Source organism: Gymnoscopelus braueri, assembly GCF_963280865.1.
Source record: "Gymnoscopelus braueri genome assembly, chromosome: 9".
In the NCBI taxonomy this organism is placed as follows: domain Eukaryota; kingdom Metazoa; phylum Chordata; class Actinopteri; order Myctophiformes; family Myctophidae; genus Gymnoscopelus; species Gymnoscopelus braueri.
This window is the reverse complement of record NC_137610.1, coordinates 5,586,789-5,703,971: the sequence shown is the minus strand read 5'-3', so window position 1 is coordinate 5,703,971 and position 117,183 is coordinate 5,586,789. Positions and strand designations below refer to the sequence as shown.

The window sequence follows — 117,183 nt, the reverse complement described above, 5'->3', positions numbered from 1 at the left end:
TCTTTTGTCAACGAGGTTTCACCTGAAAGATGGTGAATTACTTTTGGAAATTTGATTTAGTCTTTTTATTCAGTTTTTTTTTTAGCATGATGATGTTTTGTAATTTGACATTTTGTCTGTGTGCGTTGACTAGGGCTGGGCAATTAACCTTAAATATACCTAAACCGACATTTAAAACTAATAACCGACTTAATCTTGCTCTTGTAGGTTAATGGAATAATCGAGAATGTTTTTGTTTCTCTTATATATTTTTTTATTTCATACCAACAAATTTACAGAAATAAAACAGATTTTTCTTTTTATAATCGACAAACTCGTTGGTCTTAACCCTGTGTTATGCTTTATTGTACAATGGAGGCGTACAATAATCAATAATCATGATATAGATTTGAGGTCGTAGGTCATCGCCCAGACCTAGTTTTACATTTGTGTCTGTGTTTGTTGAAGGTCAGAGGTCATTTTACTGAACTCAAACTCAGCGTTTGTACATTTTAGAATGTAGATTTTTATTGTTATTATTTAAATTATGCTTTTTCTGATATATTATTATCCACTTTGGAAAACTGCAGTACAGTATTTTGTTTTTTGGCAAAGTAAGTGTTGAAATATTGCTGCTGGACTGTTTGATACTCTCGAGATGATTACTGATAGATTAATAAATTGTTCCTGAAAAATGCACTTTCTCTTGCACTGTTTTTATTATTATTATTTTATTATTATTATTATTATTATTTTATCATTATTATTATTTTATTTATATTTTTATTTTTATTTTTATCCCCGCCAGGCCGGTTCGGCCAAAGACGAGGGACCACGTTTTCACTCCTGTGACTCTGTCTGTCTGTCTGTCTGTTTGTCTCTCTGTCTGTCTGTCTGTCTGTCTGTCTGTCTGTCTGTGAGCAGCTGGACCGATCGGCATGGAACACCCCGAGTAGTTAGTTTAAATAAATGATTAAAATGAAAAAGTAATTGACCCTCACACATTAGAATGACAATATCAGTCACCAGAAGCAGAGACGTGTTTGTCCTGGGTTGGCTCCATAGTGTCAGTTTGTCCTGGGGTTAACTCCATAGTGTCAGTTTGTCCTGGGTTAGCTCCATAGTGTCAGTTTGTCCTGGGTTAACTCCATAGTGTCAGTTTGTCCTGGGTTAGCTCCATAGTGTCAGTTTGTCCTGGGGTTAACTATATAGTGTCAGTTTGTCCTGGGTTAGCTCCATAGTGTCAGTTTGTCCTGGGTTAGCTCCATAGTGTCAGTTTGTCCTGGGTTAGCTCCATAGTGTCAGTTTGTCCTGGGGTTAACTCCATAGTGTCAGTTTGTCCTGGGTTAGCTCCATAGTGTCAGTTTGTCCTGGGTTAACTCCATAGTGTCAGTTTGTCCTGGGTTAGCTCCATAGTGTCAGTTTGTCCTGGGTTAGCTCCATAGTGTCAGTTTGTCCTGGGTTAACTCCATAGTGTCAGTTTGTCCTGGGTTAGCTCCATAGTGTCAGTTTGTCCTGGGTTAGCTCCATAGTGTCAGTTTGCTTGCCTCTAGTTCCAGGTGTCTGACACAGTGTCCTGCCTTCTCTCTTTGACCTTGTCAGTGACCCGTAGTAGTTCCCTATAGAGAACCATGCTCTTGATGTGGTTCGTCCATCATGTGACACCGCCATCGATTGATTGATTGATTGAATATATATAACAGTTTACCAAAAAAAGCACAGAGGTAGAGTTCCATACAAAAGGATGCTAAAAGGATAAACAAAGCACTATGGCTTGTTTCCATTGGGGTCCTGTATTGCCACACAAAAGCCTGAGCAGACGTTAAAATGACAAGATTCCTTTGAAAATAGCCGATCTACAAGCTCACAACGCGTCGCGAATGCAACTGTAAGCTGCACAACTGATCTCCAATTATTGGACTAGAATAATTTGAATAGCCATTGAACAATATACAGTATAGTTTCAATTTAGCCTCGATGTAGACGTTTAAATCAAAACCATGTCAATGTCTACATTTAGACCAGTTTTAAACCATGACATTTATTTTATTTTTCTAGTCATGTTAAAGGGATACTTCACTTTCGGGCCGGGGACACATTTAAAAAATATATTAAAAATAAATGAAAAAAGTTATGGAAAATTCATGGCCCCCTCACACATTAGTAGGACACTGCGTGTCGTGAGGGGGCCATGAATTTTCCATAACTTTTTTCATTTATTTTTAATATTTTTTTTAAATGTGTCCCCGGCCCGAAAGTGAAGTATCCCTTTAAGCTCACATTGCGATGCGTTGTGAGCTTGTAGATCTGCTATTTTCAAATATAGCCAGTGTATTAAACTGGCTCCTTCTAAACTGTTGCCTACATTATTATTTATTATACAGTAGGCTAGTTGTCGCTTCTTTTGGGCTTGTTTTCATAGACGTAGTTGCTTATTTCTCTCGCAAAACCTGGCAACACCGGAGACGACTGACACTGATGTGAGATCTCCTCTCCTACAACATTGGTTCTCAAAGTGGGGTCCGAGGACCCCCAGGGGTACTTGAGGGGGTTCCAGGGGGTCCCCAGCTAAATGATGGACAGGGACCAAATGGACCCTTATGGGTCTGTAACTCTGAGAGTGTACAAATGGAACCAAATGGACCCTAACAGGTCCATTTGGTTCCATATGTACACTCTCAGAGTTAAATTAACATTGATTTTACAATATTTAGTAAGTGTCTATTTGGGGGTCCTTGGAACGAAAAAGTTTGAGAACCACTGTCCTACAAGACCCGCCCTTAGACACGCACTGCATGCAGAGCACTGACTGCATGCCTCTGATTTGGCTGCTCTGCCAAGACCCGCCCTTAGACACGCCCTGCCTGCCTCTGACACACACACACACACACACACACACACACGCACACACGCAGACACGCACGCTCTCTCGCACACACACACACACACACACACACACACACACACACACACACACACACACACACACACACACACACACACACACACACAGCAGTAGAAGAAGAAGAGTTGTACTTCCTGTTCCTGTAACATAACATCGTGCGCACTTACCGTCCAGTGGATCTGGTGGAACGTGAATACAAACACCATGAGGATAGAGAAATGTTATTTCTGTTCAGGACCCGTTTATCCTGGACATGGAATGATGTTTGTGAGGAACGACTGTAAGGTAAATATAACTCATTTATTTACATTAATACTCATTATTATGTGGTTATTATTATAGTGTTTAGTAGGAGACACGTCTGTGTGGCAGCTAGCCTAGCATGCTAATGCTAACGTGTAGGAATCACTGTCAGTTCGCTAGCCTAGCATGCTAATGCTAACACGCAGCTCACGTGGTTCTAAAACAGTCTGTTGGTTTTATTTATTTAATGAAACGTAATGAAGCTTTAATGTGTATTTATGTATTAATGATGTATTAATAATATGGATATGAAGCTTTGTGTTTATTATGATGAGTATCATTATTATCGTTATTATAGAAGGTTAATGTCGTTTAAAGGGACGTGTGTGTGTGTGTGTGTGTGTGTGTGCGCGCACTGTAAGAGGTGTGTTTAAGTTCATAATCTTTGTAAATATTGTAATAATAACATATCAGTACTTGTTACATAATATAATATTCCATTTGCAGCTTTTATCTATGAAGCTAAACTCTTTCAGAATGTCTTTGAATATAAAATATGAACCACATGTTTACATACGTGGTTCTCAAAGTGTGGTCCGGGGTCCCACAGCAGGGCTCCGTGAGGGGGTCCCCAAGCAGAATGAGATGAACAAGCAAGCTACTACTCTTTGATGCTATTTTATTTTTAATATCTGGCAAGCTAGAGTTCTTTCGTTTATTATTAGTTATCTCTTTGGCTATTTGGTTATTAAAATATATATATTCTGCTATTCAAAAATAGCAGATCTACAAGCTCATATGCCGCGCTAGGAGCTTGTGGATCTGCTATTTTTTGGAAGAAGAATCGTGAGAATGTGTGTAGATCTTTTAATATATATTTATATATATATATATCTTAATTTTTTACTAAAATCTTTGCTTTTTGGGGGGTCCCTGGGACAAAATATTTTGAGATATGGGGAGGGGGGGGGGGGGGTGGTGGTCCGCGTACAAATGCATATCATTTTGGGGTCCTTGACATAAAAAAAGTTTGAGAACCAATGGTTATAGCAACATACGTCCACTCAGATCCACGCTATGAGCTTGTAGATCTGCTATTTTTGAATAGCCCAAGTATAAGATAATGGTTAAAGTGGTTAAAATCTAAAATGACAGATGCTTTCCCGGTCTTAAAGGCCTAACCCATTATAGATTTATTTGGCTATTCAAAAATAGCAGATCTACAACCTCCATAGTGCGGCACTGAGTGCCGTGCTATGAGCTTGTAGATCTGCAATTTTTGGGGGAAATTGTGGATTTATTTTGCAAATATTTGAATATATGTTTTAAAGCGAACATTTTTTACTCCGATATGTGCTTCTGTGGGGGGTCCCTGGAACAACATATTTTGAGATGGGGGTCCGCAGCCAAATACATATCATTTTGGGGGTCCTTGACATGGAAAAGTTGGAGAACCACTGATATTATAGCAACATGACTTTTTTTTAAAAAACTGTTAGGATTTAGAAGACATTTGTAGAATATATATTCAAAGATTTGCACACATTTTCACGATCTTTCAAAAATAGCAGATCTACAAGCTCATAGCGCTATTAGCTTGTATATCTGCTATTTTTTTAATAGCCAAAGGCATCTAAAGTGACACAAATGGCGTTCCCGGAGTCGAGGGTTGGTCTTGCAACTCTAGATGCCAGATATTAAAAATAAACATCTAAGAGTTGCTTGCGGCTAACTAACCCTAAAGCTAATGTACATACATCTGGTGTTTGAAAATAGACAATCTGCAATGTGAGAAAATGTGAAATTCTGAATATTTTCTTTTACATTTTAACCACACAGACAGATTCTGTGTGGGTGGTGGCACACAATACTTTCTGCATACTTGTGTTTAATGCAGATGTTCAGGTTCTGTTAATTAAATCTCTTCTTCTCTTGTGTTTAATGCAGATCTTCAGGATCTGTTAATTAAATCTCTTCTTCTCTTGTGTTTAATACAGATGTTCAGGTTCTGTTAATTAAATCTCTTCTTCTCTTGTGTGTAATACAGATGTTCAGGTTCTGTAAATCCAAATGTCACAAGAATTTCAAGAGAAAGAGGAACCCCAGGAAGTCCAGATGGACCAAGGCCTTCAGGAAGGCATCCGGGAAGGAGTTAACAGTGGTGAATATTATATCTGCTATTTTTGAATAGCCAAAGTATAAAATATGGATAAAGTGGTTACACAAGATGCGTTCCTGGTCTTAATGTATTAATCCACTAGGTTGGAATGAGAGATGAGACAGCAGGTAATGAAATGATAAAATAATATAAAACGGGGACAGCAGGTAATGAAATGATAAAATAATATAAAACGGGGACAGCAAGTTATGAAATGATAAAATAATATAAAACGGGGACAGCAAGTTATGAAATAATAAAATAATATAAAACGGGGACAGCAAGTTATGAAATGATAAAATAATATAAAACAGGGACAGCAAGTTATGAAATGATAAAATTATATTTATAAAACGGGGACAGCAAGTTATGAAATGATAAAATTATATAAAACGGGGACAGCAAGTTATGAAATGATAAAATAATATAAAACGGGGACAGGAAGTTATGAAAGTGGTTTAAACGAAAATAAGGACACATCAGCTGCTCCTGTTCTGATGTCGTCTCAAATAATGGCCAATATATCTGTCTTATTATTATTACTATTGTTATACTGTTGTTATTACTGATACATATACTGTATGTTCCTCCAGGACAACTCTCTGGAGTTCGAGAAGCGCAGAAATACTCCTGTCAAATACCAGAGAGAGCTGTGGGGGAAGACCGGTAAGCAACCATGTTGTTATAGATGAGACTTTAAGTGATTTTCTTTGGTTAAAATAAGTGTTACATAGCTCTATATTGTGATAGTACTCATTCCTATAGAGTGTTTCACCGGAGTATTCCTCCAGGAGTCTCCATGTCTCTCCAGCTCTTTAGTAAACAGAAAATGCATTTTCAGGTCAGGATACCAAGTTCTTGTCGCATGCCTAAGATAATAATTTGATGACCGGCAGCGGTAACTTCCGCTGGTCATCAAATTATTGTCTTAGGAATGAGACGAGAACAAAAAAATATCCATGAATTCAAGTCTCCATGGGGTGACTAATCCATAGGAAAGAAAAGTACTTTTTTGGATGAACTATCCCTCTAAGTTACTTCTTTACACTAGAAGCCATCATGTAGATACATTGCATTAAGTGAACTTTGACCTGTTTTCCAGTGGTGGCCATGAAGAAGGTGGAAGAGATCAAACGGAAACGCCAGACCAGATTCATCCTGAACAGGTGAGTTTAGGGGGCGTGGTTTAAACCATTAACACAACATATGAATAAAAACAAAACAAAAAAACAATATTTATCAAACTAAATGTAATGCCTCAACTCCTACATTCCAAGTGCTTATCGGGGTGGGAGGGGGGGGTCCCATTTTCGCTAAATATATAAAAATAAAAATAAAGGATAAAACATGTGAACTTGTGGAAGTCTTCTAGATTTAGTGCTGTGCTTCCTATAGACCATCCCGTAAAAATAACAAGGTTTGGTTGATTTGGTGACGATGGAAAATGAAAGCATCGTCTGCAATGCGAGCGGCATCTATGTACTTAGAACCAAATGTACAGCTGTATATGAGCTACAGTCAGGACAGCATACAGATGGATGTGGACTCTGTATATGAGCTATAGTTAGGACAGCTCGCATACAGATGGATGTGGACTCTGTATATGAGCTACAGTCAGGACAGCATACAGATGGATGTGGACTCTGTATATGAGCTACATTCAGGACAGTATACAGATGGATGTGGACTCTGTATATGAGCTATAGTTAGGACAGCATACAGATGGATGTGGACTCTGTATATGAGCTATAGTCAGGACAGCATACAGATGGATGTGGACTCTGTATATGAGCTATAGTTAGGACAGCATACAGATGGATGTGGACTCTGTATATGAGCTATAGTTAGGACAGCATACAGATGGATGTGGACTCTGTATATGAGCTACATTCAGGACAGCATACAGATGGATGTGGACTCTGTATATGAGCTATAGTTAGGACAGCATACAGATGGATGTGGACTCTGTATATGAGCTATAGTCAGGACAGCATACAGATGGATGTGGACTCTGTATATGAGCTATAGTTAGGACAGCATACAGAAATTGCTAAAAAATGGCAAAACAAAATTATATAATTTTGGGTTTATCCGTTTTTTCCGTTCGTCACAAAGAACCAAAGAGTCAATGTGTTCATTGAGTGCCATTGACGTGTTTCACGTGTTTTACCGCAATGGCTGTATCTCGGCTCCTGAGCACTTTTTTTTTACTATGTATGTTATGTTATTTTCAAAAGGCAGACAATTAATGTCAACAAGGTCCAATGACCTTGTTGACATTTGTGAAACCACACAGTGCAACCCTCAGTGATTAGCACCCATCAGGGGATCGATTATACTGGAGATAAATATTCTGTGACTACTTGAAAAAGGTATAAGAAAATTGAAAAATTGCTGGCACCGTTTTTTTTATTTAATTGGCACTGAATGAGTTAAGACAGGACAATTCACAGATTAATATTGTGAAAATAGCAGATCTGCAAGCTATTGCGAGGCGTTGTAAGCTTGCAGCTTGCAGAACAAAATATTTGGAAAGCCTAGTAATGAAGTGTTGAATTTAATTATAAATGTTTAACATTTGCCAAGAGCAACTCTACCCAAGCAACAACGTAGAATGACACAATGATGCTTTCCTTGTTTTAAAGGGTTGAAATGTGCGTTGATCAAACCTGAGATGGGATCGGAGCGTCTCCACTGAGGATTTATAGTTTTATTTTCCCATTTTAATGAACTCCCCTCTTCTTCTTCTTCTTGTTCTCTTTCAGACTGAAGAAAGGCAAACAGCTGGACAAAGAAGAAGCCATCAACGAAGTCAAGAAAAACATTCACCTTATCAAAGCCCCACACGCAGGTACAGGGTTAATATTCAAACTTATCTATAGACTGTGTGTGTATATATATATTATATATATATACACACACACACACACACACACACACTATATATCTAGATATCGTTGCTGTCAGGCAGAAACCTCTTATCTCCATATTTTAACTTATTGTGTTTTTTCTTAAATTATCTCCTTACTTGATCACACTACAGCGTCACAGAAAGACATTCACATTAAAAGTAGCAGATCTACAAGCTTGAAACGCAGCGCTAAGCGATGCGCTTAGAGCTTGTAGATCTGCTACTTTTGACATGTTCGTGTGAGGTTTCTACCTGACAGACGATCAACATCAATCAATCCATCCATTCAGTTTTTCATAACAAAAACTATCTATATGATGTACATCAGTTCACCCATGAAGTTTATAACAACATATGACTATTGACATACAAATAACACAGTCTGTCAGTTATGTTACATAAGAGGAGTAAATGGGGGGTCTTCAACAAGGGGTCCGGGACCCCTAGGGGGTCCTCAGAGCTACTACAGGGGGTCCGCCAAATCTTTGTGTCATAGGATCATGTTTTTTACATTAACCACTTGAACCCCAGCATCCCTATTCTGAGTGGAACATTAGCAAATATGTAACAAATAGCCGATCTACAAGCTCACAACACCTCGCAGCGTGAGGCGTTGTGAGCTTGTAGATCGGCTATTTTTGGCAAAGAGGTTTGGTGTAGGGGAAAAAAAAAATAGCAGACCAAGTATTGACGGTTCAAAGTGTCTAAGAAATCGATGACATTTTTTAATCTGCATCACTATTTTATACAATATGTTGTGGGGGTCCCTGCTTCATCTCTCTCTCAACTAAGGGGTCCTTAGCCTGAAAATGTTGAAGACCCCTGACTTAAAACAATTTGTGTTTTGACTGAGACAATTGTAAACCTGACTATTAGGCCACATTATGTCTGGAGTAAGTGGCTTACTCCAGACATAGGCTTTGTTTTTGGTCACAAGACAACGTGACTTAGGCAAAAGTCACGTTGTCTTGGTGGCCATAAAATGGCCTAAGTCGCACTCTTGAGGCCATTATACTACTGGGGTGGGAAGTCCTTTTCAATAAGGATAGAGGCCATTTTACCAGAGTAAACTAGTGTCATGAAGAGATGATTTTGGCAAAAATAGCTTTTTCCTCAAAAAAGGACATTAGCCATTATTTTAGGACGGTGACGAATATAATGACCGATTGTTTTATGATCTCTTATAGGAAAAGTATTACATATAATAACTGATTGTTTTATGATCTCTCTCGTAGGAAAAGCCAAACAGATGGAAGACCAAATGGTGCAGAAGTTACAAGACGACGTGGAGATGGGAGCAGAGGATGACGACTTATAAACACATCCACCCTGACCTACCTGTCTCTCTGTCACCATTTTACCATGTCTAGGAATCTCCCAACATGATTATGTATTTGGCCACGTTGGTCCCCCGTCTCAAAATATGTTGTGCCAGGGAGAAGTGTTGATTTTGTCGACTAAAACTAGGACGAAAAATGTTTGTTGACTTCCTTTTTTCACTGACAAACGAAATACAAACTAAAGAAAAACTAAGCTATGATGACTAAAACTAAGACTAAATATATTGACAATTTTGTCAACAAATACATTTCTCCATCACGGGTCTGCCACAGCTTAGAACGTGCGCCAATAGGCCTTGCGCTAGATCGCGTATTTTAATTAAATGTTTTTTTTTTGTGAGATCTGACGTTCATAGTGACAGAACACTATGCAAAAAAAAAGAAAAGAAAAGTGTCGCTAGACAAGATTTCAATCTCGAGATTTCAATCTCGAGATTTCAATCTCGTCTAGCCAGACCTTTGTTTTTTTTCTTTTTCCGTTGCATAGTGTTCTGTCACTATGAACGTCAGATCTCACCAAAAAAAAAAGCTATTAAAATACGCGATCTAGCGCCAGGCCTATTGGCGCACGTTTTAAGCTGTGGCAGACCCGGGATGGAGTTATGACATTTTTCTACTGTACCATTCATCCGAAGATGTCATAACATCATAGAAAAGGGTAAGAAAACTGTGGTCCAAAATTCCCCTTTAAGACGGTTCATCTCATATTGAAGGGTTTTTCTTTGGATTTTTCCTGCTTTCATTAAAATGCAGATTAAGTGGATTCTGTATTCTATTCAGTATGTATATATATACATTTACATACAGTATGTACATTATATACATTAACATACAGTATGTACATTACCCTGTAGCCCTGCTTCCTAATAAACTGTTTCAATAAGATGATTGAATTACTGATGTTTAAAAAGGTGATCTATGTGGGTCATGTTTTAAATTTAAATATTGCTTTCCCCAGCTAACCAATCACCCCCTTGATTTCACTCTTACAACATAACTTATTTTATTGTGTGTTTTTCTAGTAAAATTGACTCTTGTTTTCTCCATGTAAAGTGACCGAGTACTTTAAAAAGTGCTACAGAAATCTGAGATATGTATTATTCTTTTGCCAGAGATTATTCATCCTGAAATGATGGACTAAGATAACACGAATGAGGGAAAAAGTAATGATTACAAAATATTAAGCTAAGTTTTTAAAGCACAAAGTGCAAGTTGGTAAGAAATCAAGGTTAAATAAATGTTGACATTGGGAAGATGACACATGGTCAATATCGCTGCTATGAGGACACTGCTTTCACCACTTCCTTAAAGGGTAAGACCACTTTGTTAGAGGTTTGGGCTGTGTAGTTACCTTGCCATGTTGTAACTCCAAAGGTGGGCAAGAAATCAAAAATAATTGCTCCATTGATTAGAAATTGATAATTCTAAATATGCTCCTCATTGACTTACATTGTACGGTAAAACAGCTCTCAAAGTCACTCTTTTAGCACATAAATGAACCTAAACATAGCTGATTCAGACAATATAGAGCATCACCAAACCCAGTACTGTTTGTTTTTTTAATAAAAATGTCAACTTCCTGTTGATTTTACTATTTGAAGATCTGGATCCGGATCCGCGGATCCAGTCCAGGTTTTCTACTTAATAAAAATGGCTAAATCAACAGGAAGTTGACATTTTTATTAAACAAACTGGGTTTGGTGATGCTCTATATTGTCTGAATCAACTTTGTTTGCGTTCGTTTATGTGCTAAAAGAGTGACTTTGAGAGCTGTTTTACCATACAATGTAAGTCATTGAGGAGCATATTTTGAATTATCAATTTCTAATCAATGGAGCAATTATTTTTGATTTCTTGCCCACCTTTGGAGTTACATCATGGCAAGGTAACTACACAACCCAAACCTCTACCAAAGTGGTCTTGCCCTTTAAGGGAGTTATTTCATAATATATCTGTTGTCGGGCAGAATGTCCAAGATATTAACTTTTCAGGAAATGTTTTTAAAACAACACAACACTGCCTCATCAAAGTTGGTATGGTGACTTAATACATTGTCAGATACTTGAACGTGTTCTTATATTATCATCACTTTACCCACATACAGCTCAAGTGGGGCTAACTTCGTCATTCTAATCAATGCTGGACACGACAAACTATTAAAGTATATCATCTATCTCTACAAGTTGGTGTTAGGTGGTTTGAACGACAGTCTCTTGAAATATTTTGACAAATATTGAAAACTTTTGAGTGAATGAGTACTTTTACTTCTGGTACTTTTAAGTATATGTTGATACCAATATTTTTGTACTTTTACTCAAGTAAAAGAGTATTTCTACACTGTGACTGGGGGGGGGGGGCTTCAATTCAAATGTAATTCATTCTGTGTGAGTTTGGCTACTTTCATAGCATCCCTTTATGTCAATATATTAGTTTTACAAACATGTTCTGTAATGATATATATAGCTGATCACAATGTGATCTTGTACAGTAGATCCACTATTTTCAAATAGTTTAAACTATTCATTAAAATACTGTATAGATCATTTTCTTCATTGAGACATGTACATTTTGTTTATATATATATATATATATATATATATATATATATATATATATATATATATATATATATCAGCACCAACTTCGCCACCATCTCTGATCATCTGGCCATCTGCAGCCTACAATATAACTTATACAATCTGTATGGTAGAGTATGTTAATACAATATAACTTATACAATCTGTATGGTAGAGTATGTTAATACAATATAACTTATACAATCTGTATGGTAGAGTATGTTAATACAATATAACTTATATAATCTGTATGGTAAAGTATGTTAATACAATATAACTTATACAATCTGTATGGTAAAGTATGTTAATACAATATAACTTATACAATCTGTATGGTAGAGTATGTTAATACAATATAACTTATACAATCTGTATGGTAGAGTATGTTAATACAATATAACTTATACAATCTGTATGGTAAAGTATGTTAATACAATATAACTTATACAATCTGTATGGTAAAGTATGTTAATACAATATAACTTATACAATCTGTATGGTAGAGTATGTTAATACAATATAACTTATACAATCTGTATGGTAGAGTATGTTAATACAATAACTTATATAATTGGGGTGGTTGTGTTTTGTCTCCCTGCATGTGCAATACCAAAGCAATTCAAAACTGAATGATACATTAATTAAATAATCACATGTTCAAAATAATAATTAATAACCTGCCATAAACTATTCCCTTCTGATTACCATGGAGATCTCCTAATCAATACCAGATCAATATATTCAATAGTTTTGTATTGGACACTACGTTCTAACTGTGGTTTTCCACCGTGACACAGATCTTCCCTGGTAACATCTTCAGAGACCACCATCTTTATCATCATAAAAAAGGTATGGAAACAGTGTCTCGTTGAAAGTGTGTGTGAAGGTGTGTATGTGTGTGTTAGAATCAGGATCAGAGAAGGACAGCTGTCCTCTGTCCCAGTCCAGCTGGACTCTGATCCTCCGGATCTTCCGGGGTTTCCGCTTTACTGAGATAAAAGTCATCCCTGATGAGGATTCTGCTTTGTATCCACCCATAAAGAACTCTATAGACCAGTATCCACTCCCTCTGCCTCCCTTCCTGTTGTAAGACTCCACACACACACCGACGTCCCAGTGTTTATTGTCTCCAACCTCAACATCCCAGCTGTGAGACCCTGAGTCAAAGCCCTCAGAACCAAGGACACACCAACCGAGGTCAAACCTCTCTGGGTTGTGAGGAAGCTGCTGCTCCTCCTCTTCACATCTCATACTGGTCAGATCTTCAGACAGCATGAGTATAGGATGAGCAGCGTTGGGGTCCAGGATCACAGGAGTGTAGGAGACAATGTCCGTCATCTTGTGCCAGACTCTGAAGGTCAGGTTCTTCAGGTGTTTGGCCTCGTCTATCAGCGCTCCTGAGACCGGCGGTGGGTCCTGCAGGGTGAGCTGGACTCCCCCCAGCTGGTCCTCAGCAGCTTGGTTTGCGTTGGAGAGGTTTTCCATTTCTTTGCTCAGAGCCTCAATCCTCTCCTTCATCTCCTGACTCTTCTGAGCCTCTTCCTCCCGCAGAGCGGCGATCCTGGCATCCTCTTCCTCCTGTAGGAACCGACGAAGATTCTGAAACTGTTCTTTAATCTGCATCTCTGTGTTCCTGGCCTGAACCTTCATGTGATTTTCTGTTTTGTCGTAATCTGTTTTAACTTTGTTAAAGACCTTCAGTTTCCGTCCTGATGCCTCGTCAACGGGTAAGAACTTGTGTCCGGCGTGTTTCTCTGAATCACGACACACGACACACACCGGTCTCACCCAGTCCTCCAAGAAGTTCTCACACAGCACAAATTTTAAAAGAGGATGGTCCCTGGAGGATCTTCTCTGACAAACAGGACATTCTAATGGTGGTCTTTCCGTCCACCATTCCTTCATACATGTCTTTGCAGAAGATGTGGCCACAGGACAGCTGAAGGGGACGTTTAAAGATGTCATGACACACGGGACAGGTCAGCTCCTCTTCCTGAACAGTGAAACAGGAAGCCATTTTATCTGCCGCTCCCTGATCTGGAATGTTCTCTGAGGAACACCAGAGGAATACTAGAAGACAAAACAACGATAACATTATGAGTATCAATAGTAGTAGTAGTATTCATAGTAACAGCAATATTTAAGCACTTATTATAATCTGCCTGTTCTCACCTCAGTAGAGATTGTAGCTGTCTGTCTGTCTGTCTGTCTGTCTGTCTGTCTGTCTGTCTGTCTGTCTGTCTGTCTGTCTGTCTGTCTGTCTGTCTGTCTGTCTGTCTGTCTGTCTGTCTTGTAATCGGCTGCCAAGTTGTTCAAATGATCTATTAATTGATCTATTTATTTATTGATTGATATTTGCCTCTCGGTTAGTTTCTTGAAGTGAATCTCAGTCTGAGAAAAAGGCTAGGCGACTGAACAAGGAAAGGATTCTTTTTTTACAAGCTGCTCATACATCATATATCACATATCATATATATCATATCTCATATCTCAAATATCATATATATATCATATACCCACCACCATCTCTGATCGTCTGGCCATCTCTTTCCATATTGACACTCCCACCCCCCCCCCCCCCCCATGAGAAGCTAAAACGCACCATAGAAGTCCATCAACCCTTCTTCTCTCTCTGCATCACTCTCTCTCTGATGCCATCTCTTCTCTCTCTACATCCCTGTCTCTCTGATGCCATCTCTGTCTCCTCTTTCACACAGACTGACTCTAACATCTGCAACACCTCACTCTCCTCTTGCCTGGACCAGCTCTCACCCGTTCCAAACCCCTTCTGTCACCTTTGTACTGTTTCTATCTATCAAAGAAGAAATGTCACTTTATTTAAGAGTGGTAGCAGCATAACAAACAGCATACATCATGTCTCTTAGTACTAGATCTGAAAATGTTTGATTGGGTGTGGCTTATGTAGACTAGTAGATGGTGCCATCTAGTGGTTGTTATAAATCATCACATATCACAACGTCCCCTGCTGGTGCACAGAATCAGAATCAGAATCAGAATCAGGTTTATTGTCACATCACAGGTTTACAAGGTAAAAAAGTGGGTGAAATTCGTTTTTGTACATCGTTCCCATCGCAACATTAATATCCATAGAAAGAAGAGGGGGGGGGGGGGGGAAGAGGGGTGGGGGGCAAGTGGGAAGGAGATCAAAAAAACAAGAGAACAACAGAAGGCCAGACAAGTTATCTACATATTTACAAAGTACCTGAGATAATAAAAAACTAAGGTGCCTGAGCATAGCAGCAATGTATGTATACTGTGCATGATATACTTATACTGTGCATGATATATTTATGGACGTTAAGGTGCTTAGAGAAAAAAAGAGCACAATAAAAAAAAGACAAAAAAAGTCAGTGCGTTATACATGGGATTAAGGTGCAAAAGGTCAATGCGTGTCCACCTAGGGTGGACTGACCCTAGTATAATCCGCAAGTAGCTCCATGAGGGAGTGCAACAAAAAGTCATTTGTACCTGGTGTAGTCCACAGGTATGTCCGAGGGGGAGCTAAGTCCAAGTCATTTGTCCCTGGTATAATCCACAGGTGTGTTCAGGAAGAGCCAGAAAAGTCTGCGACCAGCTGGACAGTACCGCCTGTTGTCAGGCTGCTGAACAAGGCTTATGCCTCATTCAGCATTCTGACAGCAGCCGGATTAAAACTGCACCAGAACCTGGTGGTGGAACTCTTGATACTGCGGTAGAGCCCCTTGCCCGGTCGCGGTCGTTGTAGGGGTTTGAACAGTTTGTGACTTGGGTGGTGCTTGTCCTTGATGATGCGCTTGGCTTTGACCACGCACCGCTTTTTGTACAGTTCCTGGAGTGCTGGGAGCTCGCCTCCTATTATCCGCTCTGCCGATCGCACTACTCGCTGTAGGCTGATCTTTTCTCGGGCAGTGCAGTTCCTGTACCAGGCCGTGACACAGCCTGTTAGGATGCCTTCAACAGAACTGTTGTAATACAGCCTGAGGATGCAATGTCCTACTCCGAGCTTCTTCAGGCGGCGGAGCCAGTACAGTCGCTGCTGAGCCTTTTTCCTCACGTGTGTGGTGTGCGTCTCCCATTTGAGGTCCTCCTAGATGTGTACTCCGAGGAACTTGAACTCGCTGACCCTTTCCACTGCAGCACCGTCGATGAGGATGGGCGCATGGTCTCTCCGCGGCCTCCTGAAGTCCACGATCAGTTCTTTGGTCTTGTCGACGTTAAGAGCGAGGTTGTTCTCCCGGCACCAGAGTGCCAGTGAGTTGATCTCCTCTCTATAGTCAGACTCGTCGTTGTTGACGATTCGGCCTATCACGTGTCGTGTCGTCCGCGTACTTTATGATGGTGTTGGAGACATGTGTGGCTATGCAGTCATACGTGTACAGGGAGTAGAGGAGAGGGCTCAGCACGCATCCCTGGGGTGCTCCGGTGTTGAGGGTCAGGAGGTCGGATGTGATGCTGCCCATTCTCACCACCTGATGTCGGTTGGACAAGAAGTCCTGTATCCAGTCGCACATGCTTGGGTGTAGCCCTAGGTCTCTGAGCTTTTTGTCAAGTATTGCTGGGACAATGGTGTTGAATGCTGAGCTGTAGTCCACGAACAGCATACGTACATATTTGTCCTTCAGCAGCTTGTTGTCCATGTGCGAGAGGACGGTGTGGAGAGCCATGGCAATAGCGTCGTCGGTGGATCTGTTTTTGCGGTATGCATACTGCCACGGATCCAGCGAGGCAGGTAGCGTGGAGCTGATGTATTCCCTCACCAGTTTCTCGAAGCACTTGCTGACGATCGGGGTGAGAGCGACAGGTCTCCAGTCGTTCAGGCATGTCACTTTGGCCTTTTTGGGAATGGGCACAATGGTTGACATTTTGAACCCTGCAGGGACCACAGCCTGGGAGAGGGAGAGGTTAAAGATGTCAGCGAAGACACCCGCCAGCTGGTCTGCACATGCCTTAAGGACCCGGCCTGGAATCCCATCAGGTCCGGCTGCCTTGTGGATGTTGACCCGTGCGAAGGCTGTACGCACTTCTCTCTCCGAGATGGTTAGAGGGTTCTCCTCTGCTGGTGCTGCTGATGGCCCCGCTTGGCTGCCGCGGTTGGGGCTGATCTCAAACCGGCCGTAGAAAGTGTTCAGTTCGTTGGGGAGGGAGGCAGGCGGGTTCACCTCGCTTCTGGTTCTTGTTTTGCAGTCTGTCAAGGTGTGTACCGCCTGCCATGTGCTCCTGATGTCGCCATTGCTGAGTTGGTCTTGCATCTTTTTTGTGTAGGCCTTTTTCGCCTTCCTGATGGCGCTGTTTAGGGCCGCGCGTGTCGTGTTGCGCGTTTCCACGTCGCCAGATTTGAAACCAGCATCCCGTTCATGCAGATGTGCACGTACTCCGCTGTCCATCCATGGTTTCTGATTGGGATAGATCCGAACTGTCTTTTTTGGGACTATGTCAACTATGCACTTACTGATAAAGCCAGTGACTGAGTCTGAGAGTTCGTTGATGTTATTCCCAGCGGCGTTCTTAAACATCCCCCAGTCAGTCTGGTAGAAGCAGGATTGTAGCATAGCGTCTGTGTCCTCAGACCAGATTCGGATTTCCTTCTCAACGACCGGCTCCCTTTTTAGCCTCTGTTTGTAGGCAGGTAGCAGCTGCACGGTACTTTAAAGAGATATTTCACTTTCAAAACAAATTTTGGTCATTTTATCGTCTACTCAGGCTTTTGTGAGCCCCCCAGACAGTTTTTAAGTTGCTTGATTCAGTATTTACCCATTTGATAATCATTTGATCAGATAAGCCCCCTTCCTATACAAACTTCAAACTCCATTTTAACCATGATAGATTAATCAGAAACACCCGTCCTTGGTTCTGGTGACTGATATTGTCCTTCTAATACGTGAGGAGACCGTGTTTTTTCAGTTACTTTTTTCATTTATTTTTAATATTTTAGTTTTTCAAAATATCTTCAAAACTTTTCAAGCATTTTCAGTAATGACATAGATAGATAGCTGATCACAATGTGAGCTTGTACATTTTAATTTTGAGGAATAAAAAGCCATTTGGCTACAGGGAGACCACAGCCAGACATTGTAGCTGTCTCTAGTTTAAACAATTCATTAAAATAGATTAGAGACATTTATACATTTAGTTTTTACACATGTCTATTGTGCAGACAAATTACTGTCATATCTTAATCAAATCATCAAGAACAAATATGTGACAATAAGTGTTAAGAAGTTCACAGCAGTGATTGACAGGTTGACTCAGTGATTGACAGGTTGACTCAGTGATTGACAGGTTGACTCAGTGATTGACAGGTTGACTCTGTGATTGACAGGTTGACACAGTGATTGACAGGTTCACTCAGTGATTGACAGGTTCACTCAGTGATTGACAGGTTCACTCAGTGATTGACAGGTTGACTCAGTGATTGACAGGTTGACTCAGTGATTGACAGGTTGACTCGGTGATTGACAGGTTGACTCAGTGATTGACAGGTTGACTCGGTGATTGACAGGTTGTCTCGGTGATTGACAGGTTGACTCGGTGATTGACAGGTTGACTCGGTGATTGACAGGTTGACTCAGTGATTGACAGGTTGACTCAGTGATTGACAGGTACACTCAGTGATTGACAGGTTGACTCGGTGATTGACAGGTTGACTCAGTGATTGACAGGTTAACTCAGTGATTGACAGGTTGACTCGGTGATTGACAGGTTGACTCTGTGATTGACAGGTTCACTCAGTGATTGACAGGTTGACTCGGTGATTGACAGGTTCACTCAGTGATTGACAGGTTGACTCAGTGATTGACAGGTTGACTCTGTGATTGACAGGTTGACTCGGTGATTGACAGGTTCACTCTGTGATTGACTGGTTCACTCTGTGATTGACAGGTTGACTCAGTGATTGATTGATTGATGTACTTTATTTAGTAAGACATGATAACATCAGTACATGGAAGTACAAATTCACAATACAAGGTCTACTAAACTGGAAGACTCATTAAGCACTAAGCTTGTTTAAGATGAGATCCCCATGCACACAAATCATGATGACATATAAGAGACAGACAGATATACACACTACTATACAGAAAGTCATACAATCAGCTTACAGGTTACTGGTATGAAGAGTGAAAAAAAAATTACAAAAGAAGAAAAAGAAAAGGGGGGGGGGGGTAGGGGGGTAGGTTAAGACTTAGACAGGGGCCATTTTCGAATTGCAGCCTCCTGAAGGTGTATCTTTAGGGAAGTTTTGAAGGTGAGTAGGGTTTTACACTCCTTTACTCCTTTTGGTAGGGCATTCCACATTTTTTATGAATAGCATGAGAACGAGTTAATTCCCTTTGTTGAGCCAAATCTGGGTTGTACATGATTTGTGGAGCTGCCTCTGGTGTTATGATCGTGGACTTCATTAACATTTAGGAAGTATTTAGACAAATACAGGGGGATCCCAATGTTGTGGTGTATCTTGAAGACCAGGCCCATAGCAAGTTGCTGTACTCTGTCCTCAACCCTAAGCCATCCAATCCTAGCAAAATGAGCAGGGGTTAGATGGGTTTTGTAATTGAGGCCAAGAAGTAGCCTTACTAGTTTGTTTTGGGATGTTTGGAGCCTTGTAGTAGGGGGTACTAAGTGAAAAATCGTTACGCGGCGGATAAAAGCATGAAATTTGATACAGATGTCCCTTGGGTCATCCTAAAACATCCTAGAAGGGGTGCCCAAAAAAATTTGAAACAGGAAGTGAGTTATGGACAAAATCCAAAATGGCCACCTAAACTGTTGACCGTTGACTCAAAAGACACCAAAAGAATCTCCAAAAAGCATAAAATGTGGCACACATGTCCTTTGGGTCATCCTAAGACATCCTAGAAGGGGAGCCCAAAAAAATCTGAAACAGGAAGTGAGTTATTGACCAAATTGAAAATGGCCACCTAGTGTTGTCGATTGACTCAAAAGACAACTAAAGAATCTCCAAAAAGTATAAAATGTGTCACACATGTCCCTTGGGTCATCCTAAGACATCCTAGAAGGGGTGCCCAAAAAAGTCTTCAACAGGAAGTGAGTTATTGACTAAATTGAAAATGGCCGCCTACAGTGTTGGCGATTGACTCAAAAAGCCTATAGAATCTCCAAAAAGTATACAATTTGGCACATATGTCCCTTGGGTCATCCTAACACATCCTAGAAGGGGTGCCAAAAATAATCTGAAACAGGAAGTGAGTTATTGACTAAATTGAAAATGGCCGCCTACAGTGTTGAAAGATGATGCAAGATACCTACAGAATCTCATAAAAGCATGAAATGTGGTACAAATGTCCCTTGGGTGATCTGAACGCATCCTACAAGGGGTGCCCAAAAAGGTTTTAAACAGGAAGTGACCGCCTAAAAGCAGTTGACACAAAAGAAAACATAAGGGGACGTCATAAAAGTGTATAATTTGGTACGTACATTGAGTGCTTCTTAATATATCCTAGAAGGGGTTATTTATTTGTTTGCTTGTTTATTAAACTTTTTAGGAAGGGACCATGTTGAAGAAATTCTAAATGGCTGTTTAAACAGTTGACCATGGCAGTCTGCATATTATGCAGACTCAATACGACAGGTTATGCAGTGCATAACTTGCCGTATTTTGTAGTCTACCTTCTGTTTTCATTTCTACATCACTTATTTATTTTACTTTCTGCATAATTTTTTTATTGTACTCTTTGAATCTTCTTTATTTATCTAACTCTCTGCATATTCTCATTTATTTTACTCTGCATCTTATCTTACTCTGCATATTCTTATTTTACTCTCTGCATCTTATTTATTTTGCACTCTACATCTTCTTGCTTGTTTTACACTCTATCTTCTCATGTATTTTCTTCTTGATCATTACTATTTTTTTGTGATTAGTGTTTAGTAACTACATGTATTCATTAGTGCCATTTCGCAATTACCAGCACATTGGCATAATGCTCTGCAAGGTAACCCAGCATCCCGGCATCTACACTTTCTCGAACAGAAGGGCTCAGCTTTGCAGCCACACTTGAGTTCTCTACAAACTTAAGCAGCCTCTGGCAAGAGTGTCCATAAAGGTGTCCACGAATCAGCGACTTTAATTTATTTGTCAGGAGATGGTAGAGATTGCATAGCTTTCAGGCTTCTGGACCAAATGCTAGATTGGCTGCTCGATTTGAATATTGTAGCAGTGCAGCCCGTGTGGGAGGAGTGTTTTCCATTGAGAGACTATTCAAACTTTTTTTGGCACCCCTTAGGATGCATTCAGATCACCCAAGGGACATTTGTACCAAATTTCATGCTTTTATGAGATTATTTTTTTTGTCTTTTTTTTTGTCTTTTGCATCATCTGTCAAGACTGTACACACCCATTTTCAATTTAGTCAATAACTCACTTCCTGTTTCAGATAATTTCAGGCACCCCTTCTAGGATGTCTTAGGATGACCCAAGGGACATGTATGCCATTATGAGATTCTTTAGTTGTCTTTTGAGTCAATCGACAACACTGTAGGCGGTCATTTTCAATTTTGTCAATGACTCACTTCCTGTTTAAGATTTTTTTGGGCACCCCTTCTGGGATGTCTTGGGATGACCCAAGGGACATGTATGCCAAATTGTATGCTTTTATGAGATTCTTTAGTTGTCTTTTGAGTCAATAGATAACACTGTAGGCGGCCATTTTCAATTGTGTCAATAACTCAGTTCCTGCTTAAGATTTCTTTGGGCACCCCTTCTAGGATGTCTTAGGATGACCAAAAAGACATGTGTGCCAAATTGTATGCTTTTATGAGATTCTTTAGTTGTCTTTTGAGTCAATCGACAACACCAGGCGGCCATTTTCAATTTAGTCAATAACTCACTTCCTGTTTCAGATTCCTTTGGGCACCCCTTCTAGGATGTCTTAGGATGACCCAAGGGACATATGTGCCAAATTTTATGCCTTTTGGAGATTCTTTTGGTGTCTTTTGAGTCAACGGTCAACAGTTTAGGTGGCCATTTTGAATTTTGTCCATAAGTCACTTCCTGTTTAAGATTTTTTTGGGCACCCCTTCTAGGATGTTTTAGGATGACCCAAGGGACATCTGTATAAAATGTCATGCTTTTATCCGCCGCGTAACGATTTGGCCATTTTTTGTGCTTAGTACCCCCTACTATTGTTTTTAAGGCCTTGGAGGTGTTGTGATACCATGAAGTGCATGCATAATCATAATAACCTTGTATGAGGGCCCATGCAAGAATCTTCAGAGTATTCTTACTGACTAGGCGTTCAATCCTATTCAAAAAGCGTGTTTTTTGGTTAACCTTTTTGATCGCTCTTTCGACGTTTTTGTTTCCGGAGAGGTTTGCCTCCAAGATGGAACCCAGGTAGGTAATTTCATCCTTTCTTGTGATAACATCATCACCCACTTTGATCGTGAAGCTCTCAGCCTTGCTAAGGTTAGGACTGGACCCAAAGAGGATGGATACAGTTTTACCAAGGTGTAATGATAGTTTGTTGTCGGAGAGCCAGATACAGATCTTGTTGAGTTCAGAGCTGAGAGTTTTCTCAACCTGGAGCCTGTTCCTGTCCGAGACCAGCAGAGCCGAGTCATCTGCGAACAGGAACAGTTTGCAGTCGCAAGCTGAAGACATATCATTCACATATATCAGGAACAGTAAAGGTCCTAGTATACTTCCTTGCGGAACACCACAAGTCACTGGGAGGGGAGGGGACTGGGTGCCGTTTACTTCCACCACTTGCTCCCTCCCTTCCAGGTAGGATCTCATCCAGCTCACCGACGTATCATCAAAACCTATTATTCTGAGCTTATCGATCATAATTGGGTAATTAACGGTGTCAAAGGCCTTCTGGAGGTCCAGCATGACCATGCCGCAATATTTGCCATTGTCGACATCTTGTTTGATAGAGTCGTTCAAATAGAGAAGGCATGTGTCAGTGGAGTGGTTTGTTCTGAAACCAGATTGGAATTTGTAAATTAGATTTTTCTCGGCAAGATACTTATCGTCTATGTTCATAGACAATTTTTTCCATGACTTTCGAGATGGAGCTAAGAATAGAAATAGGGCGGTAGTTGCCAGGGTCTAATTGGTTTCCTTTTTTGTACAGAGGGGTCACCCTTGCTTTTTTGAAGTCCTTAGGGACCCGTCCCTGTATGATGGAGAGGTTTATTATGTGAATGATTGGAGCAATGGAGGCGGCTGAGTCTTTTAGAAATTTGGAGGGGATATTGTCGAGTCCTGTGGCTCTGTGTTGTTGAAGTGCACTACATTTTTTAAACACCTCATCTGTTGTCACAGGGGAGAGTTTAAAATTATATTTGTGTACACCTTGTTTTTCGTAAAATGAGTCAACATACTCTTTACCGTAGCTCCCAGAGTGAGGGGGTAGTTTTTCAACCAGTTCTGAGGCTACGGTCGTAAAGAATATGTTGAGGATTTTACTCACTTCCCGATTTGTTGTAGTGAGAGTCTCCTTCACCTTGAGGTTTATGTTTGTAAACCTGGTTTTAAATGTTTTGCTTCCAAAAATGTTTTGCTTCCAAAGCTCTCATGGTTTGTTTTGATTTTCCTCAATTTTGTCATCGAGGTAGCTTTTTTCTGCTATCAGGAGCATGCCATTTACCTTGTTTCTTAGCATGTTTCTCTCTTTTTCGAGTTTAGCTACGTGGGATTCGAGACCTTTGTTAAAGCATTTGGCGAGTTTGATCCTACCTTTATGAAACTCAGAACACTTTTTGTTTCTGACTTTCATGGCAGTAAGGATGTCCGAATTCATCCATGGTACCGAGTGGGTTTTGACCCTGATGGTTTTCATGGGAGCCACACTGTCCTAAATTTTAATGAATTTGGTTTTGAAACCAAGCCAAGATTCGTCTACCTGTGTGCTGTTTAGTACGTCGGACCAGATTGACAGGTTGACTCTGTGATTGACAGGTTGACTCAGTGATTGACAGATTGACTCAGTGATTGATAGATAGGTAGGTTGACACCTGTAGGCCTACTCACCTGGCATAAAAGGGGCTCTGAGAGCAGCTTGAGCCATTCATTACTAAACTACAACATGAAGAGACCACCACTGAAGAATTGATTTATTGATTATACTTGCATATTGTTTTTATTAACGTTTGTCAGTTTTGTAGTCAGTGTAGTGTTGTTGTTAACTTATTTCCCCCCGAGATTTTAGGGGGGGGAGAAAAAAAAATCTCGCCTGCCCTAAATGTAATTCCTGGGAACACCACTGGGCTCTATTAGCTCAATGGTAAAACAAAAAAAAGGAAAGTTACATATTGCAGCTTTAAATGCCATAAAATACATGAACATGAGCATAACATGTTAATATAAACATAACGAGTTCGTTGATGATAGTGACTGTTAAACAAGTCTATGGAGATATTTATGAAATGTATGAACAAGTTTAAACTGCAACATCATTTTATACAGTATGTAGTGAGGGGTCCCTGCTTCATCTCTCTCTCTGCTAAGGGGTCCTTGGCCTGAAAGAGGCTTGAGCTTGTAGATCTGCTATTTTCACTAGATTTGAAACAGGGCTTAAGTGGTTAATTCATAAGGTATTTTAGTTAAGTGTGGGTCCCAAGAGTCCCTTCCTAGAAATGTAATGGAGTAAAAAATACAATATTTATATTTGAAATGTGAAAGTCATGAGCTTGAAAAACTAAACAGAATAAATAAATGAGTACTGGGTACAAAAAAATCTACCCAAGTACTCAAGTAAATGTACTTAGTTACCGTATGATCTGTATGTGTTTTATAAACCTTCTATAGTGTATGATCTGTATGTGTTTTATAAACCTTCTATAGTGTATGATCTGTATGTGTTTTATAAACCTTCTATCTAGTGTATGATCTGTATGTGTTTGATCATCTGGCCATCTCTTTCCATATTGATGCTCCCACCCCCCATGAGAAGCTAAAACGCACCATAAACTTCCGCAACCTCAAGTTCATCAACCCTTCTTCTCTCTCCACATCCCTCTCTGATGCCATCTCCGTCTCCTCTTTCACACAGACTGATTCTAACATCTACAACACCTCACTCTCCTCTTGCCTGGACCAGCTCGCACCCGTCCGAACCAATTGGGGCCCAGCATCCGACGTTGACATTTATCTGTAAAGGAAGTGATAGTTCATATGAATGGCATGTAGTTTCGCTGTTTTACCCCTGCTGGTGTCAGAAAGATTTTTTTGCCATTCAAGTGGGTGGGTTTTTGACGAACTTACTTACCTTAATAAACATTGTCATAAATACTGCTTCCAGTTGCTAGTTTAAAGTCTTCTTTCAATCATCATGATATGCGTTTTGGTAAATAATGGTTTCATTCATTTTTAAATTGATGATAAAGTAGGGTATGCTGAGGGGCGGGATGATTTGATTGACAAGCTACCCAACCAATAGCATTCATTCCCCGCCCCCGCTCTTGATTGACAAGCTACCCAACCAATAGCATTCATTTCCGGTTGCACAGGATATGACGATATGACGCGATATCCACAAGTTTCCTAGGGCATTGTGGGCATCACTTCCTGTCGATTTGAACAGGTATGGGTGCATCCACACATGAGATGCAAGTTGACGCTCGGAAGTCGGAAGTCCCATCCATTCCCATGTTATAGGAAAAACCGGAAAGACCCATCCCGATGCGCGTCTGAAGCACATATCCGGGTTCCGCTTTTCATTGAGTAACGGCCAGAAATGGCCGGAATTGGAACAAGGGCTTGCAACCCTAGCGTCAACTTGCATCTCATGTGTTGATGCACCCAGTCAGGGATCAAATCGACAGGAAGTGATGCCCACAATGCCCAAAAGGAAACTTGTGGATATAAAGAATGGCGGATTTGAAATAGCTGAAAAATAGGCTTCATTTACGGTCTGTAGAAACCAATGGCGTCACTTTGTCCATTATTGCCGGACCCAGGGGGTCTGGCTTACATGAGGCTTTGTACCTGTTTTCTCCATACATGGGCATGGTCACTTTGTCCTTAGGCCCCAGCCATAAAAGTCTGTCCCCCTTTCGTCCATACATGGGCATGTTTTGTAGGCCTACCTGTTTTCTCCATACATGGGCAAAAAACAGGTTTTGGTCACTTTGTCCTTAGGCCCCAGCCATAAAAGTCTGTCCCCCTTTCATCCATACATGGGCATAGACACAGGCTGACACGTCATGTGAAGTCTGGGTCTGGCAGAACCAGGTCTCCTGGTCTTGTTTTTACTGTCTATGGTCCAAACCCCATCTGTCACCTACCCACACTAACATTAACTTAACCCTGTCCCTCCTCCCCGAACAGTTTTTTGGGCGGTGAAACCGCCCCTATAAGTGAGGTTTGGAAATTTGTACAATTATCCTGTGTACAAAATTTGTACAGGACTGTGATTGGCCAGTGTCACATGACACATGTGCATAGCCCTATATAATAAACCATAACTTGAAAAAAAACAATAAATTGTTTTTTTTCAAGTTATGGTTTCGTCCATCATAAAGAGTGTTTCAATAAATGTATTTATCTTTTGTACACGATTGGTTGACTCCATTCAGTATTGTGATTAGCTAGCAAGACACCGCCCACTTCACACAGGGTGTGATTTTTTGTACATATTTCTTGTTTTTCATACCAGTAACCTGTAAGCTGATTGTGTGACGGTCTGTATAGTAGTGTATAGCTGTCTGTTTTCTTAAATGTTATCATGATTTGTGTGCGTGGGAACTCATTTGAAACAAGCTTATAGTGCTTTAATGAGATACCCAGTTTAGTAGACCTTGTATTGTACTTCCATGTAGTGTTTCCCATGTCTTACTAAATAAAGTACATCAATCAATCAAGAAGACCGGTCTCACCATTCATACAGACATATACAAACAACACATGCAGCTCTATAAAGACACCATCAACTCGACAACTCCTGCCTGACCCACATCAAAACAGGGATGCAAACAAACTCAACTGCAATAAATCTGACATCCTAATCATTGGCCCAGACTCCCTCACCCGTTCCACTCGTAATCAACAAACTATACTATACAAAATGGTCATAAAGGTAGGATCAAACTCGCCAAATGCTTTAACAAAGGTCTCGCATCCCACTTAGCTAAACTCAAAAAAGAGAGAAACATGCTAAGAAACAAGGTAAATGGCATGCTCCTGGTAGCAGAAAAAAGCTACCTCGATGACAAAATTGAGGAAAATCAAAACAAACCACGAGAGCTTTGGAAGCTATTTAACAACCAACTAGGCTGCAGCAAAAAATTGAAAACCAGGTTTGCAAACATAAACCTCAAGGTGAATGAGACTCTCACTACAACAAATCGGGAAGTGAGTAAAATCCTCAACATATTCTTTACGACCATAGCCTCAGAACTGGTTGAAAAACTACCCCCTCACTCTGGGAGCTACGGTAAAGAGTATGTTGACTCATCTTACGAAAAACAAGGTGTACGCAAAGATGATTTTAAACTCTCCCCTGTGACAACAGATGAGGTGAAAAATTGAGCGCACTCCAACAACACAGAGCCACAGGCCTCGACAATATCCCCTCCAAATTTCTAAAAGACTCAGCCGCCTCCATTGCTCCAATCATTACTCACATAATAAACCTCTCCATCATACAGGGACGGGTCCCTAAGGACTTCAAAAAAGCAAGGGTGACCCCTCTGTACAAAAAAGGAAACCAATTAGACCCTGGCAACTACCGCCCTATTTCTATTCTTAGCTCCATCTCGAAAGTCATGGAAAAAATTGTCTACGAACAGGTCGATAAGTATCTTGCCGAGAAAAATCTAATTTACAAATTCCAATCTGGTTTCAGAACAAACCACTCCACTGACACATGCCTTCCCTATTTGAACGACTCTATCAAACAAGATGTCGACAATGGCAAATATTGCGGCATGGTCATGCTGGACCTCCAGAAGGCCTTTGACACCGTTAATTACCCAATTATGATCGATAAGCTCAAAGCAATAGGTTTTGATGACACGTCGGTGAGCTGGATGAGATCCTACCTGGAAGGGAGGGAGCAAGTGGTGGAAGTAAACGGCACCCAGTCCCCTCCCCTCCCAGTGACTTGTGGTGTTCCGCAAGGAAGTATACTAGGACCTTTACTGTTCCTGATATACGTGAACGATATGTCTTCAGCTTGCGACTGCAAACTGTTCCTGTTCGCAGATGACTCGGCTCTGCTGGTCTCGGACAGGGACAGGCTGCAGGTTGAGAAAATTCTCAGCACTGAACTCAACAAGATCTGTATCTGGCTCTCCGACAACAAACTATCATTACACCTGGGTAAAACTGAATCCATCCTCTTTGGGTCCAGTTCTAACCTTAGCAAGGCTGAGAGTTTCACGATCAAAGTGGGTGATGATGTTGTCACAAGAAAGGACGAAATTACCTACCTGGGTTCCATCTTGGAGGCAAACCTCTCCGGTAACAAAAACGCCGAAAGAGTGATCAAAAAGGTCAACCAAAGAATACGCTTTTTGTAAAGGATTGGACGTCTAGTCAGTAAGAATACTCTGAAGATTCTTGCAGGGGCCCTCATACAAGGTTATTACGATTATGCATGCTCCTCATGGTATCACAACACCTCCAAGGCCTTAAAAACAAGGCTCCAAACATCCCAAAACAAACTAGTAAGGCTACTTCTTGGCTTCAACCACGAAACCCGTCTAACCCCTGCTTATTTTGCTAGGATTGGATGGCTTAGGGTTGAGGACAGAGTACAGCAACTTGCTATGGGCCTGGTCTTCAAGATACACCACAACATTGGGATCCCCCTGTATTTGTCAAAATACTTCCAAAACGTTAATGAAGTCCACGATCATAACACCAGAGGCAGCTCCACGAATCAATGTTCAACCCAGATTTGGCACAACAAAGGGAATGAACTCGTTCTCATGCTATTCATCAAAAATGTGGAATGCCCTACCTAAAGGAGTGTAAAACCCTACTCACTTTCAAAACTGCCCTAAAGATACACCTTCAGGAGGCTTTAATTCGAAAATGGCCCCTGTCCAAGTCTTAACCTACCCCCCCTCCCCTTTTTTTGGGCGGTGAAACCGCCCCTATAAGTGAGGTTTGGAAATGTGTACAATTATCCTGCGCTGTGATTGGCCAAAAATTTACCCCGCCTAACCCTGCACCGTGATTGGCCAATCACAATCTATTCAGGACTGTGATTGGCCAGTGTCACATGACACATGTGCATAGCCCTATATAAGAAACCATAACTTTAAAAAAAACATAAATTTGTTTTTTTTAAGTTATGGTTTCGTCCATCATAAAGAGTGTTTCAATAAATGTATTTATCTTTTGTACATGATTGGTTGACTCCATTCAGTATTGTGATTAGCAAGACACCGCCCACTTCACACAGGGTGTGATTTTTTCTTCTCTTGTACATATTTTTCACTCTTCATACCAGTAACCTGTAAGCTGATTGTATGACGTTCTGTATAGTAGTTTGTATACCTGTCTTTCACTTATATGTCATCATGATTTGTGTGCATGGGGATCTCATCTTAAACAAGCTCAGTGCTTAATGAGTCTTCCAGTTTAGTAGACCTTGTATTGTGAATTTGTACTTCCATGTAGTGTTGTTCTCATGTCTTACTAAATAAAGTACATCAATCAATCAATCAAACGTTGGCCAATTGTCAAATAATATAAGAAAGAGGCAAAACTTGTGAAAATAGCTGATCTACAAGCTCACAACGCCCCGCCTCACAATATTTATCTGTGGAAACCGAGTCAAACTAAATGTAATGCCCCAACTCCTGCAGATTGTCAGGGACTGGGGGGGGGGGGTCCCCTGTTCAAATATGAATTGGTCCCCAGTTCAATTAAGATTTTTTTGAGGGGTCCCCAGTTCAAATATGATTATTTTGGGCGGTCCCCAGTTCAAATATGATTATTTTGGAGGGTTCCCAGTTCAAATATGATTATTTTGGGGGGTCCCCAGTTCAAACATGATTATTTTGGGGGGTTCCCGGTTCAAATATGATTATTTTGGGGGGTTCCCAGTTCAAATATGAGAGGAGTTCCCCAGTTCAAATATGATTATTTTGGGGGGTTCCCAGTTCAATTTTTTTTTTGGGGGTCGTGGCCTGTACAGTTTGGACACCCTTGCACTAACAAACCTCAGAGTAATCCTCAATCTGTTTGGGATGCACTCTGGGATCCACTCTGGGATCCTCTCTGGGCTCTACTGTCAGTCCTGAGCGCTCAGTGATCTGTTGATCATCCTGTCAGACAGCGCTTCAGTGTTTTGTCTCTCTCGGTGACTTTACTTTAAACATCATTATAACATCTATTCTTAAAAAACTACAAAGAACTACAACTATGTCTGAGGATCTGGAAGCTACGAAGCTACAGGTACAACATGAGCTATGAGTTAATATCTATTACTGAGAGGAGAGTTAGCCTGTTAGCATGTTAGCACAGCACTCTGTGTGTGTGTGTGTGTGTGTGTGTGTGTGTGTGTGTGTGTGTGTGTGTGTGTGTGTGTGTGTGTGTGTGTGTGTGTGTGTGTGTGTGTGTGTGTGTGTGTGTGTGTGTGTGTTGTTGGTTAGCAGCTAACAGGCTAACTACAGTGTGTGTGACACACACACACACACACACACACACACACACACACACACACACACCCAGTGCTGTGCTAACAGGCTAGCTCCCATAGAGTTAATATTGGCTAAGTATGTGCGAACAGGCTAACTACTGTGTGTGTGTGTGTGTGTGTGTGTGTGTGTGTGTGTGTGTGTGTGTGTGTGTGTGTGTGTGTGTGTGTGAGACGTGTGTGTGTGTGTTAGCAGCTAGTTGCTAACCTGCTAGCTAGCAACTCTCTGACATAAATAGTAACCATCAGTAGATCAGGGGGTTCCCAAGGTCTTCCTAGCAGAGAGAGAGATGAAGCAGGGACCCCCTAGCAGAGAGAGAGATGAAGCAGGGACCCCTTGGCTGAGAGAGATGAAGCAGGGACCCCTTTGCTGAGAGAGATGAAGCTGGGACCCCCTAGCAGAGAGACAGATGAAGCAGGGACCCCTTAGCTGAGAGACAGATGAAGCAGGGACCCCTTTGCTGAGAGAGATGAAGCAGGGACCCCTTAGCTGAGAGAAATGAAGCAGGGACCCCTTAGCTGAGAGAGAGATGAAGCAGGGACCCCCTAGCAGAGAGACAGATGAAGCAGGGACCCCTTAGCTGAGAGAGATGAAGCAGGGACCCCTTAGCTGAGAGAGAGATGAAGCAGGGACCCCTTAGCTGAGAGACAGATGAAGCAGGGACCCCTTAGCTGAGAGAGAGAGAGATGAAGCAGGCCAAGGACCCCTTAGCTGAGAGAGATGAAGCAGGGACCCCTTAGCTGAGAGAGAGATGAAGCAGGGACCCCTTAGCTGAGAGAGATGAAGCAGGGACCCCTTAGCTGAGAGAGAGATGAAGCAGAGAGACAGATGAAGCAGGGACCCATTAGCTGAGAGACAGATGAAGCAGGGACCCCCCAGGGACCCCATCACTACATATTGTATAACATTGTGTTGCAGATTAAACATAGATTCATAGACTTGTTTGACAGACACTATCATTATCATTATTTTTAAACACTTTCAAGTTAAACAAAAAAATAGCAGGTGTACAAGCTCACAGCACGGCACGAAGTGACGTGCTGTCACTTGGTGTCACACAAATGACACACAAGTGGCCTATGTACTTGGTCTGCTCTTTTTTCCCCTCTACAGAAAACCTCACCGAAAATAGCCGATCTACAAGCTCGTTGCGACTGCGAGGCCTTGTGAGCTTGTCGATCTGCTATTTTCGGCCAATGTTCCCCTCAGAATAAGGACGCTAGGGTTGAAGTGGTTAATGTAAAATAAAATAAAAATTTAAATAAAGGTTACAATCCCACAAACATTTGGCGGCCCCTCTGTAGTAACTCTGAGGACCCCCTAGGGGTCCCGGTAGGGCCAGTTGTACGTATCTACGTCACGATAGATACGTATCACGATACAGAGGCCACGATACGATATGTATCGCGATACGCGTTGATTTTGAATAATGACTGTCTTCTACTAAATTAACTTTTGCAGAGTCCTAGACTTCCGATGTTTTGACCAATATATTAAGAATATATTGTCAGAAAACGTAAAGTTTCCAAATCGATTTGAAAAAACTTAGTTGATCAAATGTTTACAAAAAGCAAGGAAATAAATACAAATATAAATAACGAATGTTTTGATGGATAAATGCAAAATATTGAATCATTAATAAATGCAAATGAAATATTCTCTCTGTTTATTTTAGAGTCTCAGACACAAATAAACACACCATGTTGTTGTTTTTTAAAGCTGCGTCACACAGCGTATCCATATGGTAGCCTCTGTATCGATAGGATTATCGGCACGGAATTATTGCCATATGGATTAATTGAACACACCCCTAGGGGTCCCGGACCCCCTGTTGAAGACCCCTGCTCTTAGCTGAATAGTAGAGAGAGGTTGGTCACTTAACCTTTAATGTAACGCTTGGTGCTTCCTCAGGAAATGGAGGAGAACCTGGTGATCAGCCCAGAGAGAGCGGAGGAGGCCAAGCTGAAGGCCAGATACCCAAACCTGGGCTCCAAACCCGCAGGATCTGACCTGCTGCGGAAGAGGCTGCAAAAGGGGGTAAGTTTTAGACACACACACACACACACACACAGACAGACAGACAGGCACACAGACACACAGACACACAGACAGAAATGGGTTGAAAATAATTGCTATTTACACATTAAAAATGCCAATACAACGAGGAAGAAGAAGAGGGATACAACAAATAGTTTTCCATAAGAAGTATGGTTTTATTTTAGCAGTGAAACGGTAGGATTTACATAATCACATGTCTGTATAATGTAAACGCAACGGAATACAGGCTGCCGCATAACTCTATGAATATAGGCTAATAGATCATAAATAAGCCTTAGCCTACTTCACTTTTATTTAATTTAGTTATAAGTGTCTGTGTAGGCCCTACACAAACATGTAGCCTTATAACTAAATCATTATTTAATGTAGTTATAAGGCTACATGTTTGTGTAGGCCCTACACAAACATGTAGCCTTATAACTACATTAAATAATGATTTAGTTATAAGGCTGCATGTCTGTGTAGGGCCTACACAGACATTTAGCCTTATAACTAAATCATTTAATTGTGTGTTCAAAATGTATGAAACGTCTTTTGAAAATAGCCGATCAACAAGCTCACAATGTGAGCTTGTAGATCGGCTATTTTCAAATGGCCAAAATGTATATAGGGCTGAAGTGGTTAAAGGTAGGGTAAGTGATTTGCTTTGGTTAAAATAATTGTTAAATAGCTCTATATTCTAATAGTACTCATTGCTATTTGATTGTTCATTGCTACTGAGTGTTTGTTCAGTATTAGGAGTCTCCTTGTCTCTCCACCTCTTTATTAAACAGAAAATGCATTTTCGTTTCAGTTTCATTTCCAATTTTATCCAACCAGGACAGAGAACTCAATCAGGATACAGATTAAACAAGTGAAATTGGAAGTGATGACACTAAGAAATGAGCAGACAAAATTGGAACTGGAACACTATACAAATTAAGCTTAAAAATTGGTACTTTCTCCTGATTGGCTGAGATTTTGACACCTACCGAAAAATGTATTTTCTGTTTATTAAAGAGCTGGAGAGACAGGGAGACTCCTGTTACTGAAAAAACACTCTATAGCAATGATTACTATCAGAATATAGTATTTTAACCTTTTAACAAAATACTTTTTGTTTTGACAAAAAAATATCACTTACCCTACCTTTAATGTCTTTTGCGATAATAATAACAATCAAGGTTTTCAAATAATTGTAGTGGAGTAAAAGTACAGTATTAGCCTCTGAGATGTAGTGGAGTAGAAGTAAAAGTCCTGACAATTGGAAATACTCCAGTGAAGTAAAAATACCTCAACATTTTTCTTAAGTACAGTACTTAAGTAAATGTACTTAGTTACATTACACCTCTGCAATCCGGTATAATATGACCGCGTCGTTCTCGTTTTTACTTTAATTTATTTTACAAGCTGGTATAATATGTTTTACTTTAATTTATTTTCCAACAGCCAAAGTACTTTGACTCGGGCGACTACAACATGGCTAAGGCCAAGATGAAGAACAAGCAGCTTCCCACGGCGGCCACGCCCTCGTCAGCGGCCGAGAACAAGGCGGAGATCACGGGCGACCACATCCCCACGCCTCAGGACCTGCCGCAGAGGAAGCCCTCCATCGTGGCCAGCAAGCTGGCCGGCTGAGATGGCCGCCAAGCCACCAAGCTGGCCCGGTTCCGGTTGATACCGCAGCAAGCTGGCCGGTTCCATATATATATATATATACACACACCGGCACCGAGCAAAGGGTTTTTTAGGGTGCAACAGTTAAAGGCTTAGTATGTAACTTTACCCTGTGTTTACAAAACAATCCATCATTCTAGACAGGGGGACGTTTTTGGTTCTACCTAAACAAACATCCAGCGAGAGGACCGTGTGTTTCTGCAGTTAAACAACCACCACACTGCTGGTTTATGTAGAGGTAAATGATGGGTTAAAAATGTATTTATAGTTTTATGTAAACACAGGGTAAAATTACGTAGCATGCCTTTAATCAAACCAATCGATTATTTAAAAAAAAGATTAAATAAAAACAATCGATAATTTAGTAAAATAATCGACCCCCTGTTTGTGGGCATGCCATTATATGCGGAAATTGTATAAAAAAAACATGTTCACACATTTTCACAATTTATTTGCATGACTCTGTTGTGCGACAAAGTGAATAAGAAATAGGGCTTTAAATGGTTAATAATCGGTTCATTGAAATATAAAGTTTTTTTTTCGCTTCTCGATTACTCTATTATTAATCGAAAAAGTAATCGATTAGAAATAATCGCTCAAAAGGAAATAATCGATATCTAGTTGCAACCCTAAAAGTTTTGGTTTACAACACTTTTGTTGCTGTTTCATTCATTCCAGCACCGTGGAATACGATGCTGCCTGCTGCGTTCCACCGTCTCTGTTTTATCCTTTGATGTCAACAACAACAAAAAAAAGAAGAAAAAAAAAGAACAAATAATGAATCAAGCTGAATGCTGTAAATTAGTTATGGCAGATATTGAGTCAGTGGTGATTTAATTTGAACAGCTGAAAATGTCTTTTGTGTGTGTATATATGTATATATATATATATATATATATATATATATATATATATATATATATATATATATATATATATATATATACACACCTCGTATATATATAGCTTATTTACAACACGTTAATCACACCTGGAAACATATATATAAAGTTAGTGATATTTGACTTTGGCAGAACATTTTCTGTTGACCTCCCTGCCAATGGGAAGTTGACCTCCCGGCCGATGGGAAGTTGAACGTCGTTCACTTTGGAAAATTGTTCTCTGTGAATCTTTGCTTCTTTGTTTTTTTAATTGGCCCTCGGTCACCTTGTCACCTGTCTCTCCATGGAGGTCTCTCATTGGATGCGTTCGAACAGTGATGTCATTTGGGGGGTGGCAATAGTTGCTCAAATTCGGTTCTTTTATTCATATTTTCTCCACAACTTAGCGTTTATTGCAGATGAATCAGATTTTGGATCAGCGCTGAGGGGGTTGCATCCACACATGTCACAGACACGCGTGTCACAGACACACATGTGTTCTTGTCTACAGCCATACAGTCATTTTATTAACCCATTAAGACCGGCAACGCATCTGTGTCATTTTAAGATTTCTTTGGCTATTGAAAAATAGCAGATATACAAGCTCATTGAGCTTATATATCTGCTTTTAAAAAAAATGCGTGGAAAGTTTGTGCAAATCTTTCAATGTATATTTTTAAAGCAAACATTATGTTAGAAGCAAAGATCTGTTCAAAATGTCCAAAAATAGCTGATCTACAAGCTCGTGAGTGCCGCGCTACGAGCTTGTAGATCTGCTATTTTTGAATAGCCAAAGTATAAAATAATGGTTAAAGCTCAAATCTAAAATGAAACGGATGCGTTCCCGGATTGATTGGGTTACATACATACATTTATTACATACATACATACATACATAACATACTGTACATACATTCATTCATTTGCCACTATCAGCTTGGCAACTCTTTTTGACCATGTCATAGGCTGCATTTTCACATTTATGTTTGGTCAAAAACATTGCCAAAATAGCAGATCTACAATGTGTCACATCATCACAGCGCACTGTGAGCTTGTAGATCTGCTATATTAGATTATTATTTTGTTGCCACCCACTTATTTCTCCCCTAAATGACGTCTCTGATCTGAAGCAGTGTAGTTCAGGATGACGACAGGTTTTAATTCATTTTATTGATGTTAGGTTTCTCCATGTTTAATAAATGGCCTTAACAGTAACGCACCACTGTTTCTCTTGAGCAATATTTGCTTTAATAACTCAGTGAGAATCTAAGTTGGGAATCTGTCCTGAAAGAGCTTAGTTCACTCCCAAAATGACTTCTTTCTTTTTTTTCTCCTATCAATTAAACATGTTGAAATATTGGATCTGGAACATACTGTAGGGATGGGATGATATGAACATTTCATGTCATGATTATTGTGGCAAAATATAATTGCAATATTATCACGATAATTAAAATGTGCTTAAAACTTAAAATGCCACTTTTGTTTACCACCTTTGTGGGGGGGCGGGGCGTTAGCCAAAAATAGCAGATCTACACTGTACAAGCTGACAACGTGCTTGTTCTGCTATTTTTGGTGAATCGTGTGTAGAGTGAAATAATCTTTACAGGTCACGGTCAGTTTTATCAACTATAGAGGGTTTAAGTGTTAATGAGATTTCAGCTCAACTAAAGATAATTCATCCTACATCAATTAAAATCTCTGCGAAACGATTTTCTATGAGCGTTTTTTTTTTAATCACCATAAACGATTATCGTCCCGTCCCTAATCGTCAGGAACGCCACAAAAACAAAGTAAAAATGTCCATGAATTGAGGGTTTCCTGGGGGTGAATGGAGTGTTTTTTGGGGGTGAACTATGACCTCTGGATAATGTCTGCTGTTTGTTGTCTCCAGATGGAATAGTTTTGGGCTTTAATGACATGTTAATGACATGTTAATGTTTTTGTCTCCAGATGGAATAGTTTTGGGCTTTAATGACATGATTGTCTGGACTGTGCATGAATTACACTCAACGCAGTCTCACTGTGCCATTTGTTTTGTAAATAAAATAGTTTTGCATAATATCTGCTCTCCTACAAATCAATGTGTTAATTTATTTTTTATTTTTCCTTTTTAGCCGTTTAGAAGAAGCTTGTGTCGCATTTGTTTCACAGGCTACTTCCACCTGGGACCTCGGTAGCACAATCGATGAAGGGGCGGTCCCTTTTTTTCAAGCTACTTGGCAGGTGATTGGATGGGACCGTCTGTCTATCACTGTCTATCAAGCAATCATATTGACGTGTTTACATGACGTATAGTGGCTGTAGTTCTTGTGTATAATATTCAACCTTGATGAATCATGAAAGAACTACAACGCAATAAGCGCTTCTCGATGGCGTCACATCCGGTCTCGCCAAGATCCCGCCCCTAGCAGCCGCTGATTGGTTCACACACCCCGGAGTGCAGAGTATCTCCAATCTCTGACCAAGCCCAGATGGAGGCTGTATTTGTGAACATGTGAAGTCAATACTGCCCCCATCTGGCGGAGTCAGGTTAGATTCTACATGATGTGGTCTGTACTATAGGGTGTAAACCTCATATGTCCAAAACTGTTACTTTTCACCATTCAAATTCAAAACTATCAAAAGTAGTAGATCTACAAGCTGGAATGTCTAATTACAGACGCTTTCCTGGTCTAAATGGGTAAAAAATAACACGAGAAAGCACCTGTGTCATTTTACATTTGTTTGGGCTATTAAAAAACAACAGATATACAAGCCCATAGTGCAGCGACATGAGCTTGTAGATCTGCCATTTTTGAAAAATCATGATTTCTTTTGCAAATCTTTGAATATGTAGGGGGGGTGTGGCAAAAAACTACTTTCTGGTCTTGACAGCCCATACAACCAAACAGAAAAGTCCTATCTGATTGTATTAAACCACATTAAACTCACCAACATTGAGCCGTACGGAAAGCTTGAATTATCCTCTTTCTATCTGCAAAGTTTGTGTTTCATAAAAATCCACCGTAGAGACATGTTATGAGCTACTTTCTGTCAATAAATTCCGTGCAGGTGATTATTTTGTTTAAGTGTCAGAGTTTGGAAGCGCTCGTTTTCTATAACGCAGCGTCCTGCTGCCTCCTGGACCTGCATCATGTGACATTTAGAAACAGGTACGCTGGATTGTTGAGTGATTTCCAACGAGCGCGTCCAAACTCCAACACTCCATGCTGCTCAATGTTTTGCCACTCAGGCTAGGTGAGGGGGGCGTGTCCCTGTAGAAAAGTGATGCATGTACGCGTGATAGTGATATGCACCGACATTCTGCCAAGACCCGCCCCAGACCCGGAAAAGTCGCGCTGTGATTGGCCAGTGGTCACTTTGAGTGACAGTTGGGGCAAACGCAGTCCCCACAACATAATTTACTATTCTGTGCCTATCGGTACATAACTCGGACGGCGCTTAGTCGACTAGCAGTCGCAGACCATCGGCCGGTCGTCGCGGGCACTCGCGCCTGGAGGCGCTCGGGCGCGACTGCATACACAGGAACTGCAAATTTCACGCCCACTTTTGAGACCGCCTCCACTCGAGGTCCATTAGAACGATGTACTGCAGCTGCCAATGCATTCCCTATGAGAGGATATGAGAGTTAGCCTACTTTAAAAATTATCCTACATTAACTGGAGACTATATTGATTTAAATAAAAATATGTTTCCAAATGTATGGAGTCTGCACAATTGGTATTGTCGGATTCAGTAGAACCAGCTTTCCAACGGGTCACATGTGTTGCTATGAAAACATGTCAGAGACAGTCACTACAAAGTAAAGTGAACATTGTAGTGTAGTGTGTTCAAATGACTACCATATGTGTCCTATTTCCATTCAGACATTGACATTCATTTTGTTGTAGAATGTACAGGGATGTCCTGGCTTCACGTATGCCAAGCTTTAAAACCTCTCAGAGCTTCCATTGTGAATCTACATGAGTTTATATTTTTTAGTTTTTGGGTCTATAACAATATATATCAATTTCACAACTTTTGCAGTGGGATATTTTTTATAGAATAATCCATTTAATGTGTGGGAGGCATTAGAGATGAGAATGTTGTGTTTGGGGTTGGGATCTGTCTTACTTAAAGTACTAAAAGTACAAAAATGTTTGAAAATAGCAGATCTACAAGCTCACAACAACAATTTAAATTTGGAAATACCTCAAAATTGTACCTAAGTACAGTACTTGAGTAAATTTACTTAGTTACTTTACACCACTGTCTGTCACTTCAGCCCTGTGAGGCTGAACTCTTGAAGAACTAAGCAACCAGGTCTATGAAAAAAGCCCAAAAGAAGTGGCATTGAAACCTATATACGGTCATTTGAAAATAGCAGATCTACAAGCTCACAATGTGCCGTATCGCAATACGTTGTGGGCTTTTAGATCGGCTATTTTCAAAACGGTCTTTAGAAAAATTTTGAATATCTTTGAAATGTTTTAACACAAATCTTGTATGGGGGTCCCTGGCATCAAATATATTTTCAGATGGGGGTCCATGGACAAATACATATTCATTAGGGGTCCATGGACAAATACATATTCATTAGGGGTCCATGATATGAAAAATGTTATTGATTTATTAACAGATGTGTAAACAGTACAGATGTATGATGTTACAATGGTTGTTAAAAGGATACCCCCCCCACACACACACACACACACACACACACACACACACACACACACACACACACACACACACACACACACACACACACACACACACACACACACACACACACACACACACACACACACACACACACACACACACACACACACAAACTACCAATATTTACAAGCGACTTTACAGGAAAAACAAGCCCAAAGTCGCATATAAAAAACGGACATGGCAACACTGGCAGAGGGAATTCAGAAGGTGTGTAAAACTGCAGAGGAGACACTGTGACCAGCAGAGGGCAGCAGATCATTCTTTGAGGGGCAGAAACGAACAAAATGTGAAAATAGCTGATCTACAAGCAGTGGTGGAAAGTAACTAAGTACATGTACTCAAGTACTGTACTTAAGTATAATTTTGAGGTATTTGTACTTTACTTGAGTGTGTCCAATTTTCAATACTTTTACTTCTACTCCACTACATTTCAGAGGCAAATATTGTACTTTTACTCCACTACAATTATTTTAGAACTTTAGTTACCATTTACTTTGTAGATTTAGATTATTACAAAACCACTTCAGACCTATATATACTTTGGCAATTTGAAAATAGCAGATCTACAAGCTCACAACGCGTCGCTCTGCGACGTGTTGTGAGCTTGTAGATCGGCTATTTTCAAATGACTTTTATAAATTACACAAGCACACGATTATCTGTCTTTTACAGTTATAATAATAAGAGGTCCCTGCTTCGGGACAGTGAGGTAACTGGTTACCTGGTTACCATGAAGAGGTCATGATGAGGTCATCATGACCTCATCACGATGACAAGAGCAAACACCGGCAGACGCCATATAATCTGGACAAACAGATTGATCCACTCTCTCCATGTATCCACATATAGGAGCTTCATCCGTAGAGAAGATAAATTAATGTCTCAACGGGGGGTCATGGCAGAGCCGAGTCCAGAGAAGAAGGTCCTCGGTCCAGAGGAGAAGTTCCACCTGGTAACCAGGAACCTACAGGAGGTCCTGGGCGAGGACAGACTGAGGCAGGTTCTCCAGGAGCGAGAGCTGAAGGTGTACTGGGGAACAGCCACCACGGGCAGACCCCACGTCGCCTACTTTGTGCCGATGTCCAAGATCGCCGACTTCCTGGCGGCCGGGTGCGAGGTGACCGTTCTGCTGGCGGACCTGCACGCCTACCTGGACAACATGAAGGCCCCCTGGGGGCTGCTGGAGCTACGGGCGAAGTACTACGAGGAGATCATCAAGGCCATGTTGGAGAGCATCGGGGTGCCGCTCGACAAGCTGACGTTCGTCAAGGGAACGGACTTCCAGCTGGGCCGAGAGTACACGCTGGACGTGTACCGTTTGTCGTCCGCGGTCACCGAGCACGACGCCAAGAAAGCCGGCGCCGAGGTGGTCAAACAGGTGGAGCACCCTCTGCTGAGCGGTCTGCTGTACCCCGCGCTGCAGGCTCTGGACGAGGAGCACCTCAAGGTGGACGCACAGTTCGGAGGAGTCGACCAGAGGAAGATCTTCACGTTTGCGGAGAAGCACCTGCCCGCCCTGGGCTACGCCAAGCGCGTCCATCTGATGAACCCCATGGTGCCGGGACTGACGGGGGCCAAGATGAGCTCCTCCGAAGACGAGTCAAAGATCGATCTCCTGGACGACGAGGCGGATGTGAGGAAGAAGCTGAAGAAGGCTTTCTGCGAGCCGGGCAACGTCCGGAACAATGGTGTGCTGTCCTTCGTCAAACACGTCCTCTTCCCGCTCCGCGGAGAGCTTTGCATCAAAAGAGACGCCGAGCGGGGCGGAGACAAAGTCTACGGCACGTTCGAGGAGGTGGAGCGGGACTTTGCGGACGAGTCGATCCACCCGGGAGACTTGAAGGCCTCGGTGGAGCTCGCACTCAACAGACTCCTGGAGCCGATCAGGAAGAAGTTTGAGTCTCCTGAGCTCCGCAAACTGACCGCTGCGGCCTACCCCGGCCCCTCGAAGAAAACGGCAGCAGCAGCATCTGGGAAAAAGGGCGTCGCTAAAGCCGGAGGAGGTGGAGGTGGAGGAGATGATGAGTTGGTGCCCTCCCGCCTGGACATCAGGGTGGGCAAGATCATCAGCGTAGAGAAGCATCCCGACGCCGACTCGCTGTACCTGGAGAAGATCGACGTGGGAGAGGCGGAGTCCAGGACCGTAGTCAGCGGGCTGGTGGCCTACGTTTCCCAGGAGGCCTTGCGGGACAGAATGGTGCTCCTGCTCTGCAATCTGAAACCTCAGAAGATGCGGGGGGTGGAGTCTGAAGCCATGCTGCTGTGCTCCACAGCGGAAGGAGGGGTGGAACCTCTGGAGCCGCCAGAGGGCTCCAGGCCAGGAGACCGGGTGTTTGTAGAAGGATACGAGGCGGGGGAACCGGACCAGAGGCTCAACCCAAAGAAGAAGGTCTGGGAGAAGATACAGGTGGACCTGAAGGTATCAGAGGAGGGCGTCGCCCAGTGGAAGCAGAACCATTTGATGACAATACTTGGACAGATCACATGCAAAACTATGAGAGGAGGCAACATCAGTTAGAGACGGACGGACGGACAGACAGACAGGCATAACACAACAGGTACAATGGTTATTGCTTAACCAGAGGGGCATCGTTCCCAACGGATGTTGTTCTCAACGGGCATATAGTATATACCTGCCTAGTTTCTACTCTAATAAATGGAAACAAATCAATAAACATACAAATGTTTAACAAAAAATTTAAAATCATTTCAATGAAATCTAAATGTTAAGATGTTTTCATTTTTTAATCCTCAAATAAAGGTCTGTCTGTCTCTTTTAATCATGGCCACAAATCAAAACAATAAACTAAAAGGGCAACAAAGGTACCTTATGTGCCAGCTTAGGAGCCTTACAATAAATTACAAGGGAAATAAAAGCACCCTATGTACATGCTCAGATGCCTTACTAATAAAATAAAAGGGAAATAAAAGTACCCTATGCACACTCTCAGGTGCCTTGTGGTTCTCAACCTTTGGGTCGGGACCCCCAAGGGGGTCCCCACATGATTTTTTTGGGGGTCCCCAGATGACAGTGAAGTAACAAAAAAAAATACCTTATACATTATTGCATCAAAAGTAATCAATAAACTGTACAATAAAAACTGGTCAAACATTGTCCAAATTGTCAAAAAATATAAGAGGCAACAACAGTGAAAATAGCAGATCTACAGGCTCACAACAGCTTGTAGATCTGCTGGGGGGGGGGGGGGTCCCAGTTCAAATATGATTATTTTTGGGGGTTCTCAGGCTATCCACGAGTTTCCAGTGTGGGGCATTGAGGGAATTATGGGCATCACTTCCTGTTGTCAGTCATTCAATTCACATTCCTACAGGAAGTGATGCCCATCATAATTCCCTTGGAAACTTGTGGATAAAGGTTGAGAACCACTGCCTTACAAATAAAATAAAAGGGAAATAAAATTACCCTATGCGCACGCTGCAGAAGGAGGAGTCGGACGGTGACGGCAGTGACAGACTGACAAACTTTCCTGCTCAGAAACTTTATCTCTCTGTTCAGCATTCTGACAGAAAACATGAATATAAGTATGATCTGATCTCTTCTGTTCTGGAGGGTTTAATAAACACCATGGCAGCTTGTGAGCTCTATTCTAAGGTAGGAGCTGATTGATTAATTAATTAATTAATTCATGAATTGTATTGAATCCTGTTCATTCAGAAGGTTGTGAATGATCTAACTCCGTTTGGAACCTCTTCCTCCTATAGATGCGGTCCCACAGCGTCGGGTTCAGGCAGCTGACGGCAACGGCGAATATTGTCCATTATGATGATACTGATCTTTCTCCTCACATCGTATCCATAAAGTAAAGCTCAGACCCCCTGCTCTCAGATGTTTCACATTTTAGCGGCCAAGAAAATCAAACCGACGGGTTGAAACAAGCGTTTAAATCGTTTTTTTAGTCAGCCTGTGGCCAGTCAGCCCCCGTCCGCATGCTGTACTGCTCCAGGGAGATTGCATTGTGAACACATGGCCACAGGCTGACTGAAAAAGCGATTTAAACGCTTGTTTCAACCCTTCAATAAAAGATTCTTGGCCGCTAAAATGTGAAACATCTGAGAGCAGGAGAGCTGAGCTTTACTTTTTATATACGATGTGAGGAAAAAGGTCAGTAGTGGAGAATATTCACCGGTCCCGTCAGCTGCCTGAACCCGACGGTGTGGAACCTCATCTTGGAGCTATAGTGGAGGGAGAGGTTCCACATCATTATGGAGCTATATGAATGAACGGGATTCTGACAGTGAATTATTATTGCACATTATATGTTATTATGTTGTTTTGTTGGACCTTGAGTTCTAATTAAAGAAAAAGTGATTTACATGGAGAATAAATAAGAGAAAGAAGAGAGAGAGAAGAGGGTTAACATAGTGTCTAAACTCCTTGAAGGTTCTCTTTGTGTTTCCAGAAAGTTGTAAAAGCATTTAAAGTCTAAATAAATAAATCTTATTAAAGACACTGTTCATAAAGTTAAGACAAAACAGGTTTTAATGAAGAGGCTTATAGTTCATCAGTGAATTATTAATTAAAGAACACAAGTAAGGCTTCGTGAGGGCAGGTGAAAAGTTGAAAAGTCACTAATAAATAAAAGTGTAATAGTAGGCCTAATAGTATCTGACAGAGAGAATGAAGTGTTTAGTAAATCATGAAGGAAGCTGTTTATTGAACAGGAAGAATATTTTGCGTCATTTTGTTGAGCAAGACTTTCTTAATTTTTTTTCAATTAATGGTTTGAATAAGCATTGCAGTAAAAAGTGTTTTATTTTAGGGTTAGACTGGTTTAGTAGTTTAGTCTTGTAATTCTCATTAAAACATGGCAGCAGCATGCACAGCTGGAGCCTAATTAATAATTAGATAAGCGTGTGTTGCATTAGATGTGACTTGATCCACAGATAAATATTGTGAAAATAGCTGATCTACAAATCATGAACACAGTGTGCAATATCCGTGAAATTTTGCACACACATTCCCACTAGGCAGAGGAAGAAATGCCACTTTTTTCAAATCAGCCTCATGGTGGCGCTATTACAGGCTGATTCGTGTTCTTACCTGTAACTGTCTGCACCGATCTGTGTAGAACTTTGTATTCGCACTCCTAGAGGCCAAGGAAAAACCTTTGCCCTGCATTTTTCACATATGCCTTTTATAGCACCACCAGGAGGCCGACTTATGTAAAACACATAGTTTTATATTACTCCTTCAGATTTTAGCAAACTTTCACGCAAATCGGTGCACATGATCTCTATAGTCATGTGATCAAGACGGATCTGTTTGATTTTTCATATTCCATCCTGATTGGCTAAGATTGACATCTAAAGTTCGCAGGAGTTTTGAACAAAATGCCGAAAATCATGAACATAGCATCCGATTGCGGTGAAACTTTGCACGCACATTGCACTACGTTGAGGAACAAATGCCAACCTTTTAACATTGCCCTATTATAGCGCCACCAGGCGCTGTTTCTTTTTTATATTACTCATACAAAGTTTGTCCAAACATCATGCAAATCGGTACACATTATCTCTATAGTCAAGTGATCAAGACGGAGCTGTCCGATTTTTCATATTCCATCCTGATTGGCGAATTTCGATAGCCTGGCTCCACCCCCTGTATCGCTTGCCTCGCATTCAGGGTCTGGTGACGGTGTCGAAGACGGGGGTTTCTCGGTTGAAAATCTGTACGACGAATCGGGATCGGGATAATCCAGTATGAACCAATCGCCAAAGAGTCCAACTTTGGCCACGCCCCCACCTCAGAAAACGTCTGCGCTGAGCGGGCTTTCAGACTGAATAATGGAGTGAAACGAAATGAAAATTCAGGCTGAGTGTCAGGCTAGAATTCCGAACATTGCTGGCCCACAATAACCTACCTGACCTGGCGGAGACCTGTGCTCCGAGGAGCACTTTTTCTAGTTTTTTATCAATTTAGAGTCATTAAATTGTCAGTTTATAAATAAATAAATAATAAAAATAAATGCGCATCTCTGGACCTTCCGTTCCAGAGATAATGGCCAAAACATTGAAAACGGCCACTTTTGCCATTTTTTTTTTTACGATTTTCGATTGAGTTTTGGCCATTGTCCCCCGTTTGTCTTTAATAACACGGGCTAGGAAGATCAGACGGCGACAAACCGAGGTAATATAAAGTTCATTTTGAGCTGCATCCAACACACCCACTGCCATTTCCGTCGGCCTTACCGTTAGGCCGCTAGGGGCAGTTGAAATAAATTGTTTGGGGTAATAGATTTTTTGGAGAGGAGAGGGCACTTTTTTACCGACGGGTAAAAGGGCAGGGTCTCAAGCCTCCTTTCATGTCTATGTGTGCACGTACCTGTCCTTGAAATGAAATAGTGTGAGAACCACCGGTATTATAATTATATATCAGACATGAAGTCCACATAACCAGATCTGACAGTGTGATTAACAACCGGTTCCGGAAAATGTTCCAAAATGTGATGGAACCCATTCCTTGTTCCTCAATGTTGTATGCGGTTCCTCCGGTTCCAGATCCTCCCAGCCCCATGTTCATATTGCTGTTCTGTCCCCAGCATAAATACAACATATTCTTCTTATTATTCTTCTTCTCATTATTATTATATTGGTGATGTTCTCTTCCCAGCATGCCCGGGTGTGGCTTCCCCACCACCAGGATGTGTGGCAGCCTGCAGAGCTGACCAGGAACTATACTCCTGGAGACAAGACCCTCCATGTGCTGCTGGAGGATGGGACGGTGAACACACACACACACACACACACACACACACACACACACACACACACACACACACACACACACACACACACACACACACTAATGCTGTATGTTCAGAATCATATGGTCTCTGTCGGGTGTAAACCTCATATGTCCAAAACTGTTACTTTACAGGATTCAAATTCAAAAGTAGCAGAGCTACAAGCTCGAAACGCGTCGCGCCATGTTTCAAGCTTGTAGATGCTACTTACGGTGTTATCGTGTGGCGCTCTAGTGTGATCAAGTAGACGTTAATTTAAAAGAACACATAAAGTTAGAATATGGAGATCAGAGGTTTCTGCCTGACAACAACGATGTTCCATGATGTGAGAAAAGGTCAAATGAACAGAAAATGTCCATTTCAACAGAAGAATGTGTGACGGATGACATTGGTTTTCCTCTGTTAGTGATCTGTGTCCACCAACCATGTCTCTGTGTTGTGTTGTACACTGTGTTGTACACACTGTGTGTTCAGTCGCTGTGATTATTAATGATTATTTTTCATAATGGATCAAATGGATTAGTTTGATGAACTACTGCAGCCCTTACACACAGCTACTGTGTTGCATGGCTCTTATAGTTAGTGTGTGCAGCAGTGAGCTGTCAGGTCTGAACATGTTGTGTAGGTTCAGTATTATGGAAATGAGGCAGATAGTGTGGAAATGAACAGGCTGCAGCCAGGGGCAGCTTAAAGGAGTAGTTCACCCCAAAAAATTACTTATTTTCTTTCAATTACACACCCCATGAAAGCCTTGAATTCATGGAGATTTGTCTGTTTTTGTTGCATTCCTGAGACAATAATGTGATGACCACCACCTGTAAGGGTCCATTTGGAACCCCCTAAAGGAACCCTGAGGGACTTTGAGATCTTTGAGAACCACTGTCCTAGACTTATTTAAATTACACACTGGTATACGCAACGGGCCCGAACCTCTAGTTTAAAAAAATCACGTACTTATTAATACTTTTAAAAAAAAGCAATTACTCTAGAACAGTGGTGGAAAGTAACTTAAGTACATTTTTTAAATTACTGTACTTTTACAGTTATTAAATGTTATTTGTACTTTACTTGAGTATTTCTAATTTCCAATACTTTTCCTTCTACTCCACTACATCTCAGAGGCCAATATTGTAGTTTTACTCCCCTACAATTATTTGAAAACTTTAGTTACTTTTCAGTTATACATTATGATATTCTGAAACTTACATTAACCACTTTAGCTCTATTTTATACACAGGCTATTTGAAAATAGCAGATCTACAAGCTCACAACACGTGCAACAGACCTGCCAATCGGGCTCAGCCCTATTGGCATGACTGGTAACACGTCGGACTGGCGAGTGGGAGCCTCGGGTTCAATCCCAGCTCACTGCTTTCCACTACACAAACATTCATTTAAAGAAACCAACGTTTGGACAACGTAGTCTTCCTCAGGGTTTTGGATTATTTTATTGATGAAATTATGTTCAGAAGCATCTTCGATGAAAACGTAATGGTCTAAAAGATATTTAATAAAAGCCAGAGTCTCAATGCATTTCTTCAACTGGTTGGTTGTACAGTATGTCCACCAGGTTTAGAGTTATAATACTGTAGCTAAACATCATAATTCAGAATATTGTGCTAATAGTTTAGGGCATTGGTTCTCAAAGTGGGGTCCGGGGACTCCCAGGGGTCCTTGAGGGGGTTCCAGGGGGTCCCCAGATAAATGATGGATTGTTAGGAACCTAATGGACCCTTAAGGGTCTGTAACTCTGAGAGTGTACACATGGAACCAAATGGACCCTTAAGGGTCTGTAACTCTTGAGTGTACACATGGAAACAAATGGACCCTTACAGGTCTGTAACTCTGAGAGTGTACACATGGAACCACATGGACCCTTACAGGTCTGTAACTCTTGAGAGTGTACACATGGAAACAAATGGACCCTTACAGGTCTGTAACTCTGAGAGTGAACAAAACATTTGTACACTCTCAGAGTTATGGTGGTCCGTGGTCTAATGCAGGGGTTCTCAAAATGGGGTCTGGGGACCCCCATGGCCCTATAGATTTCAGCTATTTTCAAAAACATCTTGACATTCTTTGAAAATGTCTGAATATGAACAAATTCACATTAATTTAGGGGTTCTTGACATGAAAAAGTTTGAGAACCACTGGTTTATAAAACACAGCCTTTTCACACTGTTTCACAACAGACAAACATTTTCCAGTGGCTTGTTTTTAATCACCTGTGTATTTTTCCAATATATTTCAATTCCAGGGAGTGGAGGTCAAGCTGGACCCCAAAACCCTCAGCCTGCCTCCGCTGAGGAACCCCAACATCCTGGTAGGAGAGAACGACCTGACGGCTCTGAGCTACCTCCATGAGCCTGCTGTCCTCCATAACCTGACCGTCCGCTTCCTGGACTCCAAGATGATCTACACCTACTGCGGTAAAAACATAACGTAACCACCTACACCTAATGCGGTAAAAACCATAGACATATATAGGTAGACGCCTCCTTCGGCTCTGAGGCATGTGTATCTTGGGCGCCATTTTAGCGTAGGAAAGCTGTAGGGAAGCTTCCGTGTGTGTCACAGAAGGGGGCGTTCGGTAGGCCAATCAGAGGCAGGTGGGGGCGGGACAACTGATTCTGACAGGTCTTAGAAAAGACGCACTGTGATTGGCCAGTAGTCAACGCGCTGTGAGCGCTGTGATTGGCCAGTAGACACTTTGAGTGTCCGTTTGCCTATGCGAAAATGGCGGCCGCGATACAAGTTGCTCCAACGAACTGCAGAGGCCAATGAGGTATCTAGGTTTCTATATCTATGGTAAAAACACAACGTAACCACCTACACCTACTGCTGTAAAAACATAACGTAACCACCAAGATGATCTACACCTACTGCGGTAAAAACATAACGCAACCACCAAGAACAGTGGTGGAAAGTAACTCAGGTACTGTGTACTTTTTTTTTACTTTACTGGAGTATTTCCAATTTTCATTACTTTCACTTCTTCTCCACTACATCTCAGAGCCAAATATTGTACTTTTACTCCACTACAATTATTTGATTTGAAAACTTTAGTTACTAGTTACTTTGTAGATTAATTTTGATTATTATTATTGCAAAACATACATATGATAAAACATACATCAGCCCTATATACATTTCGTCCATTTGAAAATAGCAGATCTTCAAGCTCACAATGCGTTGCGATGTGACGCATTGTGAGCTTGTAGATCTGCTATTTTAAAAATAGCAGATATAGCATGGTCATTTTATACCAATATTTTTGTACTTTTACTCAAGTACATTTAGAATTCCGGACTTTTACTTGTAACAGAGTATTTCTACATTGCAGAATGGATACTTTTACTTAAGTAACAAATGTGAATACTTTTTCCACCACTGGCCAAGAATCTACTTTATTGTCACAAGATTTTAAGGGTTGGGATCGGGAACCGTTCTTTTAATTTATCACACTGTCAGTGGTTCTCAAACGTTTTAATTTCAAGGACCCTGATGAATCAAGCTTCTCCACTTGCTTCTACCATATAACGTAGCTTTACTTCTACACACACACACACACACACACACACACACACACACACACACACACACACACACACACACACACACACACACACACACACACACACACACACACACACACACACACTGCGTTGTTTTAATAATGTTACCTTTTGTACTGTTTTTTATTGTGCAAAAAAATACATAAATAAAAACATTATTTCAAGGATTGACAAAGGACGCAATGGTTCAGAAATAGTGCTTGTTCATAAGCTGGTCCAGACGGCTCTCAATGATTTCACCAAACATCCGGATCCAGTTTTTGCCCCCCGTGCCCGACCGGCCCGTTGACCAACCCGACCCTATACACCTTCTAACATCAATTACCTTGGTTCAGATATAGCCCCGCCCTAATCCAACAGCGACCAATGGTTGTGGAAGAGGGCTTGACAAAGGGTCAATTGTTATTAAAGAGTGGATGAAATCACTTTTTCCTACAAGACGCCAACATGTGCACTCTGAAGGAAGTTAGGAGAGAGAGGAGGAGAGAGAGGTGGAGAGAGAGAGGGGGAGAGAGAGAGGGGAAGGGAGAGAGGGGGGAGGGGGGAGAGAGAGGCAGGGAGAGCGAGGGAGAGAGAGAGAGGGAGGGAGGGAGAGAGAGAAAGAGGGGGAGAGAGAAGGGGGGAGTGGGGAGAGAGTGAGTAGAGAGGAAAGGAAACAAAGAAGCAAGTTAAATAACAGGAAGCTAACAGATTGAAATCTAATATTGTTTCTGTCCCGTAGAAACCTCTTAACTCTGTGTTTAGACTTTTTACCCTTTTTTTTTGTTTCTTTAAATTCTCCTGAAAATGCACAGTTTTGGACATACAAGCTTTCCTCCTGATAGCCACCATATGCAGTACCTCTACATAAGGCAGGGGTTCCCAAAGTGTGGGCCGGGGACCCACTGTACATAAGGTGCATAAGGCTAACAGATATCAGCGTCACAGCAGACAGTAGTTCCTCTGACTCACTATCATAGTTACAGTTAGACTTTGATCCTGTTCATAATGCTCTATGACACAATGTCTCTGTCAGCTAGAACCCTGGTAAGAACCAGACCTGTGTTATACTTTACAGGAAAGGGTTAAAATAACCTATGGTTCAATATTTATAAAACACACACACACACACACACACACACACACACACACACACACACACACACACACACACACACACACACACACACACACACACACACACACACACACACACACTTAACCAGTGGTGGTAGAAGTACTCAAATAGTTTTTACTTAAGTAGAAGTATCAATACTGCGATGTAGAAATACTACTGTTACAAATAAAGGTCCGGTATTAAAAAAATTACTTGAGTAAAAGTACAAAAGTATTCGCATTCAAATATTGCGCTGTGAGCTTGTAGATCGGCTATTTTCAAATAGCCTAAGTGTGCATAGGGCTTATCTGGTGAATGCATGTTTTGTAATAATAATCCAAATCTACAAAGTAACTAGTAACTAAAGTTTTACAAAAAAATGGAAATACTCCAGCAAAGTAAAAATTCCTCAAAAGTGTACTCAAGTTCAGTACTTGAGTAAATGTACTTAGTTACTTTACACCACTGCACTTAACCACGGCTACACACACACACACACGCACACGCACACGCACACGCACACGCACACACACACACACAGGAGATAAGAGGTTCGGTCCTGGCAGTAATGCTAATCTATATGGTTGTGATGATACAGAGAGCATCAGGTCTCTTAAAGTCACACGGTCTACTGTTTGTGATGGACACATTTTGTTTCCCAAGCAGTGGGTCGGGACCCATGTTTGGGTCGCTGACCAATCTTTATGGTCCGTGAGTAAATATCCCTTTTTTTTGTTTCCTACATAAAACAGATACATGGAACCATAAATAAAACCAGAAAATCTAATAATTTCCATAAAAAAAGAAAAAAATAAGAGTGTTTAAAGGAGAATTCCGCCCTAGATTTTTCTTGGAGGAGTGGTACAGTAGAGCCTATGGGCCATGCGCTAGATCGCGTATTTTAACAGCTTATTTTTGGGGGGGGACGGGGAGGGGGGGTCTGAAGTTCATATCGATGGAAAACACTCCACAATGTTTTTGTCCAGAATGGGCCGCCGTAGTGTTAACTCATTGAGTGCCCAAATTATTTCTGTCTATTTCTGGCCATTACGATTTAGATTTCTTTTTTTTTTTCAAAGTAAAAAAAAAGTGCTTAGGAAGCGAGATACAGCCTTTTTCAGTTATAAGTTAAACAAGGAGTGGATGGAGCTGCAAATCTTCAGAAAATGATATCTTGGGTTCTGAACAATATATATATATATATTTTGTTTTTAATTTTTTTTTCAAAAACACGTGAAACACGTGATTGGCACGTTGCACCATAGCGTTAAAACACGTGAAACACGTGAATGGCACTCAATGAGTTAACAAACTGACGTGGATGACGTCGCGGGTGAAATCTTGTCTTGTGAGACTTCTGGAGGGAAGCATCCAACACAAACACTATGGAGGGTCTTCTGTCAAAAAAACATATCAATTAATACAATTAATTATACAATGAAGTGAATCCTATTCAAAATGTTTTTAAAAATAGCCGATCTACAAGCTTACAACGCGTTGCGTTGAGATGTAACATTTAGAAAATGTTCATCTATGACCCTAACCCCCAAAATAAGGACGTCGGGTTTAAAGTGGTAAAACATCACATGATTCCATGATTGCCGTAACAGTACATCGGCCGGGCTCTAGATTATATATTCATAATAGGGATGGGAGGATTATTGTGACCAAAATAATTGCGAATTACGATATCATCGCGATAATCAAAATATGCTTAAAACTCTTAAAATTACACTTTTGTTGTTAAAGGGATAGTTCACCCAAAAAAGTACTTTTTTCCTATGGAGTAGTCACCCCATGGAGACTTGAATTCATGGGTATGTTTTAGTTTTTGTCTCATTCCTAAGACAATAATATGATGACCAGCGGACCGGTAGGCAGTGGTTCCGGTAGGAGATACAAAGGAGACTCTTTAGCCAGATTCCATTCCCCAAAGCTCGGTCACTCGCTCACTCTCCTCGCTTCCTCCACTCGCGCCTAAGCCCCGCCCCTGCGAGGAGCCGAGGATTATTTGTGAGGACGAGTGGTCGAGTGGTTGCCGTCAAAGGATCGGACTGCACTGGGTCCGTCATTTCAAAGCGACAGAAAATTCCGCGATCACTTATGACGTCTCAAACAGCTGGACCAGAGCCGTGGATGAAAATATACATGCATAGAATAATATGCAGGTATAGAATAATACAGAATATAAGAATAAACAATTCATCAATGTGGATGGCCACATTGTTATCTTTATAGTTAACATTTTGTGCAAAGCCATTTATTCCTGAAATAGTGAACGAAGCGCCAGGATGATTAAACATTTATGAATTAAATCCTGACCCGTCCCTCTTTTTGCTCTTACAGTCCCCAGACCCCCCACCCCCCGCAGCAGTCCCGCACGGCACTGCTGCTTATAACAGCCACCGTATATTACAGAGTATGTCTGACTCTGAATTACATCATTCATGCAGGGTAGCCATACGTCCTCTTTTCCCCGGACATGTCCTCTTTTGGGGGGCTGTCTGGGGGGGTTTCATAAAATCCTTCAAATGTCCGGGGTTTAGAGAGTTTGGGTGATATCCCTCCCACTTCTGGGACGAAGAAAAAAGAAAAAAACTCAGACGATTTTGTGATTTTGCTTGATATTGTTTGATAGCGAAATAAATCATGACTGATAGACATGAAAGAAGACCCTTCACAGCTAATAGAGTATTTTAAAATTTAAGAATCGGTTCAGAATTGAATGAGTACGGCTATAGTTAAATAGCGTAAAGTGTCCTCTTTTTGGGGAATTCAGAATATAGTCACCCTATATTCAGTCTATATATAAATACAATACATTATTTTAAACATAATCTTTGTCACAGTAATTTATAGTAGTCCATGCACTGCATTGTGGCATGCACGGAGAGAAATGAACTATCAGCTTTTGAGACAGTATAAGTGTGCACAATATATTACAATGTATATAATTGTATTATACTTTATATCATACAAAGCAATAAAGCCAGTGGCTTGTTGCGTCTTTTCAGTTAATTTACTGTGTGTGTGTGTGTGTGTGTGTGTGTGTGTGTGTGTGTGTGTGTGTGTGTGTGTGTGTGTGTGTGTGTGTGTGTGTGTGTGTGTGTGTGTGTGTGTGTGTGTGTGTGTGTGTGTGTGTGTGTGTGTGTGTGTGTGTGTGTGTGTGTGTGTGTGTGTGTGTGTGTGTGTGTGTGTGTGTGTGTGTGTGTGTGAGAGAGACGGGCAACGAGTGATCGGCGGGGGCGAGGGGGGGTGGAGCCGGTGTTTTCGGGGCATGGTTTCGGTTTCAAGCAGTGTTTGTGTGGCCACATGTGGAGGAGGACCATGTATACGTCACGGCAGAAGGGAAAAAACAAAAAAAAACGTCTACACGTGATGCGGAAGTCTGCCGCGGAGGAGCTGTGTAGAGTGGTCGAGCCTACACTTGATGTACACTCGCTAAATGCGGAAGTAGAGAGCCGCCTCGGCTCCTCCACTCGACTCCACTCGCCTCCTCCAAGAAGCAACTGAGTAATTGGAATTTAGCACATCCGGTTTGGAGTCGGAGTGACCGAGTGGGAGTGAGCGAGTGGCCGAGATTTTCGGGTTTGGAATCTGGCTTTAGTGTCTCCTACCAGAACCGCTGCCGTTCATCAAATATATTATCTTAGGAATGAGACAAAAACTACAACATATCCATGAATTCAAGTCTCCATGGGGTGACTACTCCATAGGAAAAAAGTGATTTTGCGGGTGAACTATCCCTTTAAGCACTTGAACCCCAGCATCCATATGTCTGGGGTGGAACATTTGCCAAAAATAGCCGATCTACAAGCTCACAGATCGGCTATTTTTGGCAAAGAGATTTAGAGAGTGAAAAAGAGACTGTAGGCTATCAATACTTTCTTTACAGGTGCGTTTTTACCAATTCTGGAGGGTTTAAGACAGTGGTAGAGGATATGCAGCTCGGTAAAGGTGAATTGATCCCAGTGTATGACGAGGACAATGTCACCTTAACTCATTCACTGCCAGAACTTTTTTTTTTTTGCGTTTGCCCACTGCCAGAGATTTTTCATTGAAAAAAAAAAGTACTCAGGAGCCGAGATACAAAATGTTTAAGTTTTAAGTTAACAAGGAAGTGGATGGGAGTCTAGATCTTCAAAAAATCATATCTCCTTGGTCTTTGGGTTAAAAAATAAATAAATAAATAAGAAAAAAAGAAAAAAAGAAAAAAAAAGATTTTTTTTTATTTTTTTTATTAAAAGTCGTTTTAGTCGTTCTTGGCAGGGAATGAGTTAAATTAAAATCTCTGCGATATCATTATTGTGAAGCGTTTCTTTTATCACGGTAAACGAATATCGTCCCTAATTCTGTAGCTCAAGTCAGATGATAATATTCTGTTTGTCTATATTTTCAGGCATCGTCCTGGTGGCCATCAACCCTTATGAGAGTCTGCCCATCTATGACGTCGGCCTCATCACGGCCTACAGCGGTCAGAACATGAGTGACATGGACCCTCACATCTTCGCTGTGACCGAGGAGGCCTACAGGCGCATGGCCAGGTCTCTGCATATATATATGTTTTTCATGAATCTTTTAATTAGTTGTCATTACATACTCATCCATGCCTTGGCCGTATATAGAAAAGTTACCACAGGGATAACTGGCTTGTGGCGGCCAAGCGTTCATAGCGACGCAGAATTCACCAAGCGTTGGATTGTTCACCGACTAATAGGGAACGTGAGCTGGGTTTAGACCGTCGTGAGAGAGGTTAGTTTTACCCTACTGATGATGTGTTGTTGCAATAGTAATCCCACTCAGTACGAGAGGAACCGCAGGATCAGACATTTGGTGTAGCAGATCTGCAAGCTCGCAACGCATCGCGCTGCGACACGTTGTGAGCTTGTACATCTGCTATTTTCAGCATGCAGCCAAGTGTAATATCAGCCATTACGACGCCATCACGGCACCGCCAACATACATTTTAGTCGACTAAATCAACTGTAGATTTAGTCGACTATAATCTTATGATATTTAGTCGACTAAAACTAGACTAAAACTACAACATGTCAGATGAATAAAATATGACTAAAACTAAATGGAATTTTATTCAAAAGACTATGACTAAAACCGAATATAAATTTGCTGTCAAAATCAACACTGGCTTCAATCATCCGAGTTGCTCCAGCACCTTCTTCATTCAGTTCTTTTCAAGGGTTTTAGCTTTGGGCACAAAGCTGGTATAATATGACTGTGTGTCATTCTCCTCACAGTGATGACAGAAACCAGTCCATCATAGTGAGCGGGGAGTCGGGCGCTGGGAAAACGGTCTCCGCCAAGTACGCCATGCGCTACTTCGCTACGGTCAGCGGGACGTCCACTGAGTCCAACATCGAGCAGAGAGTGTTGGCGTCCAATCCCATCATGGAGGTAGGCAGTGACAGTGGTGTAAAGTAACTAAGTACATTTACTCAAGTATACTGTATAATTTTCAGTACTTTTACTTCTACTCCACTACATCTCAGAGGCAAATATTATACTTTTACTCCACTACAATTATTTGAAAACTTTAGTTACTAGTTGAGATTTATTTTATTTTATTACAAAACATACATTAACTACTTGTTGGGGCGGCAGTGGCTCAGGGGTAGAGTTGCCAGGGTAGAGTGAACTGGAAACCGCAAGGTTCCCAGTTCGATCCCGGGCTGGGGGGCTCCCCCAGAGTTAGTGTCGAAGTGTCCTTGAGCAAGACGCTGAACCCCTAATTGCTCCCGATGAGCAGGTTGGTGCCTTGCATGGTTTCCTCCGCCATCGGTGTATGAATGTGTGTGTGAATGGGTGAATGTAATGCACAATCTATGTAAAGCGCTTTGGATAAAAGCGCTATACAAATGCACCATTTACCATTTTTACCATTTACTTCAGCCCTATATATATTTCAGCCATTTGAAAATAGCAGATCTACAAGCTTGTAGATCTGCTATTTTCAAAAGATTTTTTACATTTTCAGATGAGGCTGCACGGCTAAATACATATTAATTTGGAGTTCCTTGACATGAAAGACATCTGTGAGAACCACTTAGGGTATATGTGGTCACAATGTAGCCTCGTGTAGCCAGATTATATCACTGCGTGGATATGAGTCTGGTGCTTCTATGAGGAAGTTTTTTTTCCCAAGGGGCGGGATCAAAACGATAGCTCTGGACGCAATTGGTTAGACCTACAACCAACTACCAATTACAGTCTCCCATATTTGAATACTGGGCCCTGATTGGTCACCCCAGACTTCAGGAGCAGGAAATCGCAGAGGGCATTTTTTTTTTTTGCACTGGCAGATTCGTCTGGTCCCAGGCTAGCAGGGCCAGACTGGGACCAAAATTCAGCCCTGTCATTTTGGTTCGGACCGGCCCACCACCCCCCGGGCCGTTTTGTCAACGGGGGGGGTTGGGGGGGGAGCGTTTCACTGTCTCAGCCCAGCCCTGCACATGAACTCTGTAAGCCGCACTGAGGCCCCTGCTGGAAAGCATCTCAGCCCAAACATTAACGTAACTAATAATTGGGCCACGCGACCCTGAAATGACCGTAATAATCCTAAAACAGGAGCGAAAATATTTAAAAAATGGCCAGTCCGCCGCTGCAGGCTAGTCACAATGTGCATCAGAAGCATGGTAGCAACACAAGCTCAGGCTTCAGACTGGCTCTGTGCAACAGTGTTCATTTTGACCGCAAATTCTGATTTAGTCTTAGTCCTTTGAATAACACACCATTTAGTTCTAGTCCTATTTTAGTCTTCTGAAATAGTTTAGTCTTAGTCGACTAAATATCAGAATCTTAGTCTTTTAGACTTAGGGACCAGTCGAAATTTACAGAAGGAGGAAAATATGAGAAGGTCATGCCTTTCTAATTTTAGTCCAAGGGAGGGTCAGCAATTTGACTTTGAATCCAAGGGAGGGTCATGCTGACGGCGGCCATAGCTGAGTGGTTAGTGAGCCCACCTAGGGAGCCAGAGGCCCTGGTTGCCCCAGGTTCGATTCCATGCCAGGCCAGCATATGTGTCGATGAAATGAAATTTGTCCCTGAGCAAGACTCTTAACCCCTAATTGCTCACAGGTTCTCATTGGAAACAAGACCGCAAGGACTTTCATGAACGACCTGTTAAAAGGAATTATCCTTTATCCTTTATGCAATTTTGAATTGATAAAATAGTCCGTTTTTATATACCTTTTTAGTACAGCAGAACAGTGGTCAATGACCCCTCTCTATTTCAAAGGATACAAAGAATTCAAATCAAGTAACAACTTGGTCTATTTAGAATCAATGACGGTTGTTAACAAGCCATCAACGCACAGCAAGTGAACGACCCAGGCAAATCTATTCAGCGTCTTAACAGTGGTGGTTGAACAATTAAAGGGTTATTTCACTTTCAAAAAAACTTTTGGTCATTTTATCGTCTACTCAGGCCGTTGTGAACCCCCCAGACAGTTTTTAAGTTGCTCGATTCAGTATTTAGATATTTGATATTCATTTAGTCAGACACGCCCCCTTCCTATACAAACCCATTGTAACTTCAAACTCCATTTTAACCATGTTAGATTCATCAAAAACACCCGTCCTTGGTTCTGGTGACTCATACCACCCCCCTAATACGCGAGGGGGCCGTGTTTTTTCAATTACTTTTTTTCAGTTATTTTTTATATATTTTTTGGAAAATGAAAAAAAAAAAAAACAATAAAAAAATTAAATAAAAAGAATTAAAAAAAATATCGGAAAAACACAGCCCCCTCACGCATTAGGAGGGCAGGGTGAGTCACCAGAACCAAGGACGGGTGTTTTTGATGAATCTAACATGGTTAAAGTGAAGTTTGAAGTTACAATGGGTTTGTATAGGAAGGGGGCGTGTCTGTTAAAATGAATATCAAATATCTAAATACTGAATCAAGCAACTTAAAAACTGTCTTGGGGGTTCACAAAGGCCTGAGTAGACGATAAAATGACCAAAAGTATTTTTGAAAGTGAAATATCCCTTTAAGCAAAACTTCAACAGGCATTAGGCATATTGGAGAGATGCATTATCCCAATTTCCAACACAGAGATATCGTCTTTCAAGTGTTACCTGTGACCAATTTATAACTGGATATTCATAATCATTTGAAGTAATTCTGTCCATGTGATTAATTTGGACCTATATGGACAGTTGTGTATCCACAAGTTTCCTAGAGCGTTGTGGGCATCACTTCCTGTCGATTTGATCCAATGATGCCAGCCTAGATCCATAAGTAAAACCAGAATCATCAGGCCATAATTGCAGGGCTGCCAACATTGGACTGTCAGAATCCAGGAGCCACACGCCCATAACTTTTGAAGGAAACATCCAGAGACAAGATCAAATAATTCCCATACAATTTGGACCCAAGGAATAAAGTGGTTATTATTAAGATTCATATAGGCTACAGGACAAAAACAGCACCAAAAAAACTGAGCTGAAAATGTTCATATCATATATTTCTGTTTTTACTAAATAGTCTTGACTCTATTTTAGGGCAAAACAAAATAAAAACTGAGCCAACAATGTTCAGATTATTATTTGTCTTTTTACTAAATACTTGTTGATAGTTTTCTTGACAACTATTTTCTCATAATCCTTGGAGTGTGTATTTAAAGATTGCGTGTGTGTGTGATTGTGAGTGCACACGTGTGCGTCCCTGCATTCCTAGTAGGCTATGAAGGCTTACTTTGTGGCTCCTAGAATCTCAACCTAGAGAGAACTTTCAACTATCAGGCTGCTCTCCTGTTGAAACCATCTTCGAGGTTTGGTCCAGGAGGCAGACACTGTTAGTTTAAGAGCAGGCTAGGCTTAAAATGCACGTTTGATTACCTCATTAACAAATGACATGACCTGCCTGGTGAAACATGTTCAACAACTCTTATGAACGTGTGGTGTGGTGAAGTAAGTAAGTATGTACATTATATTTGTACAGTATATAACATTTCTCACAGAGAGAACTCACAAAGTGCTTGACATACAACAGAAATAAAAACACAGCATGAAACATTCAAATGATTAAAAACAACAAAAACACACACAAACAAATCTAAGACATTCCATAAGTGGTTCTTAAAAATGTCCAGAGGCTGCAGCTCTCAAGACCTGTGGAAGGGCATTCCATACATTTTAGTTTTTGACCTTTTTTCGTCCCGGGGGGAAATCCTCCTCCGCCTCCTCCAGCTTAAAAACAACAAAAAAATAATCTAAGACATTCCACAAATGCTTGTTTGTGGTGGGGTTGGCGAAAGGGCCTACTCTGTGTGGAGTTTGCATGTTCTCTCCGTGTCTCCTAGGGTAGTTAATACCCTAACAAAAACATGTAGTAATCCTGGTCGCTATACCGCCTCCCCCATGACAGCCGGGGCGCCTGATGGAGGGGAAGGGAACTGGTTGGAATAACGTGTTCCTTCCACGCGCTACGTCCTACAGGGGAAACTCCCCCCTGTCAGGTGACAAGAAGGTCAGTTGGCTCTCATGCATTGAAGGAAGCATGAGCTCGGCCCTGGCCTCCCTAGGCTGTGGGGGACTGGTGTAGCGCTGGTGTAGGGCTGGTGTAGCGCCCAGGATCACTTAGAAAATTGGCACCGGGTGAAAAAAAAATGGGTTACAAAGATCCTGGGATAAAAAAAAAAAAAAAAAGAACCAGTGGGACATTATTTCAGTCTGGTACATTATTTCAGTCTGGTACATCATGGCAGAATTTAAAAAAACACACTTCAAGGATTAAGAAAATGCAGGTAGATAAGAGAAAGTATTTAGTAAAAACTGAAATATATGTGATCATTTCGGCTCAGTTTTTTAGGTGCTGTTTTTGTCCTGTAGCCTAATAAGCGTCAAGATGTGCTTGAATCTTAATAATAACCATTCCAATTCCTTGGGTTTTATTTGTCTCTGGTTGTGTCCTTCAAAAGTTGTGGTCTTTTCTATTTCTTCCATTTTCAGGTTTGGGTTCAGGATATGTGTAATAAAGGGTTATTATTATTTATATTATATTATTATAGTATTATTTCACCCTGATACCTGGCAGAATCTTAAAAAATCTGAAAAAATCCAGGAGATTGTCAGGAGATCCTGCAGGATCCAGAAGTGTTGGCAGCCCTGCATAATTGATAGCCTAATTTGTTTTATGTAGGCAACAGTGTAGTCACTAATTAAAAGGGCAGAGTGACAAATGTTGTAAAACTACTGGTTACCACATACTCAACTTCAGATCTTCAATCTGACCAGGATTCAATGGATTTCCCACATGTAAGTTGAGAACACTATCCATTCTGCTACCACTACTACAGATACTACACTGTGCATTTAGCAAGACGTATACAGTAATGTTCTAATCAATGTGGAAAGCAAAACATCGGACAGAATCAGTTTTAAATGTCATGTTGTTGTATTTGATGGGGGGGGGGTTAGGGGTGTCGAGATGTAATTTCACGATACGATACATGATGTTGGCCATATGATATCGATATGATACATTATTAATGTTCTTTTCTCATGTATCATCAACATTGGCCATCATCTTTAGTTTAAAATAGCTTTATAAAGCACTTTAAAAAAACAATTACAAAGTGCTTTGTACACACAAATAAATACATTTGTGCAAGCTTAAGGGAGAAGTGAAGTTCTCCCTAACTATACACCCATTGTTTCAGAGGACAGATAGACACTAATATAACAAAGATAATATAATATAACACTGCATAACTATACATTCCACAAACCTCATATTTTTGTCATCTGGACTTCACCAACCAAGTGCAGCCTAGTTATTTCCAACAGCTCCAAAAAAATCTGTAATACCAGATACAGTATAATACCGTGTAAACAATCTTAGATTAGATGTAGGCCTATTTGAGAGTGCAGAGGCATAATTGCTTTGATGCATGGCACATTAACGAGCGTCAACACCTCCCCTCTGCAGTGCTTTAAACTGAAAGTTACATTTCTCTCCAAAATACCTTGAATATGGTAGACATGATTAATAATAACTGTGATTATGATAAGCTTACATTTCATAGCATACACCATACAGTAAGAACTCCTATAACTTTCACCGGCAAAAAAAAAAGTTTTTTTTCTTTATCAAAAAAATAATTAAAAATATATTACGATACAGTATGACATCATGACAATACCTATCGTCACATTTTAATGTCACGATAGGCTATATCGTGGGACAATATATCGTGACACTCCTAGGCGGGGAGGGTTAATCTTTTTTTTTTAATCACTTGGGGAGGACCATTGATTTTTTTTTTTAGTCAAGGGAGGGTCATGGCATTGTAGATCAGGGCACATACATTTTCTCCAGGGGTACCCTTCTTTAAAAATGTACCTGTCCCTTGGTCTTAGTCAACAAAATTAACACCGCTGTGCAGTGTTAATTTTGTTGTTTATTTATAGTTTATTTGACCATGGATTTATTCGTTTGAAACGTACACACATGTGTCCTATACTGTCCAAGACAAAAACTAAAAGACAGACCCACCATGTCCGGTTTGCTTCCCGTATCTGCGTGAAGTAGGCGCCCGGCTTTTTAGGAGAGCGGAAGCAGGTTGGAGTCTATTGATTCCAATGGAAGAGTGAACGTGAACACAGCTTCTGAACCATTCTCTAGCTCCATCCATGGTCACTGAACTAAATATTGGACCCAATCTGTTAATTATTTTCCGGTGTGAGACACGATGCCCTAACCGCAGTGGTGGAAAAAATCTGCTATTTTCAAATGGCCGAAATATATATATATATATATATATATAGGGCTGAAGTGGTTAATGAATGTTTTGTAATAATAATACAAATCTTCAAAGTAACTAGTAGCTAAAGTTTTCAAATAATTGTAGTGGAATAAAAGTACAATATTGCCTCTGAGATGTAGTGGAGTAGAAGTAAAAGTATTGGAAATACCCGGTAAAGTAAAAATACCTCAAAATTGTACTTAAGTACAGTACTTAAGTGAATGTACTTACTTTACACCACTGCCTAACCGTAACCCTAACCATATATAAATCAGGCATTTAAGAAAACAACAAATGTTTTACCCAGAATCCTCCTCTCTCCGTAGGCCATCGGGAACGCCAAGACCACGAGGAACGACAACAGCAGCAGGTTTGGGAAATACATCCAGATCGGCTTCGATAAGAAACACCACATCATCGGAGCCAACATGAGGACGTACCTTCTGGAGAAGTCCAGGGTGGTGTTCCAGGTCAGAGTGGAGTGTTGTCCGGGGTGTTTTAGAGAAGAGAGAAGAGTCTGACTCTAGGACGTGTGGAGCGTTGTCCAGGGTGTTTTAGAGAAGAGAGAAGAGTCTGACTCTAGGACGTGTGGAGCGTTGTCCAGGGTGTTTTAGAGAAGAGAGAAGAGTCTAGGACGTGTGGAGCGTTGTCCAGGGTGTTTTAGAGAAGGGAGAAGAGTCTAGGACGTGTGGAGCGTTGTCCAGGGGGTTTTAGAGAAGAGAGAAGAGTCTAGGACGTGTGGAGCGTTGTCCAGGGTGTTTTAGAGAAGGGAGAAGAGTCTAGGACGTGTGGAGCGTTGTCCAGGGTGTTTTAGAGAAGGGAGAAGAGTCTAGGACGTGTGGAGCGTTGTCCAGGGTGTTTTAGAGAAGGGAGAAGAGAGAAGAGTCTAGGACGTGTGGAGCGTTTTCCAGGGTGTTTCAGAGAAGGGAGAAGAGTCTAGGACGTGTGGAGCGTTGTCCAGGGTGTTTTAGGGAAGGCAGAAGAGTCTAGGACGTGTGGAGCGTTGTCCAGGGTGTTTTAGGGAAGGGAGAAGGGAGTCTAGGACGTGTGGAGCGTTGTCCAGGGTATTTTAGAGAAGGGAGAAGAGTCTAGGACGTGAGGAGCGTTGTCCAGGGTGTTTTAGGGAAGGGAGAAGAGTCTAGGATGTGTGGAGCGTTGTCCAGGGTGTTTTAGGGAAGGGAGAAGGGAGTCTAGGACGTGTGGAGCGTTGTCCAGGGTGTTTTAGGGAAGGGAGAAGAGTCTAGGACGTGTGGAGCGTTGTCCAGGGTGTTTTAGAGAAGAGAGAAGAGACTAGGACTTGTGGAACGTTGTCCAGGGTGTTTTAGAGAAGGGAGAAGAGTCTAGGACGTGTGGAGCGTTGTCCAGGGTGTTTTAGGGAAGGGAGAAGAGTCTAGGACGTGTGGAGCGTTGTCCAGGGTGTTTTAGAGAAGAGAGAAGAGACTAGGACTTGTGGAACGTTGTCCAGGGTGTTTTAGAGAAGGGAGAAGAGTCTAGGACGTGTGGAGCGTTGTCCAGGGTGTTTTAGAGAAGGGAGATTACCTGTACACAGACGGATGGACACACACAAAAATCAGACTTAAAAGATTTGTCAGATTTTCACAATCTTTCGAAATTGGCAAAAAAAATATCTAAATCTAATCTCATTTCCAATGCAGATTGGTTTCATGGAATGGGATTCAAATCTGATTCCATGTGAGCTTTTTGTTTTGTCTTTTTTGCAATTCAGATCTATCCAATCTGGATAGATCTGTATAATCTTGATGGGACACACATCACATTTGGGCTGCCAGTCTGAAAAGCATTGTTTGCTTGTAGAGCTCCTATATTATTATTTTTTGAGAGAGAATTGTATAAACGGTCAGTAGGAAACATGGTTGGAAGATAATGTTTGTCTTACAAGATGTGACTTTACTGTAGCTTATGTTAAAAGGCTTGTTGAAGCCATGTGACCCAATAGAACCATGTCCAGTGCCTGGGTCATGAGTTCTATGAAGTCACAAATATTACACACATACCCTGACTCCAATTATTATCTATTTGATCAACTTTTTTATATTTATACTCTGCTGTCGGGCAGAAACCAACTATGTCCAAAATATTATTATTTCAGGGGGAAAAAAAAAACACAACACTGTCTCATCAAAGTTGGTGACTTAATACATTATCAGATACTTGAATGTGTCCTTATATTATCATCACTTTACCCAAATACAGCTCAATTGGTTCAATATTTGTAAAACAAATTGACAAAAAAGTTCAAAAACAGAGATATTTGGTTTCTGCCTGACAAAAAAATAGCAGATCTACAAGCTCACAAAGTTTTGCGACACGTTGTGAGCTATTTTCACTACAGGTAGGGCATACATTTACCAAAAACATAAACAGTTAACATATGGAGATCCAAGGTTTGTGCCTGACAGAGATAGTATAATGAGCTGCAGAGATCATTCAGTTCCACTGATGACTTTATCTTTGAAGTGAGCAGAATGCCTCCATGCCAGAGAGTCACGTGACTTAATGGAATGTATGCTAGCATCTGCTGTGTCACGGTGTGATTGACATGTGGTTACAGTAGGTCAAAGGTCAACTCTCTGCTGATAGCATTTATGACCGTAGAGGTTCCTAAACGCTGAGTCCATCTCAGACCCATTACTTCTCTCTGGTTTCAGGCCAACAGAGAGCGTAACTACCACATCTTCTACCAGCTGTGTGCCTCCTCACATCTGCCTGAGTTCAAGGCCTTCCGGTTGAGTATGTGACCCTCGACATTCCTCCCTACATTAACATCACCCCTGCTGAGGGCTCAGCTCAACTGAATGCCCTCAGAATGTTTCTAATATTGTTTTAGTTACTAATTGTTCACTAATCACATTGCACACACAATAACACAACCTGCTGAAAGCCTTTATGTCTATGAACTGTAAATTCTCACATTGTAAAATGTGAATTTGTTGTGTTTTATCAGATTAATTGATTTCATATGATCAGAGTGTAGAGTGGTTCTCAAAGTGTGGTCCAGGCACTCTCAGGGTTCCTTGAGAGGGTTCTATCTAAATGGACCCTTACAGGTCTGTAACTCTGAGAGTGTACACATGGAACCAAATGGTTAACGGGTCCATTTGGTTCCTTTTGTACACAGAATTAATGGGGGGGGGTACTTTTTAAAGTTTGAGAACCACTGGTCAAGAGAGAGAGAAACCAGGTGCAGTGAGAGGAGAGACACATGAGACACAAGACAGGGCGTCAGATTGGACTACTGTATATTTATGATTAATATGTTCGGGTTGTTTTCTATGATTGATAATCTCCAGGTGGTGCTGAGGCCTTCCTGTGCACCAACCAGGGTCAGAGCTGTGTCATAGACGGAGTGGACGATGCTAAACAGCTGCTGGAGACCAGGAACGCTTTATCACTGTTAGGTAGGCTACATATTGATTGATTCATTGATTGATATTATTATTAAAACACATGTCACTTGTAACACACCTGACCCACATAGGACACATCAGATACATATTTACAATATACCATCTACAATATTGATACTAAAGTCCAATCTTTTTTTTTTCTTCTTTATGTCAGGAATCAGTGTTGTGGACCAGATGGCTCTGTTCCAGACCCTGGCAGCCGTTCTCCATCTGAGCAACGTGGAGGTTGTGGAGCAGTCGGCTGACAAGAGCAGCATCTCTGTAAGGACCACTTCACTATGTCTGTAGTGAAGTGGGCACACACACATTAGAGACATTTTTCAGGAAAGGTATAGATATAAAGATGGAAAGAAAGAACAAGGTATTTACAACACATGTATACAAGCAGCTCTGATATTCCAGATCATCATGGCAATGCTATGAGGCAGTTGGGGACAAGAGATTGTGACTAAATAAAAACTACATTGGATCCAAAGGAACACAGGGTTCTTTTCCCCATTTCCTGAAAAGTGAAGGTTTTGGACATGCAAGGTTTCTACCTGACAGTGACGACAAATTGTACATGGGCAACGTATCCATATATTTCCCAGCCCTAATTAAGGGTCAATAACTCTTTACATGCCACCGATGAGCTTTCTCATCAGATTCTGCCACCATTGACGAGAATGACGAGATTTTGAGTTTTCTTAGGCTGTGTGTTTTCCACTTCCTGTCGATTTCATTGGATACCATTGGTCATCTGACCAGTTTCATTGGATTTCATTGGATCAAATCGACAGGAAGTGGAAAACACACAGCCTAGGAAACAGGTGAATAGGATTTATAAAAGTCCCCTTTTCTCTGATTTCTGTTGTTTTTGGTGAAAACAAGCCCTATTCAGCTGGCCATAACAATGGTATGGACATTTTTTTCGGATTCTACGAGACCCCCTGTGCGTGTAAGAATATTCCATTATTTTTCAAAGTTACAGAAAAATTTGTTTGTGCAAAAACTTTCACCCACTTATTTACATCTGTAAACCAGTAATGTGACAATAAAGATGATTCTTGATTGTTGTCTCCTCCAGAGGACATCCACCTGACGGTGTTCTGTGACCTTTGACCTGACGGTGTTCTATGACCTTTGACCTGATGGTTTTATTGTTGTCTCCTCCAGACAGAGGACGACCACCTGACGGTGTTCAGTGAGCTGACGGGGGTCCCCCGGGGGGACATGTCCCACTGGCTGTGTCACAGGAAGCTGCAGACGGCCACGGAGACGTACGTGAAGCCGGTGTCCAGAGCGGACGCGGTGGCCGGCCGCGACGCTCTGGCCAAGGCGCTCTACTCCAGACTGTTCAGCCTGGTGGTGGACCGGGTGAACCACGCCCTGATGGCCAACGCCAAGACACACTCCTTCATCGGCATCCTGGACATTTATGGGTGAGTGGAGGGTGGGGTTGATTTCGTAGACTAAAACTATGATGAAAAATGTCTGTCGACTACCTTTTTTTCACGGACAAAAACTAAATAAAACTAAGCTATGATGACTAAAAGTAAGACTAAATATATCGTCAATTTCGTCAACAAATAAAAACTAGACAAAAATGTTAGTGAGGGACTAGTGGAGAAGAGATCCAGTAGAACTAAGACTAGTGGAGAAGAGATCCAGTAGAACTAAGACTAGTGGAGAAGAGATCCAGTTGAACTAAGACTAGTGGAGAAGAGATCCAGTAGAACTAAGACTAGTGGAGAAGAGATCCAGTAGAACTAAGACTAGTGGAGAAGAGATCCAGTTGAACTAAGACTAGTGGAGAAGAGATCCAGTAGAACTAAGACTAGTGGAGAAGAGATCCAGTAGAACTAAGACTAGTGGAGAAGAGATCCAGTTGAACTAAGACTAGTGGAGAAGAGATCCAGTAGAACTAAGACTAGTGGAGAAGAGATCCAGTAGAACTAAGACTAGTGGAGAAGAGATCCAGTAGAACTAAGACTAGTGGAGAAGAGATCCAGTTGAACTAAAATATCATGTCATTTTATGTTTGGCTGTAATCAGGTGTTGCGCTCTGAGAATAGCAGATCTACAAGCTCACAACGCGTCGCAGCACAACGCGTTGTGAGCTTGTAGATCTGCTATTTTTAGCATGCAACCAAGTGTAAAATCAGCCATTACGACGCCATCAAGGCACCGCCAAAATACATTTTAGTCTACTAAATCAACTGTAGATTTAGTCGACTATAATCTTATGATATTTAGTCGACTAAAACTAGACATAAACTAAAACATTTCAGGTGACTAAAATATGACTAAAAGTAAATGGAATTGTATTCAAAACACTAGTGCAGGGTGGCATCCTGAACATTTATGGGTGAGTAGAGGGTGGCATCTGGACATTTATGGGTGAGTAGAGGGTGGCATTTGGACATTTATGGGTGAGTGGAGGGTGGCATCTGGACATTTATGGGTGAGTAGAGGGTGGCATCTGGACATTTATGGGTGAGTGGAGGGTGGCATCTGGACATTTATGGGTGAGTAGAGGGTGGCATCTGGACATTTATGGGTGAGTAGAGGGTGGCATCTGGACATTTATGGGTGAGTGGAGGGTGGCATCTGGACATTTATGGGTGAGTGGAGGGTGGCATCTGGACATTTATGGGTGAGTAGAGGGTGGCATTTGGACATTTATGGGTGAGTGGAGGGTGGCATCTGGACATTTATGGGTGAGTAGAGGGTGGCATCTGGACATTTATGGGTGAGTGGAGGGTGGCATCTGGACATTTATGGGTGAGTAGAGGGTGGCATCTGGACATTTATGGGTGAGTGGAGGGTGGCATCTGGACATTTATGGGTGAGTGGAGGGTGGCATCTGGACATTTATGGGTGAGTAGAGGGTGGCATTTGGACATTTATGGGTGAGTGGAGGGTGGCATCTGGACATTTATGGGTGAGTAGAGGGTGGCATCTGGACATTTATGGGTGAGTGGAGGGTGGCATCTGGACATTTATGTGTGAGTAGAGGGTGGCATCTGGACATTTATGGGTGAGTGGAGGGTGGCATCTGGACATTTATGGGTGAGTGGAGGGTGGCATCTGGACATTTATGGGTGAGTGGAGGGTGGCATCTGGACATTTATGGGTGAGTAGAGGGTGGCATTTGGACATTTATGGGTGAGTGGAGGGTGGCATCTGGACATTTATGTGTGAGTAGAGGGTGGCATCTGGACATTTATGGGTGAGTGGAGGGTGGCATCTGGACATTTATGGGTGAGTGGAGGGTGGCATCTGGACATTTATGGGTGAGTGAGGGTGGCATCTGGATATTTATGGGTGAGTGGAGGGTGGCATCTGGACATTTATGGGTGAGTGGAGGGTGGCATCTGGACATTTATGGGTGAGTAGAGGGTGGCATCTGGACATTTATGGGTGAGTGGAGGGTGGCATCTGGACATTTATGGGTGAGTAGAGGGTGGCATCTGGACATTTATGGGTGAGTGGAGGGTGGCATCTGGACATTTATGGGTGAGTGGAGGGTGGCATCTGGACATTTATGGGTGAGTAGAGGGTGGCATTTGGACATTTATGGGTGAGTGGAGGGTGGCATCTGGACATTTATGGGTGAGTAGAGGGTGGCATCTGGACATTTATGGGTGAGTGGAGGGTGGCATCTGGACATTTATGGGTGAGTAGAGGGTGGCATCTGGACATTTATGGGTGAGTGGAGGGTGGCATCTGGACATTTATGGGTGAGTGGAGGGTGGCATCTGGACATTTATGGGTGAGTGAGGGTGGCATCTGGATATTTATGGGTGAGTGGAGGGTGGCATCTGGACATTTATGGGTGAGTGGAGGGTGGCATTTGGACATTTATGGGTGAGTGGAGGGTGGCATCTGGACATTTATGGGTGAGTGAGGGTGGCATCTGGATATTTATGGGTGAGTGGAGGGTGGCATCTGGACATTTATGGGTGAGTGGAGGGTGGCATCTGGACATTTATGGGTGAGTGGAGGGTGGCATGGATTAAAGATATCAGTCTGTAGAGAACGGTCTGTAGAGAAAACGGCAAAATCAAATATCAGATGTGCCGTTGTGTCCGTTTAGACGGCAACGGCATTTTCGGGGGTTGAAAGTGCAAAAAAAGTGAAACCTCCTTCCAGAGAGGAAAACGTTGAAAACGCTGCGCCTCGCGTCTCTATGTGAACGGGCAATACGGGGGAAACCGCACAAACCTGGGACGTCACGGCCCCCCAATTAGTTTTTATTAAAATCTCTTATTATAATTGTTTTTATAATTGATAAAATGTATTAGTTCCATTAACTGTTGCACCCTTTGGTGAGTTTATTTGACTTGCCTTTTATGTTCCACACTGATGTCACTGTCCACTAGTGTCCACTAGTGGTCACTCTTTAGTCTCATGTGTCTTTCCCTTTTCCCCCTTTCCCTCAGGTTTGAAACTTTCGACATCAACAGCTTTGAACAGTTTTGCATCAACTATGCTAACGAGAAGCTCCAACAGCAGTTCAACCAGGTTCAGTATTCATGATGGGCTTTTATATCAAACAGTTAGACCAGGGTGCTGGGGCACCCTAGGGTGCTGTGTGGCAAGGCCAGGAGTGCTGCACAATACATCATATTTGGAATTCATCACTCATAGACCCTCTATACCGTTGGTTCTCAAAGTGGGGTCCGGGAACCCCAGGGGTCCTTGGGGGAGTTCCAGGGGGTCCCCAGCAAAATGTGTTAATATAGCATCACAATAATTGTATCCACTTTAACCTTTTATACTTTGGCTATTCAAAAATATATATTTCTTTTTGGAAAAATCGTTAAAATTTGCGCAAACCTTTGAATATGATAATTGCAGGGGGTTATATGTAAAGTTATATACAGGGGTGACCTGTGACGAGTATGTTTGACAACCAACCTCTTGAGTTAGATTCAGTACCTAGTACAGTGTATCTGCATTGTAAACAGACATAATGTGTATTAAAGGACAGAAAGCGTTACACCCATAACCTGACAGAGGAACTCAGAATAAACGAGTACAGACTCAAATAGCTTGGAGACTTTTAGGTGGATTTCCCGGTTTACCCGGTCCGCCGTACCAGTTTAAAGGGATATTTCACTTTCCAACATGTTTGGCGTCATTTTATCGTCTACTCAGGCTTTTTGTGTTTCAATCCAGACAGTTTTTAAGTTGCTTGATTCAGTATTTAGATATTTGATATTCATTTTAATCAGACACGCCCCCTTCCTATACAAACCCATTGTAATTTCAAACTCCATTTTGATCATGTTAGATTCATCTAAAACACCAGTCCTTGGTTCTGGTGACTGATATTGTCCTTCTGTTTTTTCATTTATTTTATTGAATATTTGTATTTTATTTAAATGTTTTAATTTCCCCCAAAAAAATCTAAATAAATATTATTATTATTTTGAGAAAACACAGAACCAAATGGACCCTTACAGGTCTGTAACTCTGAGAGTGTACACATGGAACCAAATGGACCCTTACAGGTCTGTAACTCTGAGAGTGTACAAATGGAACCAAATGGACCCTTACAGGTCTGTAACTCTGAGAGTGTACAAATGGAACCAAATGGACCCTTACAGGTCGTAGTAGTACAGCAGATTGTGCCTGCTACACTTAAAACGCAGACAAAGATCAGAGAAGGGAAGTCTGAGTCTGCCCGGTAACAAGGAGATCATGTTTGATGATTTTTAAATGAGCTGAAATCTTATAAACACTGAATAATGGAGGGGAAAACCACAAGGACAAAGTGCGACCCCAAGTGGTCAAAGTCTGTTACTACCGCTCCGGTGTGAACCTGAAAATCAGACCCTGTTTGTTCATTTTAAAGCCTAATAGTTTGTACTTATGCTAAGTGTCTATTAAGGTCACATGACATGGGGTGAATACTCCAAGGATGCATTCAGTTAAACTGTTGTGATGATGACCGTTTCCTTGAATTGGTCATAAATTTAATAGAAATAAAAATGGTTGATTCCCCATATACTGAAGTGTAGGGTTTAAGTGGTTAATGAAGTATAATAGCATATGTCTAAATATGTTACTTTTCAGGATTCAAACAAAAAAATAGCAAAAGTAGCAGATCTGCTATTTTGATACTTTTGTGTGACGCTGCAGTGTGATCAAGTAGGGTGATAATCTACGAAAAAAAACACAAAGTTAGAATATGGAGATAAGAGGTACTACAGCAGGTGTTCAAGCTGGAGCAGGAGGAGTACTGGACATTAATAGATTGTGTTGTTGTATTGTGTTGTGTGTTGTTGTGTTGTGCTGTGTGTGTTGTTGTGTTGTGTACTGCAGCATGTGTTCAAGCTGGAACAGGAGGAGTACTGGACATTAATGTGTTGTGTTGTTGTTGTGTGTGTTGTTGTGTACTACAGCACGTGTTCAAGCTGGAGCAGGAGGAGTACATGTCAGAGAACATTAACTGGACATTGATAGATTTCTATGACAACCAGCTGTGTATCGGTCTGATAGAAGACCGGATGGGAATCCTGGACCTGCTGGATGAGGAGTGTAAAGTAAGTAACAACTTTATTTATCCACTTAAACCGGGGCACGGTGGCGCAGTCGGTAGCGCTGTCGCCTCACAGCTAGAAGGTCCTGGGTTCGATTCCCGCAGGGGACGCTGTGGGCGCTGGGGGCGTGTTCTCTCCTCCGCGTCATCAGTGCCCACACCCTAGGTGGGGTTGGCGAAAGGGCCTTTCTGTGTGGAGTTTGCATGTTCTCCCCGTGTCTCCTAGGGTAGGTACCCTCACAAAAAACATGCAGTAATCCTGGTCACTATACTGCCTCCCCCTGGCCAGCCGGGGCGCCTGATGGAGGGGAAGGGAACTGGTTGGAATAACGTGTTCCTTCCACGCGCTACGTCCAACCAGGGAAACTCTCCCCTGTCAGGTGATAAGAAGGTCAGACGGCTCTCAGGCAGGCATGAGCTCGGCCCTGGCCTCCCTAGGTTGGCAGAGGGAAGGTAGTGCCCAGGATTACACGCTTAGGCATTGGCACTAGGGTGAAAAAATAGGGGTTACAAAATTGTGGGATAAAAATTTAAGTAAAAAAAAAATATTTATCCACTTAAACCTTCTACACTTAATAGTCAATCTTGGGTGCTCGGGTGGCATGTTATAGTAGCTGTTTGAGCTCACTACTACATTGGGGAGAAAATTTGTTTAAATGCAAAAAAAGATCGTTTGAAACCTGCACGCCTACCGATAGTACTGGTAGGCAGGTTTCTGTACTGTTCACAGCCCTCCTCTGAGACACAGAGTGAGTAGACAGACATGCTTTCTTATGAGCATTAATGAGGACCAATTATATGAAGATATGGAAAACAATGGGTGACGTCGTCATTTAAGGAAAGTGAGGGGGAAAATAATAGCAAAACTACGAAATAAAAGTGAAGGGAATACAAAATGGGGGAGACGTGAACATGTTGGTGTTGGAAGACCAGGTGTGACACAGGATGGGTTGAGGTGATGATAGATAGGGTGATATGTACATATTCAGCATTCTGGATGGGTTGAGGTGATGGGATAGATAGGGTGATATGTACATATTCAGCATTCTGGATGGGTTGAGGTGATGGGATAGATAGGGTGATATGTACATATTAAACATGCTGTGTTGGCTGAGGAAATGAGGATAAGGTTATAATGAATGATGTAATGATTGTTCCTCAGATGCCTAAAGGCAGTGATGTGTCCTGGGCTCAGAAACTCTACAACACGCTGCTGAAGCAGAACGCTGCTCACTTTGACAAACCCAGGATGTCCAACACAGCCTTCATCATACAACACTTTGCTGACAAGGTATAGATTACTGCTCTAGATAGATTACATTGTTTCTACTCTAATTACATCTGATAAGGTAACCTATTGTACTGTACTGTGGTGCTCTAATTTAGATTACATTGTTTCTACTCTCGTGTTAACAGGTAACAACTTCACATATCTCCTGTTGTGGAATTAACACGTTATGCCTAGGTTTATATAAAAAAAAGAGGCATAATGTGTTAATTCTACGACAGAAAACCGATACTGGTATTTAGCTATATTAAATGTTTATGTTAATATCGTCCGATAATATTGGGGGAGCGATATTATTGGACATCTCTAATTCTCAACCTATTTCACTTGAAGGGGGGGGTGTCTGTGTGAAGTCTGTATGACTCCACACATTAGGCACATCATGTGATCAAAGATATGTGATGATATGTTAATGCTATGCTGTCAGGTGGAGTACCATTGTATTAATGATATGTTAATGATATGTTAATGTTATGTTAATGATATGCTGTAAGGTGGAGTACCAGTGTGATGGATTCCTAGATAAAAACAAAGACACCGTGAACGAGGAGCACATCAACCTGCTGAAGACCAGCCAGGTACATATTAATAGTAATGATATAATTAATAATATATATAATGAGCAGCACATCAACCTGCTGAAGACCAGCCAGGTGAATATTAATTATAACTATAATATTAATAATATATAACTCCGAGCAGACATGGGTAGAATGTTCACAAACATGTCGTCAGGTAAAACTATTATAGATACGGTTACTATAGAACAGGGGTCTTCAACATTTTCCAGTCCAAGGACCCCCTCAGCTGAGAGATGAAGCAGGGACCCCCCACTACATATTGTATAGATGAGAGATGAAGCAGGGACCCCCACTACATATTGTATAGATGAGAGATGAAGCAGGGACCCCCCACTACATATTGTATAGATGAGAGATGAAGCAGGGACCCCCACTACATATTGTATAGATGAGAGATGAAGCAGGGACCCCCACTACATATTGTATAGATGAGAGAGAGATGAAGCAGGGACCCCCACTGCATATTGTATATTATAACATTGTGTTGCTGATTAAACTTGTTCATATGTTTCATAGATGTGTTTGACATCACTATCGTTGTGTAGCGTTGTGTTGGATTCATGTTAACTCTTTAACTGCCAGAGTAATAGTGTAATAGTGTCACCCCACTGCCAGCGAAAACTAGCCATTTTACTGACCTTTGAAAAATCATGGAATATTCTCTGTGATCGGCTATAATAAAAGAATAATAAAAAATAACAATCAAAAATAAATAGCAGATCTACAAGCTCATAGCTTGTATATCTGCTATTTTTGAATAGCCAAATAAATGTTAAAATGACACAGATGCATTGGCCAGACTGATAACGTGGATTCACTCTCACGTTCCGTTCCACGTTATCAGTCTGGCCAATGCCAGGCTGGTCTTAAAGGGTTAATCCATGTATGCATTTGTACATGCATAACAAATAAACATGTGAATCAATGGTTGTAGTGGGACTTCCTGTTGGTGCTTCTGGAGGACCAGGCCAAGACCAGCAGCACTCCTTCACCATTATTATCATCATCACCATCATCAACATCATCATCACCATCATCATCATCATCATCATCACCATCACCATCCAAGGCGTCTCGGTCTGGTCCCGCTCAGAGAGCCCATAAGAAGACTGTTGGACTGCAGGTGAGGACACATGTCTGTCTCCATGTAAGACAGAGAGACCCCTGTTACTGAACAAACACTCCATAGTGATGACTAGAAGTTCAACATCTAGCGTGACGTAGCGGCGACCTCGCATCGCACATCCACCTCACAGCTACGTTGCACCAGTGATCCAACTGATATGACCATATATGGAGATCTCTATCTGTCAGTCCTTATAGAGACAATTTTTTCCCCCCGTTACTGCTGTATCGGCGTCAGATGTCGATCTAGATTAGTTTGAGAACATTTTTGAGAAAAAAAAAAAATAATGTTTGAGAATCACTGATATTATAGCAACAAACGTTTTTTCAAAACAACTGTTAAGGTCATCATTACACACCGGCGAATATGCGAATATACGCAAAATTCGGACTCGTTCCGAATAATTAAAAGACGCTTTTTCTTTTCGCTTTTTCGCTCCATGTAAGCTTGCATTGACTTTATAAGGTTTTAAAAAAAAACGTATTATTCGCATGAAAAATTCGCCCCCGGTGTGTAAGGGGCTTTAGGATTTAGAAGACATTTGTAGAATCCCTCAGAAGCAAAGATTTGAGTTACAAATGTTTGCTTTAAAAATACATTCAAAGATTTGCACACACACATTTTCACGATTTTTCTAAAATTGCAGATCTACAAGCTCGTAGATGGTTGATGAGCTTGTATATCTGCTATTTTTGAATAGCCCAAATAAATCTAAAAGTGACACAGATGCGTTCCCGGTCTTAATGGGAAATTAAGATTTACTCATCTGTGCCACTGTGACTTTTTTGCAAACTGTTAATAAAGTATTCAATCAAATCAATCTCCATCCAGTTCAAGCAGTCTCTCCACATGCTGATGGAGATCCTGAACAGCACCACTCCTCACTACATCCGCTGCATCAAACCCAACGATGACAAAGCTGCCTTCATGTGAGTCTATATTCACCTCATCTCTCTGCTTCTACCCTAACCCTATCCCTTCATGTGAGTCTATGTTCGCCTCATCTCTGCTTCTAACCTAGTCTCGCGTAGCCAGACAACTATTCCACAATCTCTGAATGCTATATAGAGTCTGAAACTACAACTCCCGAACAGTGTTGGAAAGTAACTAAAGTAATATGTAACTTAAAGTAATATTATTACCTTTTCCCAGTAACTAGTAACGTAACTAATTACTTTCATGTTTTGAGTAATAATATTACCTTTACTTTTTTTCAAAAAGTAATTTATTACTTTTTTTTACGAGCCTTGGTGGTACTCTGGGTTTGAGTGTGTTTATTTGATCCTGTGTTGTTTTTGGTCAGCTGCTTGCTGATCCGGTCTAGAGCGGATACGGAAACGTTGCGCACTTGTCTATGTGTGAATTATCAGCAAGGGGCCTTAAACCGGATCAAACAGTGTTGCCATGTCTGCTTATTATAAGCGACTTGTTAACCGATGAAGACGCGCCGTAAGCTTGTAGGTCGGCTATTATATATATATATATATATATATATATATATATATATTATGAAGAGGTTTTGTTGTTTAACTGGTTGCTGTTAGATAAAAGGTTTTTGAGAGGCTGGCTGTAAGTGGGTCCACCAACATATTGTCCAATGCCCAATTAATTGTAGGCCTAGTACATAGGCCTAGCTGTAGGCTGTTAGCACACTTTTGACTTTCTTTGAAATTTTCAGCAGTCATACAGAATGATAGATTTTTTTTTAACTTGCATTTTCTCCTACATTCTGTCAGAAACCCACGATGATATGTGTTGCTATGGGAGCCTTTTTATTTTTGTATTTTATTAGAATACATTTTGTTTACAAAGAAATATAGCAGTTTATGAAGAGGTTTTGTTGTTTAACTGGTTGCTGCTGTATGCACACACTTTTGATTTGATTATTTTCAGTTTGAATGTGTTTTGTGTCCTGAGCTCCTGACTGAGTCCTCTTGATGCTTTCAGTTTTGATGGCCAGTCAGTGATATAGAAATGTTAGTTTTTCTATATTTTTGGAATTGAAATGCACTGGCACATGTAGCCTTATTGGCCTAGCACTGTTTGGAGCTTTAATAAACAACAGAAGTTGTTCAAAAAAATACATTAAATACATTTAAAATACTTCCAAAAAAGTCCTTGCGGTCTTGTTTCCATTGAGGGCCTTAGTATTCAATTCATAGTCAAATGGTTTTCATTTAGTCTGTAAGTTATGAATTCATACACAGTAAAAGTCTTAGTGTTAATATAATTAAAATGAGTGTACAAATGGAACCAAATGGACCTGTCATGTGTACAGAACACTTTTCAGAGTTAAATCAACAATGAGGATTTTACAATGTAGGCTGCAGAAAAGAGAAAAAAAACTGCTAATGTTGAAAATGCAAAGTCAGACTTTTGGGGAGAAGGGATGCAATTACTGGGGGCGAGAAAAAAAAAGTAACTTAAGTAATATGTAACTAATTACTTTTGGCAGGGAGTAATAAGTAAAGTAACTACATTACTTTTTAAACAAGTAATATAGTAACTTTTCCAGTCCCGAAATCCGAGAGAGGAAGCTGGCACTTCCGTTCACGAAAATATATTTTAAAATATCTTTACATTTTATTATTTTATTTCCATTTCCATTAGCAAGCTAAATATACTTAGATGATTTGTATTAATACTAGGATACATTTGCGAGACTGTAAAGACGAAACGGAAGTGGGGAGGAGGCTTCACATCCGGTTTATATTCTAATCATGATCAGAGCTTCCGAGTCCCAGACTGTATGACCGGAAACATTAGAAAATTGTGGGAGGCAACAGTCTGGCCACGCGAGACTACTTCTAACCTAACTCTAACCCTTCATGTGAGTCTATGTTCGCCTCATCTCTGCTTCTACCCTAACCCTAACCCTTCATGTGAGTCTATGTTCACCTCATCTCTCTGCTTCTGTGACCGCTAGGGTGCTCACCCTAGTGACCGCTAGGGTGAGCACCCTAGTGACCGCTGGGGTGGTCCGCTGGGGTGGTCACCCTAATAACCCTAATAACCGCTAGGGTGACCACCTAGCGGTTAGTAGGGTGACCACCCTAGCGGTTAGTAGGGTGACCACCCTAGCGGTTAGTAGGGTGACCACCCTAGCGGTTACTACGGTGAGCACCCTAGCGGTTACTAGGGTGACCACCCTAGTAAAAAGAAAATGTGTTCTTTCCTTTCACTTAAAAGGACAGTACATTGATAACAGGTGTGTTATGGTGTGTAATGGTGTGTTGTGTTGTGGTGTTCCAGATTGAATCCAGTTAGAGTGGTGCAGCAGCTCAGAGCCTGTGGCATCCTGGAGACCATACGCATCTCTGCAGCTGGCTTCCCTTCCAGGTACCACACTTAGAACCACTTAGAACCATGTTAACACCACTTAGAACCACCTTGAACCATGTATCCACCAACAACACTTAGAACCATGTTAACACCACTTAGAACCACCTAGAACCATGTACCCACCATCAACACTTAGAACCACCCAGAACCGCTTAGATTCCTAAGCCAATAATTTGATGACCAGCGGACCGGTAGGCAGCGGTTCCGGTAGGAGACACAAAGGAGACTCTTTGTGTCTCCTACCGGAACCGCTGCCGGTCATCAAATTATTGTCTTTGGAATGAGACAAAAAATAAAAAATATCCAGGAATTCAAGTCTCCATGGGGTGACTAAACAATAGAAAAAAAGTCATTTTGGGGGTGAACTATCCTAGCCTGGTTCCAGACGAATCTGCCATTGCAACAAAAAAAAAATGCCCTTGGCAGATTAGGTCTGGCCCCTCTCAATAGAGATTTTATTTCTCTCCCTCTGAAGTTGTGAGGGACCAATCAGAGCCCAGTATACAGATATGCGGTGGGTTTATCACCAGAGGCATTTTTTTTATTTTCCCCTCGAAAATGCAAGTTCCACACAGAGATTCCAGACTAATATCTACGCAGTGATATTTGCACTAAAACTATTTTTCTTTCCTTCCAGATGGACCTATCAGGAGTTCTTCAACCGGTACAGGGTGTTGGTGAAATGGAAGGACGTTCTCCCAGACAGGAAGCAGACCTGCAGGAACGTGCTGGCAAACTGCTTGAAGGTGAGATCTCTGTTATGACTATAGATCAGATTGCAGAGGGCGCATATAGTATATATGTTACAGGGAAATTGGCATTCCAGGGAAATTGAAAAAGGAGCGCTTGTTTTTACCACCCACCCAGGCAAGTCTGTAGAACCAACACTAGAGGGCAATGAATGCAAGCCACACGCACGCACATGCGTGTGTGCGTGTGCATGTGCATGCAAGGCCCCGCCTCGTGCCTCCTCCTCCTCCTCGCGCCGCCTCGTATCAAAGCCCCGCTTCGCGCCTCCTCCTCCTCGCGCCGCCTCGTATCAGAGCCCCGCCTCGCGCCTCCTCCTCCTCCTCGCGCCGCCTCGTATCAAAGCCCCGCCTCGCGCCTCCTCCTCCTCGCGTAAAAAAACCTGTCTCGAAAAGCCCTGCCTCGCACCGAAGCCCTGCGCCTAAAAGCGAGCGCTCCTTTTTCAATTTCCCTGGAATGCCAATTTCCCTGTGATATATATATATATGTATATGTATATGTATATGTGTGTGTGTGCGTGTGGGTGTGCGTGCGTGCGTACAACAGTCGCACAAAAATAGCAAAAACAGCAGATCTACAAGCTCACAACACGTCATCACAACATGTTGTAAGCTTGTAGATCTGCTGTTTTTTGCTATTTTTACAAGATTTTCAAAATGTTCCCACAATTAATTGATATTGAAATCGATTATCAGTTTTCTTTTTTATAAAATTGACAATTTAGGCAATTAGCAGACGCCCTTAATCCAAAACGATTTACAGTAAGCAAGGACAACACAAGGTAATACATTAAATGCATATAAATAGTAATATAGGATCATAGGTAAACCAAGAACCTCAGTCCATCAGTCTTAACCTCAGCACCTGCGTTCAGGTCCTGCCCTCGGCTAGGAGATATGGTGCCTCTCTATTCAGGAAGGCAAAGGGCAGTTTCATCCCCTCTGCCATTAGGCTCCTTATTAAAGACAAACCCCCTAACACCTGATCCACCTCACCTGGTCCAACTGGACTTGCTTGCTAATGCCCCCCCCCCCCCTCCCCCCCATACACACACACACACACACACGCACACGCACACACAGGCAGCTGGATGAGCTAGACTCTGTGCTAATCACTCCATGGACTCTCACACACACACACACACACACACACACACACACACACACACACACACACACACACACACACACACACACACACACACACACACACACACACACACACACACACACACACACACACACACACACACACACACACACACACACACACACACACACACACACACACACACACACACACACATATATATATATATATATATATATATATATATATATATATATATATATATATATATATATATATATATATATACATACACACACACACACACACACACACACTTGTCTTGAATGTATGCATTGACCCGAGCAAAGCTATTTTCTCTTGTGGATAATAAAGACATCTAATCTAATCTAATCTAAACGGTAGAATATCAAAATAATCTATAATAAACTATACACACTATAGGATGCCAGATCTACAAATGAACTTGGCATTATGTCTACATAACATGCTATCTAGAAATCAATGAAGTCCCATTAAGTGTTGCCACTCCTATCGCTGTCCGTGTCCCCAGGATGAGGAGAAGTACCAGTTTGGTAAGAATAAGATCTTCTTCCGGGCGGGCCAGGTGGCCTATCTGGAGAAGCTGCGTTCTGACGCTCTGCGCGCCGCCTGCGTCCGCATCCAGAAGACCATCCGCTGCTGGCTGGACCGCAAGAAGTACCTGAGGATGAGGAGGGCAGCGGTCACCGTCCAGAGATACGTGAGAGGTCACCAGGCCAGATGGTAATGTCATAGAAAAAAAGATACAGACGATTCCCCACGTGATCTCCTGGATCTGTGTGACTGGAGGATGAAAATGGTCACTCGTGTGTTAGCCCATTAAGACCCGGGGAAGCATCTGTGTCATTTTTAGATTTGAGCTAAATTCATTATTTTACACTTTGGCTATTCAAAAATAGCAGATCTACAAGCTCATAGCGCAGCAGCTTGTAGATCTGTTATTTTTGAGAAATCGTGAAGATTTGTGCAAATCTTTCAATTATATTTTCAAGCGAACATTTGTAACTCAAATCTTTGCTTCTGGGGGAGTCCCTGGAACAACATATTTTGAGATGGGAGTCCTTGGCCAAATACATATACATTTTGGGGTCCCCTTAAAAAAAACTAAAAACAGTTAGGATTTAGAAGACATTAATGGGTTAGTTAGAGAACAGTGCCATCTGTTGGAAAACCACTGAAAACGAAAAAGTCGTAGAAGTCGTCTTTGGCAGTAAAAGAGTTAATAAGGGAGCGTATGTTTTCCCTTACTCATTCTACACTACGGTGACATTAATAAGGAAGCATGTTTTCCCTTACTCATTCTACACTAGAATGACATTAATAAGGAAGCATGTTTTCCCTTACTCATTCTACACTAGAATGATATTAATAAGGAAGCATGTTTTCCCTTATTCATTCTACACTAGAATGACATTAATAAGGAAGCATGTTTTCCCTTACTCATTCTGCACTACAGTGACATTAATAAGGAAGCATGTTTTCACTTGCTCATTCATCTCTAACAGTTAAGTGTTGTTGTTCCTTTTGCAGCTTGGCTCGGTTTATGCGGCGTACCAACGCCTCCGTACTCATCCAGCAGATGGTTCGTATGTGGTTGGCACGGAAACGCTATCGCAGACAGCGCTCAGCTGCCATTAGCATCCAGTGCTGCTTCCGCACCTACAGAGCTAAACAACACTACTATAAGGTTATTATTAATATTACTATTATTATTATTATTATTATTATTATTGTTATCAATAGAGTCAGACAACACTACTATAATGTTATTATTATTATCATTATTATTATTATTATTATTATGATTATTATGATTATTATGATTATTGTTATTGTTATTAATAGAGTCAGACAACACAACTATAAGGTATTATTATTATTATTATTATTATTATTAATAGAGTGAGACAACACTACTATAAGGTTATTGTTATTATTATTATTATTATTATTACAAATAATTGCGATTAACGATAGTATCGCGATAATCAAAATATGCTTAAAACTTTAAATGGCTAAATGTTATGCCTCTTGAACCCCCATCATCCCTATTCTGGGGACAATCTATCCGCCAAAAATAGCGGCTCTACAAGCTCACAGAGTTTGTAGAGCCGCTATTTTTGGCAAATAGATTTGTGTAGAGTGAGATAAGAGCGTACCAAACAGGCTCTTGAGTCTTTACAGTTCCGTTTTATCAAGTATAGAGGGTTTAAGTTATACTGAATTTGCAGCCCAACAAAAGATCATTCATTCTACTGTAGGAGGACAATTTCACCATAAATTAAAATCTCAACGTTACGATTTTTGTGAGCGTTTTTTTTTTAATCATGATAAACGATAATAACGATTATCGTCCCGTCCCTAATACGTTGTGTCCAGCTGTTGTACGAGAACAAGGCGGTGGTCATCCAGAGGTACGTTAGAGGCTGGCTGGCCCGGCGGCGTTGCGGCCGCTACGTGGGGTCTGTGGTTCTGCTGCAGTCCTGCGTGAGGCGCTGGAGAGCCCTACGGGAGCTGAAGAGGCTCAAGGTGGAGGCTCGCTCCGTGGAACACTTCAAGACGCTCAACGTGGGAATGGAGAACAAGATCATGCAGCTGCAGCGCAAGATAGACAAGCAGGTACGACCTTTACTTCTATAGCTATGTTGTATTTAAAGGGATATTTCACTTTCCAAACATTTTTGGGTCATTTTATTGTCTACTGAAACTTTTGTGAGCCTCCCAAACAGTTTTTAAGTTGCTTGATTCAGTATTTACTTTAGATATTTGATATTCATTTTATCAGACACGCCCCCTTCCTATACAAACCAATTGTAACTTCAAACTCCATTTTAAGCATGATAGATTCATCAAAAACACCCGTCCTTGGTTCTGGTGACTGATATTGTCCTTCTATTTCCAATTACTTTTTTCATTTATTTTTAATGTTTGTTTTGGAAATAACTCAAAAGCTCGAAAGAATTCAATACAATAAAATAATTAAATAAAATAAATGAAAAAAAAGAGGGGCACAGTGGCGCAGTCGGTAGCGCTGTCGCCTCACAATCCTGGGTTCGATTCCCGCAGGGGACGCTGTGGGTGCTGGGGGCGTGTCCTCTCCTCCGCGTCATCAGTGCCCATACCCTAGGTGGGGTTGGCGAAAGGGCCTTTCTGTGTGGAGTTTGCATGTTCTCCCCGTGTCTCCTAGGGTAGGTACCCTCACAAAAACATGCAGTAATCTTGGTCACTATACCGCCTCCCCCTGGTCAGCCGGGGCGCCTGATGGAGGGGAAGGGAACTGGTTGGAATAACGTGTTCCTTCCACGCGCTACGTCCAACCAGGGAAACTCCCCCCTGTCAGGTGACGAGAAGGTCAGTTGGCTCTCATGCATTGAAGGAGGCATGAGCTCGGCCCTGGCCTCCCTAGGTTGGAAGAGGGAAGGTAGTGCCCAGGATTACATAGACAATTGGCACTGGGTGTAAAAAATGGGGGTTACAAAATCGTGCGATAAAAATGTATAAGAAAAATATATAAATGTAAAAGTAAATCGAAAAAACACGTAATCGAAACCCACTCACGTATTAGGAGGGCAGGATGAGTCACCAGAACCAAGGACGGGTGTTTTTGACGAATCTATCATGTTAGAAATGGGGTTTGAAGTTATGGGTTAATGGGTTTGTATAGGAAGGGGGCGTGTCTGATAAAATGAATATCAAATATCTAAATACTGAATGAAGCAACTTAAAACTGTCCGGAGGTGAAACACCAAGGCCTGAGTAAACGTTAAAATGATCCCAAACATGTTGGAAAGTGAAATATCCCTTTAACCCATTTAGACCGGGTCTAAACGCATCTGTGTCATTTTTTAGATTTATTTGGGCTTTTTTTTCTTCTTTTTTTTTTTACAACCCATCTCCCAGACAGCGTAGTCATGGTTTCCATCCGATGATGGAACAGATCAGGCAGTCACTTAACGGCGAGAGAACGAGAACAGACTGAAGCCTCTATACACTCCATGTGAGAGAGAGAGAGAGAGAGAGAGAGAGAGAGAGAGAGAGAGAGAGAGAGAGAGAGAGAGAGAGAGAGAGAGAGAGAGAGAGAGAGAGAGAGAGAGAGAGAGAGAGAGAGAGAGAGAGAGAGAGAGAGAGAGAGAGAGAGAGAGAGAGAGAGAGAGAGAGAGAGAGAGAGAGAGAGAGAGAGAGAGAGAGAGAGAGAGAGAGAGAGAGAGAGAGAGAGAGAGAGACTCTCTCTCAGAGAGAGAGAGAGCAGACTGAAGCCTCTATACACTCCATGTTATACTCTCAGAGAGAGAGAGAGAGAGATTCAACTCTACTTTCTTCCAGGAAGATGTGCGATCGGTGTTGACCTCTCTGTGTGTGTGTTATGAATGGTGTCTATAGCTGTAATAAACGGCCATTGTTTTCACATTATGTCATTGTCTGGTCCCTGGGGAGTTGCCTCAGTGTCACATGATAGAGTCTCGTTCCTTCAACAGCATACAGACTAAAGCTTGTTCCACATTAACTGGAACACAAACTACAGGTCTGCAACAACTCTGCTCTTTTTAACTAACAGCTTAAAGAAAAACTTTGTACTAGCTACCAATGTTTTGCCTTCATGTGGATTACTTTCTGGTGCTCTGTGCTGATACTTTCTACACCTGACCTTGGCTCCTGACCTTGGCTCCTGTCGGAGAGGCTTGTCGTCAGTATTATCAGCCCAGAACAAAGCGCTAGACCCCTGGGAGGTGGAGCGCCACACCTACCATCAGCCTAATCTTCAGACCCTCTTTTTATGCTATGTTTATACTGTATATGTAAATATCTTAGATATCTTTCTTTTTATATTTTTTCACCCTCTGCTTTAGCCCTGTAAACCTGTGATGTAAATGTGATGTAGGACTTGATGTTTGACTTTCTATAAGCTACATGATACTGACTGGCACTACAGTGAATGCACCACTTGTATTTTAGGACCTCCTTTAATTCACATGATACAGATTTTAACCCGCTTTGATTACTTCTATATTAGTAGCTTAACTCTTTAACTGCCAAAAACGGGAATTCCCGTCCGATGGCTCTATGGCTATCATGGCCAATGACGGAAAGACGAAAATATTTAAAAAAAAATATGCTGCTACATTCACTTCAATGTTAAAAAACAAACGGAGGAAAAATGCACCTTTTTCCTGGCACTGGGACAACACAGTCTGAAATAAGTGTGGCAGTGAAAGAGTTAATGACTACTATTAACATTCTATCTTTTTTATGTCCAATGTATTTGTATTTAAGTTAACATAAGTACAACTAAATGTATTCAAAATTAAACAAAAATGTTACTTTTCAGGATTCCAATTCAAAAATAGCAAAAATAGCAGATCTACAAGCTCAAACCGCGTCGCTCTTCGATGCGTTTTGAGCTTGTAGATCTGCTATTTTTGCAACTTTTATGACATTTTATGAATGGCGAAGTACGGCATTGACTTACCAAAAAAAAAAATATGCTATGCTAAATATGCTATGCTAACTATGCAATGTGTCCCTCTGGAGTGAGTGTGGAAATATAGTGGCCCTCTGCATCATCAAAGTGGCATCACCCCTGCTTCTACCTGTAACTGTGTTGTGACAATAAAACATGATTCTTGTCTCCTCTCTCTCTCTCTCTCGGCAGCATAAGGAGAACGTCCATCTGGGCGAGAGGCTGGCGGTGGCCGAGAGGCACCAGGGCGTCCAGAAAGACGCTCTGCTCCGCGAGATGGAGCGGCTCCGCGCGGCGGAGCGGGAGGCCCGGGCCACGCTGGAGGACAGGCTGCCCTCGCTGCTCAACGAGGTCACCTTCCTCCGTCACGAGGCGGAGGAGGCCAAGAGGGAGAAGCAGGACGTGGAGCAGGTGGCCGTCGCTTACTCTGAGCACGCTCAGCAGGTACACTGTTGGTTCTCAAAGTAGGGGGTCCTTGGCGGGGGGGGTTCCAGGGGGTCCCCAGGGGGTCCCCAGCTAAATGAGTCAATACAGCATCACAGTCATTTGAACCACTTTATATGTTGTATCTATGTATCTATAAAAAAAATAGCAGATCGACAAACTTGCAGTGCGTCACTTCGTGCTACGCTGCGAGCTTATACATCTGCTATTTTTCAAAAAACTTGAAAGTATTTGAGAAAAAAAAGTAAGGGCGTGGTCACATTCGCTTCGTATGGGTGTATGTTTGACCTTCAGGGTGTATTTCTGACCTTGCAGGTTGTAGTTATGGGTGTAAATTTGACTTTTTACCTCGCAGGTTGTAGTTATGGGTGTAAATGTGACCTTTTTGACCTTGCAGGTTGTAGACCAGCTGAATGAGGAGATCCTGGTGCTGAAGGGTCAGAAGGCTGATCTGGACAAGCTGGTCCAGGAGCAGAAACACAAGATAACGGGTAACATAGTGTAGTTTGTCATAAAATAGTCCTTGGGGTATTTGTTTTGTCATTTCTGGCTGCGTGCATCCACTGCCAGCGATGTTTCGATTTTCTTACCTTTTCAAGTAGTCACAGAATATTTATCTCCAGTATGACCTGATGGTTGCTAATCACTGAGGGTTTCACTGTGAGAAGAGAAAAAAAATGTCATTGTGACCTCCCGTTGGCTTTTATACACCTTTGAAAATAGCATGTCTCGGCCAAAAATAATAATAAAAAAAAAACGTTGTTAGTCGTTCTTGGCAGCTAGGGCGTTATGACGATGTCTCGTCATAAAGTCGTTCTTGGCAGTAAGAGAGTTAATTAATCAGCCACTGCCAGCGTTTTTACGTTGTAAACATCAGATGTCTGGAGGATTCATCCATAACGATGTAAACATCAGATGTCTGAGAGTAAAGACAAGGGTCTCTTTATTCATCCGAGAAAAAAAACTATTGTAACCGTGATCTTCCGTTCTTATAAATCAGAGATGAATGTATTTTTTATAAATCTGATAACGTTGGACCGTACAGGCTGGATTCTTTTTTAGATATTCTTTTTCGGGAGTCCTAGGATTCCTCAACCCTGACAGGTGGCGGAAGAGCGCCCTCTATCGTAATCACTAACATCACCATGCAGATGACGTCTATATAGAGTCTTGCTCAGGGACACACATCCACACATAGCTGGCCTGGCCTGGAATCAAACCTGGGACAACCAGGGCCTCTGGCTGCCGGGGCGGACTCACACTCCGCTAATGGCCGTCCCTATAAAATAGATATCACTTAGTGTTCATGTGAATGATGGATGTTGTTGTTTTAAGACATGGAGGCCAGCGTGGAACACAGCAAACACGTAGAGAAGGATCTAACAGAGACTCACAGCCGCTACCAGAGTCTGATGAGAGAACATCAGGAGCTGCAGGAGGAGATGAACCTCAGCAAGGTAAGACGCCTTGAGGGGGCACATGGGGGAGGGGGGGGGACTCAACCTGAACCTGGGACCTCTTCATTAGGTGGGGGGGGACTGAACCTGGTGGTGGCCATCACTGGAATGCGGAGGCCAAACCTAACAGCCACGTCGGTCATATTTCGTCTGGGTTCTCAGATACAGTACATTTTAACACACACAAACGCATGCATTTGTGGGATTCAGTGCCTTGCTCAAGGACACTTTGGCCACCATGCTAGTCTGATATGTTAATGAGCAGAACGCAGGGAGGAGTGTCTCGTTCTCCAGTGACAGCACCATGCTAACAGTGTTTGATATGTTGATATGTTCATGATATGTGACCATTTTTAACTGGAGGACAGTCATCTCGCTGGTGCGAGATTATTATTATTATAATTTTTTCCAAAATGAGATAATGGCCTAGTTAGACTCTTCACCTACTAGACTAGAGAATGTCTGACATAAATGTCAGAGCTTAAATCAACATGTAAATATGAAATAAATGCATAAACATGTAGTAAAATATAAGGTTAGAGGGGTGCATGTCGGCTTTCCGACATGTCGCCTTTCCGACGGTTACTAACCCTATACCTAACCCTAACCCTAACCACACGCGGAAGCCACTAGTCGGAGTAGTGAAATGTCGGAATGGAAGCAGCACCCCAGTCTACTTTAAGGAAACTGACACTCACGCTCTCTTACATAAAACGTCATTCCACCCACCACACTGTTACACAGGGATTGTTAAATCACAGCTACTACGATTCCACAGAATTTGCACAGGATTTTAAGACAGCCTGCAAGATCTTATTCTGCGCCCTACGAAAAAGAGGGTACACAAGGACCTTCCTACGAAAGGCCCAAGACACCTTTCTGGAAGTAAAGGAAAAATACCAAGGTCCAAAGCTGGCCCTTGTCACTACATACTCCTCACAAAGCAAATTAGCTAACACCAGGATAAAAATAAATTTCCAAAACAGAGGAAACACTCTTTTAAATGGGTGTAAAATCATTTCAGCCTACAGAAAAAACAAGAACCTCAAAGATTATCTAGTCCACAGTACTCTTAAAGGAACGAATAGACCAACTAACAGGAGACCACATTACTTTAAAAGCACCCAAATGGTGACCAACAGACACAACAAAAGGGTGTTTGGCATTAAACAAAAAATACAAGCTAACACTAAAAACTGTATTTACTTAATCACCTGCACCAAATGTAACCTTCAATATGTGGGTGAAACACAAAACACAATCGCCACCAGATTAAACCAGCATAGATATAATATAAATAATGCCAAGAAGACCAATTTAATAATTGTTCAACACTTTATGACACATGGCATAAATTCCCTAAAAGTCTCTGGCCTAGAACATAACCCAAATTGGACACTAGGACAAAGGCAATATAACGAAAGACAATGGATAAACAGATTAGGTACAATTTTTCCAGAGGGACTTAATATGACAAACACTAGAAACACACAAACCAACCCTTCTTAATTCAATCAAACAAACTCACAGAAACACAAAGAGACCACCAGGTACTCAGAGAGAACTAAAAGAACAAGGACCCACTCAGAGAAAGGAGGAGTAACACCTGACCGGGATACTAGATTAAGGACAATCACAGAAGCATCAACGACCCTAGGGGAAGACAAGGGGCTTCTTCCTGACCCATAGCTTAAGACCCAAATAGGTGTGAGGGTAGTCAACCCAAATGCCCACTCAAACCTTCAAAAGGACTAAGTGGGTTAAGACACACATAATCAAACAATGGACCTAGGAAGACTTAGATGAACAAATGTAAAATAATAAGGACCTTAAAATTAAATGTTTTAAGGTCCTCATTACTCTAACCCTAACCCTTGTAGCAGAAATGGAGAACTGTGTCAGTCCCAACAAAGACACTAGGATTGACCAGTAGTCACTGGGAGGTTCAGTTGGGGCAAACGCAGTCCCCACAAACATCATTTACTATTCTGTGCCTATCGGTACATAATTCGGACGGGGCTGAGTAGGCTCAAAGCGAACTTCGCAACGTTCGGCACGGCAACTCGGTGGTGCTCGGTGGTGCCTCTCGTGGCTCAAGTTCGCTTGAGACTGCGCCCCTCCATCGCGGTTGGGTCCATAACTATATTTGTATTCTTAAATCTTTTATTGAGTCCTAGTCCGGTACCATTCTTATAATGAGACTATGGATGATTTTTGGTATGCGGTCCGACTAAGGTGGGACTCAGGATGACTGGACGTACCTGCCATGCACAGTCCCCAGTGAACATTCCTCACAAAGTTCACTGGCAATTTTATTTTATAGTTTGTAAACAACAACAACAAAAAAAAACTTTAAAGAAAGGGAAAATTGTTAACCCTAATTGGGAATCCCCCCCCCCCTTTTTCTTAAAAAAAAAAGCTCTAGGAAAGGCGAATCAGCCAAAAAGAACTTAGGGCTAAAATTTGGAAATTAGATTAAATACTTAGTTAAACAGAATATAAAATGATAAGGACCTTAAAGGTCCCAAAAAGACTTTCTTTCAAAAACAAGATGGCGAGAGCAAAAATTCCTTGCTCTGCCTTTTTTTGAAAGGATGCCCTTTCTAAAAAGGCTTAGCACTGAAGTCCAACCCAAACCATTCCCTAACCCTAACCGCACGCGGAAGCCACTAGTCGGAGTAGTGAGATGTCGGAATGGAAGCAGCACCCCAGGTTAGAGCTAGCATTTGCTAGCATTGCCAACCAGATCCTCTGTTTCCATCCAAACATCGCGAAAACGGTAAAATCCGCTATTTCTACCCGATCGTTTTGAAAGGTATCACTAGTCTGTTGGCTTGTGTCTAATGCAAATCTCAAATAAAGATGTATAAACAATCATATTTTGTTAAAACTGTTGTGAAAATGTATCTTTGTTAGTCCTCCTCAACACTGGAACCAGCCAGTTCCAGCAGGGGGCAGTGGCAAAATCCTGGTCTCTCAGAGAGCATACAGAACAAAGAGATTCTTGGAAACAAAAGAAGTGCATCCCCCGCTATGCATGATGGGATTGATAGCCCAGTATAGTCCAAGAGGAAAATAGCAAGAGGCGCATTCTCCGGTTTACTTCCCGTTTCTCCTATTTTCTGCGTGACGTAGGTGGACACCTTTTTAGGAGACAGGAAGGAAGTTGGAGTCTATTTGATTCCAATGGAAGAGTCAACGTGAACACAGCTTCTGAACCATTCTTTAGCTCCATGGTCACTGAACTAAATATTGGACCCGATCGTCACAAGACACAAAATATGCACGATTTTCATACTAAAATGGCTTTTTTTTTTGTGACACAAATTAGGAGAAAATCTACTTTGTTATCCACCTTTCTCTATCCTAGCAACACACTCTCGCGAGATCTGGGAAGATATCTGAAGAGTCCATCTGCAGTCTGACGGACGAGACATAGAGGGCTCTGTCTGTCCCTTATATTATATTGTATAGATTTGAACTCTATGCTCTGTCCCCATAAGATGTTCTAAAAACTAATAAACTGAGATTCTATATGTGAATGTGGTAGGCCTACGTGAAATCATTATGGACATTTCAAAAATTAAATAAAATGTGTGTTCCAATGCTCAATAATATCATTTTCCATTATTAACTGTCTTGGTTGATGGGTATGATTTGGGAATCATGACATTTTGCTAAACATTCATGCTAAACACATTATAGTCTAGTGGTAAAATATATACCTTATAAATAAAAGGACCTGTTACAATGTTGAGCAGAATTAGGAGCATATCTAGCAGAAGATAAGACTGAATAATACGTGTGAGTTTGTGGTGGGATTTTTTTTGGGGTTTCTTTAAAATCATCTTTGCCAATAACAGTGCACTTTCAAACATGTAAAGCATTTATTTTCTTTAATGAAGAAAATACACAAATACACATCCACATGACGTTGTCAGCCAGGGAGAGGGGAGGGGAGGGTGGTGGGATGGTCGGGGGAGAAGACAACCACGCCTACTTAGGAGACCATTTGTAGGATTTGTGTACTACTTCGCCTCTAGTGGCTCCAATGGAGAATGTGTATCTTTCTATATTAACAATCTTTGGTATAGTATCTCTGAATGAGATCCATTCAAATGGTGTTTTCTCTACTGAAGACTTTTAACTTCATATAAGCTGTAGTTTCAAAACTATTCACTCAATCTTATTAACCAATATATCATTATTTTGCCATGATTCCCTGCTTTCATATGACATGAAAAAATTAAAATGAAAAAATGCTAGATGACTGTCTCCCAAGGTAAATTGTCAAAAGGCAAACAAATGCCTTCTTCAGGGTATTCAGGCGATACCCTGAAGAAGGCATTTGTTTGCCGAAACGTTGGTCTTTTTTACTCTGCGTCCTAAATATTTTTTTGCACTTTTGCTATAACAGTGTGTGCGGCCACTTTTTGTCTTTTGACAATTTACCTTGAGATTATTCTGCCGTGAGCCAGCACCACTACAAGGACCTGGTGTGCGTAGCATCTTTGTGCACAGATGACTGTCTCCCAGCAGGGCCGGACTGGGACCAAAATTCAGCCCTGGCATTTTGGTCCGGACCGGCCCACCACCCCCTGGGCCGTTTTGTCAACGGGGGGGGGGGGGCGTTTCACTGTTTCAGCCCAGCCCTGAAACATGAACTCTGCAGCCGCACTGAGGCCCCTGCTTTTTTTGGGGGTGGCCCAGTGGCCCACTGGCCAAATGCCCGGTACACCAAATGGCCAGTCCGCCGCTGGCTCCCAGTCAAATTTGGTCACATAGTTAATGAGCAGAATGCGGGGAGAAGCAACTTCTTCTCCAGTGACATGCTAACACATGCTAACACATGCTAATCAATGCTAACACAGTGTTTAATATGTTAATGGTATGTTAATGAGCAGAATACAGGGAGGAGTGACTCGTTCTCCAGTGACATCACTCACAGCTCCGGCTACGCTGAAGGAGAAGACTCCTCCTCTTCCATAAACAAACAGGTGAACAACTCCACCCCTTTTTTTTAAAGAGCAACTTCACTGGTTTCTATGTTTCCTCTGCTTCTACTGTGACCATAGCCTGTTTCTATGTTTCCTCTGCTTCTACTGTAACCATAGACTTGTCACAGTCGAGTGTGATGAGGACATGTAAAAATGTAACATAAATCTTCCCCCGGTCTCTGTTTAGAGTTTTCAACAGGCCTGGAAATTAAGGCCCGACCCGAGTTAGGTGAAGCCTGAATCGGGCCATATTACCATAATTGGCCGGGTGGCCGGGTTGGGTCCAGGCTGAAATTGAAATATCTCTCTCTCTTTATCTCTCTCTCTTTATCTCTCTCTTTATCTCTCTCTTTATCTCTCTCTCGCTTTATCTCTCTCTCGCTTTATCTCTCTCTCTCTCTCATGTACTTGAGCCCTCGGGCAGAATATGGTCTCACGTTGTTGTCATGTGGTTTTGCTGTTAGGAAGTATTGTATCAGTATGGTGGTTGTTGTTAGGACGGGGACGTGTGAGTTATGTTGTGTTAATGTTGTGTTGTGTGTTGTTAGGACGGAGACGTGTCGGTTCTGTTGTGTTAATGTTGTGTGTTGTGTGTTAGGACGGAGACGTGTCGGTTATGTTGTGTTAATGTTGTGTGTTGTATGTTAGGACAGAGACGTGTCAGTTATGTTGTGTCAATGTTGTGTTGTGTGTTAGGACAGAGACGTGTCAGTTATGTTGTGTTAATGTTGTGTTGTGTGTTGTTAGGACGGAGACGTGTCAGTTATGTCGTGGTGTTGTTGTGTGTTGTTAATGTTGTGTTGTGTGTTGTTAATGTTGTGTGTTGTGGTGTTAGGACGAAGACGTGTCAGTTATGTTGTGTTAATGTTGTGTTGTTGTTTTGTGTTGTTAGGACGGAGACGTGTCGGTTCTGTTGAAGTTCCAGAAGAGAGTGAAAGAAGTGGAACAGGAGAAACAATCTCTACAGCGTCAACTGGACCGAAGAGAAGGATCCCAGCACCACAAGGTTGTGTGTGTGTGTGTGTGTGTGTGTGTGTGTGTGTGTGTGTGTGTGTGTGTGTGTGTGTGTGTGTGTGTGTGTGTGTGTGTGTGTGTGTGTGTGTGTGTGTGTGTGTGTGTGTGTGTGTGTGTGTGTGTGTGTGTGTGTGTGTGTGTGTGTGTGTGTGTGTGTGTGTGTGTGTGTTTTCTACTTTTGGTACTTAAAGGGGTAGTTCACCCACAAAATAACTTTTTTTCTATTGATTACTGACCATCTGGAGCCTTGAATTCATAGATATTTTTTTGTTTTTGTCACATTCCTAAGCCAATAATTTGATTATAATAAATGTGTCCCCATTGATTCCGGTAGGAGACACAAATGCATTTGTGTCTCCTACCGGAATCAATGGGGCTAAATTTATTATAATCAAATAATAAAGGAAGGAATGCGACAAAAACAAAAAAATATCCATGAATTCAAGGCTCCATGGGGTGAGTAATCAATAGAAAAAAAGTTATTTGGGGGGTGAACTACCCCTTTAAGTAAATTTTTATACCAATACCTTTTTGTACTTTTACTCAAGTAAATTTTTAATTCCAGACTTTTAATCGTAACAGAGCATTTCTACATTGCAGTATTGATACTTTTACCTAAGTAAAACATTTGTGTGTGTGTGTTATAGATGGAAAGACATTAGGTCAACTGAGCTCAGAAATTGCATTTGAATTTTGATCTTAAAAGGAGGCATTTTATTATTTATTTTGCATAGAAAATGATGCACATAATGTATGTAATAGCTGAACTGGTCCCAATGCATTCATTTATCTGACACTCTTTATCCAGAGTGACCTACAATAAACAAGTTAAACACATACATAGAATGCAGAGAGACGGCATGGTGGTGCAGTCGGTAGCGCTCACAGCTGGAAGGTCCTGGGTTCAATTCCCGCCGGGGAGGCTGTGGGCACTGGGGGCATGTCGTCTCCTCCGTGTCATCAGTGCCTGTACCCTAGGTGGGATCAAGTATGGGTAACCAACACGCCCATTGGTGTGAACACGCCCCTGTACCAGCGCCATCTTGCCTGCAGTTACCCATGTCTCGGGAAACTCCCCCCTGTCAAGTGATAAGAAGGCTTGTTAGCTCTTCATGCATTGAAGGAGGCATGAGCTCGGCTCTGGGCTCTCCCTAGGCTGGCAGAGGGAGTTTAGCGCCCAGGATCACTTAGACAATTGGCACTGGGTGAAAAACAATGGGGTTGCAAAAATCGTGGGATAAAATTTTGTGTTAAAAAAATTAGAATGCTTTCCCGTACTTAATGGGTTAAGATGTATTATTGTACTGTATGTATTATGAATGTTTTTATTTGACAACAGACAGGTGATCACTTGACTTAACCTGACAGTTTATGGCATAATGTATCTGTATTTCTATGTTGATGCTGCTAATGATTTGAAGTGGATGCTCTAAACAGAATGTTATATGTTGAATACAGTGACCATAAACATAATACATGATGTTTGTTTTTTTAAACAGGAGGGGGAGGATCAGACGTCATCTATCAGAGCAGAACTGGACCTGGAGGTTCTGAAGGTATTGTCCATTACATTATGTATAACGGTATTCTATTGTCTCATGTAGTGAGTACAGTGGTGGAAAAGGTACTCAAATGTTTTACTTAAGTAAAAGTATCAATACTGCAATGTAGAAATGCTCTGTTACAATTAAAAGTCTGGAATTCAAAATTTACTTGAGTAAAAGTACAAAAAGGTATTGGTATAAAAATGTACTTAAAGTACCAAAAGTAGAAAGTACTCATTATGCAGAATGTCCCATTTCACAATTTTTCAAATGTATATGTAATCTTTTGAAAATAGCAGATCTACAAGTATTTAGATCGTCTTTTATCAAATGGTCGTGTAGGAGCCAAGTGTGCACTAAAGTGGGTTATGTGATTGATGAAGGCACCTAGGTGGGAGTTTCGCTGTGGGTGGCCTCAGTGTCTACAAAGTAACAATCTGGGAACCCAGCGCCAAATGAAAAGGAAAGACAGCGCCCTCTGCTGTTTTTGACTATCTCAGTTGGCTCTGGGAGGAAGTTGACGTAGCACCCGTGCGCAAGGAAACAGGGGTTTTGGTCCATAGACATATAAAGGTAGACGCCTCCTCTGGCTCTGAAGCGTCTGTATGGCGGGCACGCTTCTGCTTCCCAAGCTTCCTTGGGGGGCAGCTGGAAATTTCCGCGTGCGTCACAGAAGGGGGCGTTCAGTAGGCCAATGAGAGGCAGGTGGGGGCGGGACAACTAGATTCTGACAAGTCCTGGAAAAGACACGCTTTGATTGGCCGGTGCCCGTTCCCCCCATTTCCGGGGGGGGACGGGCACTGGCCAATCCCAGCACGTATGGCGGCCACCATACGAAACAGGTCGCTCCAACGAATTGCAGAGGCCAATGAGGTATCTAGGTTTCTATATCTATGTTTTGGTCTGCCTTCAGCGCATCACTTCCGGTGGCGCGACTATGTTTTCATTCCCACTAACAATATTTCTACACGGAACACTAACACCACTTCTCCCAGAGAACATGGATCGTTTTGGTTATAAGCCCACTTGTTTCTAAAAAAATGAAAGAGCAAGTTAAAATGTGAATATCTTTCCGTGGTTTTGTCTGCTCCGCGGACGCTATTGTTAAATTAGTTTCGGTTTGTTTCGAGTGGGGAAGGATCGACAGACACGTAAATCCCGCCCACTACATTTGATTGGGTAAAGCGCGGCCTGCTTCCTGATCTGAAGGCACGCCCACTTGTAGGCCAGTGCATACGCGATATGACGAACCCCCCCGACAGATTCAAACGCAGAGCAGAATCTGTTCTTGAGAGATTAACAAAGTAATGGCTCTCACCTGCTCACTCTAGGGCTGATTTGACCATGGAGGTGGGGTGAGCTGGGAGAGCTATATTTTTGTTTGTATTATTGTTAATTGCTCACTGTTTAAGTTATTTGGTGCACATATTTATTACATATTTATTTATTGTAAATTGTAATAATTTGGTGACACTGCACAGTAAACACTTTTAAACTTGAGCATTTGTTTGGTACTGAGTTTTTACATTTCCCAGGCTTAGCCTACCGGCTGATTACGGTAGTCATTGGGACTATTATCAGCCGCAACAGGTCTAAATGTATATAGGGTTGAAGTGGTTTTGTTATAATAATCAAAATCTACAAAGTAACTAAAGTTTTCAAATAATTGTAGTGGAGTAAAAGTAAATATTTGCCTCTGGGATGTTAAAAGCTGCCCAGTTGTGTCAGAGCACAGATCTCTTTCAGAGAGAGAAAGAGATCTGTGGTGCTGAAATATGCATGCAGTGTATTTCAAATCCTATTGAATAGGATTTATAGATAATCAGTCAGATTATTTAAGGCGAGATGGTTGTAACCTACCTGAGGTAATACCAGCTAGCCTACCAGTTAGCCCTAGCTATTCATAATTGTCTCCTCATAATTACAACATTTTCCGAGGATGAGACAAATTGCGTGCCAGATGTCCTTCTGATGGATTTTGATTGGCTGTCAGCGTTTCGTTCATATAATGGCTCTGAAAGTGGTTATAGTTGTGGTGTGCGCGCTGCCGTCCACTTGACTTAAAACAGTTTTTTTTTTAAAAACATGTTGACATTTGTTGATTTGTTGATTGACAGCAAATTTTGATTTAGTTTTAGTCAGTCTTTTGAATAAAATTATTTTTAGTTTAAGTCAGATTTGAATGTTTCACTTTTACTTTTAGTTGACAAAATACCATCAGATTTTAGTCGACTAAGATGTATTTTTGGCGGGTCGTGATGGCATTGAAATGGCAGATTTTCACTTAGCTGCATACCGAAAATAGCAGATCTACAAGCTCACAAGTGAGCTTGTAGATCTGCTATTTTCGGTCTGTGACACCCGCGCGCACCCACGATGACTTGTCTTAGTTCTACTGGATCTCTTCTCCACTAGTCCCTCCCAAACATTTTAGTCTAGTTTTTATTTGTTGACAAAATTGTCAGTATATTTTGTCATAGTTTTAGTAATCGTAGCCTAGTTATTATTTCGTTTTTTATTTCATTTTCGTCAGTGAAAAAAAGGAGTCGACCAACATTTTTTGTCATAGTTTTAGCCGACAAAATCAACACTGGTTGAGAGTAGACCTTGATTACAGATGATGCAGAGATGAATGTGTCGAGACTAAAACCTTCCTAACATCTATTAATATTAATATTAATATTATAATATAATATTATTCTCTTCAGAGTCAGGATCTGGACTCAGACAACAGGCGTCTGAAACGAGACCTGAAGGAGCTGAGAGAGTCTCTGTCCTCCTCCGCCGCTACGCCCCCCAGCCCGGGCTCCCTGCCCTACAGCGTGCTCCTGGAGCAGCTCAACTCCTCCAGCGAGGAGCTGGAGATGAGGAAAGAGGAGGTGCTGCTCCTACGATCCCACATGGTCCACCAGGAGGCGCTCAAACACAAGGTGAGTTCAGAGCCGTTCACAGCAAAGCGCCACAGAGCGTAGCAGTGGCGGCCATGTTGTGGTTCCTCAGATAGAAAGCCAATCATTTCCCCCATAGATAGACTTCTGAAAATATTTATATTAGTTATTTTAAGCCTGGAACCAAGTTATCCAGGATCCTGCTGAATCATGACCATAAAACATTTGATTCTGTGTCAATTTTCTTTTTTGAAAAGTGTAAAAAATGGTATTTAGCCAAGTCATGTGCGTGAAACAAGCGTGGTTGCTCATATCCCTAAATATTCAACAATCTTTTGACACGCTCACATAATTATCGTTATAATTATTGCGAACGCGGGAGGAGGCGCGGCGAAGCCGCGCCTCCGACCAAGTGGAGCTTACTATGTAACCCTGCTTGGGTTGTGTCTCTGTGTCTCTGTGTCTCTGTGTGCACTGCCTGTGTGCAGCTCCTCTGAGATAAGTAAATGTCCAATTTAGACGTACCATACATCAAATGAAAGGTCTTTGAAAACTGAACACACCTGTCAAGGTTGCGTTTAAGCCCGCCCCTTCCCCCGGAAGCCACGCCCCGGAGAAGGCTCCTAAAAACTCCCCATTGAAACCCCATGTTAAATGAAAAGTGCCCGAATCGCTCCCAAACTTTTTCTACCCCCCCTAAGTGGGGGTCTACGAACAAATACTTCGGGCTCGGATTTTGGCTCCGCCCCCCGGAAGTGGGTGAAACAGGCACTTCAAACACTTTGTTGAATTGTTCAAAAACATTCCAAGTTTTTTTTTTGTGAATTTGTATTTTTCTAAGATGCTCCTTTTAACGCAGATTTAAAAAAAAAAAAAAAAAAAAAATGTATTGGTTACTTTTTTTAAAATATTTTTTTTCATTATTTTTTTTATTTTTTTGCGTTCGCTTACCGCGTTCGCGCGTCTTACTTGTGGTGCTTTTGGTGTGAATGTCCCTTTATATAGGATAAATACAGTTTATGGTGTTCCGTGTGGAGCTGCTACACTGACTAATAATAATTGTCTCCGCCAGGCCGAAAGGCATGGCGAGAGAGTATGTTTTACCCCCTGTCCGTCCGTCCGTGTGTCCGTGTGTCCTGTCTGTGTGCGACCAGCTAATCTCAGGCACGTCGGCCCAGTCGCTGCGAAACTGTGCACACACACTCCCTGGATGCCAATTCAGAACCTCTGCCCCAAATATTTCACATGGGCCTGTTATAGCACCACCAGGAGCCCGATTTGTGCAAAACCCATTTTTTTATATTAGTCCTACAGATTGTATCCATGCAAATCGGTACACAGTATCTCTATAGTCATGTGATCAACACGGATCTGTCAAATTTCCCATATTCCATCCTGATTGGCTAAGGTTAGCTTCCAAAGTTTGCAGGATTGGTCCGTTTTGAACAAAATGCCTCAAACTACAGTATGCACGCAGCTTGCGATTTCCGTGAAATTTCACACGCACATTCCCACTAGGCCGAGGAACAAATGCCACCCTTTTCACATTGGCCTGTTATAGCACCACCAGCAGGTCTAACTTAGCTAAACACATTTTTGGAACAAAATGCATCAAATCATGAATGCAGTGTTCGATTGCCGTGAAAGGCCTAAGAATAAATGGCACCCTTTTCACATTGGCCTATTATAGCGCCACCAGGAGGCCACAATAACGTACCTGACCTGGCGGAGACCTTTGTTCCGAGGAGCACTTTTTCTAGTTTGTTATCATTTTAATGTTTTCAGGACCTGGTGTTGGGAGAAGGACTGAGGTTGGATCATCATGACATCACATCTTTACAAGACTTTGACAGGTCAGCCATCTTTATATCTATCTACGTTTACAATACGTTGACAGGTCAGCCATCTTGGTATCTATCTACGTTTACAAGACTGTGACAGGTCAGCCATCTTTATATCACTCCCAGTCGGCCAGACAACAGCCTTCACCTGGCCTCATGGGCCAAGTACACAAGTTTAGACTCATTGGGCCCTATTTTGCGCGACATCTTATGCCTCTTCTTAGGCATTTTTTTTTATTTTGAAAACATTAAGAAAATAGTGAAAATAGACGACACATTGTGAGCTTCAATCGGCTATTTTCACTATTTTAAAATGTTTTTCAAAAATAATAAGTGATGCCAATACCTAACATTAGTCATAAGGCATAAGACGCTGCACAACATAAAAAAGCTCCCTGTGTCTCTTTATGTAATATAGCATGTTGTAATCTTGTGCATAGTGCAAGTGATTATTGTTTCATTCCTCAGATCTACAGATCTACACACACTGAATGAAGATGGAGAGCTGTGGCTGGCTTATGAAGGCCTCAAGGAGACCAACAGGTTTGATTGATTGAATACTTTATTATTCATAAATATAAACACATCATGAGGTACAGTCAGACATTAAGGATAAAAGGATAACACAACACAGTCCTGGGGACTTGTTTCCATTGTGGTCCTATGTATTCTATTTATCAACATAGCATAATAAAATAACACAATAATACATGAACATCAACAAATACAAACACTATGAAGTACAAAGTATACAAAGTTTGGCAGTGAATGAACCTCCTTTCATTGACCTCCCCTTGTGGTCTCTGTTTGAAAGAAACCAGTGATACACGTCCTTTAACCCATTCAATCTGTGTCATTTTAGATTTCAGATATAACCATTTTTTAATACTTTGGCTATTCAAAAATAGCAGATCTACAAGCTTGTAGATCTGCAATTGTTTTTGAAAAATCGTGAAAATGTGTGCAAATCTTTGAATATATTTATTTTTAAAGGGAACATTTGTAACTCAAATCGTTGCTCCGTGGCACTAAATATTTGGAGATGGGTGTCCGCGGCCAAATACATAGTTTTGGGGGGTCCTTGACGCACTGATATAGCAACATACATTGCAACAACACCTGCTCATATCAACCTGTCTAATCAAAGACTCAGAGCACCTGCTCATATCAACCTGTCTAATCAAAGACTCAGAGCACCTGCTCATATCAACCTGTCTAATCAAAGACTCAGAGCACCTGCTCATATCAACCTGTCTAATCAAAGACTCAGAACACCTGCTCATATCAACCTGTCTAATCAAAGACTCAGAGCACCTGCTCATATCAACCTGTCTAATCAAAGACTCAGAGCACCTGCTCATATCAACCTGTCTAATCAAAGACTCAGAGCACCTGCTCATATCAACCTGTCTAATCAAAGACTCAGAGCACCTGCTCATATCAACCTGCGCTGCTTGATTTTATGCTGTATCCAACATGACAGCCATGTAAACAAACACACCATGTCATTTACAACTAAACGTTTGCTCTCAAGAATGTTTTTTAAAACATTTGAACTGAGAAATAGACAATGCAGTAACCAAAAAGTGATTCTATTTGATCCACTAGACTTCCTTGTGTATCGTGGCGCACCAACAGCAAGAATACCAAAACGTTCTCTCCCCCAAACACAGTCGCCCTGGGTCAAATCCGGCGGTATTACAGGCAAATCCGGCGGTAGAATGGGGGCCGAGCGTGTTTTGGGGCGAGTCTTCCTGTTACCGGAAGCAAGGAAATACTTCATTTTGTTGTTACGTTTGGGTCAATGTATTTATTTAGTAGCTGTGTAATAAGCGGGATAATGTACGGGTAGGTGGTCATTGGGTGATTAATCTTAAATGACAGTAATGAGTAACCCCCCCCCCCCAGGGTCCTTGAGGAGCAGCTCCAGGAGCAGGGGGCGTCCCACAGGGAGGAGACCGAGGACCTGCTGGAGGACATGAGGAGGATGAAGGAGGAAAACGAGCGGCAGCAGCAGCTATTGGCTCAGAGCCTGATGATGTCACAGGAGGCACGTGTCGACGCCGGCATGCGTCACGAGATCACCTGCCTGGCCAATGACAACCTGGTGGGTGGAGCCTGTTTTAACCCTTTATCTCCCTGGCCAATGACAACCTGGTGGGTGGAGCCTGTTTTAACCCTTTATCTCCCTGGCCAATGACAACCTGGTGGGTGGAGCCTGTTTTTGTTTTTGTTTTTGTTTTTTAATTTTTTATCCCGCGATTTTTTTGTAACCCATTTTTTCACCCGGTGCCAATTTCCTAAGTGATCCTGGGCGCTACACCAGCCCTACACCAGTACTACACCAGTCCCCCACAGTAGGGAGGCCAGGGCCGAGCTCATGCTTCCTTCAGGCATGAGAGCCAACTGACCTTCTTGTCACCTGACAGGGGGGAGTTTCCCTGGTTGGACGTAGCGCGTGGAAGGAACACGTTATTCCAACCAGTTCCCTTCCCCTCCATCAGGCGCCCCGGCTGTCATGGGGGAGGTGGTATAGTGACCAGGATTACTACATGTTTTTGTGAGGGTATTAACTACCCTAGGAGACACGGGGAGAACATGCAAAGGTGGAGCCTGTTTTAAACCCTTGATCTGCCTGGGATATCTCTTCACCAAGCTCTCGCAATGTGACGTGTTTGTGAGCTTGTAGATTGGCTTAATTTTACTATTTTAGTCTTGTATGGCATGACTTTAGGAAAAAAAACATTACGTTAAGATATGCAAGGTTTTAGCCTGACTGATAGTATGAACCTGATCTATTGTCTTCCTTGTTGTTGAATTGTGCTCTACAAATACAACTGCCTTGCCTAATAATAATGATGAATGATGGTTTTGTCTTCCAGGTTCTCATGGAGCAGAGGGAGAAGCAGGAGAAAAACGTACGCAAGCTGTACAAACAGCTGAAGATCTATCGCAAGAGAGTAGATGAGCTGGAAGGTAAACCTGCCGTCCACATGTTCTATAGATCAGTGTGACCTCTTGTCCTTGGTTGTCGCAGCTCATAGATAATTGATTGCATACTTATTTAGCAGAGTTGTTAATAGTATAGGTAGTCAAAAAGTCAAATATTGTGCTAAAAGGATAACATTAATAATCAATCATTGGTTGGTTTTATAACCTTGTGTCCTTGGTGGTCTCAGCTCATAGACCCTAGAGGTCAGAGGTCATTGGTTGGTCTCAGCTCATAGACCCTAGAGGTCAACTTGGTTGGTCTCAGCTCATAGACCCTAGAGGTCAGAGGTCATCCTGTGTTTTGTCTCACAGCTCGTCCCCAGACCTCCAGCTCCACAGACATCAGTCCGGTTAACATCACCCGGAAGGAGAAGGACTTCAAAGGCATGTTGGAGTTCAGAGCAGGAGACGAGAAACGCCTGGTCAAGCATCTGGTCATCGGTACGTACTGACCATCCATTGATCAATGCATTCACCGCCAGGTACTATGCATTCGCTTTATCCTGCTGGTGCCAGTGTTTTTTTTTTTATACCTGTTTTGACGATCTATGGAGAGCAGCAGAAGCCACAACGTGGCTCCCGCGGATGTAACAAAAAAAGTGTCCGTGGGTGGTAACCAGTAAAAAAAAAAGTAACCAGGGAGGTTCCCTGGTTAGACGTAGCGTGTGGAAGGAACACGTTATTCCAACCAGTTCCTTTCCCCTCCATCAGGCGCCCCGGCTGACCAGGGGGAGGCAGTATAGTGACCAGGATTACTGCATGTTTTTGTGAGGGTACCTACCCTAGGAGACACGGGGAGAACATGCAAACTCCACACAGATATACACAGATCAGATTTACACAGATTTGTATACATTTTATACATTTGAGAACTTATGCACATTCTGCATAATGAGTACTTGATATTAGCATTGATACTTTACTTAAGTTTTTCCACCACTGGCTGTGTATGATGTCATGTAGTGTGGTGCTGGTGAGGTCATAGAGTTCATGATATTGTGTGTGTGTGTGTGTGTGTGTGTGTGTGTGTGTGTGTGTGTGTGTGTGTGTGTGTGTGTGTGTGTGTGTGTGTGTGTGTGTGTGTGTGTGTGTGTGTGTGTGTGTGTGTGTGTGTGTGTGTGTGTGTGTGTGCGCGCACTCGCACGTGTGGAACCTGGCAGACCTGAGGCCGCGCGGCGTGGCGGTCAGTGTGATCCCAGGCCTCCCGGCGTACACCCTGTTCATGTGCCTCCGCTACGTGGACCGCACGGACGACCCGCAGCGCGTCAGCGCCCTGCTCAACGCCACCGTCAGCGGCATCAAACACGTCATCAAGGTACACGCCCACTTTGACATGTTCACTACATGACTTTACATCAGTGGTGGAAAGTAACTAAGTACATGTACTCAAGTACTGTACTTACGTACAATTTTGAGGTATTTGTTTTACTTTACTGTAGTATTTCCAATTTTCAGTACCTTTAATTCTACTCCACTACATCTCAGAGGTAGTGGAGTAGAAGTAGTTGACATGTACATGATATTCACATGTTCATTACATGTAGTTGTCTGTTTTCTGATGTTATTGTTTTTCTGTTTTTATGTTTTGTGTGAGGACTGCGGATGAAAATTAGCATCTTTGCTAAATCCGGTGTATTTACGTTCATGTGACGTTCATTAATATGCTCTGTCCTGTCTAAATAAACAAATAAAGTAAAGTAAGTTAAGTTGGCATGTACATGACATGACTTAACATGTTCATTACATGTAGTTGGCATGTACATGACATGACTTTACATGTTCATTACATGTAGTTGGCATGTACATGACATGACTTTACATGTTCATTACATGTAGTTGCCATGTACATGACATGATATTCACATGTTCATTACATGTAGTTGCCATGTACATGACATGATATTCACATGTTCATTACATGTAGTTGGCATGTACATGACATGACTTAACATGTTCATTACATGTAGTTGGCATGTACATGACATGACTTTACATGTTCATTACATGTAGTTGGCATGTACATGACATGATATTCACATGTTCATTACATGTAGTTGGCATGTACATGACATGACTTAACATGTTCATTACATGTAGTTGCCATGTACATGACATGATATTCACATGTTCATTACATGTAGTTGGCATGTACATGACATGCTATTCACATGTTCATTACATGTAGTTGGCATGTACATGACATGACTTTACATGTTCATTACATGTAGTTGGCATGTACATGACATGACTTTACATGTTCATTACATGTAGTTGGCATGTACATGACATGATATTCACATGTTCATTACATGTAGTTGGCATGTACATGACATGATATTCACATGTTCATTACATGTAGTTGACATGTACATGATATTCACATGTTCATTACATGTAGTTGACATGTACATGATATTCACATGTTCATTACATGTAGTTGACATGTACATGATATTCACATGTTCATTACATGTAGTTGACATGTACATGATATTCACATGCTCATTACATGTACAGTAGTTGACATGTACATGATATTCACATGTTCATTACATGTAGTTGACATGTACATGATATTCACATGCTCATTACATGTACAGTAGTTGACATGTACATGATATTCACATGTTCATTACATGTAGTTGGCATGTACATGACATGACTTTACGTGGTGTGAACGTGACCAGTGTTGAATAAAGGTTGTTTACATGTTTTGTAGAGAAAAGGAGATGACTTTGAGACAATGTCGTTCTGGCTGGCCAACACCTGCAGGTTCCTCCATTGTATCAAACAGTACAGTGGAAAAGAGGTAGGAATGCTCTGTTTTTAACCATATGGTATCAAACAGTACAGTGGAAAAAAGGTAGGAATGGTGTGTTTTTAACCATATGGTATCAAACAGTACAGATATGGGGATAATAACTGCTTTAACCCTGTGAACTATGAAATCTGCACAACAATGTAATGTATTACAGACTTCATTGTTTTGATCACGTGATCAGCAGCCAGCCTAGTAGGTCATTTTACTGATGACTCTTTAAAGGAATACCTCACCCAAAAGACCACTTTGAATTCATGGAGATTGTTTTAGTTTTTTGTCTCATTCCTGAGCCAATAATTAAATATTCTATGACAGTGCTGCCTAATGAATGTGTTAAATATATACAAGTTTTGCTCTTGTTAAGATTGTTCTCCTATTAACTTCAATTTGTCAAATATTGGATTATTGGCTCCCACTTACTTTGGATAGTTGACCCCCCCCCCCCCCCCCCCCCACACACACACACACACACACACACACACACACACACACACACACACACACACACACACACACACACACACACACACACACACACACACACACACACACACACACACCTCTTAAAGGGATAGTTCACCCCCGAAATGACTCTTTATTAAAATCTATTAGTCACCCCATGGAGACTTGAATTCATGGATATTTTTTTTATTTTGTCTCATTCCTAAGACAATAATTTGGTAAATTCTGGTAAAGCCTCCCTCCGGAAATCTCATTTGTAATTTATTTCAGGAGTGAGTCTGGCATGATCGCCCATTCTGCAATTTTGGCTGTGGGCTGGAGTTGGGCGGGAGTAATACCGTTGACTGACAACCCCTTCAGCCAATCAGCTGTTTCCCACTTCAGCCAGTGCATTTCTACCAGCTCCAGACTAATGTGACGCAACGGGACTTTTGAGACGGCCAATGCCCAAAATAGGTTGCCTTATTCGGATACATGCGTGTCACTGCCCGCCCCTGCCTGTTCTCTAAATTTTTTTTTTTAAATAGGCTCTGTCATGATTAATTGACCACATATATGAAGTTAAAGGAGAAATCCGGACATTTTAAGTGTTATCTTTGATGTGTAGTTACTCACTCACCGAGTTATGAAGTGGCGTTGAGTTTTTCCAGCGATTCCCCTGTCTGTGAGTCTGGTCGACCCCCAGTATTGGCATAGTATATATAATAATGTTTTCCTCTCGCGTGAAATCTCGCGTCTCGCGAGATTTCCCGTCCTCGGCTCACTGCGCTCCTCGGGAAATCTCGCGAGACGCGAGATTTCACGCGAGAGGAAAACATTCACGTCGCTGACCATGAACGCCAGCTCGTGAGTGATAAACAGTGCATGTGAAAGTATCAGGAGACACCATGAGGAGGATTTGTGGAAAAAAAAAGAAGTTTGGAGCTGTGGAATTAGGCGATTTTCACTAAGACACGCGCCTCCCACTATGCCAATGGTGGGGGTCGACCAGACTCACAGACAGGGGAATCGCTGGAAAAACTCAACGCCACTTCATAACTCGGTGAGTGAGTAACTACACATCAAAGATAACACTTAAAATGTCCGGATTTCTCCTTTAAACAACTAAATTCTATCCAAACGATATCTTATAAGTAAATTCCGTGCCTCAAAATAGAAGTTTGAGAGCTTTTTGAAGTAAAAAACAGCGGAGAAAATAGCGCACAGAAAAGGTGGCTGCCGTTTGTGTTTTGTCGGCTGCATTCAGGCTGCACTCGGTGCCATTCGGGCTCACTCGAACTCGCCACCTGATTGGCCAACTTTCGCTGTCAATCACAGAACGATGAGCGACGACGCTGATAGGCTCGTTTTTTTGGTAATGCACTAGAAACGCCCATACAAGCCTTCAGGCCAGACTCCTTCCTGAAATCAAATGGAAATTAGATTTTCCGGAGGGAGGGTTTACCAGGCTACGGTTCCGGTAGGAGACACAAAGAGTCTCCTTTGTGCCTCCTACTGGAACCGCTGCCTACCGGTCCGCCGGTCATCAAATTATTGACTTAGGAATGTGCCAAAAACTTGAAAATCCATGAATTTGAGTCTCCATGGGATGACTAATAGCCTAGGTAGAAAAAAAAGATGGTAGCACTTTATAATAACTATACACTATTAAGTATAAAGTTTTTTTTGGGGGTGAACTATCCCTTTAATGGAGCTGTCCTTGCCCCCCAGGTGTTCAGCAGGGAGAACACGGCCCGGCAGAACGAACACTGTCTGCTGAACTTTGAGCTCTCAGAATATGAGCAGGTGTTTTCTGACCTGGCCGCTCGCCTCTACCAGCAGCTGTGCACCTGCATGGAGGCCGATCTACAAGTCCTCATCGGTGAGTATAGATCTACAAGTCCTCGTCGGTGTTAGGAACATGAGCGCCGCTCTGCTTACGTAAAACCAGTGGTGGAAAAAGTACTCAAATTCTTTACTTAAGTAAAAGTATCAATACTGCAATATAAAAATACTCTGTTACAAGTAAAAGTCCAGAATTCAAAATTTACTTGAGTAAACGTACAAAAGTATTGGCATCAAAATGTACTTAAAGTACCAAAAGTGAAAGTATTAAATATTTGAAAATAGCAGATCTACAAGCTCACAACACAACGCTCACACATTTTCAAATAGCCTATGCATAACATAGGTTTAAAGTTGTTAATGTATGTTTCATTATATCATAATTTATATCTGAAAAGTAACTAGTTACTAAAGTTTTCAAATAAATGTAGTGGACTACAAGTACATTATTTGCCTCTGAGATGTAGTGGAGTAGAAGTAAAAGTACTGAAAATTGGAAATACTCAAGTAAAGTACAAATACCTCAAAATTGTACTTAAAGGAGAATTTTGGACTAAGGTTTTCTTACCTTTTCTATGATGTTATGATATCTTAGGATGAATGGTACAATAGAAAAAATGCATAACTCCATCCCAGGTCCGCCACAGCTTAAAACGTGCGCGGATAGGCCTTGCATTAGATCGCATATTCTAATATCTTTTTTTTGTGAGATCTGACGTTCATAGTGACAGAACACTGTCAAAAAAAACTAAAAAATAACCTAAGTCTCGCTAGACGAGATTGAAATCTCGAGATTGAAATCTCGTCTAGCGAGACTTAGGTTCTTTTTTTTTGGTTGCATAGTGTTCTGTCACTATGAACGTCAGATCAAAAAAAAAAAAGAAGCTATTAAAATATGCGATCTAACGCAAGGCCTATCCGCGCACGTTTTAAGCTGTGGCGGACCTGGGATGGAGTTATGACATTTTTCTACTGTACCATTCATCTTAAGATATCATAACGTCATAGAAAAGGTAAGAAAACCTTAGTCCAAAATTCTCCTTTAAGTACAGGACTTACCGTATTTTCCGCACTATAAGGCGCACCGTCAGTGCGCCTTATAGTGCGGATGCGCCTTATAATCCGATGCGCCTTATATATGTATCAATATTGGTTCCCTTGGTTTCCGCACTATAAGCCGCACCGTCAGTGCGCCTTATAGTGCGGATGCGCCTTATAATGCGGTGCGCCCTATATATGAAAATAATACATTTATTGAAGGTGCGCCTTATACTCAGATGCGCCTTATAGTGCGGAAAATACGTTAAGTAAATGTACTTAGTTACTTTCCACCACTGCGTAAAACCACATCAACGTTCAGCACTAACCAATGGATGTCATTCACTACCAAGGACGACTTATGACGATTTTTTTTTTAATTATAATTTTTATTACACAGAACCACTAGATAACGTGATCCGAATATTTACTGCTCCATTCACTTCCTGGTTAAAGTATTTGGGAAATATTCTGTATCTCGGCTCCTGTGTTTTACTATGTATTTTTGGCGAGACATGCTATTTTCAACGGCGTATAACAAGCGAAGGGGAGGTCGCAATGACATTTTGTTTTGGCTCACGGAAGCACAGTGAAACCCTTTGTGATTAGCAACCATCAGGGGATCGATCATACTGGGGATAAATATTCTGTGACTACTTGAAAAGGTAAGAAAATCGAAAAATCGCTGCCAGTCTGGGCCTTATGTATTTATATACTCTGGCAGTGGATGAGTTTTAATTGTTTTAACTTTTTTTTATTTTTTTTTTACAATTTTCATGACTGCATTATTTATGTACAGTATGTCTGTTTTATGTGAGGACCACAATGGAAATAAGTCTCTGACTTTGCGTTTTTTCTATTAATTGTTTTAAGTGTTGTTTTTGATTGATTGAATACTTTATTAACACATTAACTGCCAGGTATTCATTAATTAATGAATATGTTCCTGTCTCACAGTGTCAGGTATGTTGGAGCACGATGCGGTCCAGGGCCTGATGGGATCCAAGCCTCACCTCCACTCTGCCGCCCAGAGGAAGAGGAGCTCCTCGTCCGCCCAGGGGGAGCAGGACCTGACCATGGAGAGCCTCCTGGAGCAGCTGAACGTGTTCCTCCTGACCCTGCAGAACCACGGCCTGCAGAGCGACCTGGTCCACCAGCTGACCCGCCAGATGTTCTACCTCATCGGCTCCGTCAGCCTCAACCACCTGCTGCTGCGCAAAGACATGTGCTGCTGGAACACCGGCCTGCAGATCAAGTACTGAGCCTTTACTTTATTAATGTTTTTTCTAACGTATATGCAAGGGTTAACTGACTTGACAAGTCAATGAGGAGCATATTTTGAATGGTCAATTTCTAGTCAATGGAGCAATTATAATGCCCACCTTTGGAGTTACATCATGGCAAGGTCCATACACAATCCAAACCTCTACCAAGGTGGGAGCTGAGATAGCTGAGATACCAAAACAAAATGAGAAAAATAAAGACTAAAATGAAATGTTATGGACAATAATAAGGACAAGGACATGTGCTGCTGTGCACACCTCACCTTCATTCCACACCTCTAAATCTTGAAGAAAAAAAATCAAAAAATTACATCTCCTGGTGCTGTGAAAAAGTGCTTTTTCAAAAACTCAATGTGTTTGTACAGTACTTGAGTAAATGTTACTTCACACCACTGGTTACAGCTGGAGTAGTGTTTTAGGCCACATTTAGACGACAACGGTATCTAGAGAAAACAACAAAGTGCCGTTGCGTTCTCACCTCTTATTTTGCATTTAGACGGTGATTGAAAACACTGTAGTGTGCATGCCAGGTGGCTAGGTGGGGCTGTGGCGCACTGCCAGATAGACCAGTCACACATGCGTAGAAGCACTTCCGTTCTACTTCCTGTCGGAAACACACGGTCACTTTGTTTACATACACCCAGTGTTGCCATGTCCGCTTTATTATAAGTGACTTTGGGCTTGTTATTCTGTAAAGTTGCTTGTAAATATCTGTAGTTATAATTTAAACCAGTGGTTCTCAAGTGTTTTCATGTCATGAACCCCCAAATTAATGTATTATTATAGTATTTGTCCCCTAACCCCCATCTGAAAATGTTTTGTGCCAGATGTGTGTTGTTCGAATGTTTCAACATTCCACATTTTATGTGGCCTAAGTGTTTGAACGTTGTTGTGTTCAGGTACAACGTGCTACAGCTGGAGGAGTGGCTCTCAGAGAAGCAGCTCTCAGACTGTGGAGCTAAGCAGACTCTGGAAGGTCTCATCCAGGCGGCTCAGCTGCTGCAGGCCAAGAAGAACACCCAGGAGGACGCACTGGCTGTGGGAACCATCTGCTCCGTCCTCACCACCGCACAGGTTACACACTCTCACACACACACACACACGCACACACACACACAATTCCAGGTCTGTCGTCATCAGGCAGTGAAAGCATCATTCATAGGGTAGATAACTGCGCCATCTCTGGTGGAAAACCACTGAAAACACAAAACTGGTCAGAACTCGTCAATGGCAGATTGGCAGAATCTGACGAGTTCCCTCGTCCATGGCAGGCAAAGAGTTAACACATTGAGTGCCACACACGAGGATCTACGGTTTTGCAAATACACCCGTCAAGTGCCATAACCGTAGATCTTCGTGTGTTTTTGTGTTCTGATTGGTGGATGTGTTTGTCCTATCAGAGTGTGTTTTGATTGGTGCATGTGTTTGTCCTATCAGATCGTGCGCATGCTGACCCTGTACACTCCAGTCATGGAGTTTGAGGAGAGAGTTTCTCATTCATTCATCAGTAACATTCAGGTGAGTCCACACCTGTGTGTGTGTGTGTGTGTGTGTGTTAGGGTTATGTTAACGTTACATTTAATGATGTGACTAGACTCTGTAACATTAATTTCCTCTTTAATGAACAGGCGGACATACAAGTGCTTTCTTTTATTAAAGGAGTAGTTCACCCAAAAAATGACTTATTTTCTATCAATCACGATGTTTTAGATTTTGAAGCATTCCTGAGCCTATAATTTGATGAGCATGTGTATATCCAGTTGGTTGAGTCTCCTACCGGATACATAATCTTTTTTTGGGTCAACTACTCCTTTAAATTAAATCTTGTATCTCTTCATTTCTCCACCGTTCAGGAGATCTTGAAGGACCGGGTGGGATCTCCTCTGTTCCTGATGGATGTGAAGAAGGTGTTCCCGGTCAGCTGGACCTACACCTGGTCTCCTGTAGCCCTGGACTCCATCCACATCCCCACCAGCCTCAACCTGGGCTTCCTCAACCTGGTGTAGTCCCTACACCTGGTCTCCTGGACCTACACCTGGTCTCCTGGACCTACACCTGGTCTCCTGGACCCACACCTGGTCTCCTGGACCTACACCTGGTCTCTTGGACCTACACCTGGTCTCTTGGACCTACACCTGGTCTGTTGGATCTACACCTGGTCTCCTGTAGCCCTCATTTAAACCTTTTCATTTCAAGGACACCTGTAACTCTGAGAGTGTACAACCAACGGTTCAATTCCATTTGTAGGGGGGGGGGGGCACAGCCAGATATTATTATGAGCTTTATTTGTATGTATGTCCACTTGTGTTACCATTGGTAGATGTGTTGTATGAAAATGGAAAGATTAAAGTTCAAATATTAAAAAATATATATTTATAAATATTTAAACACTGTGTGTGCATGTGAATGTGCGTGTGCGTGTGCATATGCGTGTGTGTGTGTGTGTGTGCGGAAGTCATTACCCCACTACTGGAACCCCCAAAATAAAACTTTGGACACACCGCTGGTTTAGACCACTGGTTTAGACCACTGACCACTGGGTTAGACCACTATGAGAACATCTTGTCGTGCGACGGGAGAATAAAATGAGCTCTGATCTGCTGAACTAACAACTGTGTTACGCTCTAATGTCATGTATATTGTCCAGTAGAGTGTGTGTGTGTGTGTGTGTGTGTGTGTGATCATTGGATTCTTTATTGATGTATTACGTTATGCAAACACCTTTAATAATGAACCTTGTTTCTAAAACAATGCATTGAGCTCCAGAGACTTTAATACATGTATGAATTTACATGTAGACATACATGCATGTATGTCTACATGTCCAGAGACTTTCATATGAATAAAGTTTATATTCTCAGCACGTCGTCTGTTCTGACCTTTGACCTTTACACCAGGGGTCCTTGTCGGGCTTCAAGGGGGTCCCCAGCTGAATGCATGAATGAATGAATGAATGCATGCAGCGTCAAACAAGTTTCAACCACTTTAACCCTATTTTATACTCAGGCTGTTAGAAATTAGCTGATTTACAAGCTCACACTGGCTGCGGTTACATGGACATCTGTATTCATTCAGAATTAACTCATTCCGAATAGAGATTCATAATCTGTTCCACTCACCTGTTTACATGGGACTTGAATACAAGTATTCCTCGTTTACATGACCCAAAGCATTCATTCGGAATATAACTTTTGACATGCGCAAAGTGGTTCCTGCCTACGCCCGGCCATGGACCAGGAGCCGCCAGGCTCCACTACCCGGTGCAGAGCTTCCCCTGGTGGGCATGGAAGGAGGCAATAGCCCCCTTGTGTCTCCGCGGCATGAACTGTGTTTTCCTATCGCCTCGCAGTAGCGGGGGGACGGGTGGGGCTGGGAGGAGCAATGCTCTCACTAAATAGAGGAATATCTTGTGGAGTTTCAGCTACTATGCATCCCAGAAATATATAGCTTATAAGGATTTGTAATGTAAGGAATTTGTAATTAGTAAGGACATGTAAATATGGCAACTCATTTAGATGTAGGCCTACGTAGGTTTATGGTTTCCCAAGGACTATAGCCGTTTCAGTCATTCAGTCCGGACTTCACTGTAGCCTATAGTAGCCTTTTCATAAATGATATTTGTACCTAGGCTGTCGTGAAAGTTTATAATATTTAGAGAAATGTAAAGTTTCAAATACAAAAGTAGTAGTAGTAGTAGTTGTGAATTAGCAAACTGGACATTTAGACTGAATGTTTCCTTTATCCTCATCTTGCGCTAATGCACGCAACTGTTTCACCAGGTTAAATTTTTGTTGTCTCTCATAAGTGTGCATCCGTTGTCCGTCAACAACACAGCCGTCTGTGCCTTGACTTCTGTGCGCTGACTGCGCCAGGCTCTCTCCCCACCCGGCCCCCCGCCCCCCCCACTACTGTGAGGCGATAGGAAAACGCTGTTCGCCTCCGCGGCGGAGGTCTGTCGGTCGTAGGTAGGCCGGTAAGCAACGCAACGCAGAAAATAAAATGTGTCCGCGAGACGGACATTATTTGTATTTACTCCACTGCGCCCCCTACAGATTTGGTTGATGGTACGTTCAAATCCTCCAGATCTGTAGAGGGCGCAGTGGAGTAAATACAAATAATTTCCGTCTCGTGGCCAAAAAGTGTATTTTAGAAGGTGGGGTCCTGAGAGGCTTCCCACCTCCGAGGAATAGACTTTCAACAACACAAAACAGCCTTTGTTTCGGTGAGTAGCGAAGTGGTTTTGTTTATTTTCACTACAGTTGGAGCCCTCGCAGAGCAGTGGAATTCCTTACATGCACAGAGCCAAGGGCCTGGCAGGGCGTTAGAGAGAACTCACTAACGCTCTGGACCAGGGCTAAAGAAAACCCAGACTGGATCCACCGATCCGGATCTTCAAATAGTAAAATCATCAGGAAGTTGACATTTCTATTAGTTAATCCATTGTTAGGACACTGACACAGGTTCTTAGTTAATCCATTGCCATATTAGTGAGAAATGCTGTTAAAATAGAACCAGATTCAAGGGGAAGGCAGCTCTGGGGTGGTTAAACTGGACGTATAGTGTGAGGACATTAGCGACAGAGGAGCAGGCTTTACATCTTCCTATTGAAGCCATTAGAGCACAGAGTCCTTTAGAGTCACTGTTTGGGTTCTTAGACGTCACTTTGGGTTCTTAGACGTCACTTTTAGGGTTCTTAGACGTCACTGGGACAGTTCTAGACAGCTGGAGAAGACACTCAGTCAAGCGATGGAGAACAAGCCGTGTGATGCTGAGATGAGGAGGATCCAGCAATATGAGGTGGATGTAACTCTGGACCCTGATAACAAGTGAGTGATGGAAACGTAAGCAAGAATCTCCCCGACAACACAGAGAGATTCTCTACATGCATCTCTGTCTTAGGAAAACAAAGCTTCTCCTCAGGAAGGTTTTACTATGAGGTTCAGGTTGGAGGGAAGATTGACTGGGATGTAGGAGTGGCCAGAGAGACCATCAACAGAAAGGGACAAATCTATCTGGGCCCTGATAAAGGTTACTGGACTATAGTGTTGAGGAATGGAAATGAGTACAAGGCTCTTGTTGGTCCTGGCCCTGATGTCCTCCTCCCTGTAAGAGAGGAGCTCCAGACAGTGGGAGTGTTTGTGGATTATGAGGAGGGTCTGGTCTCCTTTTATGATGTAGAGACCAGAGTTCATCTCTACTCTTTCACTGGCTGCACCTTCACTGAGAAACTCTATCCATACTTCAGTCCAGATACGCACCATAATGGTACAAACTCTGCTCCTCTGATCATCTCTCCTGTCAAAGAGACAGAGCCCTCAATACCCTCATCCCTTTCAAACTACGTATCCAGAGTGAGTGACACTCACAGCCACAACACTAGAGGGAGCCACCATGATATGGTACCACCCAGATATAGAACAAATATTGGAAAATTCTCATTCTACTATGCCACCAAAATGTGGAATTCCCTGACATCATCCATTAAAGGACGTGTATCACTGGTTTCTTTCAAAACTGGCCGGAAGAAACATCTATCAGGAGACCACAAGGGGAGGTAGATGTATAAAACATCTATCAGGAGACCACAAGGGGAGGTAGATGTATAAAACATCTATCAGGAGACCACAAGGGGAGGTAGATGTATAAAACATCTATCAGGAGACCACAAGGGGAGGTAGATGTATAAAACATCTATCAGGAGACCACAAGGGGAGGTAGA

At 41.8% G+C, this 117,183-nt stretch overlaps 4 protein-coding genes across 4 annotated transcripts; all 4 read left to right on the top strand.

Annotated features, from left to right (window-relative positions):
• The first annotated feature begins 3,011 nt into the window (after positions 1–3,011).
• rsl24d1 (ribosomal L24 domain containing 1) lies at positions 3,012–10,419 on the top strand. Its single transcript, XM_080438773.1, has 6 exons — positions 3,012–3,169; positions 5,175–5,288; positions 5,879–5,951; positions 6,388–6,451; positions 8,051–8,136; positions 9,432–10,419. The coding sequence occupies exons 1-6, from the start codon at positions 3,089–3,091 to the stop codon at positions 9,512–9,514; spliced, it is 501 nt and encodes a 166-aa protein (XP_080294899.1). The 5' UTR covers positions 3,012–3,088; the 3' UTR covers positions 9,515–10,419.
• A 19,932-nt stretch (positions 10,420–30,351) lies between these two features.
• Positions 30,352–37,386, top strand: LOC308091741 (cAMP-regulated phosphoprotein 19-like). The gene is made up of 3 exons (XM_080437451.1): positions 30,352–30,485; positions 32,639–32,764; positions 34,214–37,386. Exons 1-3 carry the CDS (start codon positions 30,453–30,455, stop codon positions 34,400–34,402), a joined length of 348 nt encoding a protein of 115 aa, XP_080293577.1. The 5' UTR covers positions 30,352–30,452; the 3' UTR covers positions 34,403–37,386.
• Positions 37,387–40,924: 3,538 nt separating this feature from the next.
• Positions 40,925–42,547, top strand: LOC308091539 (tyrosine--tRNA ligase, cytoplasmic-like; the record flags this gene model as incomplete). Its single annotated transcript, XM_080437201.1, has 1 exon — positions 40,925–42,547. One exon carries the CDS (start codon positions 40,925–40,927, stop codon positions 42,545–42,547), a length of 1,623 nt encoding a protein of 540 aa, XP_080293327.1.
• Positions 42,548–43,554: 1,007 nt separating this feature from the next.
• LOC308092403 (unconventional myosin-Va-like) lies at positions 43,555–113,677 on the top strand. Its single transcript, XM_080438272.1, has 40 exons — positions 43,555–43,642; positions 46,661–46,771; positions 49,051–49,222; positions 55,864–56,008; positions 56,720–56,876; positions 63,557–63,700; positions 65,900–65,981; positions 66,542–66,649; positions 66,813–66,919; positions 67,814–68,079; positions 71,083–71,164; positions 73,051–73,191; positions 74,350–74,478; positions 74,970–75,053; positions 75,991–76,179; positions 77,014–77,111; positions 79,435–79,521; positions 80,162–80,270; positions 81,914–82,125; positions 82,933–83,089; positions 83,782–84,021; positions 87,053–87,304; positions 87,702–87,795; positions 88,640–88,761; positions 93,666–93,758; positions 94,651–94,764; positions 96,272–96,328; positions 99,025–99,246; positions 100,990–101,057; positions 101,514–101,588; positions 102,954–103,152; positions 103,928–104,021; positions 104,349–104,477; positions 105,197–105,351; positions 106,756–106,845; positions 109,030–109,180; positions 111,139–111,436; positions 112,364–112,538; positions 112,902–112,982; positions 113,318–113,677. Exons 1-40 carry the CDS (start codon positions 43,616–43,618, stop codon positions 113,468–113,470), a joined length of 5,469 nt encoding a protein of 1,822 aa, XP_080294398.1. The 5' UTR covers positions 43,555–43,615; the 3' UTR covers positions 113,471–113,677.
• Positions 113,678–117,183: the final 3,506 nt, after the last annotated feature.

Excerpts from the sequence above, each read along its gene's own strand:
- rsl24d1 (XM_080438773.1), top strand. The coding sequence starts at position 3,089 with ATGAGGATAGAGAAATGTTATTTCTGTTCAGGACCCGTTTATCCTGGA. Across the intron at positions 5,952-6,387 it reads AGAGCTGTGGGGGAAGACCG|TGGTGGCCATGAAGAAGGTG; the intron begins GTAAGCAACCAT and ends CCTGTTTTCCAG. Across the intron at positions 8,137-9,431 it reads TATCAAAGCCCCACACGCAG|GAAAAGCCAAACAGATGGAA; the intron begins GTACAGGGTTAA and ends TCTCTCTCGTAG.
- LOC308091741 (XM_080437451.1), top strand. The coding sequence starts at position 30,453 with ATGTCTGAGGATCTGGAAGCTACGAAGCTACAG. Across the intron at positions 30,486-32,638 it reads TGGAAGCTACGAAGCTACAG|GAAATGGAGGAGAACCTGGT; the intron begins GTACAACATGAG and ends GTGCTTCCTCAG. Across the intron at positions 32,765-34,213 it reads GGAAGAGGCTGCAAAAGGGG|CCAAAGTACTTTGACTCGGG; the intron begins GTAAGTTTTAGA and ends ATTTTCCAACAG.
- LOC308092403 (XM_080438272.1), top strand. The coding sequence starts at position 43,616 with ATGGCAGCTTGTGAGCTCTATTCTAAG. Across the intron at positions 66,920-67,813 it reads CTGACAAGAGCAGCATCTCT|ACAGAGGACGACCACCTGAC; the intron begins GTAAGGACCACT and ends TGTCTCCTCCAG. Across the intron at positions 87,305-87,701 it reads ACTCTGAGCACGCTCAGCAG|GTTGTAGACCAGCTGAATGA; the intron begins GTACACTGTTGG and ends TTGACCTTGCAG.